At 33.6% G+C, this 144,179-nt stretch overlaps 4 protein-coding genes across 4 annotated transcripts; 3 read left to right on the top strand and 1 right to left on the bottom strand.

Annotated features, from left to right (window-relative positions):
- The first annotated feature begins 47,619 nt into the window (after window positions 1–47,619).
- LOC133198585 (uncharacterized) lies at window positions 47,620–54,249 on the top strand. The gene is made up of 6 exons (XM_061334651.1): window positions 47,620–47,821; window positions 48,848–48,954; window positions 49,678–49,731; window positions 50,426–50,547; window positions 52,332–52,410; window positions 52,752–54,249. The coding sequence occupies exons 1-6, from the start codon at window positions 47,655–47,657 to the stop codon at window positions 53,648–53,650; spliced, it is 1,428 nt and encodes a 475-aa protein (XP_061190635.1). The 5' UTR covers window positions 47,620–47,654; the 3' UTR covers window positions 53,651–54,249.
- A 4,672-nt stretch (window positions 54,250–58,921) lies between these two features.
- On the top strand, window positions 58,922–96,675 carry LOC133198584 (uncharacterized). The gene is made up of 7 exons (XM_061334650.1): window positions 58,922–59,135; window positions 60,610–60,734; window positions 61,470–61,523; window positions 61,729–61,799; window positions 64,919–66,280; window positions 80,762–80,879; window positions 94,709–96,675. The coding sequence occupies exons 1-7, from the start codon at window positions 58,984–58,986 to the stop codon at window positions 95,725–95,727; spliced, it is 2,901 nt and encodes a 966-aa protein (XP_061190634.1). The 5' UTR covers window positions 58,922–58,983; the 3' UTR covers window positions 95,728–96,675.
- On the top strand, window positions 90,496–92,739 carry LOC133199094 (uncharacterized). The gene is made up of 2 exons (XM_061334971.1): window positions 90,496–90,883; window positions 91,676–92,739. Exons 1-2 carry the CDS (start codon window positions 90,496–90,498, stop codon window positions 92,737–92,739), a joined length of 1,452 nt encoding a protein of 483 aa, XP_061190955.1.
- Window positions 96,676–107,855: 11,180 nt separating the features above from the next.
- LOC133198044 (fibroleukin-like) lies at window positions 107,856–113,974 on the bottom strand. The gene is made up of 5 exons (XM_061334199.1): window positions 113,686–113,974; window positions 110,793–110,929; window positions 109,853–109,949; window positions 108,814–108,987; window positions 107,856–108,103 (listed from the first exon to the last, which is right to left on the bottom strand). The coding sequence occupies exons 1-5, from the start codon at window positions 113,972–113,974 to the stop codon at window positions 107,856–107,858; spliced, it is 945 nt and encodes a 314-aa protein (XP_061190183.1).
- Between the last annotated feature and the right edge of the window lie 30,205 nt (window positions 113,975–144,179).

Here is a 144,179-nt window from a genome sequence, read left to right as displayed (position 1 = left end):
AGAAATTTTAAGAAAGTGGAACGACCTTTAATTGTTCAAGAACAATTAGTCTACTAGTTATTATTATTTTTTTGTTTCACAACTTATCGAAGAGACGCATCTTTCATATTAGTCGACTACTTAAATGATTTTCTGATTTGACCCAACGACTTCAATCGATGACATTTAATAAAGTTATTGCCCCTTTCGCAAGAATAGCTTGTTATCGCTACTCCTCTAAAACCACGAACCATAGAGATACAGAACCTTCACCAATGCTTTCCACTAATCGAGAGGGTTTTCCAATCTACCATTGCGAAAAGATTTATCAAAGCCTTTTACGAGTTACTGCCCCTGAAGTTTTTTTTTTTTTGGTTTTGTTTTTTGTTTTTTGTTTTTTTTGTTTTTGTTTTTTTTTTTTTGTTTTTTTTTTTTTTTGTTTTGTTTTTTTTTTTTTTTTTTTTTTGCTGTTTACGTAAACTTGAAAAAAATTTAACGCAAAGACGTAGAGACATGGGACCAACTGAAATGGATTCTTGCATTTTTATTCTTGATATTTAGGTCAAGGTCAAAGGTCAAGGTCATCCAAAATATGAGAAATACAGAATATATGAAAGGGGGGAAACCAATATAAATGTATGAAATAAACTATTCCACACTTTCATTATCTTGTTTTCTTCTTAAAATGCATGTAGAACATTTTATTTATTATAGCTGCATTAAATATAAGCTACATGGAAGCTTGTTTCAATCAGGAATCTTCTTTCTGAACCTGCAACAATCTTAGGATCCACAGTCTGGCCGCTTTGAGTCCAATCCATTTTTTCCCATGAAGTATATGGAGATAACGAACAGTATTCAAGCTCAAAATTCCATTATACAATATACAAAATAGGAGCAGAGCAAACACGGACCTCCAAACATCAGAGGTGGGATCAGGTGCCATGGAGGAGTGAGCATCCCCTGCCGACCGGTCACACCCGCCGTGTGCTCCTTGTCATGATCGGGAAATAACGGAAAAATCCGTCGACAATTCAGTGTGTAAATAATGGCTTAACAATTAGTATGAAAAACGTCAGTCAGCATTTGACTCAATGATAAATTGTATTTGCTGACAAGGTCATTGTATCGACCATAGAACTTACGAAATGATGATTTTAAACGAGACAGCTGATATTCTTGTTTCATCAACTTATTTGTCAATAATTTACCTCGTTTTAGAAATTGTGCACGCGTAGAACATGCTCTTGCGTATCGAATCAACTGAGAGATATAAACCCCGTATGTAGGTGATGAAGGTATATTGCTGCATAAGTAAGGGAAGTTGACGATTGAAAAGTTAAAGTCATCACGTTTATCATAAAGCTTGGTTGTTAGATTACCATTAACGTCTTTTTCAAGTAAAATATCCAAATATGAAACAGATGTGTCAGACTCTGTGGTATCTTTTATCTCAAGTTCACCAGGATATATCGTATCGACATAAGAATGAAAGTAGCCATTGTTAATTGACAATACGTCGTCGATATATCTAAATGTCGAGTTGAACGTCACAGCAAGTGTTTTCTTCTTTTCACGTACAAGATTTTGGACAAATTCTGCTTCATATGAATACAAAAAAAAGGTCTGCTAATAACGGGGCGCAATTGGTACCCATAGCAATTCCAATAGATTGTTGGAAGACCTGGTCTCCAAAAACCGCATAGATATTGTCAATCAGAAACTCAAGCATCTTTTTAATGTCAACTTCAGAGTACTTGTGAGTACAATCAGAATGTTTTCCAACAAAATAATTTTGCAAATGACCAATGACAAGGTAAGTATATTTACGAATTCCATTTTTATTGAAAAAGCAGCTGTCAATGATATCAAAAAGCCTGGACTTTAATTTATCGTGGGGAATGGTGGTGTATAAAGTTGAAAAGTCGTAAGTTTTTAAGCTGTTGATTTTGGTAAAATCTTGTGATTTCAAATTTTCCAAAAGTTCCTTGGAATTTTTAAGTATCCACATCTGATTTACACCACTTCTCCAATATATTGTTGCACAGTACTCTTGAAGTTTCTCCTTCACCACTGTTAATATCTTAGTGAGGAGTAAAGACAGAGGCTTACTTGAACATTTACTGGAACCCGCTATGTATCTTTGTTTGTAAGGATTTTTATGAAGTTTCGGAATCCAATATAAATATGGTAATTCGAATTCATTTTGGTTGTTTGGAATATTAAAAATATTTAAAACTGACATATGATTTTGAAGAATTTCTTCCTTAGAAAGGGAACTATGAGTATAAGTTGGATTACCACTTGTAGAATTAAATCCAAGTTCCTCTAAAATACATTTAATATAATGAGCCTTACAAACAAAGACAATGTTGTTACCTGCTTTGTCAGCAGGGACCAGTACTATACGTACTGATCATGTAATCTATCTAATTCTTTTTTCACTTCTGGATTATTGAATACAGAAGGATAGATGGTTTTCATATTGCCTCTCAATCTTTTAATGCGCGATTTTATCATACATCTGATACATTTAATCCATTCTGACAAAGTGTAAAGGTCTTCTTTTTCATGCCTGGCCCATCGCCTGGCATAGTCCTCTACAGAATCCGACGACCTACATACCATTTAATAGCCTCGAGTCCGATTTATATCATCGGCACTTTTCTAAGTAGTTTAACTAAATCGGAACATTTAACACCTCAAATTAAACCCTCGAATGCATAATGCACAGAAATAGAAATACGATACGCACAGTAAAACACATGTCATGCATTGTACTTCCATGGTAACTATGTAAACAATATTGCTATCAACACGGAAGCAAAAAAAAAAAAGGAGAGAGAGAAAAAAGAGAGAGGAAGAGAAAGGAAGAGAGAAGGGGAAAGAGAAAAAAATTGGCACCTAAGTCGCAAAAAGAAATATCTTTTTTTGGAGATGCGCGACACCTTTTGAACTCTGCAGAGAAACGAGCCCGACAATAAATCTATAGCAAAAGACGAATTTTTGAGTTTTATTTATTTTCTTGCATTTTTCTTCTTCTTCTTTCTTTCTTTTTTTCTTTTGAAAGCCAAATGATATGGAAACATGTTTCTCAAAACTATCTAATTCTGATTACTACATTGTACAACATCTTTTTATTCCTAAATAGGTACTTATTACATACATCTTCATCGGAATTCGTGGCGTAATGGTTAACGCGTTTGCCTTTCAAGGTAAGGGTTTTGAGTTCAATCCCTGCTGGGAGAACTTTTTTTTTGCATTTTTCTTCTTTTTTTCAGCCCAAATGACATGGAAACACTTAAAAAGGTGGAAAGGCCTCTAATTGTTCTATGAACAATTAGTTTACTAGTTGTTTCATAAAGCTGGTTTCCTAAGCCAATGCGCCAAGTAAATCTATTTATAGTAATAGGTACTTTCCATTTAAACCTGGTAGTAGGCGAAATATCGGAAAGTGAATAATTAGGTCAATTTGAAAATTTATTCAATTTCGTAGCAAATATGTGTAAATGACCAAATAATTCCTATGCCAGTCTTTTTTTTTTTAAAGAAAAACTTCTAGCTTTCAATTTCTGTAGATACATGTACATTATTTACACCTTCAGTAAACCCTACACGAAAGAGAGTAAATTTACAATGTTTTTTTATACACATTATACATTTTTGTGTTAACATTGACATTTAATTTAACAATTTTTTTTAAATATCTTGATTTATTTTTCCCACAAAACATTTTTATGCAGGAAAAGATATCCTGCCTACAAACCAAATAATGAAATCAATAGGAGAAAGTTAATAACCCGGGAAGGGTATTATTAAAGGTGACTCTGTAATTCATTCGTTTCAATGTTTTAGATAGCAGTAGATTCGACATGGATTCTGTAGCTCTCAACACCGTCTGGAAAAAACGTAAACGTATGTATAAAATTGTATAATATAGTCTCTGTAATCTATTGTTTAAAAAAAACTATATAATACAACATATTTTTTTCCAAGAACACCAGCCTAAGGAAAAATTTACTCTGTACCTTTAGCAAGGTTTTGTGATTTCGGAATTCCACAAAAACCCTTGACAAAAGTCGTTATTTAAAAGTTAGGCTAGAAAACTACCATTTTATCTGTTCCTGGTCTAGGACTGGAACCAATCAGAAAACAGCTTTTATTGTAGGTAAGTTTTGTAAGCAAATATGAAAATGGAAAATACAAAATCGAAAATGTCAATATTGTAGGATTTATGACTAGTTACTTTAAATAAAACATAGGGGATTAATTTTTTGAACATCGTCCTCCTTACAATCACAAAAGATATACACATGTACTCTGGAGTTGGGCAATTTGATAACGACGGATTTAAAAATATATATTCTCATTGGTTAGTTTATAATTACCATTACGCCATGTGTAACCACAGGCCAAACTTTTAAATAACGACTTATGTCAAGGGTTTGTGTGGAGTTCCGAAATAACAAAACCTTGACATTGTGAGAATGTACCTTTAGCTGCTCAATGTTAATTACAGTACTATTCATTTGCATTCTTTTTTAGCTGTTAATTGCTTTTTTTTAATCTTTCATGACATTGTGATATAAATGAAAGAATACATGAAATTTACTTTGAGTAAAAAACAAATAATAACTAGTATTAATTGTAACGGGGACCGTTACAGATGTTCCCCAAACGCTCCCCAACTTCCTTTTGGTGTCTTATTCCCTGTAAGCTTCATTAAATAAGGCAATCAAGTATATTGGGTATTTTTACGCATTACACACGCGCGCACGGGCATGCATGTACAAAATGACCATGTCAACTTGTTACACTTTTAATAATCTTTATATTCAAATTTCATTAAACGATAAAAAAAATTCGGCTATATTAAGTATATCTGTCATTTTACGCATTGCACGCGCGCGCACGTGCATGCATGTCCATGATGACCGTGTCATCTTGTCAACACTATAAATATATCTACATATTTCGGGTATCAAACCATTTCATCAAAAAGTATAAAAGTTACAGCTATATCAAGTATATTGGTCATTTTAACATTGCATGCGCGCGCATATGCATGCATATGCATGTTGACAATGTCGTCTTGTCTACATTTATAATATGTCTATATATTCTGAGTGTCAAGGCATAACATCAAAAAATGTAAAAGTTATAACTATATCAAGTATATTGGTGATTTTACTCATTGCACGCGCACGCACGTGCATGCAAATGCATGCATGTGCGCGCTGATCATGTCATCTTGTCTATATACACTTCTAATATATATTTATATTCTGAGTTTCAAAGCAATTCATCTAAAAATATACAAATTAAGTCTATATCATTCTTATAGGTTATTTCAATCATTGCGCATGCGCACACATGCATGAATGTGCATTTTGACCATGTCTTCTTGTCTACACTATTAATATATCCTGATATCCTGAGTATCAAAGCATTTCATCAAAAGAGTTGAAAGTTATGGCTATATCAAGTATATTTGTCATTTTACTCATTGCACGCGCACGCACGTGCATGCACGTGCGCGCAAAATGACCTTCGTTCCGCAAATCTACATAACATTCCTATTAACCCTAAAAAGGTTTCAACTCAATCGGATGTATAGTTTAGGAGATCACTCACGGACAAAAAAGTACCCAGGAAGAAAAATAATAATAATAATAAGAAGAAGAAGAAGAAGAAACAGAGTAAAAACAATATGTTCCCAAACTTCGTTTGGGGAACATAATAATAATAACGGTGTGCTTGTACTTCGTACTTAATAAATAAAACATGTATATTTTCTATATAAAAATATTTCAACTACAGGGTCTAGTGAGGAGGAATTTGATTTAAAAGAAAAGAAATTGAGGCTTCGATCCGACTCCGACGCCGATCATCCTGTTAATGGCACACTACAAACCTCTATTGTTCATAAAACAGAAATTACTTTCTTACACCAAGTCTCCAAAATCCATTCAATCGAACACGATACCAAAAACGACGTCAAGCAGGATCCAGTAACTTCTGACGACTCATCTGCTGAAGTTTTTAGAGAAAGTGAGGACTTTGTTGCCGACTCGATTCGTCTAGAAAAAACATCACTTTCTTTAGAATTATTTAACTCCGGATCCGAAACTACCGTTTTGACAAAATCGCCAGAAATTAAAGATGAAGCTGGAAATCTCAGTGAAGGTTCTAAAAACTTTAACACATCTAAAGAAGATAGCAGCACAATTAACTCCGAATGTGAGACAACGATTTCAGAACAATCCCCAGAAAACATACAAAATCCACCTGAATATCTCTCAAAAGAATCCTACCAAGTGTATGTTCAGAATGAAGATTCCAGCGCAATTTACTCCAAAACTGAGACTATATCTTTATCACCAGAAAAAGACGATGAAGGATGGACTGTTCCATTTGAAGCCAGCCAAGTAAATCAACGTGATGAAGGGTCCATGACTTCTGGTATAATAAGCAAGAGCGAATCTTCACTTACATGTAATTACGATATTCATATCGAAAGAGAACAAGATGAAAACAGATATGAATCAACATTGATTGTTGAAGATGTATCTGTCAAAGAGTTAAGTCCAGTATCTTCTAGTGAAAACCAAACAGAAACCAGTGATGACGTCAGCAGTTCTTTGCAGGAAAATGAATTCGACTCTGAGAACAAGGGTGACCCTGAAGACGAAGATGATTCCGAAAAATATTTGTACAGGTTACTTCGACCTGTTGAACCTTACACGTCAGGAATATCTCCCAAAAATAAATATTCCAGTACAAGCCTTGAAGATCATGTTAGTAGTGGTTCTAGTAGCGGTATAGGGTCTAAGTACATATCCTGCTCTAAGACATTAGACAAGGTCAAGTTATTTGCAGGAATGATACGGAAAGGCTGGCGCCACGAGTTAAGACACATAGTGCGGATTGACCGTTCTCTCATTGGAGACGATGTCCAAGAAGTAGACCTCACTGACACAACGATTCGAGATACACACCTTACCAGTGATATTCTTTAAGATTTCTCGAGATGATATTGGCTCCTAAAGATTGTATACCTGCTGTAAGCATCAAAAGAATTGGCCAGGTGCAACATGGCTCCATTAGCATTGATGAATAAAATTCACTAAATATCTGATAACAGAAAAGAAAAGAAGGCAACACCACATTAAATAAACGTTGTGATTTGTTTGTTAGGAAAAAACTATAAAATTGTGTGTGTTTGTGATTGTTTCATCTTTAATAATGTTTTCTTATTTTACAAGTTTATCTTTTGAATGTATACTATATATCTACATTACAACTTTTATTTATTTATTTATTTATTTAAATCCTTTTAAATTGACTCTTCTGCGGATGAAAAAATCAAGTTCTCCGTTTTGGCGTGTGACTGTGATATTAAGACATGAAATAAAAATTACATTTACATGTATTTTGATTTGCTTTCTGTTTGTCATTTATACATTCCATTCGTAGCTTCCCCACTGGGAATGCAAATGAAAGCGATCGCATGAATACAGTGTATATTACAATAACCCGATAGAAGATTTTTTTAAGAAACAAAATCAGCCCAAGAGATCCTCCGACCAAGACTCTTTTATCAAATCTCTTCAAATATACATGTACTCAGTGGTATATTTCACGGGATGAATTGTGCGTCAAATTCTAATTCTGGGCCAACCGTGAGTTTTCCTCTTATTGTTGAACCCAGATTCATAAAACCTCAAATAAGCCAACACGCGTTATAGTTTTAGTACTTTTTTATTATACCTCTGTCAATTTTTTCTATATAAAAATATTACGAATAAACATGCTATTTTTTCCAAACAGCCCCTACCGTGGAATAGTTTTTGTGCTATTTGCCCATGGTGAAATAGTCATTAAACTATTCACCGGCAGCATTCTGTTTCCCTCGCTTTTCATCTCGGAACTCTTCTGGTTTTATACAGATTGTGACGTAACACAAGTAAAGACTGCTTCGGTATAATAAAACACTTATTTACTGACTATTCGGACAATAGCAAGTTTATCGTTCCCCTCGACAGCAACTATTTCCCTCGGCTGCGCCTCGGGAAATAGTTGCTGTCTTGGGGAACGATAAACTTGCTATTGTCCTCATAGCCAGTAAATAGGTGTATAATATAGAATCAGCATGGAATATACTTTAACATAAGTTTGGGATGTATCAGCACCGAAGGTCTGATCCAAACTGACTATAATTTTTAACAACAAAACATACATATTGAACAATGATAGAACAAAATAAAAGGATTAATAGTAAGTATTAAGAAATCAAGCATTAAACAATTATTGAGCGAATGATGACGTTTTAGCGACATGTATATAATAGAATTAAAGTAGATGAAAGATTAAGTGTCAATGAATATAAACAGAAGTCAATTAAGGGATTAAGTGTCCATCTCTGATTGTGCCTCGGGTGGAATTACGGCTGTGCGGAATTTATTGAATTTATCACATTTGCGAAAATATACGAAAAGTTTAATAACAATTTACACAAAATCCGAAAAGTTAATTCACATAGTAATTTATGATAATTCCAAAAAGGTCATATTTTACACCGTAACATATATATATAAAAAGTTAACAAGTTTGTTGGAAAAATCAAAAATTTTAAACTGAGACAATGTTAAATTAAAACTTTTTCTTTCAAAAAAGTCGATATTTCATTTCATATGGAATATGATTCAATTACAAGGAGGCATGCATTTTTATTTAATTTGTCTATTTTTCTCTTTAAAATAAGATAAAGACCAAAATGGTGACTCATAGAATTGCAAATAGGTGTCTTTTGTTAATTTTCAATCTAAAGTTGAAAAAGATTGCATGACGAATTTATCATGTAGTCATTTTCAACTTTAGATTGAAAATTAATAAAAGACATAGGTGATATCACTCACTCGAATAAGCGATATCACCTATTTAAAACGAATTATTTGATATCATGACAGTTTATTTAATATATAATTTAGGACCAAAATAAATCAGGTCATGGTACAAAATAACTCTGTGTGTAGGTTGCATGGGGAAAAAAAGGAATCCAAACTTGACACTACTTTTAATTCTTCGAAAGAGAAAATATGATCATTTTCTTCTTTTAAAAAAACCCTTCCGCCAGAAAATATAGTTCCTCACTTAATGCTTTTGGTATGGAATTTAATCATACGGTTTAAACTGAATTTGGTTAAATTTTGGTAGAATTTAAATTTATTGTAAGAACTGAAACATACAGAATTTTTCAAATATAGGTCAAGACAAAAATCTGCCCAAAAGCTCAGGAGCGAATCTGGAAAAATTAATAGCAATTCTCTGTAACCACTTAAACTTCTTTGCCACGCATGGTCACCGATTTTGATGAAACTTTGCCCATTATTACAACTTGACACCAGAAAGATATATCAAATAAAATTCCGTCGCTATGTGTCTTGGTTGCCATGGTAACAGCCAAAAAAGTTGGAAAAATTGAGATTTTCAGCTACTTTGAATCTTTACTAAGCCTTAAGAAAGACTAAGAATAACAAACAAACCACTCTCACAAAAACCTGACACCTTGTTGCCACTTATGCTATAAAGAAACTATTTAGAATTTATCTCTAAGTAAGTGGTAACCATGGGTACATTTGGGATACATTTTAGATGCTGAAAAATGCAGAAAAACGCTCAATATTCACTAATGATAGGTGTTAAATGATCAAACTCAATCAACAACCTAAGAAAAAACAATAAAAATATTTGACCTAAAGTAATTAGGTATTGGCAATATTATTCTAAAAATAACTTTTATGGTTGCCATGGTAACACAGTGTAACCATGCAAAATCTGTTGATAAGATTGGCTTAATGCTACGATCTTAAGGAAAAACAATCAAATTCATGACTGGCACATATACATCCTTAGGACCTTGCAACACCGACAACATAAGAAAAATTGGGATTAATTGGTTATTTTGCAGTGTAACCATGGAAACAACGTACCAGTTGTTTGAATTGATATTTTTTGCTGCTTTAGGAATTTACTTACCTTTTAATCAAGAAACATATTATTTGACTCACCTTGAATACTATTTATCTGGTAGAACTAAAGTTGAATATCATATATTGATAAAGTTTGTTGAAAAATACAACACTGTTGCTATGGTTACCAAGAAGGGAAAATGCTCGTTTTTGTTAATTTTATATCAACATTAAATCCTATGTGCCAGCTTTTTGCATCCCGTTAGAGATTGGGTGGTAGTCAAAATTGAAAGTCAGGTTAGTTTTTTATATATATCAATCATAAAAGTTTTGGGAATCTACATACAAGGGTACATATCCAAGGAAACAGAATATTTTTCAGATTTTTCTGCATATTTTTTCTGCTAATTTCCATAGCAACGCTCTATTTAAAGAATTGAATTTGAATTTTTTGAAATGTGAAAATTAGGGTCACACCAACGCCTTTATAAATTGATCATCAGTTATATAGAAATATGCTTTTTAAAAAGATAGGATAAGATTAAAACACCAAGAGAGTAAATTTAAAATCCCATTGTGGTATTAAAACCATGGCAACCATTGCCAACCTATAAAAAATATCATATTTCGTCCTTGGTATATGTTACAAGGATATCTCTTGTCTATTATATGCTTGCATTTCAACCTATAATTGTTTTTATTCTTAAGTGTATGACTTTATAAAATTAAATGAACAAAATTATTACTTTTGAATACTTTGTTTCCATAGTAACGTATGTAATAGTTGATTTACCAAGCATGTTTATCATGCATTTAAGACATCAGGCCTTCAACTTTCAGAAACAGTCATTGCCACTTGTTTGCTTTGCTGCAAACGTTAACTGTGGGACTCTGAACATGTTGAAAAATGCCATTTTTCAAACTTTAGGACATGTTGCTATGGTAACAGTGACACGTAGCAACCAATTTTTGCCTGATTTGAGTTTTCGTTATCAAAGACTTTTATCATAGAGAGTTTGGAGAAATTCTGAGACTATGCGTGCCACAGCTCCTATGTAAAAGTTAAAGTCATTACAGAGAATAGCTCTTAATGTCGTTAAAAAACCCTCCAGCCACCCTTGCTTTCCACCTTTATTTTCATTATTTATTTTTAAATCACATGTTTTGCATTTTTTAGTAAACTTTATTTTATCTCACCCCTTTTTGATGACAGGCATATCAGTTTCTGATTAATGGGATTATAAATTTTAGGAGGTCAGTTTGCATAATATTACGTGTTCTATAGATTTTTTTTCTAGTCTCTTTCCCAAGGATTCGTGTTTCTTGATTTTCGTCTTTTCCTCAAATGAATGACTTTTTTTATTTTCAGCGCTAAGTTATATCTTTGTCTTCCCACAAATTTTATTAAATTATAAAGTTTAGTGTCACACTGTAAAAACAGTGTTTAGATCCTAAACACAAAACTAAACGCATAATTTGATTCACTTTTTTTACACGTTTAGCTCTAAACATGTCTCATTTCTAAACACGTAGACTTCATGTGTTTAGTAGCTAAACATGTTTACTCCCTATACACTTTTAGCTAAACACATAATTTGTTTCACTTTTTTTACGCGTTTAGCTCTAAACACGTCTCATTTCTAAACACATTATAACTTCAGGTGTAAAGTTGCTTAACATGTTTAGTTCTACAGCATTGGTTCCAGAACAATTGTTTACATGATAAACGATTACTTACAAGAGGCCCAGGGGCCACATCGCTCACCTGAGCACTCTGGCTAGGAAAAAGCAGAAATCAGTTGAGTCTTGAAAAGTTTTGATATAAAAGTGGTTGGGGGGGGGGGTTAATTTGAACTTGAATCTATACTTCAAAGGGATGCTTTTAAATTAATATGACAAATAATGGCTATGCTGTTCTTAGGAAGACAATTTTTATTGATATATCATTTGTATTCCTTTGTATAACTATGATCCCCTGTTATGGTCCCTCTATTCTCCGGGGGGGGGGGGGGGTTATGATTTGAACAAAATTTGAATCTACATTACCTGAGGATGCTTGCATTTAAATATGACTAATTATTACTTTGCTGTTCTTCAGAAGAAGATTTTAAAAGGCTTGCTTTTCCCTATGTATTCCTATGTAAAACTTTGATCGCCCATTGTGGCCCCACCCTAGCCCTGGGGGGTCATGATTTAAACAAACTTGAATCTACACTTCCTGAGGATGCACCCATTAAAAAAAACCAATCATGGTTTGCTGTTCTTGAGAAAAAGATTTTTACAATTTTTTCCTATGTATTTTATGTAAAACTTTGATCACCCATTGTGGCTCCACCTTACCCCCGGGGGTCATGATTGGAACAAACTTGAATCTACACTACCTGAGGATGCTTCCATATAAATATGACCAATCATGGCTTTGCTGTTCTTGAAAAGAAGATTTTTAAAGAGTTTTCCTATATATTCCTATGTAAAACTTTGATCGCCCATTGTGGCCCCACCCTACCCCAGGGGGTCATGATTTGAACAAACTTGAATCTACACTACCTGAGGATGCTTCCATATAAGTTTCATATTTTCAAGCACAGTGGTTCTTGAGAAGAAGATTTTTAAATGATGCCATTAATTTTTCATGAATTCATGATTATCTCCCCTTGGAAGAAGGCGTGGCCCTTCATTTGAACAAACTTGAACCCCCTTCACCCAAGGATACTCTGTGCCAAGTTTGGTTGAAATTGGCCCAGTAGTTCTGGAGAAGAAGATGAAATTGTGAAAAGTTTACAACGACAACAACGACGACAGACAACGGACAAATTTTGATCAGAAAAGCTCACTTGAGCCTTCGGCTCAGGTGAGCTAAAACTGAATGTATTTGATAAGTTTTCTAGAAATACAGCATATTAATGCACTGGTATGTATTTAGATAACAAAATTTTTAACTTTAAAGGTACCCATGTCACAAGAAAGGAACAACTATCAATAACGTCACTGCACATTTAAACACAGATTTATTGTACAGAATTTTAAATTAAATATACACGTATGCTTGAACATAATCATTTATTATAGTTAATTTCAATATTAATCAGCCCAGCAAGCAGTTTCTCCTCACATCAGTAACAAAAGGTTCATCAAATTTATTAACCTTTAGCAAGTCCTTCACTAGCAACACATACAGTGTATGATTTGTATCCGCATCCATGACTGTCAGGAGTTGGAAGTAATACATTTCCAGTGTACAAGAATGGTATTCAAAACTACCGAACAGCAGACTTTTCAAATTCCAGTTTCCTCTAGAATGTGAAAAATGCTGAATTCTAACAACAAATGCACGTGAACTTGGAGATGACACCAGTTACTCTGATACATGTGTTTTTGCTTTTAAGTTCGATCTGGACTATATCCTGTAAGAAAGAAATTTAAATTATTATAGTAAAAGTATGCTCCTCAATGAAATTTTACATTTGTTTGATAGACATTATTGTACAACTTTTAGTGAAACTCATTTAACTATTATATAGTACTAATACTGATATAGATGTTTTTAATGAAATTCGATATAGATACTCCTTTCTATCTTTCATGAATGCAAAATAACCGAAGGAAATCTTGATCTACATTTATGTGTAACTGCATGTTTATATTTACGTTGCTCATTGTGGTCAATTCATGTAAAATAAAAATAGTAAACAGACCTTTTATCGTAGTAATAAGATGCCTTTCAAATGTCCTTCACAATCTCTTCATGGTTAATTATCACTTTGGTTATCATTCACTTCCTTTGATACATCTTCTTTAGCTTACATTGGGATTTTCTTTGTTTCGATAACCGCTCTAGTTAATTCAAATATATACGCGTCATTTCCGGGAAGATAACTCTGTATTTCAAAGAAAAGTGTTCAATTTCTAAACACTTATATCTAAACACATATTATATCTAAACGCGCTTAGATATAACACATGTTAAGACTTACGTGTTTAGTTTTTAAACATAATATTAAACATGTTTAGGTCTAAACACGTAATGGAAGTGTTTATTTTCTAAACACAGTTTTTACAGTGCATGACTGTAAGTTGACCCCGAGCACTGAGTAGAGCTATATCCACCTTGGAATAAGAAAATTCATGTCAAAGCGAGTTGTTTCCCATTTCCCCCCTTTCCCTATCCAGAGTTATCTTCCGCTACGCTCCCAACACCTACATGTATACGTGGCATTCGGCAAACCTCGGCTGATTCCGTCTCCTTCATCAAACCTCGGCTGTACGAGGAAACTTGATATGCGTCTCCGCTTAACACTTGTGATAAGGCTGTCTGTTTACTGCTTAGGGAAAACGTAACGCTTTGAGAACGATAATAAACATGCATCTGACATACAATGAAAATTTTCAAAAGCATTTATAGGTAACACTAAGAATAACTTACGAAGAAACTTTACATAATCACTAACGTATCGAATTCAGCACACTATGCACGTGTAATTATAGGGCGCAGCCATATTGCGTATAAAGTAGCTCCGGTTCAATGGAGGTTTACATGATACAGCCGAGGTTAGATGAGAGGTGTGCCGAGTGGTATACGTGGGAGAGTAGCGGGAATGACAACTCTGGATAGAGAATGCTGTACCCCCTTAATCAAACAAAAGATTGCGTTAACGAGAGAAAATCAACGTGACACTTGTTTTACTCCATCAAAAAAAAAACCTTCTCTGTCTCCATGGCTTCATACTTATAAAAATAGCAAAGGAACATAAATTAATAAATAATAATAATAAAAAAACTAGTATTAATTGTAACGGGGACCGTTACAGATGTTCCCCAAACGCTCCCCAACTCCCTTTTGGTGTCTTATTTCCTGTAAGCTTCATTAAATAAGGCAATTAAGTATATTGGTCATAAAACGCATTTCACGCGCGCGCACGTGCATGCATGTGCAGGTTGACCATGTCATTCCGTCTATACTATAAATGCATCTTTATATTCTCAGTATCAAAACATTTCATCAAAAAATATATAAGTTCCGGCTATATCAAGTATATTGGTCATCTTAGCATTGCGCGCACGCGCACCTGTATGCATGTTCATAATGACCATGCCATTTTGTCTACACTTATAATATGTCTGTTTATTCTTAGTATCAAAGCTTTTCATCAAAAAATATAAAAGTTACGGCTATATTAAGTATATTGGTCATTAAACACATTGCACGCGCGCGCATGTGCATGCATGTGCATGATGGCCACATCATCCTGTCTACACTTTTAATATATCTGTATATTCTTAATATCAAAGCTTTTCATCAAAAAATATAAAAAGTACGGCTATATTAAGTAAATTGGTCATTTAACACATTGCACGCGCGCGCACGTGCATGCATATGCATGCATGTGCATGATGATCATGTCGTCTTGTCTACACTTTAAATACATATAAATATTTTGAGTATCAAAGCATTTCATCAAAAAATTTCAAAGTTACGACTATATCAAGTAAATTGGTCATTTTACGCTTTGCGCGTGCGCGCACGTGCATGCATGTGCATGTTGACCATGTCATCTTGTTCATACTTTTAATATATCCTTATATTCTGAGTATCAAAGCATTTTATCAAAAAATATAAAAGTTACAGCTATATCAAGTATATTGGTCATTTTACGCATTGCACGCGCACGCACGTGCATGCGCGTGCGCGCAAAATGACCTTCGTTCCGCAAATCTACATAACATGCCTAGTAACCCTAAAAAGGTTTCACCTCAATCGGATGTGTAGTTTCGGAGATCACTCACGGACAAAAAAGTACCCAGGAAGAAAAATAATAATAACTAGACTCTTGTTGCCATGGCAACAAAAAGGTCTTCCGTTCCTATATGATATCGTTTGCATTGTTTTTTTTTCTGTAGAGAAACGTGTACAGTATGTAATAATTAAGTTGTAAAGAATCTAAAATTTGTCCTTTCGGTACTTGTCATCCATTGATTTTTACTGCAAAAATTAATGTATCTGTTGTCCTTATATATGAAATTGTATGCATATTTTTTCATAAGTAGAAGCATATTTAAACTATTTTTAAATTTAAAAGTTAAATGGGGGGGGGGGGGGAGGGGTTTCTAGAAAATAACCTGTCAGTTCTTACAGTGCTCTGATTTTCACTGCTAAAATGAAAGTATCCACCGTTCTTATATATAAACATGAGAAATTATAAAACTTGTAGTGTATGAATTGAATTTTGCATTTAGAGAAACATCTATATATAAGTCAAAGTAAAAAACAATACTAAATATCCTTTCAGTCCTTACGGTACTTCAATTTTTATTGGCTAATGAAAATAGATTCCATAGATAACTTATTGTGTGCATTGATTTTTATGTATAGAAAAACAGGCTTGTTTATACTATACTGTAGTAAGAAAAAAAGTGGGTATCTAAAACAGTCCTCTCAGTACTTCAGGTACTTTGATATTTACTGCAATTAAATGTGGTCTTCATTCTGATATATGATACTGTATGTATTGATTTTTGTATGCAGAGAAACGTGTAAACATAACCTTCATGTACGTTAAAGTAAGAAATGCCCTCTCAGTACTTTCAGTACTTTGATTTTTTTAAGCAAACCGAAAATAGCTGAAATCTACAAAACGGGTGATCTGATTTCAAAACAAATCAAATATTTGGCACTTATGGACGTATCTCTATTATGCCTAAAAATATCTTGAAAAAATATTTAAAAACAAAAAAGTCGAAAATTGACTGAAACACAAATTCAGTTCCGGTTTGGACAGGAAGTTCCAGACACAAACAAAAATCACGTAGAAACAAAAAGAATGTGATGATCTATTATTCCTGTAAATTTCACATCTAAACCTCAAACCCCTTCTGAGAAAAACACCGGACAAAAGTGCATTTTAAAATTTGAAATTCGGTCATAACTTCGGACTGGAAGTGAATTTTTCAAAAAACGGAATTTTATATAAACTTCACATATCATCTTATTATCCTGTAAAAAATTGTGAAAATCTATCGAAACATCTCTGAGTAATCGCGCTCACAAAATTTGGGAGGAATAATAATAATAATAATAAAAAGAAACAATACAATCACTATAGGTCTTCCGTTGTGAACGGAAGACCTAATAATAATAATAACTAGAGCAAAGCTCGTTGCAAAGCAACGAGTGGGTCTTCCTTCTTAGCTTGTAAGTTGACGTCGTAATAAAAGGATAAATATTTGTTTAATTTCCACTTAAAGGTTACATGTTTCTGTTTAGATTGTCAACTTTGCTAACATTCTCTTTCTTCTTTGACCTAAATATCAAGAGACCTCATCTCCTGAACTCTGAATCTGAGTGAGCATGAGGATATATAATTCAACTGTACTCTCTCCAACAGTACTCCTGAAATTGTATCCAAAACACTAATACTCCCAGACCCTCATTTCTTGAACTTTGACTTTTGATTTTTAATTTCTAGACTTTTCTATTCATCTAACATCTTTGATGCAATCATGTTAGTAACACGTGTCATACTACAGAATCATCAGTGTTTTGCTACATCACTGTCATAATAATTGCTTGACAAAACATTTACACAGCATAACTACATAGTAAGTAATCCAAATGTGTTACTGATTGAGGATATCCATTCTTTGACAATCAGTAAGTAGAAAAATACTCTTACAAGAAATGCACAGGGATGATTTCAGTAAGACACAGTGTCACTTGTGGAAAATTTTAACATAACATCTTTTTTAGCCTTTAACTTAAAAGTTAAACTTCATTATCTCAAAAACGATATCTAAATACATGTACCATTTATATGGTGAAGTGAGTTGGTACTCCCAACCCCTTATTCTTTAAGTTTTTTACCCTGCATGGTTATCTGGAGTCATTGGATATCTTGATGTTTAATCTTGGTCCAGTTGAAATTGAGAAAAAAATGGTTTTACTGTACTTCCTGGGTTCATTTATTCAAATGTTTTACAAGGGGGGGAAAAGACACATATATTTAAATTTTTGTAACATGTTAAAATAATCTTTTACATGTACATGTATATTACACATATATTCAAGTAAATTTTTTTAATAAGAATTCATTAAAAATATTTGAATCAATTGAAGTTGATTGCAGTAGATATAATGTGAATTATGAGCCTAAGACACAACAAGCAAATTTAAAGAATAGTGGTCTCATTCTGTCATTTGTCAACTGAAAAAGTTTGATAATAATAGGCCTGAAACTGTTCAAAATATGCCTCTAAATCATTTTGAAAAAGAATGGATGCAAAATTTAAAAAGTAGGTAACCATGAACTACTTTTGAGTCAACATGATACGAGGTCCTTAGATGCATCAACTGACAAGATTTGACGATCCTAGTCCTTATAGTAAGCAAAATATCAACATTTTAATAAATGTAATTTTTGGTCAACTTTGAAGTGACCTTGAGACCAAGCCCTTTGTCCCAGAGCGATTCCCTGTGCAAATTTTAATCTACAATATATTCTCATCCTTTTGTGAAAGTTTGGTGATAATCTGCCCAGTGGTTCTTGAGAAGACGATTTTTTAGCAACCAGTACTTTTGGTTTTATTTACCTAATTATCTCCCCTTGTTTAAGGGTCACAACCGTAAGTTTACTATAAACGGGAGCCCTTGGGCCATGGATACACTGTGACAAATTTGACAATAATTGGCCAAGGGGTTCTTGCATTATGGCCCATATTCTAACAAGAGGCCCATGGGCCACAATGCTCACCTGAGTTACTTTGGCCTTGCTGTTCTTCACCAGACCCTCCCTCCCTTGTAATACTTATTGTGGCCCCACCCTACCCCCAGGGGTCATGATTTGAAAAATTAGAATCTACACTACCCCAGGATGATTCCACATATGTTTCAGTTTTTCTGGCCCAGTGGTTCTTGAGAAGAAGATTTTTGAAGATTTTGCCTATATATTTTAAACTTTGATTCCCTATTGTGGCCCCGCCCTACCCCTGGGGGCCATGATTTGAAGAATCTAGAATCTACACTACGCCAGGATGCTTCCACATAAGTTTCAGCTTTTCTGGCCCAGTGGTTCTTGAGAAGAAGATTTTTAAAGATTTTGCCTATATATTTCAATGTAAAACTTTGATTCCCTATTGTGGCCCCACCCTACCCCTGGGGGCCATGATTTGAAGAATTTAGAATCTACACTACCCCAGGATGCTTCCACATAACTTTCAGCTTTTCTGGCCCTGTGGTTCTTGAGAAGATTTTTTAATGACCCCACCCTTTTTTTGTCTTCTCTTGATTATCTCCCCTTGTAAAGGGGGTTGGTCCTTCATTTTAACAAAGTCCCCTTCACCCAAGGATGCTGTGTACCAACTTTGCTTAAATTTGGCTCAGTGGTTCTTGAGAAGAAGATGAAAATATGAAAAAATTACAGACGGATGGACAGACAGCTAGACAGATGGACAGATGACAGACAACTGGTGATCAGAAAAGCTCACTTAAGCTTTCAGCTCAGGTGAGCTAAAAAGTTTACGTACACTGCACAAATGGCCATAGCATTAGCTCTTTGAGCCTTTGGCTCACAAGAGCTAAAAAGATAAAAAGAATTATGTATCTTAGAGTTGTCTATTTGTAATCAAAGCTATATTAAAATCAGACCAATTTCTTGAAATAAAAAATTGCACTGTTGTAGTGCAAAAAAATTAATCATATTTTACATGTCGCTACAATATTCAAAGAGGGCATGTTGCAAAATTTTGAATTAAATGAGAGGGGTTATGACTGTTTCATCGCTAATTATAGATGATCAATGCGAAAACACAAAGTTGAGAATTGCAATGTCATTGAAAGTCTTGGAGAGCACCGAGCTATTAAAAAATTATTTCTTCAGACAGGTCATTTTTCAAAGTGCACAGTAAATTTTCCTTAAATCAATGTGTCCGCAAACTTTTCTAACAATCCTCGTTCATGTACATGCCCTTAGCACCGAAGTCATTTGAAATATGCACATATGTTAACATTTGTTGCTGTATATGCCAAAATAGCAGTTCTCTCTAAATTTGTTTTGTAAAAATACATATATTACAAGTTCTTACAGACCCTGAAACGTGCTACTACCCCAAAAAAGCGTGTGACTTTCGTGCGCTTTTCGTTTCGTGCAAACCGTGTAGCGTTTCGTGTAAACCGTGCAGCGTTTCGTGTAAGCTCCAAAGCGTTTCGTGCAAACCGTGTAGCGAGCGTGCGAGAAGCGTGTGAGAAACGTGCGACTTTCGTGTAAGAACCGTGTGAAAAACGTGCGACTTTCGTGCAAGAATCGTGTGAGAAACGTGTAGGATTCATTCGGAAGTCCTTTTATTTTAAATATGGCTATCGATGGATCAACATGTCATTTTGTATTGTTTGTAACTAATAATATTCGGATATATCATACTGGTGGCATTTTAAGAGTGAAAAAAAAAATACGGAAACAACAAAATAAAATTAATCGGTAATGTATTCCATATTTGTTTGATTTTCTTTCTTTATTATTTCAATAAAAATGGGCAGAAATGTGTTAAAAGTAATTAATTATATGCGCATAAATTTTTAAGTGTTTGATTCAATACATTTTTTAAAGGGAGCAATACTGAACATTTTTTAAAGAAAATTCATTTGGAATCCGGTCTTGTCCTTTTCATTCATTTATTTGAATCTCTTCACCATTTTACAATTATGGGATGTGGAGATTACAAGAACATATCGGTCGGTGATTAATACAAAATAATAGATAGATATTGAAGGCGTGAAAAATAAAGCAAAATTTAGTGCGTTGCTATAAATGTGAAGTATGGGAATTCTAGGCCGGGAAGCACAGTTAATTGATTTTCTTTATAAACAAACATAATTTTCTTAAATTACAAGATTGTGATACAAATAATTTTGAAACGATGAGTTATTTGTAGTCTTTTTTATGTATAAAATTGCTTGATTTATAATAGTCTTATAAGGTAAATACAGGGTTAAATATTCCCGGGGCGGGGAGGGGGGGGGGGGTGCTGATGAAATGAAAACACAAACTGAGTTTTTGTTTTAAACAAGTGTTTTATTGATAGTTTTCTTTTTTAAGAAAATTATTGTTTCTTTCGGATGCGCCCGATGCATATTAAAATCTTCTTTGCACTTTCAACGCTCTTCTTACGACTGCGATCAAGGTCATTTACAACAGCGATCACGGACTCCGCGTGCGGGGACTGAAAACTTGTTCTGCTATTATCTCCTGTCAATCATAGCTTAGATGACACCCGACAAATACGATGAATTTTTAAATCGTGAAATTGAACGGTTTTACTACATGTAGTATTTAATGGGTATAAAGAAATACCCGTGGATTTTATTTCTTAAATTTATCCGATTGTCTGTAAACAGTGAATTAATTTGCCAGTGTATTCGTGAATGAAATAATATAAAGAAATAAATCCTAAATAATAATATATTAGTTATTTTATTAATCAGGCAGTTCTAGAGCATAATTATTTAGTTTTTAGGACATTGTATACATACGTATATATTGAATGTATTGTTAAGAGCCGCGACTATTAATTACACAATAATTGATTTTTTTTTTCTCTAGACGGGGTTTGAAATCAAGGATTTTAAAAGGTGGTGGGTATATTGTTTTTATTTGATAAACAATATGCCTCAACAGAGAATTCAAGAATTACATGTACAATACTTATCCGCCCGGCTTCTCTACCATATAAAATTTTAATGAATAAATTAAACTCTGTAATGAAACGATATATTTACCATTCTGAATAAAGTGCATTTAATGAAATGCATATACCGGGTTCCGCTGGCCGGAGATATGGATATTCTTATTTTTTCTTAGAACGGGCACTTGTTTCCATGATATTTTTTTCCCGATGGTATACTTACTGAAACAAGTGCCAGTTATATTTAGCCATGTGCAGATTTGAAGATACAACAGTAAGATCTCGGTTATCTACCCCCCCCCCCCCCCTCCCTCCTTTCCTACACAATGTTCCTGTTTGATGCAGTTTACTTATTACCTTTGCAAATTCTAAACAGAACCTAATTTAATCAAATGAAATTACTTTTTTTTTTACTAAATCAAAAAATGTATAAATCAATCAATAATTAAAAGAAGGAAAAGAAAATCAATCCGTTTACAGAAATCATACGCAATTTAATCAACATTTTTTTTTTAAATCCATAACTCAGTTTATTTGTCAGTACAGTAATAAAACGACTTTTTAATATCAGACTATAATTGTAAAAATATTAAATGCTGTAAAAGATTATGAATTACAAATAAATTTTTTTTCAGTGCGTAATTTAGAGTCTAGTGAAAAAATGTTTGTACACAGACGATGATAAGCATTTCACGGGGCGGGTCACATACTGAATGACAACTATTGATTAATTACAACTAAACATTGAGTATTTTTTTCTGTACTGGTGTAGCGAGTTTTAATCTTCCATGTAACTTAATCTGAATGATTGCAATTCTTAACTAATCTTTGATTAATCCATAATAATTGAAATAATAAAGTCCGAGAGATTCCGAATAGAAAATCCAGATCGAGGCCAAAGCGTGCGAGAATCGTGTACAAAGCGTGTGAGAAACGTGTACAAAGCGTTTCGTGCAGGCTTTCGTGTAAAACGTGCAGCCTTTCGTGCAAAGCGTTTCGTGTAAACCGTGTAGCGTTTCGTGTAAACCGTGCAGCGTTTCGTGCAAACCGTGTAGCGAGCGTGTACCGTTCGTGCAGCGTGCGTGTGGGGTAGTAGCACGTTTCAGGGTCTGTAATGTATTAAGGCCTGATGTGTCCATAATCCTAGATGGAAGGACTTTTATCCTTGTGTGACTGTTTAAATTTCACTATGCTGCTTATTCTTCGTCATCTCCAAACAGATGCTCTTCTGGCAAATATGGTCATGCTTGGTATCAAATTTCAGTTATCAGATGGCAGTCACACCTATCCAGAAGAAATTGAAATTTCTCATTTAAAATAAAAAAAAAACAAAAAACTGTAAAACTTATAAATGATAAATAGCGATGTTAATTTTACTGGGACAACTAAGTCGCACAGTCAGAGGCTTTAGTCAAATGAAAGTCGAGTACTTGTTGAAATTTAAATTAATTTTTCATGTCATTTTCCTTTTTGTCTTTAAAAGACTGCTAGCGTGTACAATATTTAAGCTACGTTATAACCATTATACAACAAATTATTGAATCATTAACATTTTCGTAGTAATAAATATATGTATCAAATGTATTTGATTTCAAATATAATATTTACTGCCAGTGTTTTTTTTCAGTACTTTGGGACTGAGGGCTGTGGCCCTCAGAATTGGGAATTTCAGCATCAATTAGGCTAAATTGGGAATCTCCCAGAAAGCCCAATCACTTAAAAAGCATTGTCAAAAAGCTTTGTTTTTGTCTTTGTATTACTTTAACAAACAATTGTTATAAATAATCAAGACTATTCTTGGTATGGATTATCTAATTACTTGCATCAAGAACAATAGTGGTATGAATTATCTAATTATGAAGAAATCCAACTTGGCTGAGGTGGCAGAGGATAGTTTTTTTTAATGCCAAACATGTGCCGAGGGGGTACACATACACATGCGATCCATAAAAACATTTACATGGGGACAGTTTTCCAGGGGCTAATTAATTACACTTCATATGCCCATGACTCACAAATTATGTCAACAAATTACATGTAAAATGCCTAGTAGAGTGCACATGTACCAAAAATGCACCTGGGGTCTCCCCAAATTTTGGCTTGTTTTTCCAAGATTTGGGCCTCAGTCGTACCCATACAACCCATCCCCAGGCCCGAGCGAGCAGGATAAAACACCCAGTAGTCTGTAAATCAATGCATACCCTAATGAAAATTCACCAATTGGTATGGGGCCATTCACCTTCCCTCTGAGATACACACCTTCTTCTAAGGCCTACTGCTTTTCAGCTGAATTTCCTCTGCAAATGTTCACGTGTCTTAGGTTCGCATTTACAACTCTGTATATGGTAAGCGTCATAGTGACACCTACATGTTGCACATCATTTTTTTCAGCAAGCACTTTGCGACACTGCAAATGTGTCCCATAATTATTCTAATCATTTTTCTACATAAAATATCACATCAAACAGGGGATATCTCAATTCTTTAAGAAATTTGACAGGGTCTTTAGTACAAAACTATCCCCTGCCACCTTTAACTTTCAAAGTTTGCTTTTTAATTAAAATAACTTTCCATATTTAGAAAGTGCAATCAATTCTGAGTAAAAATATACTAACTATGTCTTATTTCAATGAAAAAAAAAAAAGTTAGACGCAGATAAGTGACCCCACCAATTGTCGGTCAACCACCTTAACCCCATATTCTTTGTGTTACTTCAAAAATGACCAACTCCTAAAACCCAAAAGAATCTATTTCTTATAAACAGTGTTTAATGGTAACTTTGATCAATTACAAATGCAACAACATATAAAAAATTCAATAAGAATTGCATGCCTTCATGAAATGTACTCACATGAAACACATACTCTCCTATTTTTGATGTTTTGAGAAATCCCATTTTACCTCTTAATTGCTTGAATTTATACATCTATAGCTTGTTTGCAAAAAGAAAACCTAATCTATTTTCAGGATATTTATTGTAATATACAAAAACCCCTCTTGCATCAAAGGTTCAAGAAGAAGTGTCCTGAAAATTGCAGTTATCTACCCTACCCCTCCAACCATTACCTGATTCTATAGAAAATATACTGTGGAAATCTGATTTTACTGACTGTCCTTTTTCTGAGTATATTTCCATTCAATTTCAATGTATCTGAGTGATCAAATACATGCATTTGATTCCCATGAATAATTAAAGTGATCATCCTGTCCTTACTTGGCATTTGTGAGTAAATTTCAGGTGTTTAGTAGAATCCAATAATTACATGAAAATGTACATATTTCTGATATTTTGTTCATTAAATATGCAAAAAGACCATCTGTTTTGTTATAATTTAAAGAAAAATATATAATCTATATGAAAATAATGAAAAGTTTAAGTTTTATCACATTATAGAAGACAAATGAAGGGGAAAATGAAGGGGAGGGGGGTATTTTTTTTATGTAATTATCAATAGTAAGATGGGTCTAATTTGAAAAAAAATTAAAGCACAGCAATTCTTTGAATGAATGTGGTTCTGTGAACTGATATTTTTGCATATGACTCATTCTTTTCTCAAAATAATGATATTTAGTGAAAATACATGTAAAAAAGAATAAGTTTATAATTTGTAATTTCAGTGATATCACAATAACTGAGCCCCTTTAATTTTAATTTAAATACTAAGTGATTGCACCAAAATTTGATAAAATATATGTGACAGTGCCCAAACTATTATTTTCAAACAAATAAATTTTTCTCAGACAAAAATTGCCTTACTCTGTTAAGATTTGTTATGCTGATGCTTCAAACTCTTTGAAAATGTGTACTGGGAAAGGTTTACCCCCCTTGTGTTTAGGTCTCTCTACCTAAATGAATAAGAGTCAAATAAAAGAAATATGGTGAGTTTTGAAAATGGCATATATCAATAAATTTATTTAGAGAAGAATTAGACTAAATTACATATTTCTGAAAATTAGTGTTTTCTTGAAGGTGGCAGAGGATAGTTTTTTAAATGCCAAACATGTGCCGAGGGGGTACACATATACATGCAATCCATAAAAACATGTACATGGGGATGGTTTTCCAGGGGCTAATTAATTACACTTCATATGCCCATGGCTCACAAATTATGTCAACAAATTACATGTAATTTGCCTAGTAGAGTGCACATGTACCAAAAATACACCTGGGGTCTCCCCAAATTTTGGCTTGTTTTTCCAAGATTTGGGCCTCAGTCGTACCCATACAACCCACCCCCAGGCCCGAGCAAGCAGGATAAAACACCCAATAGTCTGTAAATCAATGCATGCCCTAATGAAAATTCACCAATTGATATGGGGCCATTCACCTTCCCTCTGAGATACACACCTTCTTCTAAGGCCTACTGCTTTTCAGTGAATTTCCTCTGCAACTGACCATGTGTCTTAGGTTCGCATTTACAACTCTGTATATCAGCGTCATAGTGACACCTACATGTTGCACATCATTTATTTCAGCAAGCACTCTGCTACACTGCAAATGTGTCCCATAATTATTCTAATCATTTTTCTACATAAAATATCACATCAAACAGGGGATATCTCAATTCTTTAAGAAATTTGACCGGGTCTTTAGTACGAAACTATCCCCTGCCACCTGAACAACAAAACCTGCTTGAAAAACATGCAATAAACAAACTAAATTTGATCACATATTTTGTAAGTTTTTCTTTGGGAAAACTTCCATTACATTTTTGGAAAATACAGGCATATTTTCAATTGGGACTGGGGCCGAATTTAGGCCCCAAGTCGGCTCTAAAAAAATCACTGACTGCACATTTTAACTATATACAGAACATCAAATGCTCGTACATGTATTTATCCTTTCTTTTCCTGCTGCTAGTACATGTACCCGTTATTGATTTCTTACCTGAAGCCATTTGAATGTGTCTTGTCAGTGACCCGTGATTGTTAAACAATTAAAGTGTAACTCTTATAAAAACAAAATTTTAATTATGAGATTTTTTGCATTCAATCAATACAATTTAAAAATGATTGATATTAATATCAGAAAGAAACACCTTTGAATTATGCTCATAACCATTCCCCAATTTACATGTATTTATAAAGTTTTATTATTCTTCATTAATTGGTAGTTGCATTATACGAGATCTGAGATCTTACGAAATTGCAGGTTGAAACTTTACAATTTGGATCCGACATCTTTTAAAGTATGCCAATGCATGTTTGTCGAACAACAAAATTCCTTTGAACAATTAACAAAGACTGGTTAAGCCTTTCCCTGAGTTTGAACACTGATAGGTTAATAAATGAACTGAGCAGATCCAATTTTTTTTTACATTGAATTTAAGAGTAGCAAATTTTAAACGAACAACCGACTTAACAAATTTTAGTCGATAGTCAATATGATTGAATGATAGTCGAGTACTCGAATATTCATTGACACCCCTAATGAAACCATCAAACAGAGTTCAAAGATACTGTCACATTTTCCGTGTATTATTTGTAAAAAGTACTCTATTAAATAGATGTTTACATGCTGTCAATTTTGAGGATGTAATTACAAAATATAATATAAATAGGGATTAATTAGGAGTTTTTTTTTCATGATTTCACAAAGGAAATGCACATAACTTATACATGTAGAAAATTTATTAGGGATGGCAATGGTCAATTGGGTAACCATCTAATCAGTCAGAAATATAGTAACTGGTTTAGTATGGGATGACGGGTTATGATTTTCCTAACCGGTTAGTCGGTATTTTTTGTATAATATGTACTTTTTAAATAATATACCAGTATACATATTTTTTTTTTAAAAATTACCACTAAGATCATGTAGATAGTATGTGTAATACTAGTCTCATTCAAACAGATGCTCGACTGTCTCCATAAACTCCTGCTCGTTGGAGTTTACGGAGACAGACAAGCATCTGCTTGAACGAGATTAGTTTAAAACTGAAAAGTTGCTATCGACTTATGAAATTATTCACAATATACAGCCACTGTGAAAACAAATCCCCATTATTTTGTCATTACAGTAAAACATGCTTATAAGTGCCAGGGACAAATAATTTTGATTCATTATAAATGTATTCATTTTTCAGTTTAGTTTTCAGTATGTTTTAAAACCACAAGGAATGAAAATCACTTCACTATATGCTTCAATTCCTTATTTAAGTCTGTTCACAGTAAGCGTGTTTTACTGTATAACCCAAATACCACTCTAAGTTTACATACCCAAATCATAAAAAATTCTATATTCTAATTTCAAGAACTAATTTTTTACTAAACAATGTTTTACATGGTAATTAATCTAGTTCATTATCTGTAATGGTAGCCTAGTTGTAGGATATTCATTTTGTAATCAGGAGGCCTGGGCTTGATTCTCATTTGCTGTGTCAAACCTAAGACATAAACATACAGGTATTGAAGGTTCCTTCACCAAACGCCAAGAATTAGAAGTAAAAGTCAAAGGTGTTTTTCAGATGAGACCTTAAAAACCTCACAGTAGATGTTGTGACAATAAAGAACCCTCACTGCTCAATGGGCCTTAGTGCCAAGTATTAAGGTCTATGTTTGAAGCCCTTCACTAGTATGTGGTAATGTCTCTATACGAGAGAAAAATTCTCAAGTAAGATGTAAAACAACATACAATCAATCAAAGTGTCAGTAAGAAGCTGATCCTTACGTCGCAGGTTCGAATCCCACAGCTGGATGTGGAGATAGGTTCCTCAGATGGAACGGTATGAACCGAGGTTCTGTGTCACAGAAGGTGCTGGCATGAAAAAGATCCCTCACTTCCCAAAGGCCATAAGTGTCAAGTACAGGTCTATATTTGCAGGCCTCCACCAGCAAGTGGTGGCATAATAATATGACTAAAAAAATTTGAAGGGGCAATAAACAAAACACAAATCAATCCTGCAGTCTTATCACAGAAATAATTCAAACTTTTATGCATAAATATATTTCCAAATTTCTTTTGCAATTTAACTGAGTGACATTTTTGAGATTTTCCAATAATAATACACATTTACTAACTCGGTTCGAGGGCAACATGTGTTTTGTTGGACCCAAGAACCAAACTGTTTGCCTGAGGCCATTAGGCCGAAGGGAAACAGTTTGGTTCAAGGGGTCAGCAAATTGCATTTTACCCCGAGAACACGGTCAATAAATGTTTTGTTATATCTTTTACTTTCTTTTTTTGTTTGACATACATGTATTTTGTAGTGGCTTCCGTGATGTAAATTTCCTTTACCAGCACTGAGGTAAAACTCTGTCAATTCCGTAACTTTCGAACACCAACGAATGCAAATGAGATTTAACTAATCCCGCGGATACTGTAATATGTAAGCAGTCCAATGATCTCATCGACAGGTTCAATATCTCACTTTGCGGTTCAAAATAGATTTTTTTATGATTGCTCATAAAACCTTGGAAATGTTAGACATTTTGAGTGTACACTGGTATAGATTTATATAAGAACAAATTTTTAAAGGTATAACAAATTATAATATTAATTAAGGCCCTGTTTATAACAGCTATTCATACTTGTTGAAGAATATATAACAATAATTATCATGTTTATACATGTAGTATGTTAGATAGTGTATTGTTGAATTCTTGCATTTTTTTGTTTCAATAAAAAAAAAATAAGTCTTGGTGAAATTACATGCTCTCGTGCATTTAAATATAAGGTAAAGCAATGGGGATTTGACAATGTCATGTCAGGGCTAACAGACAGAGACTGAACCATAAAATAGATAACATACATCAGTGTTTGTGCGTACATTTATACATTTGCTGGCATATACATGTAAACATCAGTGCTGTAAGCAGCTGTTAAATTTTAGATAAGAAAAATTCTAACCTTCATTTCCATGGTGCACGCCAATCATATATTAAAATGTCACCGTGAACTCTTTCATCACTCGCTACATTTATCACAGAAAACTCCGACACAAGACTGTTCATCGCTGTTAATGTGATCGTCAGAATTTCCTCGTAAACAATTTGCGTAAGAATATATATATCCCTTTAAAACTAATGCTCCCTGTACGCAACCAAGGATTTTATGTGCTTCGAAGATGTGGATTAAACCTGCATGTCTACATACGGCCCGTACGTTAAGAAAATGTACAACTGTCAACTTCACATATTTTCTTGAAATTCTTCTCATTTTCTGTCTGTAATTCCGACTTGCATGGCTACTTCCGGGGACGTGCTAAAGACTTGATATACTAAAGACCTGATATTCGACCTGATGATTTTTCAAAAAATAAAATAATCAGATTGAGTGTTAGACATGATTTATTTTTAAAAATTATTGATTATGAAGCATTATGCTATACTAAACTACACTTCTTTTTTTAAATATTTGCCAACAAAGCATCAGATCAAATCACGTTTTTCGTATATCGGGTCTTTAGTGTCTTCTTCCCACAATGCCGCTCGTGATTGTTTACATCAGGTTTACAAACGAGAGGCCCCGATTAAGACTCTTTCTATACGGATGCATTTGTAAATGTTGATTTACCTTTACTTGTGTAAATAACTTGCATTTATAAACGATTTAAATAACAGAAAACAGAGAAATCGAATCAAAACAATTTATTTAAAACCAACAACTATCTAAAACCGTACAAGCATGTGTTACGTTGCCCTAAAAGGCGTGGCTGGTTTGTAGACAACTTGTTCCTGTACGATTCTCGAATAATTATTATATAAAATAGAATAAAATATAGCACGGAGCTTGTTTCTCTTTATACCACATGACAAGATTTAATATGTTAGAAATTATGTCATTCAAACTTTTTCATAATATTTTAATATTTTTAGCTATCCAAAAAATGCTTTTATGACCTGCTGTCCCCTGAATATAGGGGCCAGCCCCTTTTTCTTGATGTTATCTGAAAGCTCTCGTAATTACACACAACTTTTATTCTATATGTCTTACCAAATTTTTATCAGTTTAAAAGTTGGTAAACAAAAAGCAGCAAAATTTCATGGAAAAATAATTCTTAAAACTTGCCGTCACATAGCTTCCGGACTTAAAAAAATTAGCCTACAATTTTAATGTTCTGCGCATCTGCAATGTATTAGTTACAAGTTCTCCAGTTTTCATGCAAGTATCATGTGTCGTTATTGAGAATTCTACTGGACAAGAGACCCTCCAAATATCGATTAAAGGGCAATAACTCATAAACGGGGGTATATATAAAAAATTTGAAAAAACCGTTTTTAGGCAATAATACATTGTATATCTACCCTGAAAGTTTCATAGCAATCGGACAAAAGGTCTCCGAGAAATCGCCTGCTGAAAACCGGCGGGAAAAAAAAAATAAAATAACTAGAGCAAAGCTCGTTGCAAAGCAACGAGTGGGTCTTCCTTCTTAGCGATTAGCTTGTAAGTTGACGTCGTAATAAAAGGATAAATATTTGTTTAATTTCCACCTAAAGGTTACATGTTTCTGTTTAGATTGTCAACTTTGCTAGCATTCTCTTTCTTCTTTGACCCAAATATCAGGAGACCTCATCTCCGGAACTCTGAATCTGGAGTGAGCATGAGGATATATAATTTTGAATAACTGTGCTCTCTCCAACAGTACTCTTGAAATTGTATCCAAAACACTAATACTCCCAGACCCTCATTTCTTGAATTTTGACTTTTGATTTTTAATTTCTAGACTTTTTCTATTCATCTAACATCTTTGATGCAATCATGTTAGTAACACGTGTCATACTACAGAATCATCAGTGTTTTGCTACATCACTGTCATAATAATTGCTTGACAAAACATTTACTCAGCATAGCTACATAGTAAGTAATCCATATGTGTTACTGATTGAGGATATCCATTCTTTGACAATCAGTAAGTAGAAAAATACTCTTACAAGAAATGCACAGGGATGATTTCAGTAAGACACGGTGTCACTTGTGGAAAATTTTAACATAACCTCTCTTTTAGCCTTTAACTTAAAAGTTAAACTTCATTATCTCAAAAACCGATATCTAAATACATGTACCATTTATATGGCGAAGTGAGCTGGTACTCCCAACCCCTTATTCTTTAAGTCTTTTACCCTGCATGGTTATCTGGAGTCATTGGACATCTTGATGTTTAATCTTGGTCCAGTTGAAATTGAGAAAAAAATGGTTTTACTGTACTTCTTGCGTTCATTTATTTAAGTGTTTTACAAGGGGGGAAAAAGACACATATATTTAAATTTTTGTAACATGTTAAAATAATCTTTTACATGCACAAGTATATTACACATAAATTCAAGTAAATTTTTTTAATAATAATTCATTAAAAATATTTGAATCCATTGAAGTTGATTGCAGTAGATATAATGTGAATTATGAGCCTAAGACACAACAAGCAAATTTATGGAACAGTGGTCTCATTCTGTCATTTGTCAACTGAAAAAGTTTGATGATAATAGGCTTGAAACTGTTCAAAATATGCCTCTAAATCATTTTGAAAAAGAATGGCTGCAAATTTAAAAAGTAGGTAACCATGAACTACTTTTGAGTCAACATGATATGACGTCCTTAGATGCATCAACTGACAAGATTTGATGATCCTAGTCCTTATAGTAAGCAAAATATCAACATTTTAATAAATGTAATTTTTGGTCAACTTTGAAGTGACCTTGAGACCAAGCCCTTTGTTCCAGGGCGATTCCCCATGCAAATTTAAATCTACAATATATCCTCATCCTTTTGTGAAAGTTTGGTGATAATCTGCCCAGTGGTTCTTGAGAAGACAATTTTTTAGCAACCAGTTCTTTTGGTTTTATTTACCTAATTATCTCCCCTTGTTTACGGGTCACAACCCTAAGTTTACTAAAAACGGGAGCCCTTGGGCCATGGATACACTATGACAAATTTGACAATAATTGGCCAAGGGGTTCTTGAGTTATGGCCCATATTCTAACAGAGGCCCATGGGTCACAACGCTCACCTGAGTTTCTTTGGCCCTGCTGTTCTTCACCAGACCCTCCCTCCCTTGTAATACTTATTGAGGCCCCACCCTACCCCCAGGGGCCATGATTTAAAAAATTAGAATCTACACTACCCCAGGATGCTTCCACATATGTTTCAGTTTTTCTGGCCCAGTGGTTCTTAAGAAGAAGATTTTTGAAGATTTTGCCTATATTTCAATGTAAAACTTTAATTCCCTATTGTGGCCCCGCCCTACCCCCGGGGGCCATGATTTGAAGAATTTTGAATCTACACTACCCCAGGATGCTTCCATATAACTTTCAGCTTTTCTGGCCCTGTGGTTCTTGAGAAGATTTTTTTAATGACCCCACCCTATTTTTGTCTTCTCTTGATTATCTCCCCTTGTAAAGGGGGTTGGTCCTTCATTTTAACAATTTAAACTCCCCTTCACCCAAGGATGCTGTGTACCAACTTTGGTTAAATTTGGCTCAGTGGTTCTTGAGAAGAAGATGAAAATATGAAAAGTTTACAGACGGACGGACAGACAGATGGTCAGACGACGGACAACTGGTGATCAGAAAAGCTCACTTAAGCTTTCAGCTCAGGTGAGCTAAAAAGTTTACATACATCAAACAAATGGCCATAGCATTAGCTCTTTGAGCCTTTGGCTCACAAGAGCTAACAAGAGGCCCATGGGCCACATTGCTCACCTGAGCACATTGGTTAGGCAAAAGCACAAATCAGTTCAGATTGGGGGAAGGGGGGGGGGCTTGAATTTTAAACTACCTTCAATGCCAATTTAACAAATGGCTTTGTTGTACTTGAAAAGCTTTAAAAAAAATTTCCCATATATTCCTTTGTAAAAATTTGATCCCCCATTGTGGCTCCTCCCTATCCCATGGGTCATCATTTGAACAAACTTGAATCTACACTATCTGAGGATGCTTCCATATCAATACGACTAAACATAGTTTTCTGTTCTTGAGAATATTTTTTTCTATATGTTCTTATGTAAAACTTTGGGTCCCACCCTACCCCTGCAAAGACAGATCCAGGGCCAGCGCACTGGGCATGCTCCCCCCGTTTGAATTTTTTTTATGTAGAACTTATATGTCCATTATCCTAAAATCAAGGAAAAACATCTTTTCTTTGTCAGCTTCCCAGACCCCCACCAAGGCCTTGCTCTAGACCCACTGGGGGCTTCAATGGAGCCCCCAGACCCACTGCCTCTACCCCCCCCCTCCCCCCCCCCCCCCCCCGTTACGAAATTCCTGGATCCGCCACTGCCCCGGGGGTCATCATTTGAACAAAATTGAATTTACACTACCTGAGGATGCTTCTATATCAATATGACTAAACATGATTTTCAGTTCTTGAGAAGAAGATATTTTCCTATATGTTCCTATGTAATTTTCAATCCCCCATTGGGCCCCACCCTACCCCTGGGGGTCATCATTTGAACAAAATTGAATTTACACTACCTGAGGATGCTTCCATATCAAAATGACTTTTCATGGCTTTGCACTTCTTCAGAAGAAGATATTTTCCTATATATTTCTATTTAAGACTTTGATCCTCCATTGTGGCCCAACCCTACCCCCCCCCCGGGGGTCATGATTTGAACAAAATAGAATTTACACTACCTGAGGATGCTTCCATATAAATATGACTCATCATGGCTTTGCTGTTCTTGAGAAGAAGATTTTCAAAGATTTTTCCTTTATATTTCAATGTAAAACTTTGATCCTCCATTGTGGCCCCGCCCTACCCGGGGGTCATGATTTGAACAAACTTGAATCTACACTACCTGACAATGCTTCCACATAAATATGACTCATCTTGGCTTTGCTGTTCTTGAGAAGAAGATTTTTAAAGATACTTCCTATATTTTGCTATGAAAAACTTTGATGCTCCATTGTGGCCCCGCCCTACCCCCCAGGGGTCATGATTTGAACAAACTTGAATCTACACTACCTGAGGATGCTTCCATATAAATATGACTCATCATGGCTTTGCTGCTCTTGAGAAGAAGATTTTTAAAGCTTTTTCCTATATATTTCTATGTAAAACTTTGATCCTCCATTGTGGCCCCGCCCTACCCCCGGGGGTCATGATTTGAACAAACTTGAATCTACACTACCTGAGGATGCTTCCATATAAATATGACTCATCATGGCTTTGCTGCTCTTGAGAAGAAGACTTTTAAATGTTTTCCCTATATATTTCTATGTAAAACTTTGATCCTCCATTGTGGCCCCGCCCTACCCCCGGGGGTCATGGTTTGAACAAATTTGAATCTACACTACCTGAGGATGCTTCCACATGAGTTTCATCTTTCCTGGCCCTGTGGTTCTTGAGAAGAAGATGTTTAAAAGATGCTATTTATTTTTCACCCATTCTCTATTATCTCCCCTTGAAAGAGGGCGTGGCCCTTCATTTGAACAAACTTGAATCCCCTTCACCCACGAATGCTTTGTGGCAAGTTTGGTTGAAATTGGCCCAGTGGTTCTGGAGAAGAAGATGAAATTGTGAAAAGTTTACAACGCCGATGACAACGCCAACGACAGACAACGGACAAATTTCGATTAGAAAAGCTCACCTGAGCCGAAGGCTCAGGTGAGCTAAAAAGATAAAAAGAATTATGTATCTTAGAGTTGTCTATTTGTAATCAAAGTTATATTGAAATCAGACCAATTTCTTCAAATAAAAAATTGCACTGTTGTAGTGCAAAAAAATTAATGATATTTTACATGTTGCTACAATATTCAAGAGAGGGCATGTTGCAAAATTTTGAATTAAATTAGAGGGGTTATGACTGTTTCATCACTAATTATAGATGATCAATGCGAAAACACAAAGTTGAGAATTGCAATGTCATTGAAAGTCTTGGAGAGCACCGAGCTATTAAAAAATTATTTCTTCAGACAGGAAAATACCCAAAAGAGACTAAAATGTTTTAAGATGCTTCAGGGATTGCCTATACATATCTATGACAAAAGTGTTCAAACAATCTAATTAAAATTTGATGTTATGAATCCGCTACCGCTTCTCAAACATCTAACAACATCCCATTAGGGGTCACGTCAGAGCGACCTTTCGATTATGAATAAACATAAAAATTTGGGCCAATCAGATTCAACCTTCTGTATACAATTCTAAAATTAGTTCCACAGCTACATCTTTATATTATTGATGCTCGGTAGACTGTCTTACGTTGAATTAAAGTAATTTTGGTATAAATGGAACATATAGTCTGCCAATCTGGCATTCTTACCTGAATAACGCAAACGAAAATGCAGAAACTACTATCCTATATCCCGCACGTCACATTCATATAGCACGGTCTTTACCATTCATATTTTGTTTACTACGAAACCCCTCGGGCGTTTAGGTTTGGCAGTAAAAAAAGAAACGCATCCGAACTATAAGCCAAGATTTCAGAGACGGCGATTTCATTGGGTAATCGAAAGGTCGCTCTGACGTGACCTCTAATGGGATGTTGTTAGATGTTTGAGAAGTGGTAGCGGATTCGCAACATCTAATTTTAATTAGATTGGTGTTCAAATAGTAGTATCTTTGTTAATGGAAGGATCAACATTTTTGATGACCCAGTCCATGCGATATCCCAGTACACCGCTTATCGCATGGATGTTGCGCCTATGGATTTTGCATTGTTTCCATACCTATTGCTTTACTGTGTAGACATAGATTTTAAGAGCTCACTAATATTTGATATGCAACAATAGAAAAAAGTAACATGACTTGCTAGAGTTATTCAATTTTAAAGTAGAGAAAAGACATGTAAATGCTAGAAATGAAAGGTATTTATAGCTGTGAAAAGCTCAGCAGGTTTGGAATCAGGTTGTCACATCACCTAACATCAAAAAACATCAAATATTGCTTGCTCCGTGAATTCTTTGACTGCACAGTAAAAAATCGCATATTTTCAAAATTTTAGTAAATGGACTTGATTTTTTACATACTAATAAACAGATAAACAAAATATAAGAATTTAATCAGATAAATGTCATTTTTCAAAGTGCACAGTAAATTTTTCTTAAATCAATGTGTCCGCAAACTTTTCTAACAATCCTCATTCATGTACATGCCCTTAGCACTGAAGTCATTTGAAATATGCACATATGTTAACATTTGTTGTCGTATATGCCAAAATAGCAGTTCTCTCTAAATTATTTTGTAAAAATACATATATTACAAGTTCTTAATGTATTAAGGCCTGATGTGTCCATAATCCTAGATGGAAGGACTTTTATCCTTGTGTGACTGTTTAAATTTCACTATGCTGCTTATTCTTCGTCATCTCCAAACAGATGCTCTTCTGGCAAATATGGTCATGCTTGGTATCAAATTTCAGTTATCAGATGGCAGTCACACCTATCCAAAAGAAATTGAAATTTCTCATTTAAAATTAAAAAAAACTGTACAACTTATAAATGATAAAAAATTAACGATGTTAATTTTACTCGGACAGCTAAGTCGAACAGTCAGATGCTTTAGTCAAATGAAAGTCGAGTACTCGTTGAAATTGAAATTAATTTTTCATGTCATTTTCCTTTTTGTCTTTCAGAGACCGCTAGCCTGTACAATATTTAAACTACATTATAACCATTATATAACAAATTATTGAATCATTAACATTTACGTAGTAATAAATATATGTATCAAATGTATTTGATTCCAGTGTTTTTTTTTCAGTACTTTGGGACTGGGGGCTGGGGCCCTCAGAATTGGGAATTTCAGCATCAATTAGGCTAAATTGGGAATCTCCCAGAAAGCCCAATCACTTAAAAAGCATTGTCAAAAAGCTTTGTTTTTGTCTTTGTATTACTTTAACAAACAATTGTTATAACTAATCAAGACTATTCTTGGCATGGATTATCTAATTACTTGCATCAAGAACAATAGTGGTATGAATTATCTAATTATGAATCAACTTGGCTGAGGTGGCAGAGGATAGTTTTTTTAATGCCAAACATGTGCCGAGGGGATACACATATACATGCGATCCATAAAAACATGTACATGGGGACAGTTTTTCAGGGGCTAATTAATTACACTTCATATGCCCATGGCTCACAAATTATGTCAACAAATTACATGTAATTTGCCTAGTAGAGTGCACATGTACCAAAAATGCACCTGGGGTCTCCCCAAATTTTGGCTTGTTTTTCCAAGATTTGGGCCTCAGTCGCACCCATCCAACCCACTCCCAGGCCCAAGCGAGCAGGATAAAACACCCAGTAGTCTGTAAATCAATGCATGCCCTAATGAAAATTCACCAATTGATATGGGGCCATTCACCTTCCCTCTGAGATGCACACCTTCTTCTAAGGCCTACTGCTTTTCAGCTGAATTTCCTCTGCAACTGACCACGTGTCTTAGGTTCGCATTTACAACTCTGTATATGATAAGCATCATAGTGACACCTACATGTTGCACATTAATTTTTTCAGCAAGCACTCTGCTACACTGCAAATGTGTCCCATAATTATTCGAATCATTTTTCTACATAAAATATCACATCAAACAGGGGATATCTCAAATTTTTAAGAAATTTGACTGGGTCTTTAGTACAAAACTATCCCCTGCCACCTTTAACTTTCAAAGTTTGCTTTTTAATTAAAATAACTTTCCATATTTAGAAAGTGCAATCAATTCTGAGTAAAAATATACTAAATATGTCTTATTTCAATGAAAAATAAAAAAGTTAGAGGCAAATATGTGACCCCACCAATTGTCGGTCAACTACCTTAACCCCATATTCTTTGTGTTACTTCAAAAATGACCAACTCCTACAATTCAAAAGAATCTATTTCTTATCAAAACAGTGTTTAATGGTAACTTTGATCAATTTCAAATGCAGCTACATATAAAAAATTCAATAAGAATTGCATGCCTAGATGAAATGTACTCACATGAAACACATACTCTCCTATTTTTGATGTTTTGAGAAATCCCATTTTACCTCTTAATTGCTTGAATTTATACATCTATAGCTTGTTTGCAAAAAGAAAACCTAATCTATTTTTCAGGATATTTATTGTAATATACAAAAACCCCTCTTCCATCAAAGGTTCAAGAAGAAGTATCCTGGAAATTGCAGTTATCTACCCTACCCCTCCAACCATTACCTGATTCTATAGAAAATATACTGTGGAAATCTGATTTTACTGACTGTCCTTTTTCTGAGTATATTTCCATTCAATTTCAATGTATCTGAGTGATCAAATACATGCATTTGATTCCCCTGAATATTTAAAGTGATCATCCTGTCCTTACTTGGCATTTGTGAGTAAATTTCAGGTGTTTAGTAGAATCCAATAATTACATGAAAATGTACATATTTCTGATATTTTGTTCATTAAATATGCAAAAAGACCATCTGTTTTGTTATAATTTAAAGAAAAATATATAATCTATATGAAAATAATGAAAAGTTTAAGTTCTATCACATCATAGAAGACAAATGAGGGGGAAAATGAAGGGAAGGGGGTATTTTTGAGCCCCTTTAATTTTAATTAATACTAAGTGATTGCATCAAAATTTGATAAAATATATGTGACAGTGCCCAAACTATTATTTTCAAACAAATAAATTTTTTTCAGACAAAAATTGCCTTACTCTGTTAAGATTTGTTATGCTGATGCTTCAAACTCTTTGAAAATGTGTACTGGGAAAGGTTTACCCCCCTTGTGTTTAGGTCTCTCTACCTAAATGAATAAGAGTCAAATAAAAGAAATATGGTGAGTTTTGAAAATGGCATACATCAATAAACTTATTATACCCCACGCAACAAGTTGCGTGAGGTATAATGTTTTTGACCCGTCCGTCAGTCAGTCAGTCAGTGTGTCAGTCAGTCAGTCAGTCAGTCAGTCAGTCCGTCAGTCCTGTTTTTTTGTCAGCGTAACTCCTCATAAACCGCTGCACAGAATTTCGTCAAACTTTGCAGATATTTAGGACACAATGTGTAGATGTGCATATTACCAGGAAATTCCGATTCCTTTATTTTTTCTGGGAATTTCGGCACTTTTCAACTTAGATTTTTGGCCATATCTTGAATATGGAGATGAACAGTTTGTCAGCGCAACTCCTCATAAACCAATGCACAGAATTTGGTCAGACTTTGCAGATATTTAGCACACAATGTATAGATGTGCATATTACCAGGAAATTCCGATTCCTTTATATTTTCTTGGAATTTCGGCACTTTTCAACTTAGATTTTTGGCCATATCTTCAATATAAAGATGAACAGTTTGTCAGCACAACTCCTCTTAAACCGCTGCACAGAATTTGGTCAATCTCTGCAGATATTTAGTACACAGTGTGTAGATGTGCATATTACCAGGAAATTCTGATTCCATTATTTTTTCTGGGAATTTCGGCACTTTTCAACTTAGATTTTTGGCCATATCTTGAATATAGAGATGAACAGTTTGTCAGCACAACTCCTCTTAAACCGCTGCACAGAATTTGGACAAACTTTGCAGATATTTAGTACACAGTGTGTAGATGTGCATATTACCAGGAAATTCCGATTCCATTATTTTTGCCTTAAGAGTTTTGCCTTTTATTGAAGAAACTTTCCAGCTAGGTAATAAGAAACTCCACTGGAATCAGCTTTTTATAATGAAATTCTATGTGAAATATTTTATGACCTTAAAAGACCCCTATTGATTTTGAGATCAAAATATTAATGGTTTAACACAAACACACACTCACACACACACCATCTTCGATAGTTCTCTCCCCCCCCCCCCCCCTTTCAAATTGGTGTGCTTTGCCTTAAATAATTTCATAAGTACAGTATATAAACAGATTCATATGACTACATCATAATTTTGTTTCCATCAATTATTTAAATGTGTAAACTGTCATGTGTTGGACATGGACTTACACTCATTAACAAATTGAAATCACTGAGGAATTTAAATAACAGTTTGTCAGCATAATTCCGGCACTGAATTTCCTGAAACTTTGTAGGTATTTCAGAATAATGTATAGATTTGTATATTACCAAGAAATTTTGATTCCATTATTTATCTAGAAACTTCAGCCCAGTTAAATTTGTAACATACAAAGATTTGAATGTCCTTATATGCAAGAAGTTTTAATGTGATGATTTTTTGCAAGTAATGCCCCTTTTTTGAATTATACTGTGTATTTAAAATGCACTGTGCCATTCATTACGTGTTGCATTGTCGAGTTTTGGGGAAGCGTGGGGTATGTGAGCTTGCTCACTTTTTCTTTCATTTAGAGAAGAATTAGACTAAATTACATAAGCATCATAGTGACACCTACATGTTGCACATCATTTTTTTCAGCAAGCACTCTGCTACACTGCAAATGTGTCCCATAATTATTCGAATCATTTTTCTACATAAAATATCACATCAAACAGGGGATTCTCAATTCTTTAAGAAATTTGACTGGGTCTTTAGTACAAAACTATCCCCTGCCACCTGAACATTAAAACCTGCTTGAACTTCACTAAAAAACATGCAATAAACAAACTGAATTTGATCACATATTTTGTAAGTTTTTCTTTGGGAAAACTTCCATTACATTTTGGGAAAATACAGGCATATTGCCCTAAAAAAATCACTGACTGCACATTTTATCTATATACAGAACATCAAATGCTCCTATTTATCCTTTCTTTTCCTGCCGCTAGTACATGTACCCGTTATTGATTTCTTACCTGAAGCCATTTGAATTTGTTTTGTCAGGGACCCGTGATTGTTAAACAATAAAAGTTAAGTGTAACTCTTATAGAAACAAAATTTTAATTATGAGATTTTTGCAATCAATCAATACAATTTAAAAATGATTGATATTAATATCAGAAAGAAACACCTTTGAATTATGCTCATAATCATTCCCCAATTTACATGTATTTATAAAGTTTTATTATTCTTCATTAATTGGTAGTTGCATTATATGAGATCTTACGAAATTGCAGGTTGAAACTTTACAATTTGGATCCAATGTCTTTTAAAGTATGCCAATGCATGTTTGTCGAACAACAAAATTCCTTTGAACAATTAACAAAGACTGGTTAAGCCTTTCCCTGAGTTTGAACACTGATACGTTAATAAATGAACTGAGCAGATCCATTTTTTATTACACTGAATTTAAGAGTAGCAAATTTTAAACGAACAACCGACTTAACAAATTTTAGTTGATAGTCAATATGATTGAACGATAGTCGAGTACTCGAATATTCATTGACATCCCTAATGAAACCATCAAACAGAGTTCAAAGATACTGTCACATTTTCCGTGTATTATTTGTAAAAAGTACTCTATTAAATAGATGTTTACATGCAGTCAATTTTGAGGATGTAATTAAAAAATATAATATATATAGGGATTAATTAGGAGTTTTTTTTTCATGATTTCACATAAAGGAAATGCACGTTACTTGTACATGTAAAAAATTTATTAGGGATGGCAATGGTCAACTGGGTAACCATCTAATCATTCAGAATGTAGTAACTGGTTTTGTATGGGATGACAGGTTATGATTTTCATAACCGGTTAGTCGGTATTTTTTGTATAATATGTACTTTTTAAATAATATACCAGTATACATATTTTTTTTTTTAAAAATTACCACTTAGATCATGTAGATAGCTTGTGTAAAACTATAGTATCATTCAAGCAGATGCTCGACTGTCTCCATAAACTCCTGCTCGTTGGCGTTTACGGACACAGACAAGCATCTGCTTGAACGAGATTAGTTTAAAACTGAAAAGTTGCAATCGACTAATTAAATTATTCACAATATACAGCCACTGTGAAAACAAATCCCCATTATTTTGTCATTACAGTAAAACATGCTTATAAGTGACAGGGACAAATAATTTTGATTCATTATAAATGTATTCATTTTTCAGTTTAGTTTTCAATATGTTTTAAAACCACACGGAATGAAAATCACTTCACTATATGCTTCAATTCCTAATTTAAGTCTGTTCGCAGTAAGCGTGTTTTACTGTATAACCCAAATACCACTCTAAGTTTACATACCCCAATCAAAAAAAATTCTATTTTCTAATTTCAAGAACTAATTTTTTACTAAACAATGTTTTACATGGTAATTAATCTAGTTCATTATCTGTAATGGTAGCCTAGTTGTAGGGCATTCATTTTGTAATCAGGAGGCTTGATTCTCATTTGCTGTGTCAAACCTAAGACATAAACATATAGGTAGTGAAGGTTCCTTCACCAAGCGCCAAGCATTAGAATGAAAGTCAAAGGTTTTTCAGATGAGACCTTAAAAACCTCACAGTAGATGTTGGGACAATAAAGAACCCTCACTGCTCAATGGGCCTTAGTGCCAAGTATTAAGGTCTATGTTTGAAGGCCTTCACCAGTATGTGGTAATGTCTCTATACGAAAGAAAAATACTCAAGAAAGATGTAAAACAACAAACAATCAATCAAAGTGTCAGTAAGAAGCTGATCCTTACGTCGCAGGTTCGAATCCCACAGCTGGATGTGGAGATAGGTTCCTCGGATGAAACCGTATGAACCGAGGTTCTGTGTCACAGAAGGTGCTGGCACGAAAAAGATCCCTCACTTCCCAAAGGCCATTTATAAGTGTCAAGTACAGGTCTATATTTGCAGGCCTCCACCAGCAAGTGGTGGCATAATAATATGACTAAAAAAAATTTGAAGGGGCAATAAACAAAACACAAACCAATCCTGCAGTCTTATCACAGAAATAATTCAAACTTTTATGTATAAATATATTTCCAAATTTCTTTTGCAATTTAACTGAGTGACATTTTTGAGATTTTCCAATAATAATACACATTTACTAACTGGGTTCGAGGGCAACATGTGTTTTGTCGGACACAAGAACCAAACTGTTTGCCTGAGGCCATTAGGCCGAAGGGAAACAGTTTGGTTCAAGGGGTCAGCAAATTGCATATTACCCCGAGAACACGCCCTAATAAATGTTTTGTTATATCTTTTATTTTCTTTTCTTGCTTGACATATGCATACATATATTTTGTACTGGCTTCCGTGATGTAAATTTCCTTTACCAGCACTGAGGTAAAACTCTGTCAATTCCGTAACTTTCGAACACCAACGAATGCAAATGAGATTTAACTAATCCCGTGGATACTGTAATATGTAAGCAGTCCAATGATCTCATCGACAGGTTCAATATCTCACTTTGCGGTTCAACATAGATTTTTTTATGATTGCTCATAAAACATTGGAAATGTTAGACATTTTATGTGTACACTGGTATAGATTTATATAGAAACAAATTTTTAAAGGTATAACAAATTATAATATTAATTAAGGCCCTAGTTATAACTGCTATTCATACTTGTTGAAGAATATATAACAATAATTATCATGGTTATACATGCAGTATGTTAGATAGTGTATTGTTGAATTCTTGCATTTTTTTGTTTCAATAAAAAAAAAGTCTTGGTGAAATTACATGCTCTCATGCATTTAAATATAAGTTAAAGCAATGGGGATTTGACAATGTCATGTCAGGGCTAACAGACAGAGACTGAACCATTAAATAGATAACATACATCAGTGTTTGTGCGTACATTTATACATTTGCTGGCATATACATGTAAACATCAGTGCTGTAAGCAGCTGTTAAACTTTAGATAAGAAAAATTCTAACCTTCATTTCCAAGGTCCACGCCAATCATATATTAAAATGTCACCGTGAACTCTTTCATCACTCGCTACATTTATCACAGAAAACTCCGACACAAGACTGTTCATCGCTGTTAATGTGATCGTCAGAATTTCCTCGTAAACAATTTGCGCAAGAATATATATATCCCTTTAAAACTAATGCTCCCTGTACGCAACCAAGAATTTATGTGCTTCGTAGATGTGGATTAAATGTGCATGTCTACATACGGCTCGTACGTTAAGAAAATGTACAACTGTCAACTTAACATATTTTCTTCTCATTTTCTGTCTGTAATTCCGACTTGCATGGTTACTTCCGGGGACGTACTAAAGACTTGATATACTAAAGACCTGATATTCGACCTGATGATTTTTCAAAAAATAAAATAATCAGATTGAGTGTTATACATGATTTATTTTTAAAAATTATTGATTATGAAGCATTATGCTATACTAAACTACACTTTTTTTTAAATATTTGCCAACAAAGCATCAGATCAAATCACGTTTTTCGTATATCGGGTCTTTAGTGTCTTCTTCCCACAATGCCGCTCGTGATTGTTTACATCCAGGTTACAAACAAGAGGCCCCGATTAAGACTTTTTCTATACGAATGCATTAGTAAATGTTGATTTACCTTTACTTGTGTAAATAACTTGCATTTATAAACGATTTAAATAATAGAAAACAGAGAAATGGAATCAAAACAATTTATTTAAAACACAACAACTATCTAAAACCGTACAAGCATGTGTTACGATGCCCTATAAGGCGTGGCTGGTTTGTAGACAACTTGTTCCTGTACGATTCTCGAATAATTATTTTATAAAACAGAATAAAATATAGCACGGAGCTTGTTTCTCTCTATACCACATGACAAGATTTAATATGTTAGAAATTCTGTCATTCAAACTTTTTCATAATATTTTAATATTTTTAGCTATCCAAAAAATACTTTTATGACCTGCTGTCCCCTGAATATAGGGGCCAGCCCCTTTTTCTTGATGTTATCTGAAAGCTCTCGTAATTACACACAACTTTTATTCTATATGTCTTACCAAATTTTTATCAGTTTAAAAGTTATTAAACAAAAAGCAGCAAAATTTCATGGAAAAATAATTCTTAAAACTTGCCGTCACATAGCTTCCGAACTTAAAAAAATTAGCCTACAATTTTAATGTTCTGCGCATCTGCAATGTATTAGTTACAAGTTCTCCAATTTTCATGCAAATATCATGTGTCGTTCTTGATATTTCTACTGGACAAGAGACCCTCCAAATATCGATTAAAGGGCAATAACTCATGAACGGAGGTATATATCAAAAATTTGAAAAAACCGTTTTTAGGCAATAATACATTGTATCTACCCTGAAAGTTTCATAGCAATCGGACAAAAGGTCTCCGAGAAATCGCCTGCTGAAAATCGGCGGGAAAAAAAAAATAAAATAATAATAAGAAACAGTAGAATAACAGTAGGGTCTTCCGAAGGAAGCTCGGAAGACCCTAATAATAAGAAACAGTAGAATAACAGTAGGGTCTTCCGAAGGAAGCTCGGAAGACCCTAATAAGAAACAGTAGAATAACAGTAGGGTCTTCCGAAGGAAGCTCGGAAGACCCTAATAAGAAACAGAGTAAAAACAATATGTTCCCAAACTTCGTTTGGGGAACATAAAAATTAACTGGTTGTAAGAGTTGATATCTCCACGTAAAAATGGGGCACAGTTGAGTCGATGAAATTTAATTGAAGCGAGCATAATCAAGAATTCAAGAGGTAATGGTGTACAAATTTTCTATCTTATGCATTTGATTGGTGTCTTTTATTGAAAAAAACGCAGTCAAATATCTGCCGGTAAAAATTAACAGTGCGACGGACAACTTCTGAATGGACATTTTTTCCGAACTTGCGCACCCTTTTCCGTTTAAGCTATCATCTTCGGATTTTTTTAAATGGTGGGGTTTTTGTTTATAAATTCATCTATGAAATTAAAAATGCAACATTTTCTGCTAGTTTTTTAGATAATTAGAGGCAAAAATACAAATCCTATGGGGAAACACATACTTAAAATAACCCCATGAAAACCCCCAAAAAACCCCATGGGGTGTAAAATTTTCCCCATGGGGAAATTTACCCATGCAATTCAGTGTGGGATTTTTTAACCCATGCGTTAATTGCTTATATTATGACTTAATTGGGGTTTTTTCCCCACATTTCTTCATCAAGGGGTTAAAAAACCCACATATCAATATTTATTTTCTCTAAGATTCCTAAAGACTGTCTTTTTAAATGCGTCATTTTCCTCTTTGTCTTTCTATAATAGTTAGTAGTTATTACAAATATATATTTTCATTTCTGTATCTATTCCTTAATTTTAGGGAAACGTGTTTAAAAAGTTTCATATGAAACAGTCAAGAAAATAGTTAACTCTTTTTAATCATTTCTAGCTGTTGGCAAATTTTCATCCCCACTCCCCTTACGTCCACCACTCATAAGTTTGGATCATGGTCATCCATTTCTAGTAAGCTAAATTTTTATATCTAAACTCATACAGTTATATACCCTGAAATAAAATATAAAAATTCTTTGATCCACCACAAATATTTAAAATTTTTAATGTCCACTCCCCTTGGATCCACCATTCATAAGTTTGGATCTTGTTCACACATGACTTTTAAGTCAATTAGACATAATTATTAAAGAATAAGAAATTATCCCAAGATCCACCTACAAATATTTTGGGTCCCAATCACTCATTAAAAATATTATGTTTGAGGTTACATTGAAAACAAATAATCAACAAATATCTTCAAAATCTTGAAACCCATTCCCTTTGGATCCACCATCAATTTCTGGATCATGATCATCAATTAAACCTGCCTCGGGTAAGACAGAAACCTAATAAATTACACCCCTTTACCTCATATAATACTGATCAGAATCATGCATGCAATTTAATGTTTTTAACATAGTGATACTATGCCAAGCAAATAATTAATGTGCTTACACGGATTAGAAGTGTAAAATTTACAGATTAAGATATAAATTTTACAGATTTAAGTGTAAATTAATTTTAAAAAGAGTATAATGTATAACATTGCTTCACCATTGTTTTTATTAATTATTAATTATTTTTATTGGGGGGGGGGGTGTTTTGTGTGTTTGTTTGTTGTTGTTGTTTTTTTCCCCCCGTTAAGATTTGTTAATGACTTTGTAGTTCGATGAATTCATTATTATTAATATAAATAGAAAGTATCAATCAAATTTTACGATACAGCTTAACTAGCCGTCAGTTGGGTAATACTTACGTATACCTGATATTAGACCCCACCATGGTATCCCGATCCCGATGTATAACTTGAATTAGAGACTGAGGGCAGTGAGGCAGTGTTTCACTGTGATTTTAACGAGTTTATGATCTTAGTCGAGATGAATGAGTACAGAAACATTCTAACTGGAGAATCAGCAAGTGCATTTAAAAAACTGATCGGCAGATTTTACTGGGCAGACGGTAATATTGTTGTGAAACATCTGATTGCAGTACACGAGCGATTCTGTGGGACAGATTGTACACTAGAGAGGTTCGTAATGAGTGAAATGTATTTGATGGCTTGATAGCATATGCTTCATTGACTTGTGGAAAGCACCTAGTAGTTAATTATTACTTTCCTAGGCCCATAGCCATCACTTTATAGTTTATATACACGTAATAATTATTGATTAAGGAAGGGGTGCAACAACCTCTGGAAGTGTTGGATATATTTTTTTCCACAACTCAGCTACTAGTACTAGCTTGGGCTACTAGTGTTTTAACCCTTTAGCTCAATGGCACTTTAGGCTAAGTACTGGACTGACAAGCCTGGGGGTTCTGGGTTCAAATCCATTTTGAGGGTAACACACTGCCTATGCTAAATAATTATTATATGAGTAGGGTGTATAATAGGTCACATATATGTTTTGTGATAATTCACCTTTCATTTTTAATATAATTTGTATGTCTGTTCTTGAATGACAGGGAAACAAAGTTTTAAATTATTTTATCAAGGTCACAAATACATTAATGTAACATTTGATAAGCTCTGAACACAGTTAAAACAGATTAAGTTAATTAAAGTCATATATGGCGTATTTTTATAAGTTAATTCAGACTAACTAAAATTGAAGATCTTTCTATTTGTTTTGTAACTTTATGATAAAGATAGGACTTTCCTGTAAATTACACAATTTAAATCAATCACATTTCAAAGATATTAGAAATTTAAACGTTAAAACAATAACTGATTTATTTACCGACTCCACATTTAATTAACAGACACAGTTTAAAGTCAATTTAACTATGGGAACATGAGGTTATTCAATTTAAAAATCGGAGGAAATTTATATTTCAATGTAAATAACATATATCATATTTATCTACACTTAGTCTCATAAGTTTTCATTTTTTTTTAGCTCAGATATGCCATATACAGCTTTAAGAAAATCCTTTTTATTAAGTTAAATTTGAAAGAAATGATAACCTTGAATTTGTTTTTAGCTCAGTTTAAACTTTAAAGGAAACAATAATTCAAAATATTTTTTATTATTTCTACATTAACTGTTTGTTACAGGTCTAAGAAAGGTCTGCAAGAGTCAGAGAAAGGAAACCTGGGTATCAGTCCAGAAGAATCAAATGTAGTTAGTCCACAAAGATCAGAGGCAGTACAGAGAGTTGAAGGTACATTTGTGAAAATAATACATTATGCTCTTCTTTGTCATTATTTTAATCTGTTTATGTGGGTAGATTTGAAGTAGCAAATTCTTCTGATTGATGAGTGTGGAACAATTAAGACTTTGACTGGGTAATGTAGTCTTCACAAAAATTTCCTCAGGCACTAGCCAGTAGGGCAAGTAAATTTTACATTTTTACTTGCCTGAAAAAAAAATTTATTAGTCCTGAAATTTAAATAAAATTTCAAAATTACTTTTGTATTTCTTTGATGCAATGTTGTCAACTTTATGCAAAAATTATTAATTTTTTGTAAATTGTCCTTCTCGGACCATGCCTACTCATGCTTTTAACAACAGGCAAAGGTCGGTAATATTGTTCTTTATTGGCTAATACATTGATAACTGTTTTACATTTAAAATTTAATGATGTAATGCAAACATCAGTAAATTTTCAATGTACCAGTATACATGTTTTAATATTTATTGCAGTAAAACTTTCAGTCTAAACAGCATGTTTGAGAAATGATATCTTAACAATTACATTTGTATAGAGACAATCTGAATGTACTTCCCTGGAAACAGAAATAAAAAATTAATTAAAAGTACTGAAAAATTTATCTGATTTAAATGACTCTAATAGGTGGGTAGAGTGCATGAAGGAAATTATTTTTTATTGCTGCATGGCCACAGTTTTACATTTTAATTAATATTAGTCTTCCTTTCATTATAGAATGCCATACATCATCAGAAAATCCTGAAAAATCCATCTGTTTACACATGGAAGGTATTTTTGATAATAAATGCATGAAATAATATAGATAATGAACAGGGGCCCGTATTACCAAAGAACTTACAACTAAGACCAAAAACTTGAGTTAATAATAAAACTGCAAAATCAATGATTCTGTTTAAAATTGCTAGAGTAAAAGTGTCTTTCTACATACCTTTTAAAAAGATTAAAACCATTTTCTATTTAATGTAAATTAAAAAGTTACTAACAGAATGAAATTTTGGTCTTAGTCATAAGTTCTTTTGTAAAACGGGCCCAGTAATTAAGCTCAAATGTCCATTGAAATAATACACATTTGGAACAAAGCAAACATAGACCTCTAAAAAATCAGGTGGGATCTTGTGCCATGGAGGAGTAAGCATCCCCTGTTGTATGATAACAACTGCTGTGTGCTCCTTGTCATGATTAGGCAAACAACAAAAAATCTATAGACAATAGTGAATACTTTCAATAATGGCATAACAATTTGTGTGAAATATGGCTGTCAACATTTGAGTATTTGCTTACAAGGTCTTATATCAACTATGAAATTTGTGAAAAGTGGATATGGATTTAGACTTATGCTTACATTTTCTTCCTGATTTGTTGTAGTAATTCATTTCAATAATATTTGAAATTCATTTTTCAAAAAATATAAATAGTCAAGTTAACCATAAATGTTTTCATCCCACTATGTTTATTATGATAGTGGAAGATGGAACAGAGTCAGTGGATGATGATAGCAGTGGAGAAAGTGAATCTGATACCAAAAGTGGAGAGAAGATGGACTTATGTAACAAGAACAGTAACTCTGATACAGAAAGTGGAGAGGTGGGTGATTAACTAGCTGTGTCCATCATAGGATGAAACTCTGCCGTTCAGTAAACTAAATGGTCACTAAAAGCTCTGGAAAAGTGACTGAATAGCAGATCTCTGCCATATAGTCATCTTTTAGTAAACTTTTAGTCACCTTTCAGTTAACTGAATGACAGAGTTTCATCCTGTGCATGTTTGTATTTAACAAGGTACACTGTATAAACATTAACTACAGTAGAAGCATAAACTGTTGTGGGGATAAAAATTTGTTGATTTGTCAACTAAAAAGGTTCCGTGGACATTTAATTTCGTTGTTTCAAAAGTTACCCAATAGATATAGTGATATAAAACCAGAAGTCTCTTATGAGACTGTAGCTCTACTGGTTTGTACTTATAACAAAGGAAGAGAAAAGAAGCACTTGAACTTGAAACTTTGCAACAACAATAAATAGAATAATGATCCTTGGTTTAGTCTCTTTTTGTTTCAAGATTTATTGCAATCAGACAAACTGTAGGAGGAGTAGCTTTTTTAAAATATTTCACAGAAATTTCAATCTTAGTTACCATGGTAAAACCATTCGTCAAAATCAAAAACCGATATAGAGAATTATGTATCTTAGTGTAGTCTACTTGTGTGCCAAGTTATATTGAAATCAGACCAAAACTGTAGGAGGAGTAGCGTTTTGAAAGTATTTCACAGAATTTTCTATTTTTAGTAACCATGGCAACGCAGTTCAGTGAAATCAAAAACGGATAAACAGAATTATGTATCTTAGTTTAGTCTACTTGTGTGCCAAGTTATATTGAGATCAGACCAAAACTGTAGGAGGAGTAGCGCTTTGAAAGTATTTCACAGAAATTTCTATTTTTAGTAACCATGGCAACACCATTCATCCAAATCAAAAACCGATACACAGAATTGTGTATCTTAGTGTAGTGTACTTGTGTGCCAGATTATACTGAAATCATATCAAAACTGTAGGAGGAGTACCGTTTTGAAAGTATTTCACAGAATTTTTTTTTAGTAACCATGGCAACACCGTTCATCCAAATCAAAAACATACACACAGAAGTATGTTTCTTAGTGTAGTCTACTTGTGTGCCAAGTTATACTGAAATCAGATCAAAACTGTAGGAGGAGTACCGTTTTGAAAGTATTTCACATAAATTTATATTTTTAGTAACCATGGCAACACCGTTCATCCAAATCAAAACCGATACACAGAATTATGTATCACAGTGTTGTGTACTTGTGTGCTAAGTTACACTGAAATCATATCAAAACTGTAGGAGGAATACCGTTTTGAAAGTATTTCACAGAAATTTCTTTTTTTTTGTTACAATGGCAACACTGTTCACTGAAATCAAAAACAGATACACAGAATTATGTATCTTAGTGTAGTGTACTTGTTATACTGAAATCAGACCAAAACTGTAGGAGTAGCATTTTGAAAAATTGTTTACAGACAGACAGACAGATTGGCAGATGACGGACAACTTACTATCGCATAAGATCTTCTGGTCTCTGACCAGTAGAGCTAAAAAATTGTGTCAGATTTAATTTCGTTGATAATTGTGACTATGAAATAAAGGAAATTTAATCCTCAACAAATATTTCTGCTTCTACAGTATCATTATTATTTACATATATTGTTCTTCGTTAACACAAAATAATCGAAACCTTTCACTTACTAAATAAGTTAATATTTCTTTACATTAATGGAGTACTATATGAAGTATGCCTAATGGTACGCTTTGCATAACATGTAAATTTATTTATATGCAGTTTTATTTTTTAGAATCAACCCCCTAAACGATTTAAAGCATCAGCAGAAAATAGCAAAAGGACCATGCAATGGGGAATAAAGATATTTCAAGGTACCTTATATTTATGTCATGTTATAGAAACAGGTGCTCATATATAAATACATGTAAATTTCCTGAGTAGTAAATACTTAATTTAGATTTTTTTTGCTGGAGTTAGCTTGTCAATTAAATACAGTCCAACCTTTTTATTTTGAACTCAAGGGGACCAAGTTTAAATTTCAGAAAGCAGAGGATTTAAGATGTCAAGTGTGAAAAAAAAACATACATAAAAAGTGGTTTGGACTGCAGTTTCAATTTGACATATCCCTTTTATCCCTTCAAAATATTGATGTTTGAGATAAGTTCAACTATACATGCTTTTCCTGTTTCTATAAAGGTGGGTTCTTTTTCAGATTGGCATGAAGAATGTTTTAATGAGGAATTGGACTTGAGACTTGTTACTCCAGCTATTCTATCCAATCTTCTGTGTAGATTTTACTGTGAGGTCAGGCCTAAACCTACATGTAGTAATCCACAGGAGACTTTTTATCAGAGGAAGACACTATTGGGCATCCGATCTGCCCTTAATCATCACCTTTCAGATCTGGGAAGACAGATTGATATCGTAAAAGGAGAAGAATTCCATAAACCAAATGGAATATTGGAAGGGCTTTTTAGTATGAGAATAAGGCTAGGATTATCGAAAGCAGCAGGGCATGCAAAGCTGATGGATCGAGGTGACCTGGAGAAAATTTCTATTCACCTTCAAGGTGCCTATAAGTCCCGTGTGATCTTGCGTCAAGCTGTGTGGTATTTATTTTCTATACATTTTGTTACCCGCAGTACAAGATTTCATCAGCATTTAAAAATAAATAGTTTTGAGTTCCAAACAGATGAAAATGGTGAATATGCTATAGTTAAAAATGAAACTTTGGAAAAAAAACATAGTGACCACAGAGTATTGGGGGCCCATATACACAAACGGATATACGCTCTGGAGTCAGATAATGGAATCTGCCCAGTGAAACTCCTTAAACTGCTTATCAAGAAAACAGACAATAATGCAACACTGTTCTTCAATCAGTACAGCAAAGAAATTTCGTTAGGCGCTGAAAAATGGTATTCAGCTTCTCCATTACAAAGGACAACGTTTACATCAATTTTGCCTAAGTTGTGCAGGGATGCAGGTGTCAACAAGAAGTATTCTTTTCAGTGCCTAAGAGAGACTGCGATCACTTACGTAAACGACCAAGGACTTGATCCACAACATGTGATGAATATAGCTCAACTCCATGATAAGGATGTTACATAATATAACAGGGCTTTGGCTTCTCATATGATGACCTTCAGCAATACGCTTTCTGGCAATTGCAGAAAAAGCACGTTTAACGGTCACAAGTACAAATGTATAACTAGTTGTGAACCTAAATGCTTACTGGATATAGTTATTACAAATACCATCCACCAAACATTTTCCAAAACTGGTAGCGAATGAACATTTACTGTTATATATAAGGTGAATGGAAAAGATCCAAATACTTTTGAAGCAGTTGATACACACTTAATCACAAATTATCTGGATAATCAAATGATATATGGCTCATGTTTGTGAATACTAGTGTACAGTGTGCTATACATGGTAACCTTTACATGTCATCATATTACATTTACAGGAAGTATGGTGTAGTAGTAGATAAATTGACAGTTATGTATTATTTGTGTTAAATAATTTTATATCAATATCAAATTTATCACTTGTGTACAAACTTATCCAAAAGTGATAGTAAATTGAAAATGTTTCAAAACAGTTAAAATATACACCATATGATGTACACTAAAACTGCTATCTATTCAGTTTCTTTGTAAAGTCATTTGAAAAAAAACAACTAATTGTCTAATTAATTGTAACTAAAAATAAGGATATTGAAAATAAAATATATGTATTTAGTGAACACTTTGTGATTACGTGTGTTGCAACACCAGAAAAATCTTACGCATTGGTAAAGTATTTGTTTGTATTAAGTCCTTGTCATTATGTTATCCTCTATATAGCCATTATAGGGTAGGTAAACCATCATTACATTGGTTACACTATAGTTGGAATGCCTTTTAGCTCATCTGAGCTGAGGTTTCTAATCAAATATTGTCTGGCATCCGTCTGACTGTCTGTTCGTCTGTAAACTTTTTACTTTTTATCAGTTATCTTCTTCTAGAGAACCAATGGATCAATTTCAACTTGTTTCCAAACTAGCCATGCACAAAGCATTTTTGGGTGAAAGAATTGGTGATTTTTTTTTTCAAATGAAGGTCCATGTCATCTACCGATAATAAGAATTAGTTAAAAATTCATTGGCATCTTTTAAAAATCTCTCTCAAGGACCACAGGACCAGAAAAAAAAAATATGTGAAAGCTCCAATGGACAGTCGAACAATGGTTTAGAGAACATATCCCATGTACGGTAGAGCCATGCGTGAAAAATCTTCTTTATATTAAAACATTGTCAAGTAGTGCCTAGAGTACATTGAAGTTTGTTCAAATCATGACCCTCCGGAAAAAGTAGGGCCACAGTAGATAGTTTTCCAAAGAAGCAATAATTTTAAAAGTTATTTTCCGTTGGTCGCCAAATTGTGGGTCAACAGGCCCAAATTCCTTCATCATTTAATAAATTAAACTTGTTATGCTTTGTACTTACATGTAGTTGTAGAAAACACTTTTTTATGAATGAAATACAAAGATAGCTAATAGTAATCAAGGTCAGAAGTCAACTGGAATTAAACGCATTTGAAGCAGAGCAAACATGGGCCTATAAAAACATCAGAGATGGGATCATGTGCCATGGAGGAGTGAGCATCCCCTGCCGACTGGTCACACCTGCCGTGTCTCCTTGTCATGATCGGGCAAACGGAAAAATCTGTATATTAATTATACAATTCAGGGTAAGAATAATGGCTTTACAATCTGTACAAAAAACGTCAGTAAATATTCGACTTAACGATATATTGCATTTGAACTTGTTAACAAGTCATTGTATTGACCACAGAATTTGCCTATTGTGTTTACTTCCAGCGGAATAGTTGATATCTTTATATGATCAACGTATTTGTCAATAGTCTCCTTTTAGAAATTGATCGTACGTAGAGCATGCTCTTACATATCGAATTAACTAGGAGGCATGGACTCCATGTACAAGAAATAATGGTATATTAATTGCTACGTTAATAAGTTGATGATAGAAAATATGAAATCATTACGTTCATCATAAATTTTTGTTGTTAATTTGCCATTTATATGTCTTTTTCTGGTAAAATATCCAAATATGAACAAGGTGTGTCAGAAGAAATTTCCTCATTTCATGTAGAAGTTATTGAATAGATTCTGCTTCATATAAATACAAAAATAGGAGGTGCTCAAAACAAAACCAAAAAAAAAAATCCACCGCTTTGTCCTTTACAAGATGGCAGCAAAGGCCGATAACTCAGAAGCAAAATATGTCAAAGGAAAATCATCTATTAGATCAAAGTTTTACAAAAGAATGCAGGTGAACCTCAAAGGCACTAACTTCAAGATATCCGATGATCCGAGATAAAAAGGGTAATATCAAAAAGGAAAAAAGGTTATTTGGACTGCACCAAATTACTTTGACATACCTCTATTCGAGATAATGAAATTAAACTAAATATATAAGAAAAATATTTAAAATCTTTCTTAAGAATAGAAGGGCCATGCATGATTAGTGATAAAGATATTAAAACAATTAACTTCATGTATATGTAGACAAAAGTTTGTTGAAATCATGGCCCCGGGTTAAAGGTGGGGCTACAATAATTAAGAGATACTCACCATACGTAGAAATAAATAAATGCGGAACATTAACTGGAAAGATGCAGCTTACGTCACTTTCATATCTTTCAGTCAAATACTTGCATGATGATCGACGATGAAATGGGCGGATACAATTCGGTACGGACGTCTGAGAAAACATTGAATTGAAATATAGTTTAAAGTTTATTTTCAATCCACCTAAGCTGTTTTCACACGCGAAGTGTGAATGTATGATCCAAAACACAAATAATTTCAATTTCCAAAAAGTTTGAAATTGATGTAGATCAGAAATTTCAATCAAATATTCTTAAAGACACACAAACGTTATAGATATAGAAGAGAAAGATGTCACAGGGTGACAATTACTTGTTATTTTATTTAGAATCATTAGTTAATTAGTACAGCTCTTATGATATTCATAGTAAATAGCTGTAGTAAAATTCTATTCATTCATTCATCCATCATTCCTTCATGCCTGGTCAATGTCATCGTGTTTGTATTATATTCTTGTTTGTAAGGTGTTTAATGTCACGTGATTGTTTTGTTGTGATGTCAATTGATTGTCTTATGACTATTGTGGATTCCTGGGTGAGAGTGGTAGAACCAGTATAAGTCTGAGGTGTGGTTGCTATGTACGCATGTGTGAGTGCTAGTATAAATACTGCTGCAGGAATATTTCTTTTTACTTGGACACTACTTTATGGGTTGATGTTCTCCTGCGAGAAATCTACCAACTAGGATGCAGATTAGCTAACCTAAGATATTTCTTACGGAATCTTGGTCATATAACTGGTAAGAAATAAGTTGATATTAACTGACTTCAACTAATTGGAATTTAAATAAATAATTATATAGTGTGAGTGATTTTTTTGTTTGTATGTCATTTTCATTACAGGTCGTCTTCGTTAATCTTTATTCTTAATTTGTCATAATAAAATATTCGAACCTTCTTCTGAGGACTTGCCTCATTTTTTCCTATGATGGCTGAAGGCCCCGCTACAAAGATAAACATGCACTCTCTCAGGGGACATCCATTTGATTCTAAAGGTAGGCGGGTTAAGTTTATATCTGTTCATGACATCACAAAACGGGATATATTGTATATTTATTTCTAAGATAACGACATTTTTTTCTTCACTGAAAAATATTATAGACAACAAAAAACGGGGAGGAGGGAAGGGGGGTCCAGACTCAAAAACTTTCATTTCATAGATCTAAGTAAACCCTCTTCCGGATGAAAATGGTTGTCCTCTTATTATTTATTTTTAAATAATATTGGTCAGAAAACCCTGATTTACATAAATTTCAAACTATCCCGAAATTGACATTATTTTTTTTTTGTCTTCTGGATCAATCTCTACATGTAACACTGTGCGTATGAAAGTAGCTGAGGTGGATTGAAAATGAATTTCGAACTAAAATTTCAATCCAATGGTTTCTCGGACGTCCGTGTCGTAATGTACCCGCCCATTTCATTGTCTATCATCAAATGTTTTGACTGCACAGGTCTAGCTGTAGCAACGGTTTCAAAAATGGGGGGGGGGGCATGCGCAACTTTCCAAAATAATCTGACGAGCAAAAATAATTTACCGGACCGTCCCTATTTTATACCCCCTACCCTAAACTTTTTTCCGGCAATTTTCATTTTTTTTCCCAGAATCTTCCCCGATTTCCATCATGGGCTCCAGTATTTAAGTTTTAGTTTCAGCAATGGTGGCCTCCTTGCAAAACATCATTCAACACATAGTGCAAGTTTTTAATAGTGTTAAATCCAATGCAAGCTAGCATGTAGGTGTCCCTTACCATTGTTGACTAGTATATTATCACGCCACATCTAAATGCCACTTGCAAAGCAGTGATAGGTATTATTTAGAAAAATTAAGAAAATCATTTTGTAAAAAAAAAATAAAAAAAAAAAATCCCTACCTATCTACCCTAATCTTTTTGGAGATGTAACCGGAATCACACATATTTTTTGTTTGGCCTAATAACTGCCTAAATCCTGGATTTTGTCAGTGCTCCACTTTACAGCAAAAAAAATAGGGTGACACCCCCCCCACCCCCACCCCCACCCCCACGCGCGCGTTCTACATGTACGGGCCTGCTGTCAGTAATGTTGATGTTCAGATGGAAATATTTCCAATTTTGCCAGTTAATGTTCCTCGATCTTAAGTATTTTCATTTCAAGTCCAGTAAAGACATGATTAGTCAAAAAATTCTCAGGTTGTGTAAATTTAATTTTGTTCGAATCATGGTCGCTAGGAGAAGGGTTGGACCACAAATAAATCAAAGTCGGTCTCATCCCAATCACCGGTCTCTACAGTTGGATCAGTTAACTCACGATGTTTTAAAGCCTGTTAAAATGTAAGACTAAAAGATGTTAGTACGTTTATAATAAGCGGATGTTTAATTGAACAATAATTGTAAATGAATTTAACGTTAAATCTTTTATTAATGAGTAACATATGCGCATTTTATTTTATTTATTCAGTTTTAAACTTCTTCGAACTACTTATGAAGCAATTATTAAATTTTAATTTCTAAATGTGAATTTTCAAAGCGTATGTCAGGAAAAAAATATTAATTAACCCAGTAATCCAACTGAAGAATTTAGGGTCGGGTAAGAAGGAAAAAAAGATAATTTTGAATGATGCTCGAAGCCACCACAAAACACCCTGATATTAGCCTCCACCGAAGAATCTCGATCCCGACGTCGATCTAAACAAAAAAAAATGTAAATAAGCGTTGTATCTGTCTGGCAGCTTCTAACACCGTTTAACTTATTTTTACCTATTTCAAGATCTTATGAACTTATATTGGAGATGAATAGGTACAGAAACATTTTAACTGGAGAAGCAGCTAGTGCATTCAAAAAACTGATCGGCAGATTTTACTGGGCAGACGACAATATCGTGGTGAAACATCTTATTGAAGTACACGAGCGATTCTGTGGTAGAGATTGTCCCCTAGAAAAGTAAGTAATGAATGAAATATATTTAAATGTTTGTTTTAATATGCTTCACTGGCTTCAAGGAAATATTAAGTGGATATTTCGGATGTCAGACACCCCCAGCTGACCTCGGCCCACGGCCCAGGGACTTTTAATTAGGCCTAAACGACACCTCGACCCCAACGCGAAATTTTAAATATGTCGGCCCATATAAGATAGGCCTACATCGGCAAAAACATTGTTTCCTTACGAAATATATTATACATGCATGTAAATTTATATCAAATTTGCAACTTGGAATGACTGTTCTTTATTTATTTATTGATTTTTTTTGTTTCATTTTTTTTATAATGTGATCAATCAGTTTGCTCGCGTGATAATTTGCATCAATGCAAGGCGTTTATGCATAAAATTATCACGCGAGAAAAATGATTGATCACCATCATAAAACCAAAGCAAAGATAAAGGTTTTCCTTATTGACACTGTTTTCATTTTTACCTGATCAATGATTCAATAAGAAGAAAAATTCAGCAAGTTCAGTATTTAGCTACATTTAATTAACATCACCTATATACATGTAAGGTAGGGAGAAAAAAAAATTAAAATTAAAGAAATGAATATTTACTCATAAGTCATTTACATAAAATCTAAAATCAAATTTTAAAATTAAAAAAAAAAAATTAAACAAATGAGTACATGTATTTACTCATTAGTCATTTACATAAAATTTAAAATCAAATTACTGTCTATAATTATTTGTGCATCATGTAAGCTTATTTTAATGATGATCTTCAATAAATCTGTCAGTATAGACAATTATAGACAATGTAGACAATATTTATTTCCAATCAAGGGCCCACAGAGAGGCATGAAAGATACATTAGTACATTATCAATCATGATAGACTCACACCTCAAATCTCTACAAGCCCCATCTAGTACTAAGCAAAACACAATGAGAATGCAATTCTGTGACATCATGGTGACATGCTGAGCAAATCACTCTTTGGGGATATTACCTCATTTGTTGTTTTATCTTAGGCAAAGACATTTGAACAATGTTGAAAAAGATAATTTGTTGATGGTGCAACCAATTAGGCAAGCACATTTGTTAATTAATGGATAGCCTAAATTCCCTCATAACTAAGGTCTGCTTCTGCAAACCATATGTGTGACATCACATGACATCATATGTTAGTTCCATTTCCATAATGGAGTCTGGAAAATGAAAATCTTTAACATAATGAACCTTTAATGTACTAACTATCTGCAACTTCCATAAAATCAAGGTTATTCGTCGGTTAGTTTATTTTTGGTGAACTTTTGTTGTTACCATGAGAACATAGTTTGCAGTGAGATTCCTAAGGATTCTAGAGGTTACTGCAGAGAAAAATTTGTTTTTTGATTCATGTGCACTGTCTGAGGGTTGACAGTAGCCTGATCAGACTTAACATACATGTAATATATATAATGTATATATTTTAACTATTAATTGCAGGTCTAATATAAGTCTGCAAGAAACAGAGACTGAAAAACCAGCTGTCTGTCCACAAGGATCAGAGACAGAAAAAGTGGACATCAGTCCTCAAGATTCAGAGACAATAGAGAGAGATGAAAGTACAGGTAAGGCTATAATGCTGTGTATAATTCCAAATGACTGGCATTGACAGTACACATGTACAAGTAAAGCTTTAAAATACTGTATATAAATCCAAATACATTTACATTTAAAATTTATTTGTCTGAGATAAAACTACAGATGATAAAAAAATCTTGATTTCTTCATAAAACTATTGGTTTATCAAAAGGTGTGGTTAAAAAAAATTATGTGCTGGGCGGGAGTGGAAGAGAAGAGAGAAGTGGGCAGGGCTTGGATCAAGCACATGAATTTGCAGAATAATGTTAATATAAGGAATAATTGTCAGTTTCCTGGGTTTTATGATGATAATCAAGCAATTGGCTTGCGTGATAATTTTATGCATAAACGTCTTTGGCATTAATGCAAATTATCATGCAAGCCAGTTCGCTTGATCACTCATAAAACCAAAAAACCTAGACAGCTATTCCTTAAATAACTGTCATTGACATATGAGTAAAGCTTTATAAATCCTTTCATTTTCATTGACAGTACAGAGAAGGCTTTAAATTGCTGTATATATAAATCCCAATCAATATTCTTCTTCTAAGCTAATTCTGCCAAGAACTTTTAAGTTGCAGCTTCTTATTGCATGAGTGTGGAACAATTAAGATGCAGAATGATTTTTAGCTACTCATTCCACCATTCTATGATTCTATGACAACAAAGTCCCCTACATAATTTTTACAGTCAAATTATGATCAGTCATTCATTCATTTCAGAATATCATGCATCATCTGAAGATCGTGAAAAATCCATCTGTTTACACATGGAAGGTACAGTTATGTTTATCAGAAATATAGTAATACTTTCCCACTGCCATCAAATTACATTTCTGGTCTAGTAAATTTTGAGTTATTATTTGAAATTTAATTTTAAAATAAATCAAGACTTAAAATTAAGATCCAAAAAAAAAAAAAAAGATGAGCGAGATGTTGTTCACTTCCAAGTGTAATCATACTGAAATGTTTGTTATGTTAGTGGAAGATGGAGCAGAGTCACTGGATGAAGAAAGCAGTGGAGAAAGTGAATCTGAGATGGAAAGTGGAGAGGTGAGTATAACAAGAACAGTAACTCTGGTACAGAAAGTGGAGAGGTGAGTGTAACAAGAACAGAACTCTGATACAGAAAGTGGAGAGGTGAGTGTAACATGAACAGTAACTCATACAGAAAATGGAGAGGTGAGAGTAACAAGAACAGAACTCTGATACAGAAAGTGGAGAGGTGAGAGTAACAAGAATAGTACCTCATACAGAAAATGGAGAGGTGAGAGTAACAAGAACAGAACTCTGATACAGAAAGTGGAGAGGTGAGAGTAACAAGAACAGAACTCTGATACAGAAAGTGGAGAGGTGAGAGTAACAAGAATAGTAACTCTGATGCAGAAAGTGGAGAGGTGAGCGTAACAAGAATAGTAACTCATACAGAAAATGGAGAGGTGAGAGCAACAAGAACAGTAACTCTGATACAGAAAGTGGAGAGGTGAGTGTAACATGAACAGTAACTCATACAGAAAATGGAGAGGTGAGAGTAACAAGAACAGAACTCTGATACAGAAAGTGGAGAGGTGAGAGTAACAAGAATAGTAACTCATACAGAAAATGGAGAGGTGAGAGTAACAAGAACAGAACTCTGATACAGAAAGTGGAGAGGTGAGAGTAACAAGAACAGAACTCTGATACAGAAAGTGGAGAGGTGAGTGTAACAAGAACAGAACTCTGATACAGAAAGTGGAGAGGTGAGAGTAACAAGAACAGAACTCTGATACAGAAAGTGGAGAGGTGAGAGTAACAAGAATAGTAACTCTGATGCAGAAAGTGGAGAGGTGAGCGTAACAAGAATAGTAACTCATACAGAAAATGGAGAGGTGAGAGCAACAAGAACAGTAACTCTGATACAGAAAGTGGAGAGGTGAGTGTAACAAGAACAGTAACTCTGATACAGAAAGTGGAGAGGTGAGTGTAACAAGAACAGTCAGGGTTCTCACTAGGATTTTGCTAACTTGAGTCCCAGGACTCAAGATTTCTGAGAAGGTTGCGTCCCAGCTAAATTTGATGCGTCCCAGAATAATTATGTTGAGTCCCAACTAAATTATTGCAGTATCCCTCCATCCAAACATCAATATAAATCTTTATCATTTTATCAGTTTGTTTACGCAATATTAACATATTCAAGTATATAAACTGGTAATGCATTCAAGCCATATTCTAAAATACACGCATAATCAATTGCCATAAAAATTAACTTGGTGTTCATAAAGCTAAAATTAACTGTTGCATAATCAACAAGTACCCGAAACTTGACTGTATACAATCACAGGTGTCATGTGCAATGAGGCGTAACTAATCCTGTCGGTCGTCTGCACTGGGTGAAATTCACGAGATGTGTATACAAGCAGTAATTATGGTTTCTACATGTAGATAACACTCAAGATTCAAAAGTGTGTGTTTTTAAAAAAAAAAGCTGCAGTGTGTTTACAGCTGTCGGAGTTTGGCATGCGACATTATTATGACTATGGACTAATAAACATGAAGTATCTTAATTATGATCAATCCCTGTTTAAAAGAAAAGAGAAATAAGTGCAAGAAAAGTTATTTCTTGGATGAACTTTATGATAGTTACAGGAAGGTTTCGATTAAATATTTCTTTGACAAATCCCAACATCTAAATTCCCCGTTTCTGAAATTACCCGAATTTTCTCGCTAATGAGGACGCGTTCTATCATGAGTCTGCGGACGCATCGTTTTCAAGAACCTTGCATCCCAAGTAATTTTGCTGCGTCTAAGACGCAGATTCTTGCGTTAATGAGAACCCTGAACAGTAACTCTGATACAGAAAGTGGAGAGGTGAGTGTAACAAGAACAGTAACTCTAATACAGAAAGTGGAGAGGTGAGTGTAACAAGAACAGTAACTCTTATACAGAAAGTGGAGAGGTGAGTGTAACAAGAACAGTAACTCTGATACAGAAAGTGGAGAGGTGAGTGTAACAAGAACAGTAACTCTGATACAGAAAGTGGAGAGGTGAGTGTAACAAGAACAGTAGCTCTTATACAGAAAGGGGAGAGGTGAGTGTAACAAGAACAGTAACTCTGATACAGAAAGTGGAGAGGTGAGTGTAACAAGAACAGAACTCTGATACAGAAAGTGGAGAGGTGAGTGTAACAAGAACAGTAACTCTGATACAGAAAGTGGAGAGGTGAGTGTAACAAGAACAGTAACTCTGGTACAGAAAGTGGAGAGGTGAGTGTAACAAGAACAGAACTCTGTTACAGAAAGTGGAGAGGTGAGTGTAACAAGAACAGTAACTCTGGTACAGAAAGTGGAGAGGTGAGTGTAACAAGAACAGTAACTCTTATACAGAAAGGGGAGAGGTGGGTTATGTAGAGTATCAAGAACAGTAATTCTGATACAGAAAGTGGAGAAGTGAGTGATTTAATGTTACAAGAACAGTAACTTGTTATTTTCATGTGAATTTGCTATTCCTTAGCTCTATATGTTTTTCATAACAATATATACTCAAATGCACTGGCCTCAATATATTTTACTGAAATTTAGTTTTAAAAAAGTTACCCCTATAAACAGCACATAACCACATACATGTATATAGTAAAGTTCATCTTCGATATTTCAAACAAAGAAGTCTCAAATACCAAGAATATGTCAAAGTGATATGGAAGACCTAACCACTTATTCTTCCAGTATTTTACCCCTAATATCTCAAAATCACAGATATCTGGAAGATTTTTCTCAGTCCCATCAAGTTTGAGATAACTTGAAAGAAATTTGTGGGTAAATTTCTTTCATATTACACATAAAGCAAGATTTGTATTTTAGGACAAAGTTTTAAAAATATTGAATTGAAGGAAAATATTTGGCCCTCCTTAATTCTAGAACAGTTTATTGTAATATTTCATTCTCCTAAAGTTGTCACATCCAGTGGTGGGAATTAATATTGTAAGTGTCAATTATCAGAGATATGTTTTAAGTTATTTTAAGGGATGCATTTAATTTTTGGCCTGCAGGTCATTTTAGTTTTATTATCTGATTTCTTTAAAAGTCGAATTTTTTTTGTTTTGCTCTGTCTGTTATCCTGCTATGTTCCTGTGAAATCTAGCAATAGGAAATGTGAAGCTATTTGATAAAGAAGTCATATCTTTTTATTATTTTCAGGAAGTTAATATAAAAGAAGAACAAGATGATTTTCAAGAGATTCTTAGTAAAGCAGGTTCTCCTGAGATGCTCTTAAAAGGTTCCTCTACAGCAGGCAAGGAAGATTGTTCACCCCTCAATCCACATTCCAATGTCAAACCAAAATCCACCAAAGACTTTTCATCAATTCAGATGGCCACACACAGCCATTCAAAGGATGCTACAGACTTAAAGGGTCATGTGACAAGTCAATCAGACATGTCGAGAAAATCTACAGATCTAAATTTGTCAGTTACAAGCTTTAATTGTCTGAATTCTGTGAAGACAATTGTTGGTGACACAAGTTCAGCTGTAGAAGTGCCTCAACCAATGAACAACTCTGTTTCTGGACAGACAGGGCTGACAACTTTAAATGCAATTCAAAGTTACAATACTCTGGCAGAGTCTAGAAAACCTAAGAATCAGTTTGGTATCAGTGAAATCAAGTCACCTCTTGGTCAACAGCAATTTTTTCCAGTGAAATCAGAACCAACAGATTTTAGTGTTTCACAAACTCAAGGACCAGGATATTCAAGTGCCAACCTAAATACCTCATTACCACTGAATTTACCACCAAGTGCAGACCAAACTACCAGGATTCAGGCATTAGGAGGATTCCAGAATAAATTGTCCACCACTTGTAATGTTTTTCCACAATCCCTGCATACCAATTATTATCAATCTGTGCCACAAAGTCCAATTTCTGTGTTGCCTAGTTTCCAAGCACAACAACCACCCCTAAATCTAGCATTAATGATAAACCCAGTCACTGGAAGTCCTATGTTGGTGTACTCACAAAACTTATCAAACCCTAGTCACAGTGTCAACCAACTTAATCTCACAACAAACCCAGTTTCAGGAGTGTCAGTTTTAGCTCCAAATTTAGAAAATCAAAGTACTTCAAATCAAGTTACTTCAAGCCGAAGTACTACAACGCAAAGTAGTTCAAGCCAAAGTACTAAAAATCAAACTACTACAATACAAAGTTTAACAAGCCAAAGTACTACAACACAAAGTACTTCAAGTCAAAGTACTACAAATGAAGCTACTACAAGACAAAGTATAACAACTCAAAGTACTTCAAGTCAAAGAAAGGAGCAAGTTTTGAGCTCTCAGGAAGTTCTGTCAACCTCAACAACTTTATCTCCATTAGAGACTAAAGCTCCTAATAATGATGCCAGTGCAGTTCAGATGGAGAATTCTGATGAACAAATTGTAGACCCACCATGTGAGAGAGATTTAGGGGCTCCATCACAGTCAGAGACCAATAAACAGACCTCCTCCTCTATGACAGCGAAAAGACAAATTTCACCACCAACAACAGAGGACAATATCTCTCAAAATGTAAGTGCTTTATATATATAAGTGGTTGATAGTACATGTATGAATTTGGGATAGCCAAAATCATTTTAAGATGTACATCTACTCTGTTTTATCATGTTAATTTTGCATTGATAAGTCCCCATGCAAACAAAGTTTGGGAAGACAAGTATATTTTACAGGTATCATCAAGTCTGTCTGGCACCCTTGCATAATTTTTGTATTCAGCCCATAATAACTGTGATTGAGAAAAAAAACACTGATACTTCATTTTTGACATTAAAATTGCTCATAACCTGAGAGTTTGTAGTCCCATAAATCCAAAGACATTTGAGAAGTTCAAGGTCACTGGCAAGAAAAAACATCATGTCTGGTCTATAACTATCTAAAGGGGTTCTAAACATTGGCAGTTCAATTTGTACTTCAAGCAAAGATTACTCAAGACCCCGTGTGTTATTCCATGACTCATGATCATTGGGCTAATTCAATGTTGTAAGCAGAAAAATATTTGTACTTATATCTTGTTCATAACAAAAAAAAATATTCAAGGATTATACTTTACACATGGATTTCTCCTGACCCATGATAGTTTATGACCTTGACCCAAGACAATTTTGCAAGTTCAAAGCACCTTGCTGAAAAAGTGTAAAAGGTTTGAAGGTTTTTTTAAAGGCAGAAAGATGATTATATTTTTTATTGATCTTTGGGTACTTGAAAACCGTGACCAAAGTCATTTTGGCATGCTCAAGGTAACTAGCAGAAAAAGTAAATTTCAAAATACAAGCTAAATACAAACTTAACCATGTTCATTTGTCTGTCTTTAAACTTTTCATATTATCAACTTCTTTAGATCCACTTGGCTACAAAGCATCTTCAGCCTAACATGCTAGAGGGGATTTAAGTTTGTTTTGGGAAAAGACCATGCTCTCTTTAAGGGATATCAAGTGAAGATGAAATGGTTCTTGGAAAATGTTCTTCGTAAGAACCACTGGGACAGAAACAATGAAAATTATTAATATGAAAACATCCTGTCATCATTGTGTGGATTTAAGTTTGTTTAAATCATTACCCTCTGGCCTCAGGTTATAATGTGGGTCCATGATAAAAGATCAAGATTTAACATAGAGGTATATACATGAAAAATCTTTGATAATCTTTTTCTCATGAACAGCAGAGTCATGATTTAAGGGATATTATGAGGGTCATTCAAAAAATTCCTATACAATGTCCCTCATCATCATATTTTTTTTTTTAAATTTAGGATCAACACAATTTTTTTTTTATGTCTGTAGACATGATTTTATGCCTGCAGACCATTGCATGTATTTGTCTGAAAATTTGTACATTCATAAGTCACTATATAAATATGTACACCTGTTAATTTCATCATGATTTGATAATTTTTCTTCATTTAATTGTTATTTTTTTAGCTCTACTTGCCAGAGACCAGAAGAGCTTATGCGATAGTAAGGTGTCCGTCATCCGTCCGTCTGTCTGTAAACAATTTATTAAAATGCTACTCCTTCTACAGTTTTGGTCTGATTTCAATATAATTCGGCACACAAGTAGACTATACTAAGATACATAATTCTTTTTATCGTTTTTTGTTTCAATGAACGGTGTTGCCATGGTTACTAAAATTAGAAATTTCTGTGAAATACATTCAAAATGCTACTCCTCCTACAGTTTTGGTCTGATTTCAATATAACATGGCATACAAGTAGACTACTCTAAGATACATAATACTTTTTGTCGGTTTTTGATTTCACTGAACTGTGTTGCCATGGTTACTAAAAATAAAAATTTCTGTGAAATACTTTCAAAATGCTACTCTTCCTACAGTGTTGGTCTGATTTCAATATAACTTGGCACACAAGTAGACTACACAAAGATACATTTTTCTATATATTGATTTTTGATTTCAGGGGAACGGTGTTGCCATGGTAACTAAAAATAGAAATTTCTGTGAAATAATTTTGAAATGCTACTCTTCCTACAATTTTGGCCTGATTTCAATATAACTTGGCACACAAGTAGACTACACTAAGATACATTATTCTGTATATCAGTTTTTGATTTCAGTGAACGGTGTTGCCATGGGTTCTAAAAATAGAAATTTCTTTGAAATACATTCCAAATGCTACTCCTCCTACAGTTTTGGTCTGATTTCAATATAACCTGGCACACAAGTAGAATAAACTAAGATGCATAATTGGGGATGGGTATCAGCAAAAATTTCGTATCGTGATATATCACGATTTTTTCCCAAAAATATCACGAAAAATCATGATATTTTTACACACAATTTTTACTACAATTTCAAATGAATTTCTGAAATATTTCTTTGAAATATTCTATAAAAACATAACTTTAGTTTTTAATGTTTGGATGCCATTGTTTAACTATTTTCAGCATTTTTTACAATTCCTAGATAATTGTGATTCAATAGTTGAACAAATAAATGAATAATTTCCGGAATTTATAGTTATGTACTAAATACCGGTATTTTAGTCTCCTTTACACGATACGTATCACGTAAGAAAAAATCGCAATATACCTGTATACCTATAAAATTGCGCATCCCTATGCATAATTCTGTGTATCCGTTTTTGATTTCGGTGAACAGTGTTGCCATGGTTTCTAAAAATAGAAATTTCTTTGAAATACATTCAAAATGCTACTCCTCCTACAGTTTTGGCCTGATTTCAATATAACTTGGCACACAAGTAGATTACACTGAGATACATAATTCTGTATATCAATTTTTTTGATTTTGGTGAAGTGTTGCCATGGTTACAAAAAATTGAATTTTTTTGATATACTTTCAAAACATTAGTTCGCCTACAGTTTGGTCTGATTTTAATATAACATGGCATGCAAGTAGACTACTCTGAGATACATAATTGTCTTTATTGTTTTTTTATTTTGATGAATAATGTTGCCATGGTAACTAAAATCGAAATTTCTCTAAAATTCTTTTAAAAGGCTACTCCTTCTACCATTTTACTCTGATTGCAATTCATCTTGCCACAAAAAAAACAAGGATTACTATTTATTTATTGTCATTGCAAAGTTTCAAATCCAAGAGCTACTTTTCTCTTCCTTAATTGTTATAAGTACAAACAAATAGAGCTACAGTCTTGACAGAGACTTCTGGTTTCATTTTTTAACCTAGTCATTTTGTGAATCAAGAAACCGCCAGTTGGAATATTTGTAGAATAATGTGAACTGTAGCTTAAAACCAGGTCCTTCAAACTTTTAAAAAAAATCACCAAGGTTTTAAAAAGTCTTGTGGTAGATAATCCCTACAAAAGTTATTTAAAATATTATTATTAACTCTCCCTTATTAAAAATGTTACATCAAGACTACACAGTTTTTTTCCATTATATAAAGCTATGTTACAAATTTAAAAAAAGTTTTTCACAGCAATGACATAAATATGCATTTATATTGCACTAAAAAAATGCAGACTTGACAGGTCATCACTCAGCAGATAGTTTACATCCATTCATTAATTAATGAGTGCAGTGTGCAAACGCTGTCTTATTCATTTCCGTTAGAGCATCTCTGATCAAACAGGTGGTATCTATATCTCATGGGAATTGGACAGAAGAATAAAGATCTGGTCTCTTAACTCTCTCAATTGCAATTGATAGTCTGTCTAATTAACATAAATAGTTATTGGATGGCAAGTCTTTTATTTTTAAAATTAAGATATTTTCATTTCTTTTTTTTAGCTCTTCTGAGTCAAAGGCTCAAAGAGCTTACGCTATGGCCATTTGTGCGGTGTGCGTAAACTTTTTAGAATATGGGCCGTAACTCAAGAACCCCTTGGCCAATTATTGTCAAATTTGTCACAGGGTATCCTTGGCCCAAGGACTCACGTTTGTATTAAAACTAGGGTTGTGACCCTTAAACAAGGGGAGATAATTAGGAAAATAGAAACAGAAGTACTGGTTGCTAAAAAATCTTCTTAAGAACCACTGGGCAGATTATCACCAAACTTACACAAAAAGATAAGGATATGTTGTAGATTAAAAATTGTTCAAGGCATCACCCTGGGGCAAAGGGCTTGGTCTCAAGGTCACCTCAAAGTTGACCAAAAATTACATTATTATTAAAATGTTGATATTTTGCTTACTATAAGGACTAGGATCATCAAATCTTGTACAAGTTGATGCATCTAAGGAACCTCATATCATGTTGACTCAAAAGTAGGTCACGATGACCTACTTTTGAAATTTTGTGGCCATTCTTTTTCAAAATGATTTAGAGGCATATTTTGAACAATTTAAGGCCTATGTTCATCAAACTTTGTCAGTTGATGTATCTTGGGTCTTTGGAGTACGTCGACTAAAAAGTAGGTCACCTTGACCTACTTTTTGAACTTTATGGCTAATCTTTTTCAAAAAAACAATTAAGGTCATTAATTCCAATACTGAGAGGTTTAGAATCATTAAATCTTGTAAGATGATGCATCTTGGGGCCATAAAACATATTTATTGAAAAGGAGGTCACAGTGACCTACTTTTTGAACTTTGCAGGCATTCAATTTCAAAGCGTTTTAGAGGCATAATTTGGACATTTTAAGGCCTATGATCATAATACTTTGTAAATTAATGCATCTTGGGTCCTCGAAAAATGTCAACCGTGACCTACTTTTCAATTTATATGACTATAATTAAATATTTTGGGAACTAATTGGCTTAGAATGATCAAACTTTGTCAGTTGATGCATCTTGGGTGTTCGGAGCAAGTCGACTGAAAAGTATGTCACTGTGACCTACTTTTGAAAATTTATATGACTATAATTAAATATTTCAGGTATTAATTGGCTTAGAATCATCAAAATTTTTCAGTTGATGCATCTTGGGTCTTTGGAGTACATCAACTGAAAAGTAGGTCACTGTGACCTACTTCTGAAATTTTATGGCTCTATTTAATATTTTCTGGTAATATTTGGCTTAGAATCATCAAAATTTGTCAGTTGATGCATCTTGGTTCCTCGGAGTAGGTCTACTGAAAAGTAGGTCACCATGACCTACTTTTGAAAATTTATGGCTTTAATTAAATATTTCAGGTACTAATTGGCTTAGAATCAACAAACTTTGTCAGTTGATGCATCTTAGGTCTGCAGAGTTAGTCGACTGAAAGGGAGGTCACTGTGACCTATTTTTGAAATTTTCTGGCTTTATTTAAATTTATCAGGTACTTATTGGCTTAGAATCATCAAACTTTGTCAGTTGATGGATCTTGGGTCCTCAAAGTATGTCATCTGAAAAAATAGGTCACTGTGACCTACTTTTGGAATTTTATGGCTATAATTTTAATAAATATTTTAGGTATTAATTGGCTTAGAACCATCAAACTTAGCTGATACATCTTGGGTCCTCAGAGAATGACAAGTGATAAGTAGGTCACCATTATCTACTCTAAGGTACTAATTTGCTTAGAATCATCTTGGGTTCTCAGAGTGTTTCATCTAAAATGTAGGTCATGATGACCTACCTTTGGAATATCAAGGCTTTATCTAAATATACAGGATACTTGGAGGCTTCAAATAGAAGTGATAGGTTGTACAGTTTATCAGAAGAGCAATTCAAGGCCCTTGGCCTCTTGTTTTTATATATTTCAAGAAACAAATTGTAGAGGGTCATGTCTCACAAAGATGACAGATAGTTGCAATAATTTTATTTTTCAAATCTTTTTTAAAAAACAATATAATTATTAGTATTTAGTAATTTGATGTTTTATTGGACTGCAGCTGAGTTTATCATTCATCCAAAAAAATACAATGAGCAATTAAATTTCCACTCTGAATGTTTAATCAAATTGTGAACACCCCTTACATCCATGAGGACTCAAAGAGCTTATCCACTTGGTACCTTTTCTGAAAAACCAGCAGGGAGTATTCGTCCATTTTGGACAATTCTAGTTTCATTTTTCAATAAAGACAAGGCCATGGTTTGTAATATTAATGTGTATGACCCAGGGTTGTGGTTAACTTTTGACACCTTAGGGGCCAAGTGGGCCCCTAACTTTTCAAATTTTGTGGGCCCACAATGTGATCCACAGGCCACATAATATATAAATTAAAAATAACACAAAAATCCTAAATTTTTATAATTAATTTTTTTTATTCCTAGTATCGATATGTTTGCAGTATACGAATTTTTGTCAAGTTACCTCTTTTCTAAAAACTTTGATCCAATAATATGTTCATTACATTTTGTGGTCTCAATTAAACCTTATACAACTGAAGCATCTATGGTTTAACAAGGTGGCACATTAAAGTAATCACAACGGTGAACCTGTGATGAAGTTTGATTCCGATCTTTTATTGTGCATTTCACATGGTAATTCAAATTCTATCTGTGAATAACTAGTCCGGATCAGGAGTGTTTGACAACCATAGCAGATCGATGTTACAATATTTCCATTAGAATATAATCTCAAACATTTGCTCTCGTATCATCAAATTTAACGAAGATTAACCGCTTCAGTAAATCGCCATGTTTGATCTCAGTCATGTACATGTTTGAATAATATGCTATACGCAACACAAATAATCTAGGTTAGTAGAGCGTTTCCTTAAACACTGAAAATACATAAAATGTAAAACTGAAATGTGATTATGTTCCGGAAAAAAAATTGTTCACCATGTGGGTGACCAGATTTTTAATACCTAATCGCCCACAGCAAATTTTACTCACATTCGCGAGTGGTTATCCACAACCCTCACAGTGACCATGTATCTTTAGATAGACTGGATTAAAGTTTGATCAAATTATGGCTCCTGGGTTAAGATTGGGCCACAGTAGGGAATCAAATTTTTCATTGGAATTTGTAATATAAAAATCTTTAAACAAATACTTAGTATGGAACCACAAATAGGGATCAAATTTTTCACTTGTCAAATGAATAAGTGGAATATATATATATATATAAAAAAAAAAAAAAAAAAACATAAAACAAGTTGTAGTAAAGAAAAGTAAATTAGCCATAAACATGAAAGAGTTATGTTAAACACAAGTTTCTCTTGTTGTGTAGATTCAAGTTTGTTCAAAATAATGGTCTGGGGGGAGGGGTAGGGGGGGGGGGTATGAGTCATACCAGCAGATCAAAGTTTAATAAGAGATCATATACATGATATAGGAAAAAATTCTTAAAAACAATACCCAGGAATGATAGAGACATGTTAAGTGATACAATATATTAATTATTCTATGTTTATTTAGGTTAATCTTTTTTATAATTAAATCATGATCCATTGGAGTAGAGTACAACTACACAATATGATCTAGAAAAAAATCTGCATTAAACCTTGTTGAGAACAGCATGGTTATATTAGCAAGCATCCTCAGGTGTTATAGGCTCAAGCTATTTAAATTATGGTGTCAAGGGTAGCATTGGGCCTATGTTCTGAAGAACAGAAAGGCCAAGGTGAATTAGGTGAAAGTTGTGTCCCATGGGCCTTTTGTTTAAAATAAGGGGGAGGGGGTTGAGTTTCCTTTTGTGCAGTTTATTCTGATTGTTAAAAAATACCAGATACTGAACAGGCATTTACTTTCATTTCTTTGCTTGCTCTCTCCTTCTCTCTTACTCTCTCTCTCTCTCTCTCTCTCTCTCTCTCTCTCTCTCTCTCTCTCTCTCTCTCTCTCTCTCCCACACACACACAAATTTCATCATTCTGTCTGCCAATCTCCTGTTTGAAGAAAGAGAGCTCTTAAATATGTTACATCGTCTTTAACATCACCTTTACAGAGATACTGCCATTCTTGACCTCATGACCTTAGATTGACCTTGAATTTTGACCTACTTTTCATTTCTTTTTTAAAAATGGCTTTAGCTTTTGCAGCTGAACAGACTGGAAATCATTTTTTTACATATTCATTGTAGTATGTGGACCTTTTCCCAAAAGATCAAAAGATAACCTTTTAACCTCATGATTTTTTACCTTGATGGTAGACTTTCAAAAGTAAAGCATTGGTTGTAAATTTAGCATCTGAAGAGATACAACTTTTACATTTTTCCCCTCATGCACAAAACAATTTCAGAATGTTTTTGACCTTATAAGTGATCCAGTATTGACTTTAAAGAAATTTCATCTTGGCTGTGACTTTTGCAGAATAATATATTTCTTTCAAAATTAACTCATTTTTGGCAGGGCAAACAAACCAGAACAGGCAAGACATTTTAGGCAAATGTTCAATATGTCACAAATCATTGAATCCCAGCTTATTAAATCCCTAATATGAGGGAGAACATTTCTCTGAATTTGCTAGTATTTATCTCCCTTGACTCTTTTTCTGTAATTGAGTGAAGTCCCTTGGGATCAAAACAATTAAAAAAACTGATTATGACAAGGATTGAAATGAAATATGAATGAGGAATCTTTGGAAAGGATAAATCTTATCATAATGGGATTTTTTTTTTGTTCAGCCTTTTTCAGCTGGAGGTCAAGCCCAAGTTTTGAAAAACAAATGTTTTGCCGAAAACAATATCAATGACATTGAGTTGTTTGTGAATACTGATGAAAACAAGAACACTTTAAGAAAAACAAAAAGTGATGTAAATATATTCAAAATTTACTTGAGAACAATGGGAGAGTACAGGGTCCCTGAAATAATACCCCCATTGGAACTAAATGGGCACATAGCTTCCTTCCTTCTCTCAGTCAGAAAAAAGGATGGCACAGAATATGAACCTGCCTCTTTGCGAGCCTACATTTCCAGCATTGACAGATATTTAAAGAAAGAGGGGTATGGATATTCAGTAATGTTTGATGTTCAGTTCGGCAAGGCACGTGCTGTTTTAAAAGCCAAACAAAAACAACTGAAGTCACTCGGAAAAGGGAAGAAGCCATTTGCCGCTGGTGATTTTACTGATGATGATTTCAAGCTGTTTTACGAAAAGAAGATACTAGGACCTTACACGCCTACCTCCCTAATTAATTCCCTGTTTCTGATTTGTACCTATCTCTTTGGAATGAGGGCAAGTGGCAGAGAAATTCATACCTTAACATGGGGAGAAATTCAGTTGAAATATGATGATGAGGAGAATCGTGAATACATAGTCTATAATCAGGAGAGACCCACTCAAACAGGTGCCATACTACAGAAAATAAAACCAAGAGCTTATGCTTTACCAGATTATCCTGAGAAAGATCCTGTTTTTCTGTATAAAAAGTACAGAGAAAAGCGTCCTCCAGAAACCAAATATGAAAACTCCCCCTTTTTCTTGGCAATTAATCCTTCTGCTGAATTAGGTAAAATTTGGAATTTAGATCTCAAATAATTTGAAATTTTTTCCCTCTTTATGAAAAAAAAGATGCTTAATGAATAATTTTCAAAAAAAAAAATCATATATTTAGGAAATCTTACAGTTCCCTGGTACAGAAAAAGTCCCATGGGTATTAATAGATTATATGGATTAGTTCGGCAAATGCAGACCTCTGCCGGGATTGAAAGTGACAAGAGATTTACTAATCTTAGGTAAATTTAGGTATTAATGTAAATTTAATAAACATAACATAATCTAGGGCTTTAATCAAAGTTTGTCCATGATCTGTCTGCCTATCTGTTAATTTTTTACATTAGATCTTATGCCATATACACTAAGTCATACACTTATTTGTATATGCAACCATTCCCAGTTAATGTAGAACAAAATATGTTCCAAATATGACCTTGTCAGAAAGAGAAGTGCTATAGAAGGTTATCTACCTTTTACTAGACTCATTGTTAGCCTCCTAGACTCATTGTTAGCCTATGATGAGTTTTATTGTGTACAAGGGTTGATCCAGACTGCTATATATAAGCTTTAATCTTAAAGTGTCAGTAATGAAATTTTATTGACATATTTGATTGTCTATCCTTTTTTTTTACTCTTCACTCAGATAAATGTAATTATGCAAAACTGTATTAAACAAAAAAACTTCTATGAAACAGGACACCATATTTTATTGATATTGAAACATCTCAGTAATGTGTGGATTGAATTTTATTTAACCATATACTCTAGATAATTTTTGTCATAATATGCTGTTCACAGTCATTTGGTGAGTGTTATGTCCCAAGACATGCAAGAGTCTCTTAGATTACTTTTTTCAAGCTGTATTGTAAAAAATGAATCATTTCAATTTGAAGTGAAATAATGTTTTTAGAAAAAAAAATCATTTATATATCAATTTGGTTTCCTTTTAGTACGAGAAAACATCTTCTTCAGAGATTATTAGATTCTGATGTTCCTGCAAAAGTGCAAAAATTTCGAGACACAGATTTGTAAACCTAAGCAATAATTACAGCCAAATTAACATTCAACAGAACAGGAAAACTTCTACAATCTAATGTCTGCCAAAGAATCTCCTGTCTCTCGTATCAGATTGAATCATCCTGAATCAATGTAGGTCGGAACAGGGTGTCAAACCATTCCTTACAGAAAATCCATTTCAGATGTCCTATCTTTTGTAGAAATCAAAGTACTTCCACTGGACAAGTCAAACATTTTATATCGTGGCATGTGACATTATGACATTTATTTAATTTATTCTGTTGTATTTTAATGTGAACTGTGGTTTGAAATTATAACTAAAGTTGTTAAACTGTTTAGACTTAAAGAGTTCTCATGTTCTTTTTTATCCTTTTGTGTAAACATGTGTGATGGGGGGGGGGGGGGGGGGCTTCATTCATTTATCAAACTTGAATGTTTAATATGTATAAAAATGCACACAATGAGAGCATTTATCTGCTGTCTGACTTTGCTTTGATATACTTTTCCATAACGTTTCTTTAGATTAGCCTTGTAAACTATATTTCCTTAATTATGTATATGTTAAAATATTTTTGCAGTTTAGCCTCGTATGCTGTTATTCTGCATGTTTTACAGCTAGTGAGAAATTGTAGAAACTCATTTTTGACAGATCATTCCAGATTTAATGAAAATACATAAATTCCTTGAAAATCTTTTCCGTTCTTGAGTGTAGAGCAGACACATTAAGTGCTTGTCTAAGAAAAGCAAGGGTGCTTCTTCCAGAATTGTGAAATTCATCATTCCTAGGTTAGGGGTTCAAGTGTTAAGATGTTTTTTACTTTGTTATTTAACTTGGATATATAATTACTGTAAGTACAGTGATTGATTTGATATATATTGAATTAAAGACTAAATAAAAATATTTTATATAGTATCAAAGAACTTTATGGTGTAAGGCCAGTAGATTTGAAACTAAGTAATGTATAGATATTCAATAGACAAAAAAAATATAATTTGTAATTATTATTAATATCAAAATCAAGAGGGGCTCTTAGAAGGGGTTGTGTACTAGTTTTATGTTGAAACACAAATGATTGCTCTTGAGATTGATGTACAAACAATGGGGGTGTAGTAAGCAATAGCATGTTTAGGCAAGTCAAAAGATCTACTCTCATAGATATTGCAAATCACCAGATAATATTTTTTATTCTTGATTACCCTATTTCTCTTGTTTTGAGCAACATAGTGTCCTCTAAAATTTATTACATATCTAATTGTTTGTTGATTATATATATGTAATTATCAAATTTCTATATTATTGATCTTTAAAAGACTTGCATCGTAATCATGTGACCTTTAAGGTCCTTGGGTCTCGTGAAAGTGCCCAAAATGACATTGAGTTTAAATCAGACTAATCTCATTTTGAAGAAATCTTTTCTTTCAGGTATAATTCTTAAATGTTATGTTTACAAGACAAGCATTTTAAATTTTTGAAAAGTATTAAATCAAAATAGCATGAATCAAAGCTTTGACACATCCTATGTGGTAAGTAATATTTCTAAAGTTATGAAGTTCAATTATTGTTAATTTAAAAGTTATAAACCGGACGCAAATTTTATACATTTTGCCAATTGCCAGTGATCTTGAATTTGCGCGAAGGACCTTGGATTTAGGTCAGGTCGTGCTTTTAGGCCATCTTTAGAAAAAATGTTTACTTGCCCTCTCCCCACTCAGGAAAAAAAATTTGGTACGTAGATAGGGGTTGTTTTTTTTCACAAATACTTTCGATTATAAAGATAAATAGTACAAATCTCTTTTCTGCTTGAACTTTGAGTAAGGCGTGACAATCTCGGTGATACATAATTAGCGTCTCTCAAATACTGACCTAGATTCTCTTTGGTTAAGAAATTAATAGCATTAGCAACTTTAGATTGTTGTTAACAAACAAAGAGATGACATATGCCACACCTCTTTACTGTAAGAAACGATGTGCATGTAATTGGTTCCTTGCGTCACTCGTTGATGTCTGAACCATTTTTATCTCATGTGTATTTCACCCGTGAATGAAACGCTGTGTAAATTTCAGTATTGATGAGCTAATCTGGCAACCAATGAGAATCTAGGTCACTATTTATGTATAGCTGAGAATGCCACGCCTTGCTGAAAGTTCAAGCAGAAAAGATATTTGTACTAGTTCTTAATGGAGTGAGAAAATTTCGAATGAATAAAAAAAATATATTGGGGGTTAAAAAAATTCTTTGAGTTGGGAGAGGGCAAACAAACAATTTTTTAAATATGGCCTTATCGTTCTCAATCTTTGTTGTACTAAATATTAGTTGTTTTTACTGTTTCCTAATTACAAAGTTACAGGACACAATTGACGGACAGACGCAGAGACAGCAGAAAAAACGACAATAAAGTAGTGGTGACTGCTTAATTATTAAAACTCCCATGTGAATAAATATTTATGATTTTGCCAAAAATACAGTCTCCAACTTGCAGCGCTCAAAAATTTTGAAAGGTTTAAGTTCATAGGCACCCAACCCAATTTTTTTTTCAGCCTTTCCTTTTTCTTTTCTTTTTTTTCTTTTCTTTTCTTTTCTTTTTTTTTTTTTTTTTGAGTGTCAGGTAATTAGGATATTGAAACTGTTTCATTTTCAGCTCACCTATGATGAAAGCTCAAGTGAGCTTTTCTGATCACCCATTGTCCGTCTGTAAACTTTTCACATTTTCAAATTCTTCTCAAGATTGAAGAACCACTGGGTCAATTTTAACCAAAAATGGTACAAAGCATCCTTGGGTGAAGGAGAGTTTAAATTGTTAAAATGAAGGACCAAGCTTTCTTACAAGGGGAGATAATCAAGAAAAGACAAAAATAGGATGGGGTCATTAGAAATCTTCTCAAGAACTACTGGGCCAGAATAGCTGAAACTTACGTAGAAGCATTCTGGGATAGTGTAGATTTTAAATTGTTCAAATCATGATCCCCGGGGTTAGGGTGGGACCACTATAGGGAATTCCAATTTTACATTGAAATATATTGAAAAAAAAGAATCATTAAAAATTTTCTTCTCAAGAACCACTTGAGGTAAAAAGCTGAAACTTACGTGAAAGCATCCTGGGATAGTGTAGATTCTTAAGTGTTCAAAACATGCCCCCGGGGGTAGGGTTGGGCCACAATGAAGAATCCTAGTTTTACATTCCAATATATAGAAAGAAATCTTTAAAAATCTTCTTCTCAAGAACCACTGGACCATAAAAGCTAAAACTTATGTAGAAGCATCTTGGGATAGTGTAAATTCTAAATTGTTCAAATCATGACCCCCCAGGGTTATGGTGGGACCACAATAGGGAATTCAAGTTTTACATTGAAATATATAGAATGCAATCTTCAAAAATCTTCTTCTCAAGAACCACTGGGTCAGAAGAGCTGAAACTTAGTGGAAGCATCCTTGGATAGTTTAGATTCTAAATTGATCAAATCATGAAGTTATTCAGGTGAGCGTTGTGGCCCATGGGCCTCTTGTTTTTATTTTTGTTTTTATTAATAAGTGACTTTAGTGCCTTCTCTACACTTCACCCTAATATCAGGGTACTTTTGTGTAGTTAGACTGACCCACCATTTCACATAAAATAGAAAAAAATGATATCTGCACTATATGAAATAATTTAAAATAAGTCATCGTATTCTAGCTATTATATTAGACCAAGATAGTTTACTTGAAAACATCATTTGCATGTATTTTCTCCATTTGAGTAAGCAAAGACGTTTTTCTTTATTATTACTCTATTGTCTTTGAAGATTTTCTTTGATAAAAAAAGTCACTTTCCCTATATTAAAATGAATAAGTTAATTTCAAAATATCCCTCTTTACACACTATAATTTTTCTTAAAGTCCATTTTCAGAGTATAGAGGGTCCTTAATATAATTGGAGCTTATATACATTATATATCTTTATGAAAATCCTGATCATTTTTATATCCAACAAAAAACTAAAATCCGACAAACCTACCTTCCACTCTATAAATTACAGGTCGGCAACTGCAACCAGGTTTTTTTGTTTGTTTGTTTTGTTTTGTTTGTTTGTATACTGACATGCTGACAATATTTTCCATTTCTTTGACTTGTAATTTATTTCATAAATGAATAAATTATGCAGATTTTAAATATACATGTATATATTTCAGAATCCACCCATTGAAGTGAGCTTTGCAATCATTGATTTCCTATGTTAATATGTATTTATTTTAGAATCCACCCTCTAAAAGATTTAAAACAACAACAGAGGACGAAATGGAAAGATTATTCGAGGGCAGACAAGCGACGTCAACTAAACAGAACACTCAATGGGGTATGAGGATATTTCAAGGTACATGTCTGAAGATGTCTGAAGATAACCACATTTATTTATAATTGATTGTTAAGAAATATGTCTTGCATAGTAAATGCACAAATTGAAACAATTTGTGAATCTTCACAGCCATAGATATTTGATAAGGTACCTTTTAAGATGTGTCTTAGCTTGATCACCTGAGGTGAAGTTAGGGTAAGCTTTTCCGATCGAAATTGTTCCGTTGTCTTTTGTTGTTGTCATCATCATAATCTTGTTTACAATATCATTTTCTCCAAAACAACAGGGTCATATGTTGTAGATTCAAAATTTTCAGATTATGTCCCCAGGGAGTGATATGGTACCACAAATGAGACATTAATTTTACATGAGGGTCAATAAGGGAAAATATCTTTTAAAATCTTTCCAAGAACAGAAGAACCTTGATTATGCAATAAAATTAATACAGTACCCGCATCGTTATTCTTTACAGGATACACGATACGATAGGATACACGCACGATACGATAGGATACACGCACGATAGGACAGGATACACGCACGATAGGATAAACGGAAAACACGATAAACGCAAAACACGATAAACGCAAAATACGATAAACGCAAAACACGATAGAACTGATAAACGATCTTCACGATAGGATAAACGCAAAACCTGATAGGATTGTTTCAAAATGCGAAACGTTTTTTGACAAGACGAAAAGTTTTCTTTTTGATATACTATAGTATGATAATTTAAATTACTTACAAAGCAGTAAATCGAAATGATAAAATTTGAAGTAATTATGCTTTGTTAAAGATATGGTGTTTTTGTCAATAAAATTGATCGTCATCAAATTCAAACTGTAATTATTTTAAGAATAATTCCACTCTATGATGGAAATAAGGCGATTTTTTTGTGTAATTATACGAATGTCGAAATTCCTTCGAATCATTAAATTTGAAAGTTGAGTCCGTAGATAAGCGAAGTTTTACACCCAAGTGCAATAAATTCACGAAACGCTATAAATATTTTCATTATTTCCACAAATAAAACCTTATGAAATTCATAACAAACATTGATTATTTTTACGGAAAAACATGTAAAAGAAAAAATGAAATATTTGGATTCAATATCTTTTGCTAGAAGTCTGTGAAATATCCAAAGTCACCTTTAATAGTTTGTATTTAATAATTCAAATAAAAAAAAAATTACTAGTCATAATTTAGGGGGGGGGGGAGATTGAAAAATTATTGTTGTAATTATTTTAAGGTAAATGCTTTCTCCTCCAAGTTTTTACGAATTTGATTTATATTTTATATAAATTAATTAAATTTTTTACGTTTTAAAATTGCTGAAATTGCTAGTTGCATTGAGACAGACCGTGCACTGGACTGTGAATAATTAATCTCTCCTATATATAAATATATACAGTCAAGGGACATAATTATTCGCCACTTCCGCGCAAATCGCGTCACATTTTCTCGCATGTTCGGTAAAGTAGGGCTGAGCGCTATTAATAGACAAGAGTTTTTCCCTTTCTAATTTTATCTTTGTGTTGTAATACTAAAATTGATGACGTATACACAATATTTTTGTCGTCTGCTTTCTTGTTTGTCGATAAATTTATGTAAAAACAACATGGGTCGGAAGGGGAAAGAATTAGATACATCCGTCAGAAGTATGGTTGTTAAAGCGTACAAAGAGAACAGAAATACATCAGAATTGGAAAGAATACTAGGAATTCCTAGGTCTACAATACGTAGTATTGTGAAAAAGTTTGATGAAACGGGACAGGTAGAAAATCGACGAGGAAGGGGAAGGAAGAAAGTGTTTACAGACAGAGTTAAAAACAAACTTTCACGCGTGGTTAAAGAAAACAGACGAAGAACTTACGAAGACGTAACAGGTATTATAAATGAGGGAAACAATCATAGATTTTGTACTAGAACTATAAAAAGAAAAATTCAAGAGCTGGGATACAAACGGAGGGTTGCCAAGAAAAAAGTCGCTATTCGCGAGGCCAACAAAAAAGTTCGCTGCAAGTGGTGTAAGGAGAGAAGAAATTGGACTGTTGATCGTGAATGGAATAAATGGGTGTTTAGTGATGAAAGCCAGATAGTAATTGGAAAAAATAAGAAAGTTTATATATGGAGAAAAGACGAGGAAAAGTACAGTGCGCAGCTAGTGTGTCCGCCATCCCGACGACATCTGAGTATCATGATCTGGGGTTGTGTGTGTATAAAAGGAATAGGAACTTTAACTAATGTAGAAGGTAACATAAATGCAAGAAAATATATTGAGATATTAGACAACAACCTCTGGCCCGTTTTAGCCAGACATTTTCCAGGTAACCAGTACGTATTTATGGACGACAACGCTCCCGTTCATAGAGCAAATATAGTTAAAGAATACATCGCCAACAACAACATAATTACAACATCATGGCCTGCCCAGTCTCCTGACCTTAATATTATCGAGAACATTTGGTTAAAAATAAAAAGAACTCTGGAAACCCGTGCCGAATTCATTAACACTAAAGATCAGCTTATGGCGGAAATTCGGACTGCCTGGGAAAATGTACCAACTTCCTATATTGAGGACCTGTATAAGACAATTCCTGGCAGACTAAATGAAGTATTAAAGATGAAAGGCAATTTAACAAAGTATTGAGGTAAGATAAGCATTTATTAATTGTTTAAAAGATCCTGAGTATCAAGGTGCGTGATGTAAAAAATACGGCGGCCATTTTGAAGTGGCGAATAATTATGTCCCTTGACTGTATGTCACACATATCCCGTGCACATAGAAATTATTTACATATTCCAAGTACATTTCAATTACATACATTGTATATGTATATATGAGGAAGGAGACTTGCGAAAAAAAATCGAATTTCATAAAATTAATAAACGTCACTAGATCTGTCATCATGTACTATCCGGAAAAATATCGCATTTCCATTCTTTTGTATTTATTTTGGTATTTTTATAGGCCTGTAAGATTAAGCTAGAAGGGAGCATGCAGTCGTATAACTTATTAGAACACACACACACAAAAAAAAAAAAATAATAAATCAATTTCCACAATTTGACAAGTGGATTTTCGGATTGAATAATTGTCAATTATTGCTATTAGACTTTGTAATAATTGTTACAAAACTTATCTTATATAGGACGACATCGGAAAAATTAGACAAAACTTTGTAAATTATGAAATTCTTAACCCAATTTGAGGCACAGTCAGCGGGGAAGGGGGGGTCCATACACCCCCCCCCCCCAAAAAAAAAATCCGATTCAAAAAGCCAAAAAATAAATAAATAAATAAATAAATAAATAAATAAAAATAATAATAAATAAATAAAAATAAAATAGATTATAAAAATATATATTGAATTCTTCAATATACTAGTCACGTATTATATGCAATCGATAAACACAAATAAAATTAAATACAAGGTATTTACCAGTCTTGTGTATCACCGCAGAATCGGGTGATTTTTTTTTTCATGTATCTTTGAGACGCCTTTACATGTAACAAGGACAGACAACACAGAAAACCCTAAGATCCAGAAGTACCGCAAGCGCATTTTTTTTTATTTCATCACACCAATCATGTTTATGTCTGTAAACCTATAAAAATTACATAAAAATATACAAATGAACTAAATCAACGGAGTTTGGAGGACAAACCTCGCCTATATTTTATTTGATTCAATTATTCAATTTTTAATCTGTAACGGAAGTGTACATTTACCAATTTTCTTAGTATGAAATCTTTAATTGTTAATTAAGTGTTGTTCATAAAAATTATGAACAATATCCAGAAAATAAGTAGATGCATTTCATTGAAACCCAGTAGGGTTCAAGGTAAATATTTGACACCAGGTGAGAGCTAGAGTTCAGGTATGTCTACGTTGAATACACACGGGCTGGTCATGTAGGGGAAAGGGGGGGGGGGGGGGTCTTGACTTGACAAGAAGACAGTGTACTGATTAGGCAGGTAGGTGTCAGTTCTCTTGTCACGGTAGCGCTTCCACCTGTCACTAAGTTACGGTATATTACTTCATCTCCGCGCCGAAGTAGGTAAGATGTATAATAAAAATTTGTGTGGTTTTGTTTATTTATTTATTTATTTTTTACTTCTTTTAAATGCAGTAGTTAAATATGAATGACAAACATCTATATTATAATATATACTTATCAGAGAAAAAAAATAATACAAAGGAACAACAAAACTTGCGCGTATAGACAAAATTTATGTTTCCGTTATTGATAAAAAGGATAGCCTTAATAAAGATACTGATATTTGTTTATTCATAATTTATTTTTTGCACACATACCTAATGTTTCATGTTTCTATAATTATCAAAACAAAGTTAATAAAGGTCTCGCCTTTGTGACTCTGACTGTGTAAAGGGATTATAATATTTCTATCTTTGACAAAAAATTTCTTACATATCGACAAATTAAAAAAGAAAAAAACAAATGACTAAAATAGTAGATTGATTATTTCATGTACAAAAATAGAATTTGACTTTCGATTTGTGCTCTCTGCTTGGTGACGGTACTTGACGTTTATTAATTAATTAATTAATTAATTAATTAATTAAATAAATAATTTATTTATTTATTTATTTATTTATTTATTTTCTTTTAAAAATATACCAGAGTTAGAGTATTAATTTCTCTTTTTGTTCAACAGTAATATTAATCCTAAATAAATTAACAAAAAGAAAGATGAACTCGAGATATCTCGGGTGTTTCTTTTCAAGGTAAAGATAAAAAGCGAGGGTTTCCGAATGCACACGATAAACGCAAAACACGATACACGATAGGACCTGATAAACGATCTTCACGATAAACGCAAAACCTGATGAACGGAAAACACGATAGAAAACGCAAAACCTGATAAACGGAAAACACGATACGATAGGATACGATAGGATACACGCACGATACGACAGGATACACGCACGATACGATAGGATAAACGCACGATAGGACACGATAGAATTGTAAAGAATAACGATGCGGGTACTGTATTAATATGCCTGCAGAAGTTTAGTCAGTTTTTGACCTCAGCGGTTAGGATGTAGCCACAATATTGGATCTTTTTTAATGGACGTATACAAGGTACATGCATCTTTTTTGAAAAATTGAAGTTTATGAAATAAACTTATTACCGTACAATTTGTGAGAAAAAGAAGTGATTTAATCCCATAAATCTAAGATAGGTTTTTCCCCCACAGAATGCACAGTTCGAACCATATATCGTACTTAAAACATGAATTCCAGGGTTAAAATTGAATAGTAAATACCTTGTTTGCTATAATGGTTTTTTCTATTAGCAATTGGGTTTTTTTAATGTACTTTCCCAGGTAAAACTATTTTTAAGCATAAAATGTTTTTTATTCACTTGTCAGACAGTTTGGGGTAAGATTTAAAGGACTTTCTTCACATTAGTCACTTTCGGCATTGCACCACCTGCATAAAGACATTCTTCCCATGACGACGAGCGCATCTTTTAATTTAATTATAGTTAAGTCCAAATATTGAGATTGTTCTCGGTGATATTTTGGATATGGCGAATGAGTACGCTATGAACCAAATTTTAAGTCTTAAAAAAATTTAATGTAGAAATGATTCACCATAGCCAGTATGTAGAAATTATAGAAAGATTCAGCATTTTTATTTAGAGAATTTCAATGATTTCATAAGAAATGGGCTATTTAAAAATATTGAAGCTTAGTGGACATTGGTCTTGCACTTGTTCGGAAGTGCTTCTGAATGAAGTGAAATTCATGTAAAGCAAGAAAATAGGCTTTGCAAATATTGATGTGATCTGCAGTAGTGAAAAAGTGGGGGGAAAAAAGATCAGGAATAATTGTGAAATGTGAGACTAAAAATCAAAAATTTTGGAACAGGAATTCCTTAAATTCCTTAAGGGCATTATGTGGAGTGTAAATCTGTTCCATTTATTTAATTTGAAGTGATTTTTTTTTTCTTTTGCTGTTATTTTACTGGACACTATCAAATAGATTACGAAGATAACGAACAGTTATCAACTCAAAAGTCCATCGGAATAATACGTCAAATAGGGAGAAGAGCAAACACGGACATAGACCTTTTAATTCATTAGTTGTGGGATCAGGTGCCATGGGGGAGTAACTTTCCCCTGTCGACCTGACTCGCCCGCCGTGTGCTCTTTGTCATGATCGGGCAAATGGAAAAATAGACAATTATGAGGGGAAATAATGGCCTAAGAATTTTTATAAAAACCGTAAGTTGAAAATAAATGTCCAATAAGTTTTAGAATTAAATATTTCCAAAGCTTTTTGACAAATGCAGATAACTTATTAAATTGTTTTTAAGCTCCAATATAACAGCCGAAAAAAACAAAGGATTAAATAATAAACATGTTTTATAACAGATATAAGTTTATTCAGACTATAGCCACAGGGGAAAGAGTTGGGCCACATTTGGGGATCAAAGTTTCACAAAGAAATATTATAGTAAAAAGTCAAGTAAACTTTCTTTTCCCAAACAACTGGACCATATTAAGTCATTTTATTATTGCCTGGGTATTTCAGACTCAAGTTTGCTTCAAGTTTTCTTCAACCTAGGGTATGGATCACAAATCAAATTAAATTAGTATTAATTAATTAAGAACAATTAAATCATCTTATGTTTACTGGCAAGAATCTTCAGATATTGTAGTCATATTTTTTGTTATCATGGTCGATGGCACAGTCTAATGATGCAATGAAAAATGTTATTTAAAAAAGAATATTTGAAGTTTTAAGTCCACAACTGCAATTTCACAAAACCTGTTTTCCAGTACCTTGACTTTCAGATTAAACTTTGTTTTCATAGAAAATGAAAGCACAGCGCCTCTAAATGTATGAAGTGGTACATAGAGTGTGAGTCAATAATTTGGACGTTTTGAGCATAAATTGAACCTAGTTCTTTGTTTGCTATGTGCTTGTTGCCAGGATAACAGCTGGGAAAAGTTTTAAGAAGTTGATATTTTCAGCTTCAACTTCAATAATGACTTAGAACATCATACAAACCACTATCTCATAAACTTTACACCTGAATGCTATAAAGAAAGTATTTAGAATATACTAGTATCTCTAAGTAAGAAGTAACCATTGGTACATTGGAATACATTTTAAATATTTACATTTTAGATATACTCAGTATTTACTTATAGCAGGTGTACCAAGGACAATATTGTTCTAAAAGAAACCTTCATTGTTGCCTTTATGGTATAGTGTTAATGTGTAAAATTATGACAATATCAAACATGAATATAAACATTATATGTGACCTCATGTTTGCATTTAATCAGACTTCACTCAATATGAGTCATATTATGGAAATGAGTAGATCAACTTCTTGTTACATAGTCAAAGAAGCATAACTCTTACGACATTATCATTACTGGAGTTTGTGTGTGACCTAGTGTTTGGCTTTAAATTACCGTATAATCAAGTGCCTCCATGGTCTAGGGGTATGTTGCTCGCTTAGCAAGGGAGAGCCCCGGGTTCAATCCCCTATCGATTCCAATTTTCTTTTTTTAATGGGTTTTTTTTTTTTTTTTGGATTTACTAAATGATACTATTCAACATGTGAAATGAAAAAGTTATGATGTCTGGCGTGTACAAACTCATAAAATCATTATTACAGTGTGATAAATATTCTGTATATTAAAAAGAATCTTCTATACACATATTAAAGAATAAGCAATCAAATCTTTATATCCATACTGGCATTTTTTTAATTTGCTTCAATATAAATGTATACATTTAATAATTCTACAAATACAGGGGGGCAGTGTGACCCCCCCCCCCCCGAACTGCGCATGCTCTTCTTTTTTCCCTAAGCGGGGGATACAAATTCTCTGAATTAGCTTGTTCTAAAAGAAACCTTCATTGTTGCCTTTATGGTAAAGTGTAGCCACACAAAATTTGTTTTAAAGTTTTGGTTAAAGAAAAGACATGGACATTCGATACTGGAAAATATGCATAATTAAGGCCTTGTGACCTCATAACAATATAAGATATATTGTGATTAATCTTTATTTTGTAAACATGGAATCAATTGGTTAAGAATGTTAATTATTTGTTGATTTATTTGCCTTTCAATCAAGAAATGTATTATTTGAGTGTTCGAACTGTGATTCCCGATTTTCGCCAAAGGCGATTTTTTTCTCAAAAGTTTTGAAAAGAAATCCAAAAGTGACGAAAATGCAATTTATTTTTAGATATACTGTATAAAATTGTATGTACCACAAATAAGCTCCTTTGTTTGTTCAGTGCATACAGATAAGCTCTTATGCTTATATAACATACAGAGGTGTGAAATGCTCTTGATTACACACAGATGACACTGTAACTATAGGGGATACATGCAGGACTACTTGAAATCAAATAATCAGATAAGTTATTTCCATAGTAAGGTATGTAATGGTTGATTTCCCGAACATAATTTTCATGCATTGATGATATCAAACCTTCAGTTTTTGGAAATAGTCATTGTCCCTTGTCTGCATTGCAGCAAACATTAACCAAAGAACTCTGAAATCATATTCCAAACTTTAGAGCATGTTGTCATGCATGATGGTAACCATGACACATAGCAATCATTGATTTAATTATTTTTATTTATTAATTTTTTTAGGCCTGATTTAAGTTAAAATATCAAAGAGAGTTTTTAGAATTTCTGACACTATGCGAGCAACAGTTTTCTATATAAAAGTTCAAGTAATAACAGAGAATGACTCTTTAATACTTATATTTGTAGATGTTTTCCTTTTGATAACCCTTTGAAAGTTTAGTGTGTTAATTTCTGGATATTTACAACTGAATGTAAATTTATCTGGGTAAAAGGTCATTTGCGGAAAATGCATGTCCACCGTGTCAATTTCCAGCTGTCGTTGTATCTTAGGTCAGTAGATGGGATCTATGAGACTTAACATGGGTTGTTTTTTATTTCACATCTGTTATCTACATTTCCAACTGTTTTCTCTGTGATTAACAATATGAGAAACCTTTGTGTCAATTTTTTTCTTATATATAATATATACATATCTCACTTGAAATGCAAGTATAATGTCAGATATCAAATGTACATGTAAATGAATGGCATACTGTAGATTCCTTATTTTACGCGAGTACTTATTATCGCGAAATGACCCAAGGGCGTCAAATCGCGAGAATAATAATTCGCGAATGGGTGATTTTTCTAGAGATTTTACATACATTCAAGCACCATAAAAATAAAAGCGAGTAATTTTATTTCGCGAGCGGTGCTTCTGCGAGCGGTGCTTCTCGCGTAATTACGCGATAATTTATTCCTCGCGTATATTTAGGAATCTACAGTATGAAAGGATATAAAAAAAATAGACATTTTGCGACTTACTTAGAAAATAAATAAGTTAGTTTATCTTATTACAAACATTACAAAAGAACGCTACAATTATTTTCATGAAATGTAATAAGCATATATTGGCTTTATACATATACATGACTCTTGTGAACATCTGCTGAAATTGGATGACCTGCACATTTCCATCACTACCAAACACACACTCAAAAGTCATGAAGGCTGTTACTCCTTAGGTGAATTTTAGTGTACTGGTCGTCCAGAAATGGATGAAGTTAAAGATGCTCAATTAATGCTTGCATTAGTTTCTGATAATGCATCGGGCTTAGTTTTAATTGAACCCCAATCTTCAGATCTACAGGAGTCAGCAGATCCTAGTATGCCTGATTTTGATCCATCTTCTGAGGACGATTCTGATTCTCCTTTTGCCTACGAGAATGCCCCGGACATAGTTACATTTAAATCCCAGTCTGTACGTGCTCCTGCTATGGATTTTCCGCAGCCAGCAGATTCGGCTTTGTCTCCTCCTGAAAAGCCAAGCACAAGTTCTCGATTTAGAAAAGTTACTGAGGAGCAACTGCAATCATATCAGGAAATGACTCAATCCAAGAACACCAAAAAACACACCAGATGGGGTGTAAAGATATTACACGGTAAGTTATTTATACTTCAAAAAATGTATAACAAATTATACCTGTCCATGTATTTTGGTATATACATGTAAAGCTGAATACAGATAAAACAAACAGGTCCGGCGCAATCTCTTGATTTAGCTATATAGCTTGATTTAGCTATATAGCTTTATTAAGCTATTCAGAATTGCTTGAAGTCGCACCTTGGTGCAGTGAAAATATTTAAGCTTGGAACTCTCATCGAACTGCGTTTTCATAAGAGACTTCATACTCAAAAGTTCTAAAAGTTTTGGGGCTATATAAAGCAATTGATACAGTTACTTATTCAATGAAATCATAAAGGAGACTAATTATGGTCAACTAGGTTATTGATTGGTAATAATTCAGTACAATGATAATCAATCATACTTATCCACGCCTCAACGCACACATGGTAGTGTAGAGTTACTGAAACAGTGGCAGTTCATCTTTTGCTTAAAAGTATTCAAATGCTGCAGTGTTAGAACTATCTTTGATTTCGGTTGTTGTTTTGATAGCCCATTGTATATATATGAATAGTCAAATACTTGCGACTTTTTGCCTATTTCTTAAAAAAACTTTTTAAAAAAAGAACTGCACATAAATAGCTTGATAAGCTTAGCTATTTTGAATAGCTAAATAACCTATATTGCTATTTCAAGCTTTATAGCTAAATTATGTGATTGTGCTGGCCTGCATAAAATAAAACCAGAGTGAAGAAATAAAACAATAAAATGCAAAAAAAAAAATAATAATCAAAAGAAGCATACAATAAGTATAAAACATTTTTTGTAGATTGGCATTTGGAAACTTTCAACCATAATATTGATCTTTCATCGGTGAGCACAAAAGAATTAGCTGCCAAACTCAACCAGTTCTATTGCGAAGCTAGACCTTGCAAAACACCAAATGAAGAATACCATAAAAATACTTTGAAAGGCATACGCGCTGCAATCAACCGAAGGTTATCAGATCTTGGAAGAGATATTGATATTGTCAATGACAAATCATTCAAAACTGCAAACAAATGCCTAACTGGCATCCTGAAACAACGAAAGAAAGAGGGAACATCTCGCCCCACAAATCACAAGGAAGTAATCTCAAAAGCGGACCTTCAAAAAATTTCAGCTTTCCTGGAAACTGCATATTCCTCACCAATTAATCTGCGTTTGGCAGTATGGTACATTATAGCAGTTCACTTTCTATCACGAGGATTTGAGTTTCATTGTCAACTTGAAAGAGACTCGTTTGAGTTCAAAACCGACGAGAATGGTATGACCTATGCCTGTCTTACTCAAGAATCAAAGCGAAAAAACTATCAAAGTAGGCTCGATAAAAACGAAGTGATGGCTGATAAACGAATGTATGAAACACAATCCACAATTTGTCCTGTAAGAATGCTAAAGTTCTTCCTTTCAAAAACCGTCAACAGTGCTTCAAATTTGTTTAATAAGTGTGTAAGAGAAGCACTCGTGAATCCCACTCTTGAATACTGGTATACAGGTAAACCTTTGACGCAAAGAGCATTTGTGAATTTCTTACCTAGTATTTGCAAAATGGCAGGATGCCAACGCTACACTGCACCTTGTCTCCGCGTGACAGCTATCCAAATTATGAATAATGCTGGAGCTGAAGGGCGTCAGGTCATGTACATGTCCGGACAGAGGAATGTGTCATCCAACAAAAGCTACAACAAAGAGCTGTCTTCAAATCAAGAGAATGTGGCAAACCCGATGTTGTCGATCACCGAGGTCGAAAATCCAGCCTCTGTCAACACTGAGACCAAAGGGGGAGACAGAGTCACAAACACCCGGCCTCTATCATCTGATGTAGAAATCGTACCATGTGCTCTGCCCTGAGTCATCTGATGTTTTAAACAAAGACTACTGCAATTCAACTGCTGTTTTGTCACCTTCAAAACGATTTTCTCTCGAATTTGCGATTTATAAATTAAGCAACATGGTGGCAGAGGCCACATATTTCAAAAAAGCTTTTCAAATGACTTTCATCACAATATAAAAATGTTTTTGTCGAATTTCATTCATTTTTATCATTGCCAACATAAATAAATAATCATTAAAGTGTTTCGATATTTTAATCTGACATTTTTAATTGGTTGAGCTATTCCCTGTAATCACTTAAACTTCTTGCTACGCACGATCACTGATTTTGTTGAAACCTTGCCCATTATTACAACTTGACACCGTAACACCAGAAAGATGTATCAATAAAATGTGGTTGCTATTTGTCAACAACTCTAGATAAACAATAGAAATATTTGACCTTAAGTAATATAGTAGGATATATTTAATAGGTCACCTGAGTCACAGGTGACGTATTGCTATCCATTTTCGTCCGGCGTCGTGCGTAAACTTTTCACAATTTTCGACTTTTTCTCAACCAATGGGCCATTTCAACCAAATTTGCCACAAAATATCCTCGGGTGAAGGTGATTCAAGTTTGTTCAAATGAAGGGCCATGCCTTCTTCCAAGAGGAGATAATTAAGAATTGGTGAAAAATTAAAGGCATCTTTTAAAAATCTTCCTTCTTCTCAAGAGCCACTGGACCATAGCAAAGGCGAAAAGATAGAATTTTGAATTTTTACTGAAGTTTTTATTATATTCATGATTCATTTGATAACTCAACCTTGGCCATGACCTTTTTATGGTTGATGCTAGGGCTTTCATATTGTGCAAGTCTTTTTTTTTTATTATTATTTTTTTTATTTTGTGAACTCCCCTTAAGCATCACTTACTTTGACCTTGATCTTTGAGTTTGTCATACTTTTCAAAAAAAAACAAACTTTTACCTTGTCCATAACTTTTGAATGGTTGATGCTAGGGCTTTCCTATTTCACATGTTTATTCTTTGTGACAAGATACTCCTTTTGGAACCATTATTTTTTTTACTCTTTAACCTTGACATAAAAGAAGTTTATATAGGAAAATATGAAAATTCATTTAAAACATTTTCCTCAATAGCATCATAGCTATATTTAGTCATATTTAAATGAAAGCATCTACAGGTAGTGTAAATTCAATTTTGTGCAAATCACGACCGTCAGGGATATGGTGGGGTCATGATAAATAATTAAAGCTCCATATGAAAGTGCATTAAGGTAAAAATTTTATAAAAATCTTCTAAATAAGAGCAAAGAGATGACTAATCGTATAAATATGAAAGCATCATTAAAGAGATGTAAGTTCAAATTTGTTTAAATCATGACCTCTGGGGTAGTTGGGACTACAATAAGTTATCACAGATTTACACAGAATAAATATGAAAAATCTATACAAATATTCTTCTGAAGAGTTTTATCTATATGGAAGCACCCTTAAAAAGTATAGATTCAAGTGTTTGTTCTAGCCATGACCCCCTTGTATAGGATCGGGCCACATAAGGCGATCAAATATATAGAGAGAGAGAAAGAGAGAGAGAGGTAATCTTGTGATAAAAATTAGCAGGGCCATTAGTGACTCGGGTGAGCGTTGTGGCCCATAGTCCTCTTTTTTCCAAAAAAGATTCTTGCGTTATGATAGAGCAAAGGTCAGAGAGCGAATCTTAAGCAACATTTGTATACAGGAAAGGCAAACATTAAATATCTTCTTTAGAGCAGAAAATCATGTTATTTATATTGATAGTAAAGCATTTTAATATTATTGGATTCCAGTAAAACTAGTAACATAACCCCTTGGACATAAAATGGGACCACAAGATGCGTTAAGTTATATGTACACAGAAAGAGGGGGTTGAAATCTGTTTGTAAGAACACCAAAACTTGTTTGACTAAGGTGAGCTGTTTTGTCAATTTTGCCTCTTGTTTTCAGATTGGAACAAAGAATGTTTTGGAAAAGAATTAGATATGGAACTTGTAGATCCATCCACGCTATCCAATCTCTTATCTCGATTTTACTGTGAGGCTAGGCCTAAAGCTACCAACGCAGATGAGACCATTTATCAAAAGAACACACTAAAAAGCATCCGAGCTGCCATTAACCGCCACCTTTCTGATCTGAAAAGACAAATTGACATTGTCAAAGGAGAAGAGTTCCGTGCCACTAATGGAATACTGGAAGGACTTTTTAAGGAAAGGTTACGACTTGGATTATCAAAACCAACCAAGCAGCCACAGCTCATAGAACACGAAGACCTGAAGAAAATTTCTACCTACCTTCAAGTCGCATCAGAGTCTGCTGTTATCTTGCGCCAGGCAGTATGGTATTTACTTTCTATTCATTTTGTTACTAATTATATGGAGTTTTTTCATCAGCTGAAAATAGATAGTTTCGAATTCAAAACAGATGGAACTGGTGAATATGCAATAATTAAACCTGAAACGTTGGGAAGAAATCATGGAGTTGCTGAGGCTCATTTAGACAAAAGACTGTATGCTGTGGCGCCCGGCAGTGGTGTGTGTCCAGTAAAACTACTTAGGCTGCTAATCAAGAAAACAGACAAAAACGCCATTAGGCTCTTCAATAATTACAGGAAAGATGTTTGGTTAGATGTAAACGAAGAATGGTTTACGGCAAAACCCATAGCGAAGCGAACGTTTGGAACAATTCTGCCTAATCTGTGCAAGGACGCGGGTGTGTCAAACAAGTACTCTCCTCAATGCCTTAGAGCAACTGTGATCGCTTATATAAATGAAGGACATGATCCACAGGATGTAATGTTGATAGCTAATCTATGTAACGAGGATTTTGTTAAATCATACAACAGAGTTTCTTCATCTCACAGAAAGTCCATCAGCACATTACCGTCCCTTGGATCTGCTAAAAGCCATGTTTTGAATTCCTCATCTACAGATGAATCGGATTTTGCTGTGACTAGTTTTGAAGCATAACGCAAATACATATTGTAGCTGATTCATTTTTATGCCCCGCCGGTTTCCTAAGTTAGTGTTTAGCTCATTTCAAAGCTCAGTTTCAAAGAAACTATCCAAAATATTTTCATCAAACTTCATATCCTGATAGATATTGATGAGAGCTCTGCAACTGCATCAACATTTTTGACCTTGACCTTTCCTTTGACCTTGACCTCACTTTTCCTAAATAAGTGTTTAGCTCATCTTTAAAGATACCATTCAAGATAGTGTAATAAAACTTCATATGTTGATACATACTGATGAGAGCTATTCGCTTGCATCAACATTTTATAACCTTGACCTTTCCTTTGACCTTGACCTCACTTTTCTCAAATTAGTGTTTAGCTCAGGTTTAAAGAAACCATTCAAGATAATTTTATCAATCTTCAAATGCTGATACATACTGATGAGAGCTATTCAACTGCATGAACATTTTTTGATTTTGACCTTTCCTTTGACCTTGACCTTACTTTTCTTCAATTAGTGCTTACCTCAGTTTTAAAGCAACCATTCAGGACAGTGTTATCAAACTTAATATGCTGATATATACTGATGTAAGCAATTCAACTCCATCAACATTTTTTACCTTGACCTTTCATTTGACCTTGACCTCAATTTGATCAGTTTGTGTATAACTCGGATTTAAAGAGACCATTCATAATATTTCTCTCAAACTTCGTATGCTAATACATACTGATGTAAGCTTTTCAACTGCATCAACATTTTTTGACTTTGACCTTTCCTTTGACCTTAACTCCATTTATTTTAAATTAGTGTTTAACTTAGTTTTAAATAAACCATTCGAAATATTTTAATCAAACTTAATATGCTGATACATATTTGTGCGAACTATTCAATTGCATCAGAAATGTTTGACCTTGAGCCTTCTTGTGACCTTGACCTCACTTTTCTTATATTTTGTTTAGTTTTAAAGAAACCATTTATTATATAAGATATATTTATGTAAGCTTATGCACTTATACATAATTTGGTGAGAATTTATCATGTATATCCTACTTTTTAGATTTCCATTTTAAAGAAACTTTTCAAGATATTTTCATCAAATTTTATACACTAATACAAATTTTCATGTTGCATTACCAGTATACCCTTGGCGGGGCAGTCATGTCCTATGGACATATTTCTAGTTCAATCTGAACCAAAGAAAGTCACCGAACACTCCCTCTCTCTAAAATACGCCGCTTTGAAAATTACGTTTTACTTTGGCAAAGTTTGCATCTACGATTCTCTAGACAAATCACATGCTCATTTCTGCTGTTTTCTATTCCATATAATTTATTTGCTATATCAAATTTGACAAAAAACAAACTCGGCAAAAGCAATTTTGAAACAAACCTTCAATCACACTGATGCAGGAAACTAATCATCTAATGATGATGTAGTTTGTTTATGCTTCTTTTGTATACTAGTCACTAGCATATAATTTGTTGTACCTAGGAACAGCAGTTGATACTTTTAAAAGGTTGTCCACTCCTCAGTTCTGCAAACCAATACTTAAGTCACTGAATATTCTAACAAAAGTGTAATTGAAATCACAAAGTCGTGTACTTCTTCCCGTGTATTTTTTTTCTTCAAAGTTTCATCATTTAAGTTTATTATTATTATTAATAACATTTTATATAATGATATTGGAAAATATCAGGGGGTTTTTAAGGAAATGTAAGCAAAAAATATTAATTATGCAACTTTTACTTACAATTTTCCATAAATATGTTTCAGAAAAATAATCAATTGTAAAATAGTAGATGTACATACCCTATATCACTGAAATCAATATAATGCTAGTAAGCATCGATATAAAAATGCAAGTTTAAAAGAAATTTCTTATCCTTAAGATATATGTTTAATATCTTTTCTTGGATATTCTAATCAATAAAACTAGATATATTCCAAATATTTACTTTTCCTGAATGATTTTTTTTATACATGATCTAATTTGTATGGTTAATGAAGTATGTATAAGGAATAGTTAACATATTTCTTAAGTGAAACGGATCTGAGAGAGTGAAAGAAAAGTAAAGATCTGAAAAAATGATAGAAAAAGTAAAACATCTGAGAGTGGAAGAGACACTGTAAGCTAATTATTATTCGCGATTCCTCAATTTGGAATCGATCCTAGATTACTTATTTCGGGAATGAGGCAACATTCTGCATAAATACTTAGGCAAATAATTTGTTCGCGACGAGAAATATTCGCAAGTAAAGGAAGGTCGAGAAACTCTGGAATATTTCTTGCTTACGGATAAAAGTTGGTTTACAGTAATAGAAAATATCTAGAGAGTGAAAGGAAAAGAAAATATCTGAGAGTGTGAAAGAAAAAATTAAAACTTCTCTGAGAATACGGAAATGAAAGTAAATATCCGAGAGTTTAAAAGGAAATTTATGAGTGTGTAAAAGAAAAAGTAGAACATCTGTAGGTGCGAAAAAAGGAAATATCAGAGTTTGAAAGAAGAAAGTAAATATCGGAGAGTTTGAAAGAAGAAATAATTATCGAAGAGTCGAAAAGAAAAAAGTAAATATCTAAGAGTATGAAAGAAAACAGTAAATATCTGAGATTGTGAAAGAAAAAAAGATTTACTATCTATGAGATTGAAAGAAAAAGTAAATATCTGAGAGTCTTAAATAAAAAAAGTAAATATCTGAGAGTCTTAAATTAAAAAAGTAAATATCTGAGAGTCTTAAAGAAAAAAATATCCGAGAGTTTGAAAGAAAAAGTACATATCGGATACTAGGCAGAAAAAGAAGATGAGAGTGTGAGTGCAAAAAAAAAAATAATATATGAGAATGTGAAAGGAAAAAGTAAATCTATGAGAATGTGAAAAAAGTAAGATATCAGATGTAAAAGAGAAAATAAGTAAATATCTGTGAGTTAGTAAGGAGAAAAGTAAATGTATGAGAGTGTGAAAGACAAAAGTATATAAATGAAAGTCTGACAAAGATAATATTTGAGAGTGTGAATAAAGATGTTAATATCTGAGAGTTTGAAAGAAAAGAGTTAATATGGAAGAAAATTAGATATCTATGAGTGTGAAAGAAGAAAGAAACTATCTGAGTGTAAGCAAAAAATAGGTTTCTGAGAGTATGAAAGGAAAAGAAAATATCTATTAGAAGAATGTGAAAGAAAGAAGGAAATGTCTGAAGATGTGAAAGTAAAAAAGTAAAACACTAAAGTTTTGAAAAAAAAAAAAAGTAAATGTCGGAGAGTGTTAAAGAAAAAAAAACGTGTATATCGGAGTGTGGAAGAAAAAGAGTATATCGGAGAGTGTGATAAAAAAAAAATAGTTAGTGTCTGGGAGTGTTACAGAAAATTTAATATCTGAGAGAGTGTAGGAAAAGGCAGAGGATATCAGTGAAAGATAAAATTAAAATCTGATAATATGAAAGAAAATTAAATATCTGAAAAATCTAAAAGTGTGAAAGACAAAAAATAAATATCGGAGAAAAAGTAGAACATACCTGAGAGTGTGACAGAGGACGTAAAACATATCAGGGAAAGCGATAGAAAAAGTAAAACATATCTGAGAGTGTGAAAGGAAAAAAAATAAATACTTGAGAGTGTGAAAGAAAAAGGTAAGTTTCTGATTATTTAAAACAATACAAAACATCTGAGAGTGTGAAAGAAAAAAACTAAATATCTAAGTATTGAAGAAAAAGTAAAACATATCTGAGAATGTGAAAGAAAAAGTAAAATATATCTGTGAGTATGAAAGAAAAAGTAAAAATGTGAGAATGTAGTAGAAAAAGTAAATAATCTTAGAGTGTGGCTAAGAAAAGGTAAAAATATTGGAGAATGTGAAGGGAAAAGTAATACATGATTGAGTGTGTGAAAGAAAAAGAAAAACATATCTGAGAGTGTGAAAGAAAAAGTAAAACATATTTTAGAGAGTGACAAAGTAAAATAGAAGGTATTTGAGAGTGTGAAAGTAAAAAGTAGAACATAACTGAGAGTGTGAAAGAAAAAAAGTAAAACATAGCTGAGAGTGTGAAAGAAAAAGTAAAACATATCTGAAAGTGTGAAAGGAAAAGTAAAACATATTTTAGAGAGTGAGAAAGTAAAAAAAAAAGTATTTGAGAGTGTGAAAGTAAAAAGTAGAACATAACTGAGAGTGTGAAAGAAAAAAAGTGAAACATAGCTGAGAGTGTGAAAGAAAAAGTAAAACATATCTGAAAGTGTGAAAGGAAAAGTAAAACATATTTTAGAGAGTGAGAAAGTAAAAAAAAAGTATTTGAGAGTGTGAAAGTAAAAAGTAGAACATAACTGAGAGTGTGAAAGAAAAAAAGTAAAACATAGCTGAGAGTGTGAAAGAAAAAGTAAAACATATCTGAAAGTGTGAAAGGAAAAGTAAAACATATTTTAGAGAGTGAGAAAGTAAAAAAAAAAGTATTTGAGAGTGTGAAAGTAAAAAGTAGAACATAACTGAGAGTGTGAAAGAAAAAGTAAAACATATCTGAAAGTGTGAAAGGAAAAGTAAAACATATTTTAGAGAGTGAGAAAGTAAAAAAAAAAAAGTATTTGAGAGTGTGAAAGTAAAAAGTAGAACATAACTGAGAGTGTGAAAGAATAACTTTATATCTGAGAAAACATCTGAGAGTGTGAAAGAGAAATTGTGTGAAAGAGAATGTGAAAGGAAAAAGTTAATGTCTGAGAGTGCGAAAGGAAAAAGCAAAACATATATGAGAATGTGAAAGAAAAAAAGTTAATATCTAATCATGTGAAAGAAAAATCAAAGCATTTCTTAGAGAATGAAAGCAAAAAATATGTATCTGAGAGTTTGAAAGAAAAGTAAAAGATATATCTCAAATATTGAGTTAACAAACAGTATTCAAGCTCAAAATCCATTAAAACAATACAAATCGGGAGCAGAGCAAACACGAAAACTCCAAAAACATCAGAGGTGGGATCAGGTGCCATGGAGGAGTGAGCATAAACTGCCAACCGGTCTCACCCCCTGTGTGCTCCTTGTCATGATCGGGAAAAACGAAGAAATCCGTATACAATTCAGTGTGTAAATAATGGCCTAACAATGATTTAGTAAAAAAGTCAGTCAGCATTTGACTTAAAGATAGGTTGTATTTGCTGACAACGTCATTTTATCGACCATAACACTCGCGAAATGATGACTTCAAAACTTGAGTGCAGATATCCTTGTTTGTCAATCGCTTCCCCCGTTTTAGAAATGATCAGTACGTACTGGTCCCTGCCGACAAAGCAGGTAACAACATTGTCTTTGTTTGTAAGGCTCATTATATTAAATGTATTTTAGAGGAACTTGGATTTAATTCTACAAGTGGTAATCCAACTTATACTCAGAGTTCCCTTTCTAAGGAAGAAATTCTTCAAAATCATATGTCAGTTTTGAATATTTTTAATATTCTAAACAACCAAAATGAATTTGAATTACCATATCTATATTGGATTCCGAAACTTCATAAAAATCCTTACAAATACTTAGCGGGTTCGTCGCCCGCATGGTGCAGTGGTTAGAGCGTTTGCTCTAGAGTCGCGGAGTAAGGAATTGACCACTGCGGGACGTTGAGACCGGTCCTTCGGATGAGACCGTATAAACCGAGGTCCCGTGTCACAGTAGGTGCTGGCACGAAAAAGATCCCTCACTGTTCAATGGCCCAGAGTGCCGAGCATAGGTCAAATTTGTAGCCCTCCACCGGCAAGTGGTGGCGACTCCATATGAGTGAAAAATTCTCGAGAGGGACGTTAAACAAACAAACTAACATAGCGGGTTCCAGTAAATGTTCAACCAAGCCTCTTTCTTTACTCCTCACTAAGATATTAACAGTAGTGAAGGAGAAACTTCAAGAGTACTGTGCAACAATATACTCTAGAAGTGGTGTAAATCAGATGTGGATACTTAAAAATACCAAGGAACTTTTGAAAATTTGAAATCACAAGATTTTACCAAAATCAACAGCTTAAAACTTACGACTTTTCAACTTTATACACAACCATTCCTCACGATAAATTAAAGTCCAGGCTTTTTGATATCATTGACATGTACAGCTGCTTTTTCAATAAAAATGGAAATCGTAAATTTACTTACCTTGTCATTGGTCATTTGCAAAATTATTTTGTTAAAAAACATTCTGATTGTACATACAGGTACTCTGAAGTTGACATTAAAAAGATGCTTGAGTTTCTGATTGACAATATCTATATGGATTTTGGAGACCAGGTCTTCCAACTATCTATTGGAATTCCCATGAGTACCAATTGCGCCCCGTTATTAGCACACCTTTTTTGTATTCATATGAAGCAGAATTTGTCCAAAATCTTATACGTGAAAAGAAGAATTCACTTGCTGTGGCCTTCAACTCGACATTTAGATATATCGACGACGTATTGTCAATTAACAATGGTTATTTCCATTCTTAGTCGATACGATATACCCTGGTGAGCTTGAGATAAAAGATACCACAGAGTCTGACACATCTATTTCATATTTGGATATTTTACTTGAAAAAGACGTCAATGGTAATATAACAGCCAAGCTTTATGATAAACGTGATGACTTTAACTTTTCAATCGTCAACTTCCTTTACTTATGCAGCAATATACCTTCATCACCTGCATACGGGGTTTATATCTCTCAGTTGATTCGATACGCAAGAGCATGCTCTACGTATGTACAATTTCTAAAACGAGGTAAATTATTGACAAACAAGTTGATGAAACAAGAATATCAGCAGTCTCGTTTAAAGTCATCATTTCTTAAGTTTTATGGTCGATACAATGACCTTGTCAGCGAACACAATTTATCATTGAGTCAAATGCTGACTGACGTTTTTCATACTAATTGTTAGGTCATTATTTACACACTGAATTGTCGAAGGATTTTTCCGTTATTTCCCGATCATGACAAGGAGCGCAAGGCGGGTGTCCGGTCGACAGGGGATGCTCACTCCTCAATGGCACCTGATCCCACTTCTGATGTTTTGAGGTTCGTGTTTGCTCTGCTCCTATTTCGCAATGTTTAATGGAATTTTGAGCTTGAATACTGTTCGTTATCTCCATATATTTCATACGCAGAGCATGCTCTTGCGTATCGAATCAACTGCGAAACTAAAACCCCATATGAAGGTGATAAGGGTATATTGCTTCACAAGTAAGAGAATTTGATGACTGAAAAAATGAAGTCATCAGGTTTAAATAACTGAGAGTGTTAAAGAAAAAGTGTAACATATCTAATAGCCTTTAAGAAAACTTATATATCTGAGAAAGTTAAAGTAAAAAGTAAATATCTTAGAGAATTAAAATAAAAAAAGTAGGGATGTCAAAATATTTATTTTCTTTAGTCGAATATTCGATTGCATTATTGAACGATAGTCGAATATATTCGAAACTTTTTCGGAAACTAAAATTTTATTTCAAACTTCAATGGTACATGACATATTTAACCCCAAATCCCCTTTTCTTAAATTTATTAAAAAGTTACATCAAATGTTACACACAGATTTTCACATGGACCTAAAATGTGGATAGCGTGTTTATATTTACTAAATATAGACCGCTAATTCACCAAAATATATGATTTCCCCGTCAATCATGTTCATAAATCGGCCTGTAAAGTCGTTTTTTTAGGAAGCATAAAAAATGACAGTACGATATATTTTTTTAAAAGCTTATTAAAACGAGGGGGCACACACGGTGTCTGTGATAATGTTAAATATTTGAATATACTTTTTGTACCAACTATCAAATGCCTTTAAAATATGTAAAAGAATATTAATTTTATAATAATTACCGTAGTGTCCAAACATTTCACAGCTATAATGGGTACATGGTATGAGATCAAGTCCAATTAATAATTTTACAAAGAAAGCGCAGTAAAGCGAGATAATTTTATTACAAAAGCAACATATTAATTGACAAATAATTCTCGCGGAAGGGAAGCATTTCTAATTACTGTACTCTCTACATGTAAAGGCAGTTTTTAATGAGGAAAATTATCTTATCGTCTGTGTCTGAGGAAAGACAGTTTCTCAATTTTAGGATGAGAATTCCATCTCTTTATCACTCTTTTATTGAATTTAATTATTCGAATGTCGTTTCGTTATTCGATCATCGGTCCATTCGACTGATAGTCGAATAGTCGATTATTCGTTGACATCCAAAAAAAAGTAATTATATGAGAGTTTGAAAGAAAAATCTAAATAACTGAGCGAGTCAAAAAATACATCTTTAAAAGAAAAATAGAAAATATCTGAAAATGCAAAAATAGTAAATATCTGAGAATGTAAAAGGAAGAAAAAGCAAACCATATCTGAGATTGTGGAAGAAAAAAACAAAACATATATGAGAATGTGAAAAAAAGTAATATTAAAACTTTTCTGAAAGTTTGAAAAAAAATATAAAAACATATCTGAGATATGAAAAAGTAAAATATATCAGAGAGTATGAAAGAAGAAGTAAACCATTTAAGAGTGTGTGGGAAAAGTAGAACTTATCCGAAAGTATGAAAGAAAAAGCAAAACATACCTGAGAGTGTGAAAAAAGTGAAACTTATCTTAAAGTAGAACATTCCTTAGTTTGAAAGACAAAAAGTTAGCATATCTCAGAGTGTTATTAAAATAGTAAAACATACCTTAGACTGTGACAAAGAAAAAGTAATAGAAAAAATATTTGAGAAAGTGAAAGAAAAAGATGAACCTACGGAAGCCCATTTAGGACCAATCAGAAATTATTTACGAATTCGATATTACGAATTGTAGAATTTGTTATAACGAATTTTATTCATTATAACAAATTCTTTGAATTCGTCATAACGAATTTAATCTGTTATAACAAATTTGTTGAATTCGTTATAACGAATTCAAAAAATTGTTTTAATGAATTAAATTTGTTTAAACGAATTCTAAACTTTGTTTTAACAACTTTAATTCGTTTTAACCGATTTCCGATTTTGCCTTACTGTACTTTGCATAACTTGAGATAACTTAAGAAAATTCAGCAGTCATAATAAATAAATTAAGAAAAAATAGCCCTCTCTCTCCCTTTTGAAATAGGAAAAAAATATATAATATTATAGTAGATAATTAAAATATAAAATGTTCTTTCTTTAGTTGGCGTATAGTATTAAAAGGGTAGGCACAAACTTATTTGGTCTCCAAAGACAGCATAAGAATTACAATGAGGAATAAAGAATCCTTTCATATCAACTTCAAAGTACTTGTGTTTTGAATCAGACTGATTTTTAACAAAATTATTTTGCTGATGACCATTCACAAGATTAGAGAATTATCGGAATCCATTTTTATTGAAGAAACAAGCGCTTATGACATCAAAATGCCTAGTTTTAAATTTATAGTAAGGAATGGCTGTATGAAGTGTAAAAAAAAAAGTCGTACGTTTTGATGTTTATGGCTTTTGAAAATTGGGTGATTTTAGATTATATTAACTTTCTCCAGAGTTCCTGAGAATCCAGATCTGATTTACACCACTTCTAAAATATGTTGTAGCACAATATGTCTGAAGTCCTCCCTTCACTACAGTTAATATTTTAATGAGGAGTAAAGATATGGGCTGGGTAGGGCATTCGCTAAACCCGGCAATTATTGTCGTAAGGGCTTTTGTTATGTTTAGGAGTCTAGTTTAGGTAGTATATATCGAATTCACCTTGGTTGATTTGAATGTTTAAAGTAGTAAAGACTGAAATGTAAATTTGAAGAATTTAATCCCTAGAAAGTGAACTGTGATTATAAGTCAAATATCCAGACGTAGAATTAGAATCAAATTCTTCTAAAATACAGTTATAATAATGATCGAGCCTTAAAAACGAAGATTGTATAGTTATAAGCCTTGTCTGCTGAAACGATTTAACGAATTTTGGAAATGAAATTTATTCGTTATAACCATCTTTTTGAACTCATTCTAACAAATTATTTCTGTTATAACAAATTTGATGAATTCGTATTATTGATATTTCAAAATTTAGAGACAGTCACTATAGAAGAAATATGAATTCGAATAAACAAATTGAATTGTCGATTTCGTTTCAACGAATTTAATTCCATCTTATAAACTTAATCATTTGTTTAAATGATATTACTTCGTTATTACAAACTTTATTTTACGGAAGCCCATTTAGGACCTATTAAAAAATAATTTTGAATTCGATATAACTGATTGACGAATTTGTGTTATAACGAATTTAATTCGTTATAACATTTTCTTTGAATTCGTTATAACGAATTCGGTTTGTTATAACAAATTTGTTGAATTCGTTATAATAAATTTAAAAATTTGTTATGACGAATTAGATTTGTTATACGAATTCTAAAAATTGTTATAACGAATTAAATTCATAAAAACGAATTCCTTAATTTGTTATAGCAAATTGAATTCGATAAATAGTTATATCGACTTCATATATATTTTTTATAGGCCCCATATTATTGAATTTGATTGAACGTACTTAATTCGTTATAACAAATTTTAGAATTTGTTTAAACAAATTTAATTTCTTTAAAAGGAATTTTAGAATTTATTTCAACGAATTTAATATACAAATATGGACTCAATGTAGGTCAATATGCATTTATAATGACCCAGGATGACATATATTGACCGAGGTCGATATTCTACGTGTATCTGAGGTCAATATCTGTCATCCTGGGTCATTTTAAATGCATATCGACCGTCCATTGAGTCCATATTTATAATATTATATAATTTCCCAAATTTATTAGTACAATGTATATCTTCCTAATGTTTAAAGAGATAGTGATATGCTGTTGTTGTAAACCATAAATAAGTTGAATGAAAATGTTTCAGAATTTATTGAATTTTACTTCCAAAACTAACAACCAGAGTTTCCATTCATTGAGCAACAGTCCTCATAATGTATAACAGAAATCATATTAATAATTTATAATAACAATAATTTTAAATCTATCAACACGAATAACAAATAAATAAATTAAGAATAGATATCACATATATGTCTTATTTTATCTAGGCAATGAAAGGTGTCAATATTTTCAGCATAAAAAACAACTTATAACAATGTGTATCAATAACAATAATAAAAATCCAAATAATAACAGTAACAACACTGAAATAATTATTCCTGAATTATTTCATTCTTTTACTGATTTCACCAATATACTTGGTCTACTGATTATTCTTAAAACTGATATTGTAGGTGATTGTTACATTTGGACAATTATACATGGTCGGTAAAACAAATACACTTATCAACTGCAATAAAATGTAAATAAAGGTAATGGAAGATAACTAAAACGAACACCCCAGTACTCATATCGGAGATAGGAAAACTTATATGGCGTATGTCTATTTAAGAGTGGTGTTCAGCTTATATATATATAAGGACTCATTGTTATTTCTGTTTCTATGATATTTTAAAAATATATTTTTTTTATGTACATTAAATATAGAAAATTCGAAATAATTACATTTTTGGAGAAAATTGTAATTGCAAAAGTCCACATAACAATGACTTACAAATCTTCCAAATTTCTTCAAAACCATAAATTCAAGTTTAAATTGATACAAGTACAATAATTAACACAGATAATAAGAGTCTCTTTCTGAGGGAATGTTTTATTATCGTTTAATAAACTTCTCATGAATCGTCAGTCCGTGCACATGGCTTCTTTGTATACTTTTCATCTGGAAACAAAAATATATTTCAGAAATATAAACCTAAAGAAAGATACATCTTCTTTCTCAAAAAATATAATAGAAATTATAATAGAAATATTATATCAATAGAAATATAAATTTTCCATCCCTCAGCATGTGCATCAAAAACTCTGACTTATGAATATAGCGAGCACAACGAGCTGCACGAAGCGAGCTATATAGATTAACTTGAGAACAGAGGAAATTCGAACTGAAATCTGCAATTTTTTTTTTATTTAAGCACATTTTTTGTGTAAAACCTTACAACTCTAAACTGTCTCGTGTGGTTGAAGGTTGAAAAGGTTGATCAGAGTTAAAAAGTTAAGCTATGCAAACTTAAGGTCTTTGATGGTTTAAACTGCTCTCACCCGAACGATCGCGCGGTAAAAATATTAAACAAACACCAAGTGGAAAATAATCAAAGACGTACCTAGTGACGTTTGATCAGCATCATGGTCTCCGTCACATACCTTCCATCATTAACGTGAGGATACCAAGGGTACTGCCAGCCTTTAAAACGCCAGAAACCATTAAGGAAGGCCAGGTGACAGGAGTTGAACCACCAACCTCCACTGGCACAATTTCCGGCGCTCCACTCATCATTGTCGCTGTCCAGAGTAGTAAAGTACATCCCCGAGAGATTGTGGTAAGGATTCCCCGTATTTATCATACTTTCACCTACAGAATTAAGAAATGAATCTTATTGTATATTGATTGAGGCATCAAAGAAAAAATCGTACGGAAAATTTCATCAAAGCGATATGTCATTCCACATGTAAACGTTATGTACTAGAGAGAAGAAACGGCAAATCTGCAATGTTCTGGAAAAAAAGACGACCATATTCAGAGGAGCTATTAACAACGAGTTGCTGGGAATGTTTTGCTTACAAAAAGAAAAATGGTACACACGGTTAGTAGTATTTTGGGAAAAGAGCTAAAATAGTAATATTTGAGAAAAGAGCTAAAAAATATGGAGAATGAACTTTTTATGCACTATAAATATACGATTTTTTCGAGGTGAATGGAGGGGGTAGCTCTTTGGTCGTCATCCAAATTAGTTTTTCAGACCAGTAAGGTACACACCAACCGCTAGAAATAAAGCTTATACTCTAGCTGGATACAGCGATTACTACGGTAAGCCAGGGAGTTCTTTAAAGAATACAGCAATTTAGAGTGGAAGACTTTTTTTTACTGGCAATCCAGGTAGCCTACAGGACAGGTACAACCCAAAAAATGGCAAGTCGGGCAGGCGAGTTTTGGACATTAAATCATATTCTTCTGCATGACCGTATTTTAGCCGGCATACGATTAATATACATGTATACTGCTGACTTATTAAATAATATATAAGCAATCAATGTAAGGTACACTGCCTACACATCACTTACCTAAGGTTCCCGTCGCATTTCCCCCCAGAAAAAGTTTATATTTTTCTGATTCGTTGGAAATAGAAAACCTTTCGTACAACTCGTACAGTTGCCGATACCCACCCTGCGATAATTTGATGGAGACATAGAGGGATGAGTTCTTTCCCCTTGTTAACTGATGGATTACGTCATTCCCTGTATTAAGATTTATTGAAATTAAATTATACATATTTTTAAAAAAACTCTAATGAAAAATCGATTTATATTCTGAACTTATTCGAAAAAATTTCATTAAAGACTATTCTAGAATGATCTTATCTCTCAGTGAAATTCTCCTTTTTATCAATCTCCCTATTCTCTTACTATATATTTATATGAACTTATCAAATTTATGAATGAAATAATACAGGAGTAAATAACTTAAAACACCTAGCAAACCAACGTCTACGTGTACAAGTACAGCATGTTCCTTTTAATACAGGGATTTACCTAGCATTGAAAACGTATACGTTTACTTGTTCTTTAAACGTTAAATGAGTCTTGATCTGATCTTCGGATAATTTCGAATTGTTGTAGGCTATTCAACTTATGAAAGACAATATTTCAATGAAATACTTGTGTATCGAGTAATTTCAAAAAAGCTTTTATAATCTTGAATTTTAGATTAGTGTATGTTGTACCCAATGAACTAATATTTTTTCGATAAAACATATATTCATAAGTTTCTTTAGATCCCCCGGAGTTAGAAAAGGAAATAAACAACAAATGAGGAGATATAATTAGAACTTATGGGTACTCGGCTATCTACAGCGTATGTTAATGTCACTCTTAGCAAAAGTTAAGTGATGGCGTTACCCACAGATTTCCGGATGAAATCCCCTGTAACATGTATAAATACACGAACCGTTGTTTTGCTAAACCTCTCTTATATCGCAGAACATAAAAGATAGCATCTTAAAATATTATCTTTGATTCGATTCTAAGTTTAATATGTTCCTTCACATTTTTTCAAACATGGGAGGGGATAAAGGCTTCAATTTTTACCCGTTATCATATTTACCTATCCAGACATCCCGTTCCGGGTCACCAAATCCATTCTTGTATTCTGTCCAGTTCCTGTCAAATCTTATTGATCCATCTACTCTTTTTTGGATTGCCTTCAAAAGTAAAACAAAAATGATATTATAGAAATGAGTATATACGTTTTTAATAGGTTCATGTAAGAAAAAAATTAATATATTTCAACTTCATTATATATGCGACCTGTCGCGGAAGCCTAGGGGTAGGAGTCTTCACTTTGTGATCGGAAGTTACCGGGTTCGATTTTTGGATCCGGTGCCATGTCAAACCTAAGACGTTTAACAAAGGTATTGACTGTTCCTTCGTCAGGCGCCGACACTAGAAGTGAACGTCACGGGTCTTTCAGGTGAGTCCTAAGAAACTGAAGTCTCGTCAGGGTAGGGGTTGGCACGATAAAGGCCACTCATTGCTACGGCCATAAGCGCCATGTATGCATAACTCAAAATATGTGGTACTTCACCTAAAACAGACGACGTCTCTTTATGAGGGGAAAAATCTCGAAACCTGAAGTTAAATTACAGGCTAGGATCCAGGAATTTTTTCCAGGGGGGAGTCCACCGCAGTCAAAAAAAATCCAACCCAAAAATTTCTTGACAAAAAAAAACAAAACAAACAAAAACTATTTCGTGGTGGTGATGGTGGGGTCCACGTTTTTTTAGGGGGGGGGGGTCCAAAGTCATTTTTTACTTGCTCCAGTATATACTTTTAATAACTCTGCAAATTCCAGGGGAGGGGTCCGGACCCCCCGACCCCCCCTCTAGATCCGCGCATGAATTACATATAATTAATCATTACGGGCGAGTTTTACTGTGGACTCATGATGTAGGTTTTCACGAATCTCTGTAAATTTTCACCAATCTCTTGAACAATAAAATATACAAGTCAAACAGCTGTTCTATAAAAAAAAAAAAACTACATACCGTCCACCCTCCGCCCTCTATTTCCATGTCGCAGTAAGCATTGACAGGAAGGGATCCAGTTCCATAAGGATAAATGGCGTACACTCCAGAACTAGTTTGTCCATTTTCAAGAAGGTCCTTGCAATCGAAGGGAGAAACTAAAATAAAAAAAAAAAAAAAAAAAAAAAAAAACAAGCCTCTTTATCATATAGATGTCACTTGACAAGGAAATTGACCGAGTCAAGCTCAGGTAGTTGCATACTTACATACAAATATTACGTAGTACATACACTTTATATATAAATTCGCAAGACAAATCGGGATTGTTTGCTGTTGATTTGCGATTTATAATCAACAAGGGGGAAATTGTCAATGTGACAGCAAATGGGGTTTTCTTTTGCGCGAACAGTACTGGTATTTCTCACATAATTTATTTAAAATTTCCTCTCTGAGAACTGTAGGAAGTGACATCCCAACATAATCAATATGCCCTATGAACATTAAAATGATCGAGTTCAACAAGTTGTATTTTACTAAAATAATCAAAAGTCAAAATTCAGTACTATTATCATGTTGTAAATTTTGCATTTTTCTCCCCCTAGTAAATTCAAAATTTACAACATGATACTATGAACATCTCAGGTATATATGCAATTGATCTGTAAAGTAAAAAATACTCATCTTGAAAACTGTAGGATAAGCTATCAAGTGATGTACTCTATAATCATAAAATGAAAAATTTCAACAGCTGGAATTTTTCTCATATTTTATCAAAAATATAAAATCAAAATCAGAGCTGCCAACATCATCGAATGAAAAATCGTCAGGAGGAAGTCCAGAGGCCCCCAAAGCCTCCGGCCACTAGATACACTTTAAAATGATTTAGAACGCAAGTTAGCATAGAAACGGACAATGACAATGGAAATACAAGCAAACGCTGTAAGGATTATGACTTTTGTATTATAATAGTGAAAACTGAAGGTGGACAGCTATGACTATACCGGTATTTCAAACGTTTAACGGAGAGAAAAAGGAGATCGTCAGGATAAATAGGTAAATTTAGACGCCTTACGACAAAAGCGTAAGGGCTGACAGCTTTGCAAAATAATATGCTCATTTTTGATATTTGTTCAGTTGATCTGCAAAATAAAAGTTCCAATCTTGAAAACTTTAGGAGGATTTTTTCGGACAAATGATGTACTCTACATGGACAAATAATGTACTCTATATATGCAACATTTTGCAAAAAACCTAGGTTAATTAACTTGTATTTTTTCCATTATTATCAAAAATGGAAATCAAAGTACTATGCATATCTTTGATATACATGCAAGTACAACTGATCCACAAAATAAGAACTTCCTATCTTTAAAACAGTATAAGGAGTTATCCAAACAAATGGTGCCCTATATGCAATAGCTGGTATTTTCCCATTAATGATCAAAAATCAAAATCCAGTACTACATGTATATGCACATTTCCCATAAATGTACAATAGACCTGCAAAAAAGAACTTCCCATCTAAAAAAAAATAGGAAGAGTTTTCTTGACATATAGTGTAACCTACATGCATTATTTTAAAAAATAAATGACTTAAGTTCATCAACTGGTATTTTTCTCATAAATTATCAAAGTACAAGCTAAATACACATCTCTCTCATATGTACAATTAATTGATCTGCAAAATATGAACTTCCTTCTGGAAATATGTGGGAGGATTTATCCGGACATACATGTATGCTGTACCCTTTTTGCATCCACCCGCACACCATTTTCGCCATCTCAGTTAAATCTATACTCCTATAATTTTCAAATATTAGAGTTTTAAAGTACTTTTGACTTTTTGATTTATTAAATATTTGAATACGGTGATGTAAATATACCTTTAAGACAATGAAAGAATCTTCCGCTGATAATACACTGTACAGTGTATAATGATTGAAACATCGTTAAATACATTAGATACGATTATGACCTATGATATGAATGTAATTGAATGTTAGAATCTTCATTCCATGCCTGGAAACTTTATTACATGTATCCCCTCGCAAAGACGTTTTGGGGGAGATCCAGGAAAGCGCTTGTGAGTAATTCTGAATTATTTACATCAGGATCGATGTGTTCTGGGAGGGGATGCTCCGCTTTGCATTGCTCTTGTTTAAAAAAAAATCATAGGAATGCGAATGCTCATACATTTCATGCTACAAATATCAAAATTGTGCAGTTCCAATGAATCAAATTATAAATACTGATCCCATTCAGATACCTGAATGCAATGCTTTTTGATTCGACAATGAAGTGGGAAAGTTCGTCCCAACACCCTCAAACGGTAGACACTGAGATTGCAGTCTACATACATTCATAATATTGTTTACTTCTACATGTAGCACTGAAGAGCAGAAAAATCCGTCAGGCAATATCTTTAATTTATTGTACGAGTTTCTTATACCAAACTGGAGGAAACCATATTCATATATATATATATATTTTTAAATGTTACACTCCAATAAGGAAAATCCTGAAATTTTTTAGGATTCGACGGAAGCATAGGGAAAGCGAAATGTTATTTTTAAGATTTATTCAAAAGTGCATTTTCTTTTCTATTATCAGGATATTAACAAAGCCCAATGGTATAAATTCGATTTGAGATTTGCCAAAAGCTATATTTAACAGAAATTGAGATGAAGAAAATATAGGACTTCAAAATATGATGGTAAACATTTGGAATCATAATGGAAGGGGAGACTGTACAGAGTTGTGATGGTCTTTTTGAAGTTACTTTGGAAGATTATATTGTCATTTAGATTAAAAATTGATGAATCTTGTCAAAATGCTAAATGTGCAATCATATACATCAGCTGATTATTTTTATACGTGCATTAAACTAGAAAATTAAAACAAAAGTAATACATACAGTGATGTGAATAGTATCTCCAACCTGTCTCATTAGACATTTCAGATGTAAAGATCTTCTTGTGGGTACGACAGCTCATCAAGTTAGGATTGTATCCAAATAGGCCACAGTTCTTTTGACACATAGCAGAGCAAGCACACAAAGACTGAGCTTTGTGTTCTCCTAAAAGTTCGTTACTTGACTTAACATCATCAAATTCCAGCTTTGCAGAATACCCCCGCGAAATCTCGGTTGCCTGAGACGCCGTAAACAGAGCAACAAATAAACAGATAACTGAAAAACTACTCATAATGTATTCTGTGTATAACACGAACTACTGCGTTCCTAGTGGAATTTGCCAATTGAATCTTTTGGCTAAGTTTAAATACTAGTATTAGAGCGTGAACCTATTAGGGAAACGTGATTGGCTATTCGTTACGTATTCTATATTTTACTATCGATGAAGTATCGATTTCGTAGACGAAAATAATTGAATCTCTGGCTTGAATAATTCAACATAAAAATATTAAATTTAAAACTTATAAGATTAGATGAAATGATATATATCATGATTGGTTTTTAATTCAATGAGTATAGACAATATTTTATGAGTAAAACATTAAACAGTTCGGCTCTAGCCTACAATTCTTGTAAACTATTGTAGTTTAAGCATTATGATTAAAAATATAAAGGCTTTATTAGTCAGACACCAGAAATTCTGATATATATATCACTATGCAGAATTAACTCTTACAAATCTAATAATGGACTTTTATTTTGAATTTTAATACGTTTTATCAGTTACTTTCATTTAGATTAGTTCTAAATCTTTATTTATCATTGCGCTTAGAAATATTGAATTATTTACTGAATTGCATTGTGACACTATCTGAACAATTGTTGACAACTACAAAGGGGCAGAGTGTTAGCGCTATCACCAATTTCTAATACCTTATAAAATATTCATGTAATTATTTATCTTTCTTATATGTCCATCTTATCAAAACTTTTCACTGACTAATTTGCTCAACACATGTCATTTTGTCAATTTGCTAGTTGTCAAAGAAATCTTTCATATATTATATATCAGTATCTGAACTGTATGTTTTAGTTCGGAGGCCCGACTCATTACTGGCCACATCCGTTTATTCCTTGAGTGTTTAAATTGTTGTCCATCGTTAAAAATTCTAATAAATTCGGAAACAAAATTTCTCGTTACTTTTGATTTTTTTTCCGGGAAGAGCCCTAGGAATACGGCACTACTACTTCCTGCCCACAGCGTCACTCATTTCACTGCAAACACTCCTTTTTACCCGTTCAAAGACATACCTTTTAAGACCCAGACTACGCGGTTATATATATGTAGAGTGTCAGTCGTCGGTCTTTCAAAACACTTTACCAAAAAATCTCCTCCTCCTATAGTTTTGGTATCGTTAAGACTTTGTACACACAAATGGACGACCCTAGATTTACAATTCTGATTATGACGAAAGGTGTCTCAATGGCTAGTTAAAGTAAAAATTCTGCAATTCTTTAAAAATCACTACTAGTACCTAAAGTTGTGGTCTATTTTCAATAGACTTTGTACTCAAGTACACTATAATAAGATGCATAAATATATTAATGGGTTTACAGGAACAACCCACCGCCCCCACTCTAAGAAATATGCTGCTCGGAAATAAGTAGATTTTCGTTGCTCTGGAAAGTAAATAAAATAGTAAAAGAAATGGAGCGTTTTAAAGAAATACACAAACAAAGAGAAGTATGCTGCGTATTGAAAAAAAAAAATTGATTTACCAACTTCAAAGAAAGAAAAGAAGACCAAAGAAGAGACCATTCAAAAACCAAAAGAATTGGGGAAAGTGTTGCTAATTCGGACAGGTGTAATACTTCGGACACTTGAATAAAACGTATATTGTTTGTTTTTGTCTTCTGATTTTTTATTTTATATTTAATTGTTGTATAATTTACGATGTTAGAATCAGGAAAACACCTAACTTTATGCACATGCGTCACTGTACCGTGATTGGTTGTCCAAAATAAACGACCTTCACCTTTCGTGTTGTTAAAGACGCCCATTTGTTGCTACTTTCGCTTTGCCCTGCATCTTCAAAAACAGCAAAGGTAAGTCACTCATGAAGGAAACTAAGCTATATACAAGTAAAATAAGTGCAAAGAACTAATTTAAAGATATACTTTTTATACTATTAATACAGTAAATTAGCTATAAACATATTTAATGAATATAAATGTTGGTGTCCGGATTTACAACACCACTTACATTTCGTAAAAATTTAAAATTCTTACAGTCGATTATGCAGTTTAATGTTTGATGCCAGCATTCTTTTTTACAACAAATTAATTTTTCCTTCTTTTAAATAAAAAAAGGAAATTGGTATATTTGGTATATTTTTGCTTAAGTGAAAGGGGGAAGGTAATGGGGGGGGGCTGTTGTACGCCTACACACATAAGGCCTACTACTTTTATCAACTGTAGATCCAGGGGTGTTGGGAAGTTTTTATTGAAAAAATATCAAAAAAAATAAAAATTTAAGAACAAAAACAAGAAACAGCAACAAACAAAATATATACACATAAATACAGTGCCTGGGAAGGTCAAGCAACAGGTGGGGCCAATGGTCCCAATGTTCATAAAATGAAGGGGCCATTTTGAAATTTAAGGGGCCAAGGGGAAATATATTGGGGCCATTCTAAAATAAATCATAGTATGATGTTATAGGATAATGCAAATATCTCAGACAAAATTTGAAAAATTAAAAAGAAAAATGCGATAGGAATTGACAAGTCATATGACATTGACTAGTGCAAATGATTTTTCCGTTTATAAGAACTTCAGTCAATCGTCATCTAAATTCTAACCAACTAGTATTTAGAAAAATTATATTGAAACCAAAAGCACCATTTTTTAACGATGCCAATTTAGAGATCACGGGACAGGCTAAAATAAGTGGATTTCGTTGTAAATGGTTTTTGATTTTAAGGTATATATTTTCCATGTGCGTGACTTTTGCAAAGCTGGATCAATCGTCGAAAATGACTTGACACTTATGAATCGCACAACATGAAGAAAAAAAACTGTTTCTTTGCCAGTGGATGTCAGTATGCCGAATGATGGTTCCGATTTTATTATATAATACATCACAGATTCCATCTAACTTCTACGAAGAATACAGATAGAGCGGACTGCGATGAACTTACAAAGTAATAAAACATGCATACCCGCATTTTGTGGGGCGCCCCGCATGGCGCTGCGCACCATTATTTCATTGCGCCATTTTTCGACAATATGCGCATATGGCGCATGGCGCGGCCCCTTCCCAGGCCCTGATAAATATACATAAACAAGCTATCTTGATAAGGGGTGGGGGTGGGTGGGGGGGGGATAATTTCCCATGGTAGGGTTTGTTCCATTTTCCTTTAAGATATTTCAGTAAGTTACTTTACTATGTAAATTTAATTATACTAAAGATCCTTAGGTAAACGACCCCCTTCTCCTATGACAATAGCAGCAAATAAGCATAAATATAAATAATAAATTTTGTTTAAAATTTCAGGAAAATGGCAAAAAAAAAAGGAAAAACATCTATCAAAGGTATTCCCAAGAGAATCTGGAAAATGCCATTAATGCTGTAAAAAACAGGTCAACTCTAACTCAGAAAAGCAGCAGCTGAATTCCAGGTTCCCAAAACAACGACTCATGATCTTGTCAAAGGGAAAATAGAAACAGGAGCTAAACCTGGGGGTCTTGTCAAAGGGAAAATAGAAACAGGAGCTAAACCTGGAAAGCCCCCAACTCTATCATCGGAGATAGAGGAAAAACTTGTAAAAACAGCCATGACTGCAGCGGACATGGGCTTTGTGATTAGTAGGGCCATGTTCAAATTTTGAAGATCTAGGGCATATTTTGTCAGATTTAGATCTTCAGAATAAACCTTATGCAATATGGAACTGTGATGAAAAGGTTTTACAATTTGAGCATTCTCCTACAACTGCGCAAGGAAAGGGGCAAGAAGCTTACCCGGACGAATTTCAAACTCATGAGAAAGTATCAGCACGATGACTTGTGTTAATGCAGCAGGACAAAAAATGCCCCCCTTAGTCATCGTAAAAGGAAAAGCAGACGAAGTTTAGAATCATTTCGTACATCTGATGCTCCTCCAGGTACAGTGTAGGCTTATCAAAAGAAAGATTGGATGAGCGACATCCTTGGGAACCAGTGGTTTCAGGAAGTGTTCCTGAAAAACTATGGAGATCACCGTCCCCAATTACTGATTTTAGACTCCCACAGTAACCATGAGGTTTTCAGTCTCCTAAAAACTGCAAGGGCAGATAATAATCATTTTTTTGCACTTCCCCCACATACCACTGCTCGGTTGCAGCCTCTTGACAGAATGGTGTTTGGGCCCCTGTCAAAGGCTTACAACAAAGCCTGTACAGAATTCTTCTCTGACAGTCCCTCCCATCTAATAACCAAGGAGACCTGGCATTCCATTTTTACTTTAGCTTGGAATGCTGCTGTTACTCCCCACAACATAAAGACAGGATTCAAAGCATGTAGTATTCATCCTCTGAGTATGTCTGCTATTCCCGATGAAGCATTCCTCACCAGTAGACCCTTTGACCAGCCTGAGCCTACACCCCCACATGTTCCTGAACTCACTTCTTCTTTTTCATCTACCATTGATTCTGAAGTAGCTGTTGCTGTACCACCTGTGACTTCTCCATCTTCAAGTCAGCAACTTTCAGATGTAGGCATGGCTTTCTCCTCAGCAGATCATTTCTTAAGCGCTTCATCTTTGAATCCTCCTACAGATGTACCTTCAACTAGCACCAGTATTTGAAGCTCAACTGTGTCCAACGATAACTTTGGGACAGTGTTAGCAGAGATCTCTCTTGAAAATGCAAACCCAGATCTGGTGACTCAAGGAGAATTCACACTGACATCCCCAGATGATCTTTTACACCTTGCCACAGTATTAAATGTAGACCTTCCTTCCTTTGCAGTCAGTGAGGAAATCAACAAAATAGTTTCGCCAAAAGCCAACACAAGTTGCAATGAAGTCATTTCTAAGAAAAAAAAGAAACTTACATGTCATCGATTATTAACATCAGATGATATTTTGAGGGAAAAAAAATGTGCCTTAGAGGAAAAATAAAGTAAAGAACAGCAGAAAGAAGAGAGGAGACAAAAAAGAGAAAAGGAAAAACAACAGAAAGAAGAATTACACAAGAACAAAGAAAACAGAAAACCCCAAACAAAAAAAAGTTTTATGTTGTGTCTGCATGCAAGAGAATGATAGTGGGGAGAAAGGTGAACAGGTGTCATGGGTTCAGTGCGATAGTTGTTCATCTTGGGTTCACATTAAATGTGTGCCATCCAGAGTTTTGAACATCATAAATCAAGACAAATCATTCTTTTGTCTTAGATGTCAATAATTGAGCGAATGAATATTGTGTTCTGAAAAAAACATATTTATGACAATAACATGTTTAAGGATATTGATATGTTAATTAGTTTGAATTTGGCGCTGATTTCTAAATGTAGAGCGCTAGCTGTTGGCCGCGCATGCGCATAACGTCAGTCGCCATTTTTCCATGGTAAATAGAAGTCTGGGGAAGTCTTGTTTGTGTGTTTTTGTGTTTTTATGCGACTGCGATCCAGGTATCCTTTAGATTTTCATGCACCGGACGTGAGACGCAATCTCAGTGATCAAATCCAGTACTTCTAGGTAACGTTACAAGTAACTTTTCGCTTAAAAAATTTCTGTGTATTTTTGTGCCCTCATCTGCATCAAAACAGAGCTGTGTAGTGCGTGTAAATACACTCGAAACTGCACTGTGTTACATTACAGGACGTGCAACATTAATTCGTTTTACATTTATATATGACTTGTTTCTGTGGAACAGACTTTTACATCGGTTTTCTTAATTTAATGTGTGGTGTTACATTCATGAACGATTTGATCACGTGACCCCGCATCAACAGCTACGGAATATGACTACTCTCTGCATTGGCAGCTCACATGTTAGACGTTTCAACCAATTTATCGGTTCTCACAGAGCATCTCATGACATTTTCAACATTGAACACCTACCCCCTGTTACTTTTTTCGGTATCGGTGGAGCCAGAGTAGGAAATCCCCGTCACCTACAGGAATTCAGTTACGCAATTCAGCATCATAGGCCAAGCCATCTCATTGTTCATTTGGGGGGTAATGACATAGATGACTTAGTTGACCTGGTGGAAAGAACTGTTCACGGATTGATAGCCTTTCTTACACAAGTTAAAAGACAAAATAGTTTTATATTAACAATTACCATCATAAGACTTTTGCCCAGACAGAGAACCCGCCATATCAGTGCATCGTTATACAACGAAAGGCTAATTAGAGCAAATGCCCTTTTAAAAGAACTGTGTCACAGTGTGAATTTCAGTTACTGGCGACTCAAGGGATTTACTAATTGTAATGACATTTTCTTGGACGGCGTACACTTAAATTCCTGGGGAATGCGTAAATATTATCGCCAATTAAGGGGAATCCTGTTACAAAATCACAAGTGTATTTGAGCCATGATGTCAGGTGCGTCTGGCTAACTGGATTTCTTTTCAGGGAATGAATGGGACAAATATAGTGTTATTACTTATTCTGAAATACATATTTTTTGTATACAAACATATAGTTATATAGATATATATTTTATACATTTATTGCTATAGACTTACAAATGTTGGGTAATATATGTCACGCCTAGCAGTACGATAATTATTAATAATATTATCACCTTGTTGACATTCTTACTTTCATTTTGTAGCTCCCTGTATGTTTATTGGACACATCTACATAGTTTATTTTCTGGACAGTTCAGTTATTACAGGTAAGGTAGGCTTAATACTCTATGACACACAAGGCACTACTGAGTGATATCGTGCTTCTTAGGGACAAGTCTACATAGCAGCAGGGTTTAAGCAGCATAAGCTAGTAACCCTGCCTAGAAAATTTTTTAAGTAGCTCTGGCTACTCAATTTATTATGTAATTGTTTTAAGAAACTAATAAGTAGCACTAGCTACAGAATATAGCTTATAATGAAATAGTATCTCTGGCTACAGAATTAAGTTGTAGCTCTGACTACAGAATGTTAGTAGCTCTGGCTACCGTATGGAATAGTAGCTCTGGCTACAGTATGAAATAATAGTATGAATAGTAGCTCTGGCTACAGTATAAATAGTAGCTCTGGCTACAGTACAAAATAGTAGCTCAGGCTACAGTATGAAATAACATAGGTCTGACTACAGAATGTAATAGTAGCTCTGGCTACAGTATTCATTAGTAGTTCTGGATATCATGATTAAGTAGTAGCCCTGGCTACAGACATAAATGTAGTAGATCCGGCTACAAAACGTGAAAAACGTTATCAATTTAAGCTAGGTAGACTTAGTCTACCAGTTAGCTCTGGCTATTTTTAATTTCAACTGTATATAGCTATCACTACAAGGGTAGTGAAGCCAAACTATACAGGGTTGCTTGCATATATCATTGCATTAATTCAATTTTACAGGATGGCATCCAACCCAAAACGACGCCGCACACGTAAGAACAGCATTGCTACACCACAAGTACACAGCCAGCCGGATGAGATGCGCGAACTGGTGGAGAAGTGTATGGCCGCCACAATACCCCTAGTTCAGGAAACAGTCTTAAAATGCCTTGAAAACTTCAGACAAACTGCCACTGCCACTGCTACATCATCTAATACTACGGACTCTACAGTCACCCAAACCTCAGTGTCCTTGACACCACAGTCAACAACTAACAGTGCAACTTTGAACCAAGAAGCACGGTCTTTGACAACTGGATCATCAATCTTCTCAGAGATCACTTCTGCAGGTACAAGCATAGCTGACCCCCCTACATGCTCACAATCCCTATCCACCCCAGGAATTGCTAAACCAGTGGGTCTCGGGGTTGACCCAAAAATAAAAGCAAAAATCTTTGCTAACGAATATGTCAAGCTAAGCGTACTGATTCCCAAAACTGATTTTGACAATGAATCCAAATTTAAGACGGTGGAACAAGATGGCAACTTAATTTTTGTTAAAACAACTGACACTACTAAGATCAAAACCCTTGCTCAGTGGACAGACGCATTTCATGTGTTTGTCGCAATTTACTGCCAAAAATATCCAGAGGAGGTTAGTCACCTTATGACATATGCCCAGATTATACGCGGTATTGCCAAGTCTTGTGGGGAGGATGCCGCGATTGAGTATGATGAGAAATTCCGTCAGTGGCGACAAGTCACACCAACTGCATGTCCCTGGAATCAAAAAAATGCTGAGCTTTTTCAAGAAGCAATTATGGCTGGGGTAGATGTCGGAAACAGCCCTTTCGTGCAAGCCCATGGAAGCATAAATACTGCTTCTTATACAATAACAAAGGTTCCTGCACCAAACCAAACTGCACATATGCACATATCTGCCAAAACTGTGCAGGACGACACTCTAAAATGCAGTGCACCAAAGGTCGCCATACCTTGTCAAGTACCAGCCAATCGAAATCAACCCGTGTCGAACTCCCACGTAAACAGGCTGCTCAGCCAAAAAAAGATTGATTGCTCAATATCTACACCAATTAATGCGAATGCATTGGCAAATTATTTACAAGGATATGATCGAGAATCCACTCACTTCCTAGTGGAAGGCTTCTCCTGTGGTTTTAAAATTCCCTATGTAGGTCAGCGGCAGTTTCGCTTGTCTAAAAACTTACCTTCTTTTAACAAAAACAAAGTTGTTGGCCAACAAAAAATCGAACAAGAGCTTCAGGCTGGCAGAATAGCAGGGCCTTACACATTACCTCCTTTTCAAAATTTACAAGTCTCACCTCTGGGAATAGTTCCTAAAAAGAATCCGGGGGAGTTCCGAATGATTCACCACCTTTCATACCCCAATGGGTCCTCTATCAACGATAATATACCACAAAAATTTTGTGCAGTTCATTATCAATCTATTGATGATGCAATAAAAATAATAAGACAGATTGGGGTAGGAGCACTATTGGCTAAATCTGACCTTGAAAATGCATACAAACAGGTCCCTATTCACCCGGATGACTTTGAATTGTTAGGTTTTCAAATGGAGGGGTTGTTTTACTTTGATAAAACCTTGCCTTTTGGACTCAGCTATTCATGCCATCTTTTTGAAAAGTTTAGTTCCGCTCTTCAGTGGATACTACACACAAAATTTTTGGTTCCCCACTGTGTTCATGTTTTAGATGACTTTTTGTTTATTGGGGTCCCTAATTCTAAAGAATGTTATGATGCATTACTATCCTTCTATACGCTCGCTACTGAGATTAACCTTCCCATTAAATCTGAAAAAACGGTCCTACCAACAACTACAATAACCTTTTTGGGTTTTGAGTTGGACTCGGTCAAGTTCGAAATAAGATTACCTGAAGATAAACTTTTAGATCTACAAAACAAATTAAACAATTTCAAAAAGAAACGTTCTGCTACCTTGCGGGAGTTGCAGTCATTAATTGGTCTGCTAAACTTTGCGTGTGCAGTCGTGCCCCCAGGTAGAGCTTTCTTGAGAAGAATAATTGACTTAACCCTTGGGTTAACAAAACCCTACCATCATCGAAAACTAAATAGGGAAGTACGAGCAGACTTGCAAGCATGGTCGATTTTTATTGAGCATTTCAATGGGAGAGCCCTTTTTCACTCAGGAATAACTCATACATCTGAGTCCCTTCATCTATATACTGATGCTAGTAACTCTGGGTATGGTGGGGTCTTTGGGCATAGGTGGTTTTATGGAACTTTCACAGAAAAGTGGATTGAACTTCACATTTCTGTAAGGGAATTCTTTCCAATTGTGTTAGCCATGGAAATGTGGGGACCATACATAGCTAATACTTCCATTGTATTCCATTCTGATAATATTGCTGTGGTCCATGTCATCAATAAGAATACATCAAAGGACCCCAATCTTATGAAGCTAATGAGACGTCTAATGGTCACATCTCTGAAATATAATTTTCATTTTTATGCTGAACACATTCCTGGCCTCCTAAACACAGCTGCAGATTTTTTATCTCGTTTACAGATTCAGCAATTCAGAGCACATTGCCCCAATATGGAAGAAAAACCAACAACAGTTCCACTGGATCTGCTTTATCTCTAGTCTCTACAGCAGACTTTTTGATTGCTGGATCACTTTCCATAGAATCCCGGTTTATGTACAAGAAAATTTTTAAAATGTACCAACAGTTTTTGTATGACAAAGTGGACAAAGGGGCAACGCCTCTCCCACCATCTTTGTCCCATCTGGTCCTTTATATTGCATATTGTTTCACCAAAGGTCTGGCCGCAACCACAACCCGGACACACATATCAGCCTTAGGCTTCATTTTTCAGTTGGGGGGATATCCAGATTTAACTCAACATTTCATTATTAAGAAACAACTTCAAGGGTACACCAAGGTTGCACCCTCTCAAGATGCAAGATTACCAATTACCCCGTCAATATTATCAAAAATTGTAGCCTCCATTCCCCATGTAACAAACTCTGCTTTTATTAATGCACTTCTTCACGCAATGTACTTATTGGCTTTTTGTGCTTTTTTGCGGGTGGGTGAAGTTACTAAAACTGGGAAGTCGAACCAACATTACTTGCTGGCAAAACATATATCCTTTCTGGCATCTCCCACAGGAAAATCAATAGAGTTGACAGTGCCTCACTCAAAGCATTCGATTAGGCCTACAACCCTTCACATCTCAGCAAACTTAGAAAATCCACTTATGTGCCCAGTTAGTGTTGTGCAAAAATTCATGCAGTTAAGACAATATAAATCTAAAGATGAACCTTTATTTTCCTACATGGATGGTTCACCAGTGTCCCGCCAATTCTTTACAGACCAACTTCGGCTTTCTCTTTCTTTTTGTGGATTAGATACAAAATTATATCAAACACACAGTTTTCGTATTGGGGCAGCTACAGCTGCTGCAAATTCAGGTGCCACCGACATCCAAATTCAAAACATGGGAAGATGGAAGTCTACAGCTTTCAAGAAATATATTCGGGTTCCAGTTTTAACTTTATAGATATCACACCAAAGATACAAGCACCTGGCAATTATTGTATAACAACAGTCATTCACTCTCTAGGCCATGAAACAGTGATTTCTGGTCTTCCCGTTTCTTCAACATTTTTGAGTATCAGACATGTATGTGTTATCATGAACATTTGTGAGCGAACAGGTAACTTTGTGGTACTGTTAAACCTTGGAGTCAGGGGCTCCTGGTTTATACAAAGTTTTGCTACGTCATTTTGATGTTTTGTAGATATGTTTTAAAATTCATTGGCAATAACACTGTTAGCTAATTATTCAAAGTTTTAGGATTGGTATATTTTCTTGAATGAACAGTACCATAGAACCATGGAGTCAGGGGCTCCTGGTTCAAACATGATGTGGTTACATTGTTTTGATCATTCTGTTGCTTAGACATATTTTACGTATGTTTTTCAATTGATGAAAGGGTGATGGATGGGGAATATCAACACCGCTTCGGTCTTGATATGTGGCGGGAATTGCCCCATCTTTGACACGTTAAAGAACTTAACATTAAAGAGTTTTGGACAATATAATGTCAAACCATCTTTAGTCATCATTATTGTACTAGTCCTTATGTTTTTGATTGTCAAGTCATTGAACACAACTCTGTATATAACTGTTATTGTATGATTTGAGTTATATTGTTGTTTAGCTACATTGTTCTTTCTGTCATATATTTCCTCAATAAATGACCATTCTAATTCCTACTTATGTGTTGTGTTAATGCTTGGGTTTTGTTAAGGTAATATGAAGCCACATAACGTGCCAAACAGAGCATCACCCTATCAGTTATCCATAAAATTATCTTGCGAATTTCAATAAATTAAATTATCTTACAAATTTTACAAATATTTTATCTTTCCTTTATCTATTTATTTATCTATTTATTTATTTATTGCTTATTTATTATTATTTTCTTTCTTCTTTTTTTTTTGTAAATCATTATACTCATAGAAATGAACACATAAACGATTAGTAATTTTTCACTACATTAAATAACCAGGTACCCCTTAACCATAGGATATCCAATGTTACTGAATTTACAATTAGATGAAAAGATAATTTGGACCTCTTGGGGAAAAAAGTGGATCTCTCGAAGCCTTTAGGAAATGACCCTCCATATCTATAAAAATATAGTTTTTGTTGTAATTGGTCATTTTAAATCCCCTATTATTATTGTTTTAATTGTCAGAAAGTTTTAATATTTCCCCGTACTTTCACCCCAACCAAAGAAAAAAAAATCTGGATCCGCACTCAAAAGTCAGTTTCTTAAACGAAAGTACGATGGAGTGTTTACTGCAAGTCAGAATGAACAAATATATTACAGACAGGTCACTATGTTATTTTTTTTAAGTTTAAAGTTATATTTACCTACCGTCCACGTTAGAAAACCATGTGTCCGTAGTTACAACATGACAACCCCTTACGTTCTCTTGACGTTTGTGTTAAGTAGAGATGAACAAAGTCTGCCGAGGTAAACCGAAAATTATTCCGGAAACGTCACTCTATCGATTGATATGTCATATGTACTTAGTATTAGGCTGAATGCCGAGGAAAACCACGTTACAGTGTTAACTGTCAGAAATATCAACACTTTCCCCTATAGAATCTCAAGAATTACAGGAAAAATTCATGAAAGAGAAATAGCAATTATACATTTAAAGAGAGAAAAATCAGCACTGAAAGACCGTCTACGAGGACTAAACATTTGGAACATGAATCGGAATTTGAATAGGGAAAAAAGAATTGGAATTTTAAAGCAAGAGGTGGAGGTTTTAAAACAGAGATGTAATACTTTAAAAACATATGTAGAAAATATTAAAAAAGAAATTTTCTGTTATCGGAGAAAGAGAATGATCAAGACAATTCTCGTGACTTTGTACATATAGAAAAAAAAATAGATTCCCAAGATATGTTAAAAGGAAAGTCTTTTAATTTTAAATTAAGAAATTCATATTTTATTTTTAGAAGCCATAATATTGACATTATACATATTGCACCAATTACTGGAGCAGTTTGAAATTTTTTTGATATTAATGTAAAACAATTACCTAGGAAAAGGACTGCAGCTGATTTTACTAGAGATGGGTGTTATTGTAAGAAGTCAAATGAATGAAACTCTTTCAACTTGCACAAATACAACTATGTACAGGGATGCAACAACTAAAAAGAGGAAACATTTTATGAAGTTAATTTTAACACAGAAGAAATGATTTTTACTGCAGGTTTAAAAGAGGTTTGTAATGGTAAGAGTGAAACATATGTAAATTGTACAAAAGAGATTGTAAATGATTTATCTTCTGGCAAAAATGACGCTACAAATATTTTAAATTTAGTTTCCTGTTTTATGACACATAGAAGTGCCACTGAACAACAGAAAGTTAATGACATTTTAAGAAAAGATATCTCTAATACTATTCATTCTTTTAAATGAGGCTTTCCTTTACTTTTACAGTTTTCTGATGTGTGCTTTGTAGAGGCTTTTAATAATGAGAAGGAGATGTTAGATGCAAATTTTAATGGGTATTCAAGTTCAGTGAAAGAACCTTTAATTTGTTTCCTTTAAGATGTGTTTCAATTTTTTTTTTTTTTTTTTTTTTTTTTTTTTACAAAGATGATGCTGGAAATCCAAATATTTCAGACATTTTTATGAAATATCATGGAGTATAAAAAAAATCCAATTATAAATTTTAGAAGAAAAAGGTTTAATGTTTCATTTCATAATGCTGCAGGTACTTTTTATATATTTTATATCTTTTAAGGGCTTTGGATTGTTATATTTCAGAAGGGTTTTTATGCAAATTAATTACAGAACATTACTTTGTAAAGGCTTCAGAAGTTCGGAATATTTTATATAAGGGATTTGTATATCAGAGACTTTTACTTGTTTTGAATGTTTAATGACAATCCATCACTGGCTCTAAAAAAAAAAGAATTACGATTATTTTATGGACGACCACTTTAAAAATCGTTGCTTAGGGCCTGAAGACGTGGTAGACAAGTGTACTATATTAAAGGTCATAGGAAACGCTTCTTAACACTAGGATTTCACTTTTTAAACCTATAGCTATATATGAAAGAATGTTAAATTACGATTAGTAATATTTTTTGGCCTTTGTTTTACTGAAAAATAAAGGTGAAAACTTTTCCACTTGTTACTTTTCTTACCGGCTTATCGTTCTTGATTTTGTGGTTTTATGACGTCAAAAGAGCCCACTGATGTAAACAGAGCATTAGACTAATGTATTTCTACCATAATTTATCTAGATAATTTAAGCTATTTTGTAAATATAAATGTGTCTATGTTTTCATTTGAGTTATCTGATTTCGTAGTTCAGTCAAATCAGTTTGAGCGAGTCGTTAATAAGGCACGGCAACTCAAAACTGGAGCCTTTTATCGGAGGATGATCCTGATGAATATCCTATATAAAATTACGCTTAAATTAAGCTACAACTTCGACAACTCAAACCTTTAGAAACAAAAAAATATTTCCCTGTTTAATACACATATACGACATAACAAAAGGATTTCATCGTCATTAAAAAAAATTATTAAGTCTTTTATTCCATGAAAAATCGCATAATGCAACATAGAATAGAGCAATTTATTAAAAGTGACCTTTTCTGCTTAGAATAAATATTTTGATTAGGCCTATAATTTTCTGTTAAAAGAAAGATATATGACACGTATGTAGGGAATATCCCTAACGTGAATCCCCAAAATAAACACGGGGCCGGTGGTATTGAAGTCCATGATAAGCGTGAACCACTGAAAATGTCAGCGTCTTTGAAGTTTCTTTTTTCCCGATCCGAAACACACATATTACTGTAAAAACGATATAGCAATAGAATCTCTGAGTTTATGACATGATCGTATTCTTCTACAAAATAATTATATATAAAGAAGAAATGTTGATCCCAGAGCAAATGAGATTGTTACGATGCCAATACTTTGTACAGACACGGTTTGACTCGACAATATCGATTTTTGAAATACTCGGTATATAGTAGTAAACAGTACAGTCCGTGATCAGTTTGCAAATCAATCCATCACTTTCGAGACTACAATTTTAATATCAATATTCTTTTTACCATAATGTTAAATAAAACTTTTGAAATTATATCCTTTACAGAAAAAAAACCCCGTAAATATATAATAATACACAGTGGAAAAATATTAAATAGGCTTGTATACAATAAGTACTGATCTTTGGTAAATATTTTAACAAATTGACGGGAAAGATACCTAACTTTTTTTGTATTTTATGCATTAAATTTTACTTAATTAAAAAAATGTCGATTTCTAATTCATTCAATATCTACATTTGGTAGAATCCTTATTCTTCATAGAAATATTTCCACATGCATGTTAGAGCTGCCCTTTTTTTAATACATAGGTCTACATGTTTAAACGTCGTTTGTACTAACTCACATATCTACGAGTTTATGTATAGTTCTTGCCAGAGTTGTTTTTAACCCATCTGCAGTGTGTTTAATGCTTATTTAAGAACTTTCAATTACAAAAAGAAAGAAATAACAAGGGGGAAGGGGGAGGGGGGGCAGAGATCGGGTATTGGTGGTGATGTTGTACATGAGTAAGTGAATTTAAAGACAGTGTCAAATGATAAGAATTGATTTAATTGTATAAAACAGTAACACAAGAAATTTTTCTCTTTTTTTTAAAAAACCAGGTGATACTACACAGCAGGTACGTTTCGTTTGTTAAGAAAAGTGTCACACTGACATTGTTGGACGCTGTGTGAAAGTAAAACTAGGTTGTAAATAAATGATTTCATTTAAACAACTGCCCTGGTCATTCTCACTCTCCTTTTTTTCTCTTCCGATCGCTTTATTTTTCTCTGAATAGATCGAAGTGTCAAACAAAAGTGTGAAAATGATCACATTTTGATTGATAAAACAAGCAAACATCTTGCAAATATAGCAGTGGAATTTTTAAAAAGAAATACTTGCCTGTTTGAAGATCGTATATTTATACAAGGTTTTAGCCATGATCATGATATTCTTTAAAATTAAGCTGCAAAATGACATGATAGTTTGTAAACATTCCATAGCTTTGAACAGCGACTGGGCCTTACTGACGTCATATACTAAGGGAGATAAGCAACGTTAGTCAATGTGAATTTTCACGACTGAGTAATTTTGATCGACTGTGTTGTAGCTATCTTGCGTAAAAAAAAAAAAACAAAAAAAAAAAACAAAAAAAACAACAACAACAACAAAACAAAAAAAAACAATTTCAGTCTTATTTTATAAGCTCGGCTGAACTTATTCCCGTATGTAACTCAGTATGTTCAGGTAATTGTCTCCTATGACCTTTAAGATATATATTCCCGTATATATCATCTTCGCTAGATTAGTGTTTCTGTTGTCCTAATAAACCGAAGAGTTTTTGAGAAGAGTAGCAAATCAAAAACCCTTGGTTAGTGAAGATGCTGTATATCAGTATTTGAATTTTGAAAATGATGTTACCATGACTACTAAAAGTAGATATAAATGAAATTCTTTCAAAAAACTCCATCAATGTTTCTTTCGTTTCAATACGTGTTATAAAATTAGATTACATTACAATACATAGTTCTGTTCATTGGCGTTCCTTTATATAAAAAGAGTAGCAGTGTTGACTAAAAAATGAAAATGTTAGAATTGTTCGAAAGGCTTCTCCTCCTATGCCTCTGGTATGAATTTAATAATTTTTTTACACGTGAGAATTATTATTTTAACTGTTGTTGTTATTGATGTTGATAATGCCCCACCTACTAAGTTTAAAGATCAGATTTTGGCTTACTTATTGTACATGCAGTCTCTTCAGAGATTTCTACTTTTAAGCATTTTTGCGATACTGCTAAGCAAGAATGCATGCTGGTTGGAAGTGGATTTTCTTCTTAGAAACCATACCTAATCATAAATGCGCATTTGTAATGTCCTCAGCATTCAATGGACAGTACATTTAAGCAATCATATTAGATGAATTGATAAAGATTTTTAGTCATGTAAACGTCCTTAAAGATATTCAGTTTTATTTCAATTCGTTGCCTAGCTAAGATTTCTTTCATCAGTATATACTGGGATACATCAATCTGATACCCCCATTGAGTATTATATTTTAATAGCCCTTTTTTCCTACCGATCGCAGTATAGATAGTCGATGATCAAATTTTATCGTAATTGTGTAACCTTAGAACAAAATGTTTGTATGGATAACAAAAAAGTGAGTTCGCTTTTATTTTGGTGTCATATATCATTCTTTTCACTGAGTGTGCTTTATTCTTTTTGCAGTTGAAATATTTATTTAAAAAACCATTCAAAATCCGAACACGGAAGAAATCATGTAATATTTTGATCGTATTTAAAAATAGCCGTATGCATATTAAATGACCTTTCTTTGTGAAAAAATACGTTGAAATTGAATATTTCCTCATAGGGATGCAGTAATGTGGGTCTGCTGTAGGAAGAGTATTGACTGATTCACTCATCACTAATGCATATTCGAAAGAAACATATAGTGAAAATGCGAGAAAAAATTACAGGTCTTGCTAGCATATGATATTAGGGTGACATATATTGAGAAAACAGACACTATCCTATTTTAGATAATTTTAAACGACCTATTTAATTTATAATTCGAGGGATAACCGCCAAAAAAAAAAAGGAAAATTATATATTGACGCAGTTAAGTTTTAACTTTACGAATACATGCAAAAATTGTTGACAAAATTCTGTACCGTAACTGCCCTAAGTGCAAATGCACTTTTAAAATTTTTTTTTCGATTTTCCATAACGAAGGTCATGGACTAAAAACTCCGACAATATATTTTTATTTTTTTAGGGATATACACAAATACAACTATTTTTTTTTTTAAATTAACGTTTCTTTTTAAAAAGGCATATGACTTGTAAATAGACTGTATTTAATTCTTTAATTATATTAGGGAGACTGCATTTTAAATATTTATCCTATTTATCTTATTTTTTAGTACTTTATGGATAGTGTGGACACTGAAATTTTATATATTTACCTTATAATATCATATGTGATTGCTGTAAAATCTTTAAATCTTACAGAGCCTTAGAGTTTAATATATAGGGCGCTCTATAAATGTTTAATAATAATAAAAATAACAATTTAATTATATCAGGAGAAAAAAACTTCTGAAATATAACAATCCAACAATTGATGATTCTGAATAATTTCTAATTCAGCATTATTTTGGACTTCTTTTCATTATGTCAAAAAAAATCATTAAGTTAAACCTTTTTTATACAAACTATCTCTCAACTTTTAGGAGAAAAATATATATAATTAGTTGTTGCGAGTGTGAACTTTACTGATCGGGTTTCTTCTTACAGTGTAATAAACCTTTCAATTTTTTTTTCATTTTTGCTATTCCTTTGCATGGAAGCTTTTATAAGGATCTATAGTATTTCAATTTCTCAGTTACAATCAAATGGTGATATTTATAACACGACACTTATTTTCGTAAAGTAATTTGCACCACGGCTTCTTTAAAAATTACGCATCGATATTTGTAAAACTGATATCCATCAAACCATTTCAAGCGAGCTTATAATGATTTAGGTGATCGGTATGAACTGAATAAAAAGTATGCCAGCAAAAGATAATTTATGAAAACAAGTAGAAAAACCTAGTTGATCGAAGAGTTTGTTCTCAAGTTTCGCCGTTTGCCTTTGTGATGATGGGGTAGACGGAGAAGAAAGGCATAAGTCAAAATTTGACCTAACGACAGATTGTAAGAAAAGGCCACTGTATCGAGTACAGAATCGCGCTACTTTTGTAGGGATGTATGTATAAAAATGAAATTGTATATGCAAGTATTTTACCATAGAATCGAGTCAAATTCGAATTTGGTCATGCTACAAAGAGTTTTGACAGTTATCCCTCTTGAACGTAGAAAAATAAGAAATTTTTAGTTTCCGCTCTCTAACTTTTGTAGGGATGTATGTATAAGGTTGAAATTGCATGTGCATTTATTTTACCAGAAAATACATGTCAAATTTGAATTTGGGCGTGGTCCGATGATTTTTGACAGAGTTATCCCTCTTGAGCTTGGAAAAAATAAGAAATTTTCAGTTTCTGTTCTCAAACTTTCGCAGGGTTGTATGTAAAAGGTTGAAATAGCATATGCAGGTATTTCACCAGGAAATGTGAGTCAAGTTTGAGTACAAATTTAAACCTACAATTGTAAATATTGCATTTTGAAATTTTGGCTGCTTGCAGGGCATTCCTAGAGTTAACGACATTTCTAGTTCAAATTGGAACTATATGATGACAATTCTATAAACACAATATATCCGTTTAATGGGGAAAACAGAACGATAAAGTCATTCCAATTTTTAACTTAACATCTGTTCATAACCTCTCCATCAGAATTCGTACTTTGTGTGATTTTTTGAAGGCTCTTTATACTAGCAAAGTTAATAAAATCAAATTTTACCTCTTCAGGTATACAAATTTATTATTAGATTGACAAAATGCTCGTCAGTTAAGTAGAAAAATGAGTTTGATGTCGTAACTGAAAGTTCTGTCCAAATCCGTGTAGTTATATTAAATAGTGTCACCCCACCGTATATTTAGAACAACTTAAAATAGAAATGAGAAATGGATGCGTACACATGCGCAATGACAACATAGCTCGAAAACTTCCGTTCAGCGTGTAAAGTAGCATGGGATCGTGGGACAAGACTAACAACTTTCTGTCTGAAATGTTACGTTTAAGGTAAGTTACGTGAATTTGAAATTGAAAACACAAATACGTACAATAACATTCATTTACAAGCGTTTAAATGATACATCAATGCAATGAAGTATGCAACAGATTATAAACCGTGAAGATGAAAACGAACGGAGAATGACATCAAAATGGACTGATAAAGACGGACGTTGTAGCAAATCAGGCGTAACAAAGACAAAAAATATCTGTCCAAGTTACATTCCATGTTAAAGAAAATATATTATGTCTAGAAAAAGGATAGGACAATTTTGAAAACTTTTGCCATCACTGATTGCTCTGAATACAAATGATTGTAATTTGGTCGTAGTTATATATTATAATTATAATTTGACAATGGTTGAATAGTCTTGGCCACTGCACATAACAAGACAGACAAAAATACTCTGTCTCATGTAACATGATATGTTGTTGATACTCTGCAATAAATTATTATGCTTATAAAAATTTTACCTGTCAATAAAATTTAGATTACATAATTATGGTGTTAAAATAAGTAGAAATTGTATTAGATTTTCATAACATGTAACAACACAAGACACAATGGAACTTTATCAGACAGATTCATTTCTGTCTAGTTAAGTGAATCATTTGAGGTGATGAAATATTCAATATTAATTTCCTAGAGACAATTTCATAAACTTGGTGTTTCTTAACAGTCTTTTTAAGTTGACAGGCTTTTTCCCCATAAAAGTAAATGTAACTCTGTAAATCTACTACAAATGAAAATTGCAGCAACTTGTAATAGATCAGAGAAGCAGAATGATAATCATAATGATACATTCAATAGCACAATCGAAAAAATTAACAGCACAGGATATCAAAAAGAAAGAAACATTAAACAAAGTGATACAAAAATGGGGATCGGTGGCATTCAAAAAAGCAGTACACAGAGTAAAATCTGCTTTGCCCCAGAATCCTGCAAATCGCCACAATGTCTTAGAACGACTAATCTTGTCAGAGAGTGTAAAGAGAAATTACAGGTTACAGTCTTTAATGTGCAAGACCTTTGGAATTCAGAAGTTTTTATTTAAATACTGCACAAGAACAGAGAAGAAGCAACGAAAAGATACTTTTCCAAATGATATTTTAAAAGATGTCAAACAATTTTACCAGCGCGAGGAACTAGCTGTAAATGTCCCAAATGTAAAATCAGTGAAGAAGACGGAAGAACACAACTTTGTTCTGCAAAAATCAATGGATGAAGTTTACAAGGAATGGAAGACAGAAAATCCGAATGCAAAGTTGTCCTTCTCTAAATTTTGTCAACTTAGACCGAAAAATGTAAACATACAGAAAAAAGGAAACTGATTCAATGCCTCTGTGAATATTGCGAAAATGTAAACTTGAAAATAAAGGCTTTCAACAAATTAGCTACTAGAAAAAAAAAATCCAGGATCCAAAATAAAAGACAAGTTTGAAGCTGTTAATATCATTTAATGTGATAAAAATGGTGAACATTTTCATAAAATGTCTCGTGTAGAGGGAAAATTGTTAAGGAGACTCTCTACAACGTCACAACATGGCGTACTTCCGGTTGAAACGCCATTTTGGTCCGAAATGAACTGATTCTGTCCTAAATAAATTCACAGAACACCGATAAATCACCGGGTATAACACAACTTGCGAGATGTATTCTAGCTCTATTTTGAATGGAATCTAAGACTATCCCATCGAGGAGACGAAAGTGGCCAATGTAGCCTTTCATTAAACATGAATTGTTTGTCAATATATTCAGTTTCAACCTTTTTATTCATGAACAATATAAATTATTAAAATAAAATATGATTATAAGTAATAAAAAGTTAATATGATAAACCAAAGCCTTGTCACCATGATATTTGATCACTGCGTGTCAAACCCGATCATATGCTTCCATAAAGTCCTAAATTGATGCTTCTCTCCAAAAGCATATGCTTTCCAGCGAAATATATCCAAAAATGAAAATTTAAACAGATAAAGCACATGTATCACCTTCCCATCGCCCTGTTTCCAACAAGTATACACCCCACATGTGTGGTTATACCCGGTGAAATTGAAACTTTTCGTGAAATCACTAAAACCCTTCGATAATAAGTGGAATTATATTAACTCTAACGTATGATCAACATCAATTATCCGCTGTTTTGTATCGAAAACGTGCAGACTTGAAACAAAGTAGGAATTTTGTTATACGAATTTCTTTAACCCGCTTTTGACCATTTACGTGTCATGTCATCCGTAGCACAGGATAATACATGTACATAAAGTTGGATGAAAACGGTAAGTAAATCTTCCTTTCTCAATACTATGAATTCCCTTTACATGTTTTGACTAGAAACGTGTGGGTCTTCGCTTAAATTCATTCAAAAACAATACAATACGAACTTCTTTCGATGTCCTAGTTTGGCATATAACTATTAATTCCTTTTTTTAATACCTGTGCAAGTTTTCGAAGAATGAGATTAAATATATTTGAACTCAAGATATTTGAGCCTACTCTCTAAACGGATCTTTGACACATGAATTTTTGTGATGGTTAAAATTTTCGTCAATTTTTCAATTTCATTCAATTTCTTTTTTCATCCTTTTAACCCTTTGATATTATATTTATTTTCAGATTCTGCAGGAAATCCGACCAGTTCTTTTCATGAAAATGCTGTTTTAGTTTTTCTTTTGTCTATAAATGTAAATTCAAATAAAAATTATGTAAATTTCTTTTATAACTTTGTTGGTTTTCATTTCAAGATTTTATAAAATTAAACTTTGAATACAAAATTAAAGCATTAGGCTTTTAAAAATAAAGAATCAAGGGGTTTCTACAAAATAAATTAAATATTTTAAATATTTCCAAAAAATAAGTTAAATACTTTGGAGCTTTATTTCAATGGATATTGAGTCTATTATTAGAAACAAATGCATGAAACAAAAATCATTTGTACTTCATAGGTGTAGAGATCCTCCTTAAGTGTGGGACTGAAAGACTCAGTCAGAAGATGGAACAAATTATTTTGACAAATGAGGAAGTACAGTGGCAGAAAATGGGATTATGTGAATGTTCTTAACTACAATAGTGGAAAAGAAAATGAAAAAGGCAGCTGTCAACTCCAGCTCAGCAGTTGCTTGCATAACTTATGGAAGATATACAGTTTTTAGCACATCATTTATTTGTTGCACAGTGGCAGCAAACCCAGTTTCGTCAGCTAAATAATGATCCGCCAGAAAAATCATTGGTATTTACTGTTGACTTTGCTGAGAATTTCACATGCTTCTCACAGAATGAGATTCAAGGTGCACATTGGGCTAAGGATTCTGGATAATTCATCCAGCAATTGCAAGATACAAAAGTCCAAACCCTCGATGCACACACAGGTTCCACAGTTGATGAGATTATTGACATTGTCAGTACTGTAACGATTTGCAGCTTGACATACTTGCAGGACATAAATTTTTAGAAGTGATCATAAATCACCTAAGGGATAATCGAAGACTGAACATGGATTAAATTTTTGTCCTGTCACATGGTTGTGCAGCACAGAAAAAATCAAAAAGTGTCTTTTATGGACACAAGCATGGCAGTTGAAACTTTCGTGTTACCATGGCAAAAGAGTCGCCCGCGTGGCGCAGTGGTTAGAGCGTCTGCTCTAGATTCGCGGAGTTAGGAGTTGATCCTTACGTCGTGGGTTCGAATCCCACTGTGGGTCTTGGAGACCGGTCCTTCGGATGAGACCGTATAAACCGAGGTCCCATGTCGCAGTAGGTGCTGGCACGAAAAAGATCCCTCACTGCTCAATGGCCGTAACTGCCGATGTATAGGACAAAATTTGCAGCTCTCCACCGGCAAGTGATGGCGTCTCCATATGAGTGAAAAATTCTCGAGAGGGACGTTAAACTACATACAAACAAACAAACCATGGCAAAAGTTTTTTTTTTTTTTTTTGCTCTAGGCATGGAAAAAACCGATGTGATGGAGAAATGGGAGTGGTTAAGTCCAAGGCAACTAGAAACATCAGAAATGGAGAGTTTATTAATAAAGCAAAGGATATCTAGCAGTCATGTTTATGTTTTGAGAAACCTCCAACAAACCAGGATTGGGCATGCAATCACAGCCGTCGCAAACTTATCTGGGTAGACATGGCCGACATTCAACACCATAGAACAGAAAGAGAGTGTAAGACTGTGAAAGGACCAATGGTCTTCATTCAGTAAAAGGTGTCTGTGCTGGAAAAATTCAAGTTAGGAAACTGTCTTGTTTCTGTAATGGTTGAACAAGCTCCATCGTAAGAGTTATCTCCCGTTGTCGGCGTAACGGTCCTTTTTCTCACTATAACCTTTGTAACTTACCTGTAAATATTTTCAACCTTTAAACGCTATCGGACAATTTTGATCCGTGCCTGTATTGCCATAGTATTGGGCAACATAAAAAACATTACAAGCATATTCATACAGATTTCATTTGTAAGACATTGTCCCATGAAGTTGGTAATGGTATAGAGGGAAAACATCGTCTTACGCCGGTTGACCCCAGATTGGCCCCGCAAAGGGAAATAACTTTTGTAAATGTGAAAGTCGTCTATTACATACAATCCTTTTTTTCTGATATCATTGGCAAACTAGATGTTCCAGCAATAGTTATGAAGGGTTCTCGGCTATACTACCGAAGTATAACTTTGAAATGTTTACTCATAGTCCAAAAGCAATAGCTTTAAAATGCATCAAAATAAATTTATAAAATTATATGAGTTTATTAAACAGACTTAAAATATAGAAATAAATGTATAGTTGCATTAAAATTTCAAAATAATGTTTTTTTTTCAACTTTATGTAACATCAGTTTTAGTAATAGACTTCTGTTTTCCTTTACACAGAATTTCCACCAGAAACGGAGAAAAGGTTACAGATATGAAACCTGTTTGATTGATTTCTCAGTAGAGAACTGTTAAATAAATGAAGAATTACAGAATGGGCTCTTTGATTGTTGTTAAGAACATAACACTAATTCAAATTCATTATTATACAGGTTTCCCATATCGTATGTCCATCTTGCATGAGTATTACTTTGGACCCTGTAATGTTAAGATCCTTAATTTCTGTTATATTGAAATATCTTGCTTAAATATTGTTATAGGAATGTTTATCTAAAACATTTCTATTCACAGTACATTCTTTTTACTTCGAAAGTGATAAAAAGAAAAAGATTACTTGATTAGTTTATCATTGTTAACAAAATTTACATATTCCATTTTAATAAATTTATAAAATTATATGAGTTTATTAAACTGACTTAAAATATAGAAATAGATGTATAGTTGAATTAACATTTCAAAATAATGGTCACCACTAAAGCAGTAAAATTGCCTTTTTCTTAAATACTGTGACTTTTTACAGAAGAAATACATTATTTCTGATTGTTAATAAAGGATGAATAAACATTTAGTGGTAAGTATGTCTTAAACAATGAATTTTGTATCGTCTGTCCATGTAACATGATGTAAGGTGCACTCCAACTAAAAAGTTCTGGGAAAAAAACACCGCCAAGTTTCGATTATCCAAACTGTATTTTTAAATTAATTTAAGCCTTTACCCATTAGAAAATAATAAGTGGATTTGACTTGAATTTAAATTTTCCTTGGTTGTCACAACAAAGGGTACTGTCACATACAATTTATCTATTTTTATATTTTAACATATTTTCATTCAGTCACATATAAAGCATTGTTTTGGAATTTATTATAAATATTTGATAAATCTAAAGTTATTTTATTTTTGAACACTCTGTAAAACTATTAAGAACTGGTATTGTAAATTATGTTTATTTCTACATTAATTTTATTCAAATATGTGAAATTCCTAAAGATAATTCTCATAGTCCAGATTTATGTATACCAAGCTAGTTTTTGTTTGTGACATTTGTTGTTTGTATATAATGTAAATCATTTTGTGTCTTCTTATGCTCATTTTCCTTTGATGTTACTGATTTCTTTGTTACTTAATAGGTGTCATTCAATTAATTGTTCAAACACCAGGTGTCATATCTGAGACTCTTATTTACTCAAGTTAAGCCCCTTAGCAAAAAGTAGTTACTTACCTATGGTGAATAATTATTACGTGTTTATTGTCTTTTTACTTATATTTTTCTAGACATCCGCAATTTTAACAATTTTCATTGGTCACTTTTTCAAGACCTAATTTTTTACGACAGGCAAGAGTTGGGCAATGCGCATCACTTTCAAGATTGCGCTCTTTCAATAAACACATAAACTTAATTCCCACTCTTTGCCTCTTTTTCAAGGTATGTACATTGTATTTTGTTTTATTTTATAATTCGTTATAACATAAACCATCTTATTTAATTTTACTTTTCAAATGTTTAAGTTTATTTGATTGTCCGAAAATTCCTAACTAATTAAAGGAATAAATTTTTAATTTAATTTTTCTTTTCACTGATGTTTCTTTTTATCTTAATTGTTTTAAGTGTGTTGTATATAATTTACTGACAATGTATTATAAGTCTTTTATGTCACATACATTTCATAATTTTTGTTTTCCTCTAAAACTGTCACTCTGTTAATGGGAAATAACTCTGTTACCTTTAGCACAATTAGAACTCTTTTGTGTAGGGAGATAGGCGTTTTGTAATTCGTTTGCAAATCGTTAAGAAGCAAAGATGACTCGCAAAAATTCCTTTCTTAAAACTGTGTAAGTGTTCAAAATTGTTAAACACGAGTTACCTTGATTTTCCATGTTTTCAGATATTTAGATCACGCAATTTAATGTAATAAGAATTGAGATTTATAGATTTATTAGATGTACGCTTAATCACTAATGTAAACATTGTACTTTCACTTTCACCATAATCTTCTACGCGACTATCAGATGTGCATTTTATTTTTTAAGTTTTTATAAATTAATTAATTGCAATATACATCTTCTATCTATAGTTTTGGTTTACTGTCTTATTGTGTACTGTGTTATTTACGCTGGTTTCATTTTATTTTATTTTTAGAAATTTACCTTGCATTGTTAAACGAGACCAGGTTGTTTATATGTTATAATATGACTTTCAAGATTGCGCTCTTTCAATAAACACATAAACTTAATTCCCACTCTTTGCCTCTTTTTCAAGCTTCTCGGATCCCGCCTATTCAGGATTGTCTTACGAAGCAGAAATCGTCTCCTATAGGATCGGGTACATGTTAAAGTCAAAAACATACCCAAACCGTGTGAGATAAAGTGGCGAAGATCCATTCGATCCCTACCTCCCACAGCCAAGTCAAAGTGCTCTACTGAGAAATTCCCCAAAGATCAACACAACATCATCAACTGACCCATTATTTCTTGAGGTCACACTATCAACTGCGTCAGATTCATCATGCCTGGGCCTATGACAAGACAACAATCTTCAAACAATTCTATTTTCCGACGGTTAGGCTACAAACCCAATGTGCCGTTAAACTATCAACGGGATACCTCTGCGAAATCAACCTCACAGCCTCAAAAGAATCAAACAGTTGCCGCCACAGCCACCACTGATGCAATAACAGAATCTGCTGCCTCGAATCTGATACCACCTCAGCATCCTCCCCCTCCACCACCCACACAAACAGATGAACTGTCAGATTCCTCTGGTGATATCCTTCAACCTAATCATGCAGTGAACTTACACTTACCTCCTCCTGAACAATCAACTGGACACAACATTCCTCCATCACCGGCCCGGTCGACATTATATGCTGCAGCTACATCTGCAAATGCTCTACCAGCACTACAACCAACAATGGTACAAGAATCATTACAACAACCAATGACGATTCAACACACCCTCCCTTCAGAGCCGCAAACGTCTACATTGCAGCAGCAAACCCTTCAACAAGTACAACCATTGTCAGTTCAACAACCGTCTCAAGCATCACAACCTGTGACACATCAACAAACCCTACAACATGGACCAACACCCGTGCCAGTACAGCAAACCCTTCAGCATGTTCCGCAGTCTGTGACAACTCAACAGATATTTCCACCTGCACCGGCAACATATTTACCTCCAGTCGTGCAGACAATTCAGGTTCCAGTGCCAGCTCCAACACCATCACCACGTGCCAATATTACTTTGGAAAAGTATGATGGAAAATCATCGGCCATTCAGTTTTGGACCCAGTTTATGACCTTTGTGTCCCTAATGCATGTTCCATTCCAGAATATCGGGAGTTATTTATCTTTCTACTTGAAAGATGCTGCACGTGACTGGTATTTCACATTAACGCCAGACATTACATCCTCATTAGAGACTCTTAAAACTGCATTCCTAAATCGTTTTAGGCCACAAATTCCATTTAGCCTTGGCCTAGTGAATATTATTCAGAAAGACGGCGAAACTGTGGAACAATACATAACCCGCATAAGAAAACTTGCAGTTGACTCAACCATGCCTGAGGACTGTTTAACAACGATGATAATGAAAGGTTTGACACCAGCAGTGCGAAAAATTGTCATGCCCCAATTCCCACAGACCATCGACAACTTGCGGACGGCAGCCTCCATAGCGGAAATGACCGTAAAAATGGACTCCCAGACGCTAACATCAGAACGCGAGACCAGTGTTGTCAACGCCATGACCGCAGTGTGCGATGTTACAAACCAGCTGCAAAAAACTATCGCTGCTATGGGAACAACGCCCAAAGACAATTTTCGACAGGACAACACCAACCGTTCCCAACCAAACCCAAGACGGACCTACTACCAAGCTCCACCACCCCAGCAGTCCCACCCTCCGCAGTGGCAGCCCAAGCCTAAACAGTCCAGACAACAACCTTTTAATGGCGGTCAAGTTCGTCCCCACCAGTCGAACAGATCCTGCTGCAACTGTGGAAGTAAGTCTTGTTTTTCTAAATTCATTTGTCCTGCCAGAGGTCATTTTTGTGAAAAATGTCGAAATTATAATCATTTTGAAAATCGTTGCATTAACAGTTTCCTTAATGGTAGTTATACACAATAGGGACTCGCGCCTGTTCTTGGAGTGAAATCTAAGGATGGGCACATGGTAAGATCAAGGTTTTCAAAATCCAAACATCCCCCCTCAATCAATTTGGCAACTACTCTAAAGCAAAACAAAGTCGAAATAGCAATTATGGGTAAACGCACAAATGCTTTATTAGACACAGGAGCAAGTATAACAGTTGCTAGTTCTTCTTTCCTTAATAAAACTAGATGTTCAGGTGCTTCATTACAGCCTCCCACTCATCCTATCATACGAGGTGTTACTGGTGCTCAGTTAACTGTTCTTGGTGTAGTTGAAATCCCTATTTCAATCGGTGGAGTCACGTATTCTCACTCAGTACACATAATTCAAGATCTTCATTATCCTTTTATTCTTGGGGTTGATTTTCTAAACCAACACAAGGTCAGCATTGATTTTCACAAGATGAAACACTTCCTTTAAGTTTGGCTTAATGGTGGCTTATAGGTCCTTAATGATGGTTTAATGGTTGTCTTTAAGTCACCATTAAGCACCTATAAGCTACATTTAAGTAATAAATACACCACCATTAAGTTACCATTAAGCCATCTCAAAGTCCTTAATGGATGCTTAAAGGTAGCTTAATGGTGGCTTATAGGTGCTTAATGGTAGCTTCTAGATAATCATTAAGTCACCATTAAGCCACCAGTAAGCCAGACTTATAGGTGCTTAATGTCCAAACTCCATTAAGCTACCATTAAACCACCTTTAAGTCACCATTACGCAGTCGATAAAACTGCTTTTATGGGTTAAATATTATTTTTATATTGATTTCTTCACAAAAATTATAAATGTCGAGTTTATACATTTGTTAATTCGGCGAAAATAATGTAAAAGAATGAAAATTAAAAAAAAAAAAAAATGAAAAAAAAAAGTATGCCCAACACGATTCGATCCCACGACCTTTAGATTGGAGGGCGAACGCTCTAACCACTGAGCTACCGAGGCTGTTGAAATTAAATCAAAATATAAAATCTTTATTTTAACAAAACCTGTTTGGAATGGTTACAGGTACCTGTACATGTATTTTTTCTGATGTTTATATTTATTAATCAATAACACGAATATTTATATTTATTATATTTATATAAATATATTTTAAAAAAGAAATTCTGATAAAGTTTTATATTACGTTAATATTTCTTAACCGTGAACCGGAGTTCCGTGTGATGGTGTGAAACAACTTTTTGATTTTAAGTAACTGAATTCCTCGTTCTATTATTCGCAGATTTATAAGCATGAAAAGATTGAAGTTCAACAGATATAACAAAATTTTGTTATTAAAAAGAAATATATCATCGAAAGAGAACGATGGGGAAAAAACAGATTATAGTTCTTATAAATATGCTGCAGATATTTACGACTTTTGACAATCTTTGCGTAACAATTAAGTTATAAAATATTTTTGTAACATATCATCTTCAGTTTTAATTCTTTTTATATGATTATGGGTATCAAAATAATTGTCTTTTTGTGTACAATCATAATTTCTAATTTGTTATATGCTTGCATAAATTTTAAGTTTTGTAAAAAATAATAGATCATCAAAATCTGTGACTGTACGTTCCCGTGTATAGTTTCCTGTTAATTGACCGGGGACTGGTGGGGACACCTAAT

The sequence above is a fragment of the Saccostrea echinata genome, unplaced genomic scaffold (assembly GCF_033153115.1).
Source record: "Saccostrea echinata isolate AGI-Se365-2 ecotype Australia unplaced genomic scaffold, CSIRO_AGI_Sech_v1 ptg000033l, whole genome shotgun sequence".
In the NCBI taxonomy this organism is placed as follows: Eukaryota; Metazoa; Mollusca; class Bivalvia; order Ostreida; family Ostreidae; genus Saccostrea; species Saccostrea echinata.
This window is presented reverse-complemented; position numbering and strand designations above follow the sequence as displayed.

What these genes read in the sequence shown, in the direction of transcription:
- LOC133198585 (XM_061334651.1), top strand. Translation starts at nt 47,655, where the DNA reads ATGATCTTAGTCGAGATGAATGAGTACAGAAACATTCTAACTGGAGAA. An exon ending in CATCTGTTTACACATGGAAG is followed by an intron (nt 49,732 to 50,425) that starts GTATTTTTGATA and finishes TTATTATGATAG; the next exon opens with TGGAAGATGGAACAGAGTCA. An exon ending in CTGATACAGAAAGTGGAGAG is followed by an intron (nt 50,548 to 52,331) that starts GTGGGTGATTAA and finishes TTTATTTTTTAG; the next exon opens with AATCAACCCCCTAAACGATT.
- LOC133198584 (XM_061334650.1), top strand. Translation starts at nt 58,984, where the DNA reads ATGAATAGGTACAGAAACATTTTAACTGGAGAAGCAGCTAGTGCATTC. An exon ending in AGAGATTGTCCCCTAGAAAA is followed by an intron (nt 59,136 to 60,609) that starts GTAAGTAATGAA and finishes TATTAATTGCAG; the next exon opens with GTCTAATATAAGTCTGCAAG. An exon ending in CTGAGATGGAAAGTGGAGAG is followed by an intron (nt 61,800 to 64,918) that starts GTGAGTATAACA and finishes TATTATTTTCAG; the next exon opens with GAAGTTAATATAAAAGAAGA.
- LOC133199094 (XM_061334971.1), top strand. Translation starts at nt 90,496, where the DNA reads ATGGATGAAGTTAAAGATGCTCAATTAATGCTTGCATTAGTTTCTGAT. An exon ending in GGGTGTAAAGATATTACACG is followed by an intron (nt 90,884 to 91,675) that starts GTAAGTTATTTA and finishes CATTTTTTGTAG; the next exon opens with ATTGGCATTTGGAAACTTTC.
- LOC133198044 (XM_061334199.1), bottom strand. Translation starts at nt 113,974, where the DNA reads ATGAGTAGTTTTTCAGTTATCTGTTTATTTGTTGCTCTGTTTACGGCG. An exon ending in GAGATACTATTCACATCACT is followed by an intron (nt 110,930 to 113,685) that starts GTATGTATTACT and finishes TTTTTATTTTAG; the next exon opens with TTTCTCCCTTCGATTGCAAG. An exon ending in TAGAGGGCGGAGGGTGGACG is followed by an intron (nt 109,950 to 110,792) that starts GTATGTAGTTTT and finishes TTACTTTTGAAG; the next exon opens with GCAATCCAAAAAAGAGTAGA.